This window comes from Neolamprologus brichardi, unplaced genomic scaffold (assembly GCF_056152115.1).
Source record: "Neolamprologus brichardi isolate AB-2024 unplaced genomic scaffold, ASM5615211v1 NODE_ptg000031l+_length_7269946_cov_1, whole genome shotgun sequence".
Classification (NCBI taxonomy): Eukaryota; Metazoa; Chordata; class Actinopteri; order Cichliformes; family Cichlidae; genus Neolamprologus; species Neolamprologus brichardi.
In genome coordinates this window covers 685894-830072 of record NW_028270136.1, presented here as the reverse complement: position 1 = coordinate 830072, position 144179 = coordinate 685894, and the positions used below count along the sequence as shown (strand labels likewise).

The 144179-nt window shown below is 39.1% G+C and overlaps 5 protein-coding genes across 8 annotated transcripts; 2 read left to right on the top strand and 3 right to left on the bottom strand.

Annotated features, from left to right (window-relative positions):
• Positions 1 to 43250: 43250 nt before the first annotated feature.
• On the bottom strand, positions 43251 to 59433 carry copz2 (COPI coat complex subunit zeta 2). 3 transcript variants are annotated; one of them, XR_437518.3, is made up of 10 exons: positions 59329 to 59433; positions 52995 to 53063; positions 51966 to 52050; positions 51156 to 51247; positions 48190 to 48245; positions 47515 to 47592; positions 47256 to 47307; positions 46899 to 47007; positions 46299 to 46337; positions 44603 to 44652 (listed from the first exon to the last, which is right to left on the bottom strand). XR_437518.3 is itself a non-coding variant. In XM_006806231.3 (9 exons), the coding sequence occupies exons 1-9, from the start codon at positions 59344 to 59346 to the stop codon at positions 44605 to 44607; spliced, it is 537 nt and encodes a 178-aa protein (XP_006806294.1). In that variant the 5' UTR covers positions 59347 to 59433; the 3' UTR covers positions 43251 to 44604. The 3 variants fall into 3 exon arrangements, 2 of the variants coding, with proteins under 2 accessions (XP_006806294.1, XP_087693379.1); XM_006806231.3 differs by lacking the exon at positions 46899 to 47007 and having other exon boundaries at positions 43251 to 44652; XM_087837253.1 differs by lacking the exons at positions 46899 to 47007; positions 59329 to 59433 and having other exon boundaries at positions 43251 to 44652; positions 52995 to 53433.
• Positions 59434 to 62927: 3494 nt separating this feature from the next.
• On the top strand, positions 62928 to 68751 carry praf2 (PRA1 domain family, member 2). Its single transcript, XM_006806232.2, has 3 exons — positions 62928 to 63136; positions 64755 to 64972; positions 66260 to 68751. The coding sequence occupies exons 1-3, from the start codon at positions 62958 to 62960 to the stop codon at positions 66397 to 66399; spliced, it is 537 nt and encodes a 178-aa protein (XP_006806295.1). The 5' UTR covers positions 62928 to 62957; the 3' UTR covers positions 66400 to 68751.
• Positions 68752 to 69897: 1146 nt separating this feature from the next.
• On the top strand, positions 69898 to 81984 carry nfe2l1a (nfe2 like bZIP transcription factor 1a). Of its 2 annotated transcripts, none has more exons than XM_087837258.1 (8): positions 69898 to 69965; positions 71733 to 72078; positions 72591 to 72773; positions 77097 to 77159; positions 77262 to 77399; positions 77519 to 77663; positions 79045 to 79677; positions 79825 to 81984. In XM_087837258.1, the coding sequence occupies exons 2-8, from the start codon at positions 71827 to 71829 to the stop codon at positions 80766 to 80768; spliced, it is 2358 nt and encodes a 785-aa protein (XP_087693384.1). In that variant the 5' UTR covers positions 69898 to 69965; positions 71733 to 71826; the 3' UTR covers positions 80769 to 81984. The 2 variants fall into 2 exon arrangements, with proteins under 2 accessions (XP_087693384.1, XP_087693383.1); XM_087837257.1 differs by having other exon boundaries at positions 71733 to 72102.
• A 3047-nt stretch (positions 81985 to 85031) lies between these two features.
• On the bottom strand, positions 85032 to 93343 carry cbx1a (chromobox homolog 1a (HP1 beta homolog Drosophila)). The gene is made up of 5 exons (XM_006806254.2): positions 93175 to 93343; positions 90911 to 91157; positions 90387 to 90558; positions 88553 to 88647; positions 85032 to 87788 (listed from the first exon to the last, which is right to left on the bottom strand). The coding sequence occupies exons 3-5, from the start codon at positions 90495 to 90497 to the stop codon at positions 87638 to 87640; spliced, it is 357 nt and encodes a 118-aa protein (XP_006806317.2). The 5' UTR covers positions 90498 to 90558; positions 90911 to 91157; positions 93175 to 93343; the 3' UTR covers positions 85032 to 87637.
• Positions 93344 to 126760: 33417 nt separating this feature from the next.
• On the bottom strand, positions 126761 to 128215 carry LOC148094661 (uncharacterized). Its single transcript, XM_087837255.1, has one exon. The coding sequence runs from the start codon at positions 128072 to 128074 to the stop codon at positions 127466 to 127468; it is 609 nt and encodes a 202-aa protein (XP_087693381.1). The 5' UTR covers positions 128075 to 128215; the 3' UTR covers positions 126761 to 127465.
• Between the last annotated feature and the right edge of the window lie 15964 nt (positions 128216 to 144179).

Genomic DNA, 144179 nt, shown 5'->3' with positions numbered 1-144179 from the left:
CTCCTCAGGGATCACTTGCCACCAGGCAACGGAAATGACATCGGTAGCGAGGTCAGCACTCATGACACCAGGAGTAGAAGTGGTGTATTTCTGTGTAATACACAACTGGAGGGAAAACTGTGATGTATATATTTGCCATTGAGCAAGAACGTTTGGTTTTGGATTAGGTTATGAAATAGTTGTAACACAGTGTTCACTCCACCTACTTAGTGCACTAACCATTAGGTTTGGATTGTGCATTCTGAAGCTTTAATGTTAGTGTTTTGGCTGCCAACATGGCCTTTTGGTGCCTGAAATGACCGTATTTGAATAACTGGGTTAACTGGGAGTGCTAAATTATTAGTTTAAGCTAGAAAGCTTGGATGGGAAATTTTTTTCATAAATTTCATAAACCCGTGCAGCACATAGACACAGACACTAACAGACTAATAATTTCAGTCATCAAAAGTGAATTATAGTGAATTATCTGATATTATTTGTCAGATTAAAAATGCTTCAAATTGCCCTAAAGTCACAGAAATGGTGAAGAAAAACCAGTAACGGGAGAGAGGAGAGGTGGGGTCGAGCTAAAGCCAATACAGACAATGTGATATTGTCTGTATTTTCACCAAGGGGTAAAAACTACAATTCCTCTAGGTGCCACTTGGGTCTGGCTCCAAAAGGAACTCAGTATCTACAGACTCACATATCAAGCTGTCCAACTTTACAACATTAAAAACATATTTACTGGCCACACGCTAGAAAGGACGGATGGTGGCTACATCCATTTTTTATTCATCTTTTCAAAAACATCCCCCCACAATATTTCACCATTATTTAGTATGTAGTACATGTAGACTGTTTTTTGCTTTTTTGCTGTAGTGGTTCTTCGAATATTTGGGAAGAAAAAAAAAAAAACTAAGCACACAATTCTGCGACTTTTACTCAAAGTAGTGAATCTCATCAGCACTCATTCATAGTGCAGCAATTTTATTATGCTTCCTAAATGAACTTACAGGAACATCACTCATGTTTATGGTGATATGTATCCTACCCTGTGTGACAGTGTTTGCATACACATATTCCTGTAACAGTCGGCAGCAGAAGTGGAAAAGAGCAGTTGCCTCTGCAGAGATAAACAGTGGGCTTGTTCACTAAGAAAATAGATATCATTAGCTAGCTGCTGCAGACACACACACACACACACACACACTGAAAATAGAGATCATTAGCTGGCTGTTTAGTATTCATACCAGTCCACGCTACCTCTCCTCCATGCACACATTGAGACAGAAATTAGCCAGCAGCACCTGACACTTCATCATGATGTCACAGTGGGATTCGGGTGTGTAGGTGTCCATCTGCATGTGTGTGTGTATGTAACACATTAGAGGCTGGGAGGAATGAAAAGCTTCCAGCCATTAGCTACCTAACACACCCTCTGCTTCCTGAAGAGAGATGGGGACAGAGAAACAAAGAAGATGAATGGACATTAGTCAGGGAATACTTGGACGTACAGTGGAGAAGACGAATAATATATATTTACAATCTGAAGGGTGTGTTTGTTGACCTGAGTCAACTTATTTGACCATTATTTAAAGGACACTACACTGAATATATTTCAAACTACCGTATGTTGAATATTATGCAACACTAAGCAGGAATTTTTATTCCTGTGTAGCAGGGTATATATAATAAATACATAAAGCTAAACAGATAAATTAAACAGATAGTCACAAGCCTTGATGACTTGACTTTTATGCTCATTATGTCTGGATTCAAAACTGCTAATCTTGATGCTGCACATAAAGTGATGGATACACTTCTGCTGCTTTCTCCAAAAGTTGATTCTGTTCATCTGGACGTAGCGTTTTGTGGGAGAAACGTTTCGTCACTCATCCAAGTGACTTCTTCACATTCTGCTGCTTTCATTATTCATAATCATGTTTCACATCCCTCAAACCTGCTATAAATGGTGGCTAATGTAAGACAACTTGCAACCTTTGGGACTGAAGTGTAAATCCAAGTGCAGTGAACTGCAGTCCTTAAACTGTCACCTGAGCACCAAAAGCAAATCAATCCCTGCAGACTCCCGTATTAAAAACCAAGCTTGTCCATCTTTAAAAAGCCTGTCTATAGTCTCATAGAAAGATGGTTTTGGCATCTATAGACAGTTTACTCCTTCATCACTCTATGGAGGGGCAATTTATAACTCATTTGGCCACAAATTACATGTGTAGCCATGTTTTTTGACAGGTGGCCTTTTTTGCAATCAGCTGCAGCTGAAAGCTGTCTGTTAGTTGGTTAATTTCACTGATGTTGACATCTGATTTGCTGACTTGGTGATTTCTGGAAATGTTGTTAGAATAATCTATGAAATAATATAGCTTACTGTCTGGAACCAACTTTGAATGATTTTTTTGTATAACAATACAAAAAAAATCATTCAGTTTTTACAAGGTGGAATAATTGTACAGCAAATGACTTCAATGATTAAAAAACTAAAACAAGACCACAGAGCAGCGCCTGCTCAAATGTATTTTTTTTTATGGATTAACTCTACATTTATGAGAATGCATCAACTTGTTGAAAGATGTTGCACATATACAATGTTGAAAAATGTATATGTGCAACATTCTTTTTTATAGTAAAACTCTTTAAAAAATTACTTATCTTTACCTTTAACTTTACTGTACCAGCACTTATTAAATGATTTAAGTGAGTGTATATTTAAGTGAGGTTATCCCCATTCACCCTGTGGGCGGTCTTTGCTTGTCCTTCAAGATTGGGAACAACAACACTGTACACCAGGACTCTTGTACCAGGCAGACCAACCTGAGGACCACCTGGATTGACTATAAGAAATGTCCCACAAATGGACACTGGAGTGCTTGGCACTGTATCAAAGCCAATAGCTTTGATGACAATCATCAGGAACTAAATGATACCATTGGAGGCCAAATCCAAGGCAATAGCACAAGTCACCATCGTGTGTAGAGCAAGGCCAAGATGCTAGTTGGGATAGGCCCCAATCCACTTAGCCAGCTGATCACTAACAACAGATACAGATATAGTTTCAAGTGTGGAGTGACGATTAGCCACTTCCTGTACATGGATGGCATCAAGTTGTATGCCGAAAGTGTGTGGACATCAACTTACTGATCCACTTCACCAGGATCTTCAGTGAGGATATCAGGATGTTGTTTGGACTGGATAAGTTTGGCCAAATGGTTGCAAAGACACGTAAGGTGATATGGACTGAAGGACCTGGATATCCCACAGGCCAAGATGCACAAAGCTCACTCACAGCCAAATGCCTCCAGAAGGTAAACTGGATGCTGAGAAACCAGATGAATGGTAGGTACAAGATTCAATACATTTGGTCTACTACGAGGCTCTATGAGCAGCAGAGAGAGGGAGGATGAGGCTTAGTGAGTGTATTTATGGAGCACCCACAAATACATTACAACGATGCTGCCTTGAGGCGACTGTGTAATTTAGCGCTGTAAAATTAAAACTGAAATGAATTGCAAATATTTGAAGATAAGATAAGTAGATGGGCTAGTTTACAGAAACATCTGTCCTGCATATGGATGAGAAGCCCCCAAATCTCTGTTGTTCTTATCTGTCAAGGTCTTGTGGCACTTCCAGTTAAGCTTAATGAAACAAAAAAATAAATAAATTCTGCAAATAAATTGCAAAATAAACAAAAATATGGAGAGTGGATTCATACTGTCACTTATGTGCAATTGTGCTTGTGTGCTTACACATCCTATGGTAAATGGACTGCTTTTCTACAATACCTGACACTCACAGCACTTTTTACAACTTCGCTCATTCACACCCATTCAGACAAACACATTTTTTCTCTATACTTTCTATCAAACAAGAAACTAAACTGTACTGCACTTAGCCACTGTTATAGGCTACAAATCAAATTTAAGAATAAAAAAGCCATTTTAAATTATTTCATGAACAGTAGCTATAATTACAATCATACACGGGACTGTGTTTTGTTTGTATACACACAGACAAATGTAACAACAGTTATAGAAGACTTGCATAGGCTCATCCTATCCAAAGTCGGTATACCTCACAGTGGTCCTAGAAGCACTAAATTACTATCAGCTGAAAAATTAACTTGAGCGTGTGCTGCAATGACTAATCAGTGATGTGGGTGTTTATTACCAAACTAACTTAATTTAATAGTTGTAGAGGTGTGTCAGCAGAATTCAGCTGAGTGGGAAAAGTAACCTTTTTGTAAGGACCTGAAGCTCTCAAGGTCCATCCATAACACCGACACTGTGTATGTGTGCGTGCTTTGCACCCGTACAGTTAATGAATGTAGTATATAGTTATAACATACACTGTCTATTGACTCTCATCTGGATGGGACCATGTGTTGCAGCATTGATGGTGCCTTTGGAAGCTGCCCATTCCACAGGCGCTGACACTTGCCCATAGCATCAGAGATACAAGCTTTTAAATTAAGTGCTGTTAAGACATCTTTATTTTTTTCAGATTTTAGTTAATCTGACCACAGAACAACGTTCTACTGTGCCTCAGTTCATTTTAATGTATTTATTTATGCAAGTTTCAAAATTTTTACACATTCACAAACAGCGGGACAGAGGAACACAGACAATAATGACAATAACAACAAAAAAAAATCAAAAACAAAACACAGGAACAAACAAACAAACAAAAAAACAAACAAACAAAACAAAAAACAACAACACAGCAACAAACCCCACGACAGGGTACACGGCCAGCACTTATTAAGACAGCAGAGAGAGGGAAAAAAAGCAACTGGTATACATGTCAAACAACTCACAATCCAGTGAGTCCAATCCACAAAATCAAATTCACAAGATCGCTAGGAGGAGCCGATAACAATTATGCAATAACAGTTATGGGCAACAGCTCAGAATGAAAGCAGTTAAAACAACGTGGTCAGGACCCAGGGCGTGAACTGTCCTTCTTAATGTGGTCTATAAAGGGCCCCCATATCTTCCTGAACTTCTCCATGGAATCAGATGTAGAGAACCGAATTTCTTCCAGGTATAAACAGGAGACCATCTCCTCGAGCCACCTCTTGAAGCAGGGAGGGGAGGCAGATTTCCACTCCCCCAGAATCAGACGTTTGGCAATCACCATACCAAACATGAGGGCCTGTTGAACAGCAAAGGGAAGTGCCAAAGAGTCGCTGGAGCAGCCCAGGATCACCATAAGACAGTCAGGATACAGTTGCCTATCGTAAACAGTGCTATAGAAACTAAAAATACTAGTCCAAAAGGCTGTAAGCGTAGAACAGGACCAAAAAAGATGGCCAAGAGTACCGTCCACAAGTTTACATTTATCACATTTGGGGGAAACGTTAGGAAAAATCTTGTTCAATTTGGTTTTGGAATAGTGCAGTCTATGGACAACCTTAAATTGAATTAACTGAAGCCGGGCGTTAACAGAGCATAGTTTTATCCGGCTTAACACTTCAGCCCATAAATCGTCAGTGATAACCAAACCAGTATCCCTTGTCCAAGCCTTTTTAATATGGCAAGAGGGGGGTGCCGAAGAAAAAAGGTTAACAAACCGAGAAATTAAGTGTTTTGAGGTGGGAGGTTCGTTCATTATATTGTAAAAGACATGCTGTATGGGGATGGTATCTAAATTTGAGAATGCTTGCTTGACATAATTCCTAATTTGTAAATACCGAAAAAAATGACTTGTAGGGAGATTGTACTTTGTCTGAAGCTGAGCAAAAGAGGCAAAATGATTGTCAATATAAAGATCCTTTATAGCAATCAATCCTTTGACAGGCCATTGTTTGAAAGCAGCATCCATCGTACTAGGCGTAAAGCTAGGATTGTGGCAGATCGGGGCAAAAGTTGACACTACCGGGAGGTTCAAGATTCTCTTAATTTGATTCAATATTTTTATGGAGTTGCAAAGAATAAAGTCATCATGTGTACTTTTAATAACCGATTTTGAGAATAAGATAGCTGGCAAGGATGCTCCAGTGTGCTCGATAGCAGTGCTAAGCTCCAATTCGAGCCATTTAGGGCTGGACCCGCATCCCACAGCCTCACCAACTATAGGCAGATTCCAGAAGACCCAGGCTCTGGCATTACAGGCCCAGTAATAATGTCTGAAAACTGGAAGGCCCAGACCACCCTCGTCCGAGGGCTTTTGCAAGTGAGACTTCGAGATGCGAGGGGGCTTGTAGGCCCAAACAAAAGGCATGATAATGGCATCCAACGCTTTGAAAAAGGAAGACCTGAGAAAAATAGGAACGTTCTGGAATAGGTACGTGAATTTAGGGAGCACAACCATTTTGATTATATTGATACGGCCAATCATTGAAAGTGGGAGATGTTTCCATTTATCTATCATACACTTGAGCTCATCAGTTAGAACCAAATAATTAAGCCTGAAGAGGAGTTTTGAGTTCCTAGGGATGTTAATACCCAGGTATGAAAAATAATCCTGGGAGACCTTAAAGGGCAAACTAGACAGGAAATCAGGGCCCAGACCAGATGACAGCGGCATAAGAACAGACTTCTTCCAATTTATGGTGAACCCTGATAGGTGGCCAAAGCTGTCAATCAGCTCAAGAAGTGGAGGAAGGGAGATCTTTAAGTCTGAAAGAGCCAATATGATATCATCCGCATACAGACCGATGGTGTACTCTGACGTGCCACAATTTATACCAGAGATATGGGAATTGGCTCTGATGGCAATGGCCAACGGCTCAAGAGCTAAAGCAAAAAGCATTGGAGAGAGGCAACAACCCTGCCTTGTCCCACGGTGTAAGAGGAACGGGAGCGACCTCTCATGGTTGGTAAGGACCGAGGAACGAGGGCAAGCGTAAAGCAACTTAATCATATTCAAAAAATTCGACCCAAAACCAAATTTTTCAAGAGTAGCAAACAAATAACTCCATTCCACCTGGTCAAAAGCCTGCTGGGCATCAAGTGAAATCACCGCAGAATTGGGCAGTGTCGTTGAGTACATTGCATTTAAGAGACATCTAGTATTAGAAAAAGAGAATCTATTGGGGATAAAACCCGATTGGTCAGGATGAATTAAAGAGCCTATATGCTTATTTAACCGGTTGGTTAGGACTTTAGCAATTATTTTTTGGTCTGAGTTGAGAAGACTTAGGGGACGATAGGATGAAACATTAGTTTCGTCTCTGTCTTTTTTCAGGAGGAGACATATATGGGCATCGTAGAAAGAATGAGGGAATGAGCCGTTTAACACTGCGCAATTTACCATCCGAAGTAGCAGGGGAGCGATAACGTCAATATGTGTCTTATAAAGCTCTATCCCAAAACCGTCCGGACCACAAGCCTTTCCGTTAGGAAAGGAGCAGATTGCATTTCTAATTTCCTCCAGCGTGCCTCAGTTCATTTTAAATGAGGCTTGGCCCAGAGAAGATTTCCAAAGCAGCATTTTTGAATCATTTTCATATATGGCTTCTTCTTTGCATGATAAAGCTTTAACCAGCATGTGTTGATGCCATGATTAGTGCATTTCACAGACAGTGAATTCTGGAAGTGTTCCTGGGTCTGTGCAGTGATTCCTATAAAAGAATAGTGCTTGTTTTTTTTTTTGCCTGTCCCGTCCGGCACTATAGACTACTATCAGAATTATTGTCTGAAGGCAACGAAAAATGGCCCAACAGATTTATTTTCCCAAATGGACTTTTTGCTATACTGCTCCACCCGATTGTCATAGTTTATTAGATTTTTATTCGGATGTTTTATTATTTTTTTATTTTAAGTTCAATGAGAACAGACAGGACCAGAGAATTGGAAAAAGAAAGTAGAAGGAAAGAGAAGTTGGGAAGAGAATTAACAAAAAGAGAGGGGAAAAAAACAAGCAAAAAGAAAACAACACAGTAGGGAAACCACAGCAACAACCAAAATATGCGTAAGTAACAGTAAATAATAAATATAGAATGTTACTGAGCAGCATCCAGTACTAATAATGCATGATGTGTTTAGAGGCAGCAGCCAACCAAGATAGTGTGTGTCTGTGAGTACCTGTGTATACACCTGTGCGTGTGAGCGCGCTTGTATTCATAAGGTTTCTTTATGCAAGTGTCTAATAGTAGGTGTGGGGAGTCCAGCCCCCAGTGTCAGGGCTGGATAGCCGGTACGACAGGCTGGACTCAAAGTGCAGACACAGGCAGAGGCTGAGTGGCTTTTCCAAAAGAATATATTTATCTACACTCACACAAAAACAGGCAACTACGAAACTTAGCTATAAATGAGTTCAGTGACAGTAACTATGGTACTGCACAGGCAGCTGATCTGGATACGATGTGTTGGGCTCTGAGATTCTGAAACAGAGGAGACAAGTGTCAGGTGGTTTCAGGAGGGAGGACAAGTGAACAGGTGGTATTGAGTCTCTGTCTTACTTGTGAGCAGGTTGGAGAAAATGTGGGGGGAAAACTGCCGGCGGGTTCTGGGTGAGGGACCTTATGGCTATGATCCAGGGTTCCAGGGAGTTCCAAGACAGAGGGGATGGCAGGAGGGCAGGCAGGTGGAGCAGGTAACCAGAATGGTGAGTGACTGGTGGAGAACAGGTAGGTGACACACTGCACAGATGAGTAATGGTCCGGGAGGTACTATGACATAAGAGAAGAGAATTAGTATGACGAGACTAAACTACAAAAGGAGCACAACTTAAACTAAGGTTAACAGATGTTCTGGTGATGACTCTTTGACAGCATCAGTTTTAAATACTGCCAGCTGAATTTCAACAGGTGTGGAGAATAGGCAGGCATATGAGGCTCCACCCAGGGGAGGAAACCTAGCGCTGTTAGAGAAACAGCCACTCACCTGGACCATGACGCCAAGGACATGAAGTAGGCATGGAGGCGATCCAGGCCCCAGACATCTGGAGGCCCCCCAGAGCACGAGAGCCCAAAGAGGACCACCGCAAGCGCAATCAGGCCACCCACCTGGAAAAGAGCTGAGGTGAGCCCCAGATGTGGGTCACCCAGTAGCCACGGTGCAGTAGCCACGGTGGGTTGCAGCGACAAGCCTGGAGTCTCTGTCGGCAGCTGGCTATGCTAGAGCAGACCAAGACCCGAGGGCTCTCCACACCCCGGATTGGGCCCGACAGAGTTCGGGGGGCCAGCAACCACTGGGAGTGAGCCAGTACACACCTGAGCACCCAGCCCTGGACACCGCGAACCACCACATGCTTGTTTTTAATGCAGTGCGCCCTGAGAACACTACTGATTTTCTGCCTTGTTCCTTGCTCACAGAGATTTCTCCAGATTTTGGTAATTATTTGATGTTATTATCTACTGCAGAAGATGAGATACTCAGTCTTCATAATGTTACATTGATGAATATTATTGTCCAACAATTTCCATTAAAATACTAATAATAATTTGTAAATACAATGGTTTTTTTTTTGCAGATTTGAGAAACTCTGCCTCTCTAAGGTCTTCTTTTATACTCAATCGTGCTCGTGAGTGTCACCTCCTGCATTGTTGATCAACTGTTTTGGAGTTTTTGGACTTTCTAGTTTTATTTACTTAAATGTTTTCTGTTGGATTCTTTTTTCCCTCAGTGTTATTTATTCCTGAGTTCTTAGTTCTTAGTTATACTTTTGTTCATATTTTCTTTATGCATTTTCTTTGCATTCAGTCTCAAGTTTATAGTTCCAGTTTGTATTAGAATTTAATTCTTCCTTCAGTGTTCCTTATTTCGTCTTCTCTTGTCTTAATTTTTTAGATTTAATTGTTATTTGTCCCCTTATTTGGTCATCTTATTCTTTTCAGTTGTGTCTTGTTTCCCCCAGCTGTCTCCATATGATTGCCTTTTGTATACATATATAGCACTGTCTTCCTCTTAGTCTTAGTCTTTGTGTCTGTCCACCTCCCCAGTGTATTTTCCTAGTGTTCCTCCTGCTTGTTCTGGTTAGGTTACTTTGTTTTTGGATTTTTTTTAAACTATTTATCTGCTACTGAAGGTCTGTCTTCCATCTGAATCTGTAAAATCTAGAAACCGTGACACCTGACCTGTTAACCTAAATAGCAAAGTGTTCCTCCGGTTGTTTCTTTTCAGTACCCTAACCCTCCTTTTTTAACCATTTCAACTTTTTTGATAAGTATTGCTGATCAAATTCAAAATGCTCAAACTGAACCATAAAATGTCTGATTTTAAACATTTGCCTTGTTCTACATATTCTATTGTTAATCAAACATGGATTTTTGATTTGCAAATCATTGTATTTTTATTTACATTTCACACAGTGCCCTTTTTTTTTTTTTTTAGAACTGGGGTTATACATGGTAGTGCAGGCAATACTGCACTGTAATAGTGCTGAACAGACAGTAGTCGTGTAGGTGTGATTGTCTCTGTATATATATAAAAATAAAAAGAGTCCTGGATGATTACTGAATCTTGAATCAGTTCAAAATAATAATTTGGTAAGGAAAGTGTTAATAGGAGTGGGTGCCACTAATATGAGTGGTTTTCTGAGGTTATGCATATATTTTACAATAGATATTTGGACTGTAAAATACAAACAGAATTACGTTGCAGTGGCGTAGAAAAGTGCTGAATAAAAACACATTTGCATTTCTTCTTCTCTGCATGTCTGTAGACACTCATTCTGTCCTGTTTGTAGCTGAAGAAGATAAAAAAGGCTTAAAATGTTTGAAAAGAGACAATAACAGAGATGAAAACATGACATGAAAAGCAGGAGGGAGGAGAACGCTGCAGGCTTTTTGTTCCTCCTTGCAACTTTATAGATACACACATGCAAATAAAGGCACGCACAGACATTACACACTCAAATTTGCATAGATTTTATTTTTGCACAGTGTAGACAAACACACCATATAGGCACATATATGTGCACAATCAGTAACATGCTTATGCGTGGATACACACAGCATGACATGTCTAGTGGGTAAATGTGTATGTGTAAAGTTGGCACAGCTGCAGCTCTGGTTGATGGGGGATCTGTAACTGTACTGCCTCAGGGTTAAGTCTGGTGGTGTGTGTACATGTGTGTACATGCTTTAAATGATTAACACAGCAGTGTGAGTTTGTATATCATTGTGTGTATGTGTGTCAGTCCGTTTGAGTGTGTTGGCAGGTCTTGACCCCCATCAGTCTCACTCATAACTCACTTAACAGAACCAGAGGGGTCCTCTTGCAACACAAGCTCCCAGGTTAGGGTGTGTGTCTACTTGTACATCTATCGTTGCGAGGACCAATTTGGCATTTTAATTTTTTTAAAGATCCTTGTGAGGGTTAAGATTTTTAAGGATCGAATTTTCTGGTTGTCACTAAGATTATGTAAGGGTCAGGGTTGTGAGTCTGATTTGGGGTATTGTTAAGTAAGAGCTTGCATTTTGTCATGAAATTAATGCTTTCACAATTCATACATGTTCAGCAGCATAACATACTTACTTACTTGGAATTAGTACAAGATACCAAAAATAACGTCTCTAACTTAAACATGTAACACAGGCTTTGGCCTCTACTACTGTATTTTTCGGACCATAAGGCGCACTGTCGATGAATGGGTCTGTTTTCATACATAAGGCGCACCGGATTACAAGGCGCATTAAGCAAAACAAAACGTCAGATATGTCAAACTTTACTCAACTCATTCTTCTTGCTTCTTCTTGCTTCATTAGTGTTTAATTCTCTCGCAGCTGCTCTATTCCCATGTTTTTGCAGTATATAAATGACTAACCTCATATTGTGGATGTATTATCTCAGTTATTCTTCTGATTGAAGTTTGGTCCGTTTACAGCATGCGATTGCATTTCTCCCTAACCACCAGAAAGCCTCATGTTAACTTTTATCAAGTGAAAAAAAGTTAGCATTCATCCTCCAGCTTCACTGTTTATTTATGCTAACATAGCTGTGTTACTAGCCACCACGTATACCAGCTAGTCCAACTTCAGTAACCTACAAAAGTCACTACTGTTTAGTTTTCTGTCTCAATTTATGAGCTGTACATTTTAGTTTTTCAGAAATCTCTCAGTCAGAACATGCTATATCATGTTTAGTTAAAAACTAGCGAGTTAACTTCCTGCTAACTTCTAACTCTGTTAAACTTCATAAATCCTGTTTTCATGGATGCCTGGATGTTAAACTTTATTGTTACACCTGGTAAAGCAGCAACACTGATCATTTTATTAAAGATGAAAAAAAATACACAGTTTTTAACTCTCAGTGACCCCGCAGTGTTCGCAGAGTCTGTGAGGCTCCTAACTACGGTAGGCGTAATGCTCCGACAATCCATCAAGGGGTGCGACTTTTTAGCTTAGCAAAGTTTTTTGAGATTTTTGAGAGCCGTGTGATTTTAAGTGTGCCTTATAGGCCGAAAAATACAGTATAACATATTGGAGCACACTCATGGTTGCATGGGCATAGTGAAAACTAAAGGTTGCTGATGCAGTCCTGTGAAAAAGTTAATGCTTCAATAGAACTTAAGAGGGTAAGTAGCAGCTAGATACTGCTAATCTAATGCACTTGAATAGCTGATTATTAAATGACTTCTTTGAAAGCAGAAGCTTTAGCAGTTTGCTGGTCTGAAGCATTCAGGTTTTTAACAAAATGCCACAATCTTCCCAGGATACCCCAGCAAATTCACCACACGGACAGACTGTAGTAGTGCAACAGACTCAGAAAATTGCAACAGACTCTACACACCTTAATTAGTATGACAAAGATCATGAGAGTACAATTACAAAAAGAATGAACAAGTATGGCTTGTTTGTAAGGGTTACCACCCTCTTCTCTTTAAAAATAGAAGCATTGCTTAGTTCTTAAAAGTTGCTTTTCAACAAACTGTAAGACTTCTGGAACAATGCCCTTTGGACAGATGATGACATCATAGAGGAGATGTCTGAGCATAATGCAAATGTAGCATACACCTCATACCATTGATCAGTTTAGGTTTGTTTAAGAACCCTATAACCCGGGCATCCTTGCAGTCATTGAGTCAATCATGAACTATTCTGTATACCAAAGTATTCTAGAGTTAAATATGAGGTCATGAATCTGAAAGAAAAACAATCAAGGTGTTGCAGTGGTTAATACACAAGTAATGTAGCACGTTTTTCCAATCACGGAAAAACTTTAACTGTATATAAACAAAGGTTACGTGGCATATTATGGCTACTTTCCAGTCCCAGCCAGAATTTGTCAAACTCTGCTAAAGAGCGTCACCAGCATAAATTGAGTTTACTCCTGACCTGTCCTAATCGTAATCATTAACAACCAGCACTCCTCTAATATAGCTTCTTACTGTACACCTAGCCACAATACTGCAAAATAACCACTTTAGTCTGTACTTTTTAAAACTGTCTGCCTTATATATAAAACACAAAAGTACAAATACTGTTACAAATTCTATACAAATTGTTACTAGTGGAACAATTACATTAAATTATGCATTCTACCACCGTCTGTGCACCACTGTTGTTCATATTTGGGACATGCAAAGTTGGAATTTTAATAATGTTCGGAAAAACATGGTGAGATTGCATTTCTGGGTTTACTCTTTCATGTGTTCTCCAGCCTGGTTTCTATTCAGCCTTCACTGCTGTGATAATGTAATATTTCTCATTAAACCAGGCGAAATAAGTCAAACAGACAGCACCAAAGCACAGTGTGGTCTCTCTCTCTTTGTGTGTGTGTGTATGTTGTATTTGTGCTGTGCTGGATGAGTGGGTGTGTTCCAGGAAGACAGGATATTCATTAATTAGGGAATAATTGATTTGGCTTGAGAATATGTGTGTGCATGTGTGTAAGTGAGAAAGTTTCACAGACAAAAAACTTTCTTGTTTCTTGTTTATTGAAAAACAGAGATGAGAACATGTCATGAAAAGCAGGAGGGAAGAGAGTGCTGCAGGCTTGTTCTTCCTCCTGCCCTGTTCTAATACCAATAAAAATATTTACTTCTTTCTTCCATCTTGGACTGACTTCTTGAAATATTTGGTTTCTGCAGACTTATTGAAAAGTGATAAGAGATTTGCTTTAGATATTATGGACCATGCTGTGTCTGAAGAAAAGCAAGGACACAGCTTTTCACAGATTTGTGCATTCACACTGTTAATAGGGTCTAGTGTTTGGAGAATCCTGTGCAGGATTGTTTGAAGTTGTTCTTTCTCTTCTCTCACTTGCAGCATGTAACACTGCCATATGTGTTTTCTGCTGGTTTAGAGAAGGGTGCAGGAAACAGAACACATGACAAACTACCTCCAGTCTTCTCAGCGGACATTACACATGCTCTGTTCTAGCAAGTTGGCAGAGTGAAAGTCTGCTTAATGTCAGATTTGACATTAGCATTCTTCATGCAGCCTTGCTGGTTAGTCTGAAGCAGTTCAGTGCTGCAGTGCATGTCCTTCTGTGGTCCCAGTAATAATTTTGCTTGCCCTCTGCCTTTGTTTTCACGGGCTTTAGACAAAAATCTTGGTATTACTCCAGAAGGTGGTAATACAGTGGAAGTTGTTTGCTATGTATATTAAATGTATTAGGGACCTCATTTCTCATTACATAACAAACTCCTTTCTTACATGAACTGTAGGTAAGAATGTTTCCACATGTTACACAGAAATATGATTTAAAGATAAAGTCTATGTGAATTTAGAAGCACTAACAGTTCAGTTAAAATCATATCACAGTCAACACAGCTGTCCAAATATAGTTCAGTGATTAAAAACTTTATGGTGGTTGTAGCTCATGAGGTCTAACAGCTGGAAAGTTGGTGATCCAGTTCTGGGCTCCTTCAGTCTTCAGTCTTTTGGCAGGTTACTGAACCCCAGAATCTCGGGGGTTGGTGCACAAGACTGTGTGGTCCTAGTGCCAGCCAGACTATGACTGGCAAAGAGGGAGAGCTGACTGATATGATAGAGAGAATGTAGATATACTGTGTGTGCAGGAGACCAGGACGAAAGGAAACACAGGAGAATTGGAGGTGGATTCAAGATTTCATAGTCTAGATAGGAAGATAAATGGAGGAGGGGCAATTCTGAAGGAAGAATATATGAATAGCATTGTAGAAGTGAATAGAGTGTCAGACAAGATCACGAGTTTAAAGTTGGAAATTGAAGGAATCATGTTGAATGTTGTCAGTATGTATGCTCCGTAGGTTGGATGTCAGTTAGAAGAGACAAAGGAATTCTGGAGTAACCTGGATGAAGTGATAGACAAAAGTAATGAGGAGGTGTCGAGTAGGTATGGTGTTAAACAGAAAATGACAAATGATAGCAGATTTAGCAAAAAGGATGGAAATGGCTGTGGTGAACACAGAGGTGTATAAGAGTGGAGGATGGTGCACACAGGTGGATGACATCTTATGTATTAGATCAAAGCTGAAACAGATAGAAGATTTGCAAGCTGGTTCGCAGAGAATGAGGCTGCAAGGTGTAAAAGTGAACATACAAGAAGGTAAAGAGGTTTAAATACCTGAGGTCAACCATCTAAAGCAATGGATACTGCACAAGAGAGATAAAGAAGAGATTGCAGAGAGCGTGCAGTGGGTAGTGACGAGTGTCAGGTGTGATTTGTGACAGAAGGATAGCAGCAAGAGTGACAGGGAAGATTTATGAGACAATAGCAAGACCCGCTATGTTTGGAGATAGTGGCACTGACAAAGAGGATTTGAGTGGGTAAATGCTAGGTTTGTTTAACACTAATACTTGATCAGTTACTTGGTATTGGAAGACCAAACCAATGTATCTGCATCATATTAGAAATGAAAGAATTACTGATGGGTCCATCCATAGTTGTGAGTAAAGTATTGGCATCTCTGGAGGATTCCCTGTAACACGTACCATGAAACAACAAGGTAAACTGTAAAAATATTAATATTTAAAAATAAGTTAGCGGCAAACACTTCTGATTTTGGCTTGAAGATGGAGCTTACTTGGTTATGATGAATTAGCAAACAATAGTATTGTTTGCTAATTCAAGCAATAGTATACAAGGTCTTAAATAATCAGGCCCCATCTTATCTTAATGACCTTGTAGTACCATATCACCCTATTAGAGCACTTCGCTCTCGCTCTGCAGGCCTACTTGTTGTTCCTAGAGTATTTAAAAGTAGAATGGGAGGGAGAGCCTTCAGTTTTCAGGCCCCTCTTCTGTGGAACCAGCTTCCAGCTTGGATTCGGGAGACAGACACTATCTCTACTTTTAAGATTAGGCTTAAAACTTTCCTTTTTGCTAAAGCATATAGTTAGGGCTGGACCAGGTGACCCTGAATCCTCCCTTAGTTATGCTGCAATAGACGTAGGCTGCCGGGGGATTCCCATGATGCATTGAGTTTTTCCTTTCCAGTCACCTTTCTCGCTCACTATGTATTAACAGACCTCTTTGCATTGAATCATATCTGTTATTAACCTCTGTCTCTCTTCCACAGCATGTCTTTATCCTGTCTTCCTTCTCTCACCCCAACCGGTCGCAGCAGATGGCCCCGCCCCTCCCTGAGCCTGGTTCTGCCGGAGGTTTCTTCCTGTTAAAAGGGAGTTTTTCTTTCCCACTGTCGCCAAAGTGCTTGCTCATAGGGGGTCATATGATTGTTGGGCTTTTCTCTGTACCTATGAAGCGCCTTGAGGCGACTTTTGTTGTGATTTGGCGCTATATAAATAAAATTGAATTGAATTGAATTGAATTGAATTGAATTGAATTGAATTATTGACCATCTTTCAGTTCAAAGTATCAAATAATGTTCTCTCTCAGCCTTTTCAGACGACTGAGAGGTTACTTTAGATCATTGTTTGTATGTGTTTCTAGATTGCCACTGTCACTGCAGTGTCATGGGCAAATTGTACTAAAAGTGCTAACCACATAACTACTATAACAGTGGTCATGTGGTTAGCACTTTTGTCCCACGGCAAAAATTAAAATTAGTGAGTGGAGTTTTCTCGCCAGGCCAACATTAGTTTCCTCTGGGTACTCTGGCTTCACAGGCACTTAAAGTGTATATAATACAGCACTCTTTGGTTAAGGACTTAATTAAAACACTCTATAATGTAATATTCTCACATTTATATAACATTATTTTTAATCCTTGTTGACCATTTAGTCACACACATGTTTTTCTAAGAAGTGCTAGCATTCAGTATGGACAATACAGACATTTGTTTCATGATTATGAGCCTTTTCGTGTTTAGTTCAATAAAATACAATTTTTTTTGCAAATTTTTCTTTCAGTTCAGTTGATGAATCGAAGGGCAAAAGCAGCTGCTGACATTATGTGTGGTTGTTGGAGTCTGGTAGATGTACCCAGGCAGTCGTCAACCCCTGCTTGATCCCTGCTTTCCACACAGAACTGGTCCTCCAAATTACATTAACCAAGCAAAGCCAACTCGGTATACCCCAGTGCTTGGCCAGTGTGTGTCTCTGTGTATTTATAACATTAAGAGAGTTAGCATCTTTGAGTGTGTGTGTGAGAGAGAGTGAGACAGACAGAGAAGAGGAAGGGTTAGGGAGACAGGCAGCATGGCGCCGTCACTGCACCAACCCTCCTGCTCCCACTCAGCCAAGCCACTCTGCATGTGTTCTCTAATTCAATAAGGACAACACACTGGGAAGTGTGTGCAGTTGTGTGTGTGTGTTTGTGTATTTTACACAGGGTCAAAGAGCCATTTAATCTGCTCCAAAACAAGTCAAGAAGAAAAAATTTGACCAAATAGAATTTTTTGAGCAACTTTACCGCACAAAAAATGTTGTTTATTTTAAACACATAGAAAAATTACTTGTATTTCATTTGAACCGAATTTGTGGTAATTATGATTTTTTGTCTTTAAAACTAAAAAAAAGGGAAAGAATCTAAATCTAATAATTGCTTTTCTTATTTCTAAAATATTTTTTCTATATCAAATCTGTCCAATTTATGTATGAAGTCATACTTCTAGCACATTGGTAGGTAAAAAATAACATGCCTTTGGTTAAAAAGTGAAACTGTAATTCAGTTTTTAAAAAATTTAGTTAATTATCTGTTTATTATTTGTGTGCTGTTAGTGTTATCATCAAGTTATTATTACACCAATATTCTGCACATACAGACTTATATGCATAAGCAAAATTATTAATATTTATACTTGTAATTATTTCTAATTATAAAATTATAATTTACATATAATTATAATTCATATCTTATATATTCATAATGAACATGATCTGAAGTGTAATTAATTCTTTATTTAAAATAACCCATTTATTTAATTGTGACCATAACAAGTAGCCATAATCTGCAATTCCTTTAATTATTTATATTATTTATTAATATATAATATTTGTATTATTTATTTAGAATTGATAACAGCATTTATAATGTAAAACATTATCAGTCCGTGTACAGGTGGATGTCAGCAGACATAACACGAGCAGTGTTTCAGTCACAGTACAGCTCTGTAACCACGACTAAAGCATGTGCATCTATGTTTACCACCTTAAGATGATGCATGCTCATTGTAATAGCATACTACTGTTACAAACATAATATGCCCTTTGAATAAGTTTATCACACACACACACACACACACACACACACACACACACACACACACACACACACACACGCACACACAGTGAAACAATCAAAACACAGTGAGAGATTTACTGATGTTAAATATGTGACAAGCTTAATAACAAAATCTCTCCTCTCCCCCTCCCTCCTCTCTCGCTTCGATTCTTTGTCTATCAGAGGGCGATCAAGGTCCGCCCTCTTCTTGCTCGACCATTCTCTCTTCACCACCATTGGTAAAGCAACCCTTTTCCTGGAACGTGATTGGTTGACTGAATTTCTCACTCCTTCTCTCTCTATCTCACTTTAACTCCACCTCCCGTCTTTCTTCTCTATTTTTATCCACCCCTTTTCCCTTCCTCTCTCTTTCTCTCTGTACGTCTGTCCAATCATTGTCTCGACTATCAATCAGCTCTGACAGAAATTGAGGATCACATGAAAAGAAGAAAGGGTGGGGGAAGAGGGGGAAACACAGCATAAGGAGCTGTTAACCCCACCCCACCCCCACCCCACCAACCCTCTCTCTCTCTCTCTGTTTTTCTTTGTGTTTTGCTTTTTCTCTGTTCTGAGGCAAAGTGGAATGAAAGCAGGGTGGGCATTAATCAAAGTAACCCTTTGGAACAGCCTCACACTAACGCAGAGACGCACACACACACCTACACACACACTTAAATGCACAGGTCCATGCACATGGGGACATAAGCACAGTCCTGCGAATAACAATGACCACAAGTGCACGTGCACACAGAAACACACACACATTACAGACCCTAAGTTTCCCTCTTCAAGAACAGATGCTCTCTCTCTCTCTCTCTCTCTCTCTCTGTGAGCTCAGCTGGTGGTAGAAGTGTATTCAATTCCCTGTAGAAGAGGAGAGCAGCTGGCACAGCTCTGTGTGTGTCTCTGTGTGTCAGGGGACATAGGGCCAGTAGGGTCTGTTCTGGCTAGGTACCACCTGACACAAACACACACACAACGAATAGATGAATGTGACACTAAAATGATGCGTGGAGCCGTGAAAGTAATGCACTGCAGTCATCATGCACCCCCTCTAGCTCCAGTATTGTGGGAAGCTGGTGACATACTAAGAGTAGCCGGAGAGTAGAAAAGAAAAGGGTCAGAGAAAGAGAAGTGGTGTGAAATAACACACTCTGACAGAATGGACATATTCATGTCTTTTACTCACTAAAGTGGGCTTCTATAGTTGACGTTACATCTGTTAATTATGGAGCAGAGGAGCTGAACATACCACATGGTCAGCAGACAGTAATTTGTATCTCTGTGTTAAAAGTCCAGTGTTTAACTAATCAAAATCTACTAAGACCTCCAGTACTTCTTGTTTTTCCTTTCAATGCTTCAATTGCTTGCATTGACTGGGAAAGCAGTGACAAAAGTCTTACTCACTGCTTTCTTTGTAAAAAAAAAATATAACAGGAAATCTAGGACATTAATACATGTGTATTTACAGCTAACCATATAACTAATTTGGTCCACAATTACAACTGGTCAGTTCGATGAAAGAGACTGTCCTTGGACTATTCTGCCAAACCCTTTCTCAGCCTTCAGTTATTTACTCTACTAATTAAACTAGCAGCACTCACACATGACTCTTATTCCTGCTTTCTTTTTCTGTGTACGCTGGAATATTTACACCTTATTAAATAATTAGCTACAGTGGGGCAAAAAAGTATTTAGTCAGCCACCGATTTTGCAAGTTCCCCCACTTAAAATGATGACAGAGGTCAGTAATTTGCACCAGAGGTACACTTCAACTGTGAGAGACAGAATGTGAAAAAAAAATCCATGAATTCACATGGTAGGATTTGTAAAGAATTTATTCGTAAATCAGGGTGGAAAATAAGTATTTGGTCAATAACAAAAATACAACTCAATACTTTGTAACATAACCTTTGTTGGCAATAACAGAGGTCAAACGTTTACTATAGGTCTTTACCAGGTTTGCACACACAGTAGCTGGTATTTTGGCCCATTCCTCCATGCAGATCTTCTCAAGAGCAGTGATGTTTTGGGGCTGTCGCCGAGCAACACGGACTTTCAACTCCCGCCACAGATTTTCTATGGGGTTGAGGTCTGGAGACTGGCTAGGCCACTCCAGGACTTTCAAATGCTTCTTACGGAGCCACTCCTTTGTTGCCCGGGCGGTGTGTTTTGGATCATTGTCATGTTGGAAGACCCAGCCTCGTTTCATCTTCAAAGTTCTCACTGATGGAAGGAGGTTTTGGCTCAAAATCTCACGATACTTGGCCCCATTCATTCTGTCCTTAACACGGATCAGTCGTCCTGTCCCCTTGGCAGAAAAACAGCCCCATAGCATGATGTTTCCACCCCCATGCTTCACAGTAGGTATGGTGTTCTTGGGATGCAACTCAGTATTCTTCTTCCTCCAAACACGACGAGTTGAGTTTATACCAAAAAGTTCTACTTTGGTTTCATCTGACCACATGACATTCTCCCAATCCTCTGCTGTATCATCCATGTGCTCTCTGGCAAACTTCAGACGGGCCTGGACATGCACTGGCTTCAGCAGCGGAACACGTCTGGCACTGCGGGATTTGATTCCCTGCCGTTGTAGTGTGTTACTGATGGTGACCTTTGTTACTTTGGTCCCAGCTCTCTGCAGGTCATTCACCAGGTCCCCCCGTGTGGTTCTGGGATCTTTGCTCACCGTTCTCATGATCATTTTGACCCCACGGGATGAGATGTTGCGTGGAGCCCCAGATCGAGGGAGATTATCAGTGGTCTTGTATGTCTTCCATTTTCTGATGATTGCTCCCACAGTTGATTTTTTCACACCAAGCTGCTTGCTTATTGTAGATTCACTCTTCCCAGTCTGGTGCAGGTCTACAATTCTTTTCCTGGTGTCCTTCGAAAGCTCTTTGGTCTTGGCCATGGCGGAGTTTGGAGTCTGACTGGTTGAGGCTGTGGACAGGTGTCTTTTATACAGATGATGAGGTCAAACAGGTGCCATTCATACAGGTAACGAGTGGGGGACAGAAAAGCTTCTTACAGAAGACGTTACAGGTCTGTGAGAGCCAGGGATTTTCCTTGTTTGAGGTGACCAAATACTTATTTTCCACCCTGATTTACGAATAAATTCTTTACAAATCCTACCATGTGAATTCATGGATTTTTTTTTCACATTCTGTCTCTCACAGTTGAAGTGTACCTCTGGTGCAAATTACTGACCTCTGTCATCATTTTAAGTGGGGGAACTTGCACAATCGGTGACTGACTAAATACTTTTTTGCCCCACTGTATGTAGTAAAAAGTGCAGTGCAAATAAAATTATTTGTATAAAGTCACTATCCTAAGGGTGGTTTTTGCCAGGCCGGAGTCATTTATTTTTTTCAAATTCCTCATTCAATATTTACAAAATTACATCACAGATAGAAATTTTGGTGAAGTTACGTATGGTTGACATCAATGGACATAACATGTGAAACAAGCAAAAATGGAGAATGTCCCATTCATGGGGAGGTAAAATGAACATATTATATATAAAAAGGGGTTTTGTAACAATGTGTGACAAAATTTCAGATTGTTCAGGTTGGCTATATTTAATGATGTTTTTTAAACCTTCTTTAGTATTTTCATTACATAAGTAACTTACAGTACATAAGTTTTCATCAACACAAGTTCTCAAATTGGTTCAGACTAAATTTTGAAGCTTAAGTTCCCACTCTCTCCCCTGGGCGGACTGATCATAATACAGATAATATATATATCAACATTGTTATTGCACTTGATCGACATTAGTGTGAATTTACTCTCAGTTTCTCTCCCCTATATTCCTGCTCCCATCAAAAATTACATGTCTATGCAAACACTATTCCCCTCACATTATCTAAACTCTTGGCTCCTCCCCCTTCTCTGCTTGGTGTTTTGTTTCGCAATCACTTATATTGGCTGCAGTGAGTGAGAGCATGTCGGCCAAGAGAAGGAGGAGGATCCCATGGAGATATTTTATGGCAAACTAAAATGGAAATTCTCTATTATGGCAACACCACCAATTTATACAAACACATGAAATATGATGAAAAACAAAAGTACGCAGCAAAAGAAACAAAGAAAGGAGGATGGAAATCCTTCAGGCAGACCCAGACCCCAGTCTCAGAGACCGAGGTCACTGTCAGAGTTCAGAGAGGTAAAGAATATTCAGGTTTCTTATATAGTGCTGAAAGTTATGCTTCAGTCATGACTCGTGTCATGAGCCTTAGTTAATGTTCATTTTCAAAGTGTTAGCAGACTAGTTACCTGTAGACTTATATTCAGATGATGTATTAAATAATAAATATTTAGCCCATTGATTCATATCTATTTCTTCACCAAAACCAAAAGTATACCAAAAGTATCCAGTATACAAATGGATAGAAATGAGCAGTTGAGTAGTTTAACACGTGAAAGTTATGGAGCCAGTCTGAAGTGTCCATTAGATGAAAATCTACTTTGGCATAATTTTTTTTACTGAAATTTGACGTCTTTGTACTGTATATCACATTTATGTACGACGCAGTTTCAGAGTGGCCGTGGGGAAAATTCATTAACACTAACAAACATCAGCAGTACAATCTGTTTTTAAATAAGGCTACATGTGACACCACAGTTTATGAATGACTACAGTTCGGTTGAACTTCACCACCTGAAGGGATTTTCTTTACTTTTCTAAAAGGAACATTAATTACTGCAGCTGATGAGAGACAATGAAAAGTAGGTGATTATTAATGAATCTGACAGTGTCCACTCATTATAAAGCAAAATGTCCACTTAAGTCAAATAGGTATTTCACTTAAAATATCTCAACATTACATAGTATATGCCTCAAAAGAAGAGGTTGGGTGCTGCCTCACTGTTCAGCACCACATCTCTATCAAAACAAGCTGCCATTCAAAATGTGTTGAAGCCAGAGACAATGTGGACTGGACAGATAATCACTGATAGCACCTATGCACTGATGACATGTTACCTCAGGGTTGGGTTTATTCTTGATCTCTTTTGGCATATTTCCACACACCAAACCCCAGTTGATGGGGCTACTGATGAAAAGAATAGAAATTAAATTTATGGGATCCAAATCAGGTTGTAGAATTTAAGGTGATAGTTACTGCTGATAAACACACACGAACACACACGCTCTCACGCTTTCTCACACAAAGTTATCAGTTCTGATAGTGACACGTTAATGGATTAGCTTCATGTTATGGTGACAATGATAGGGTGGCGTGGGTGTGTGAGTGTGATAAGCAGATTCAATGGACGTATTGATTCTGTACTACTATGCAACATCCTTTTGAGCATGTGCGCCCATTGCTTTGTTTTAGAAAAGAGCACCATGGCTGTTTAAAGCTCTGCTCTTTAAACCTCCAGCTTCAGTGAACTATTTTATAGTAACAATGTATTAAATGAAGTTGTGTCACTGACATATTCTAAAATGACATCTTTACAGCTATATTCAGCTGTCTGTCCCAGAGACAGTATAACATATAGAAAAAACATCCAGGTCTGAAAAGTAAAGATTCTTAAACCTGGAATTTTTTTAATGGCCATCAAATGGTTATAACTGTGGGTGTGGCTATTAAAGACGTCTGGTCCTATAAGTCTTTGGGCAGCAGCTCTCTGACTTAAGCTCTATAAACACTTCTATGTTCAGTCACTCATTTAAGGTCAAATTGAATAAAGAATTAAGGCTATTTTATAAATCTTGGTCATAATATTTTAAATGAAGTATTATCAGCTATACGCTGAATGCCTAATGGCTTGCCTAAGCAATAGTCTGCTAGACTAATAAGCAGAAATGTGTGTTATGTGATGGTTTCAAACAGAGTCCAAAACTGTGAGTGGCATCATGGTGGATAAAAAAAATCCATCTTTTATACATAATTTTGATTCTAACCAGAAATTTACTATTTGTTCATTTAAACACATTCCAGCTACGTGCTCTACAACTCAAACTCGTTAGGCTTTTGGTCACATCAAAGGTTAAAAGATGATAGTGTTTTGTTTTCTTCTATTCATCTGATCCCCTCTCCCAGGCTCCCCATTGCCTCCTTTTTCTCTGAAACTTTGCTACCCAATACATTATACTTTGCATTTTTAAAGTTTCAGATCCTTTCTAATGTTCTAATATTGGTCCTGTTTAGATTTGTTTGATCCTTTATTCTTCCAAATACAATCTGAATAGTCCGATCTTTCACTTTTTATTTTGGCAGTAATGACAGACTAAGGGCATCTTTTTTTCTTCTGATTTTTTCCTTTTTTCTACTTATATAAAATAAAATAAAATAAAATAAAATAAAATAAAATATTTGCAGGTCCATCTGCGTGATTCCTTTTTAGTAGCAATTATAACATTGTTTAAAAAGCCGTCACTTGACCGAGCTGTCTTAGCCAATTATAAGCCCGTCTGTTTCAAAGAGTAGTCGTAAAACACCTAACTAATCATCTGCATAGGAATGTTTTATGGTTTTCAGCCAGATTTTAGAGCTCATCACAGCACAGAAACAGCTTTAGTGAAGTTAGAACTGATCTTCTTATGGCCTCTGACAGTGGACTCCTCTCTGTGCTTGCCTTACTAGACCTCAGTGAAACGTTCAATACTGTTGACCACAATATTTTATTACAAAGATCAGAACATGCCATAGGCATTAAAGGTACTGCACTGCAGTGCTTTGAATCAGATCTATCTACCAGACATTTTTTTTCTTGGAAACGAGGAGTCTTTTTCAAACATTATGGAATTTGTCAGGGTTCTGTGCTGCGACCATTTCTATTTATATCATACATGCTTCCCTTAGGCAGTATTACCCAGCTTTATTTATCCATGAGGTCAGATGACATACACTAATTAGTTATATTGCAGGAACATCTTAAAGGCATAAAGGGCTGAATGACATCTAATTCCCTGCTTCTAAATTCAGATAAAACTGAGGTTATTGTACTCTGTCCTACCAAATCGTAGAAATATGGTGTCTCAGCAGATACTTTGATATAATCACCTTGGCATTGGTAACATTACGAGGAATCTTTGTTTTAGGCGAATATGTCCTTCTATGCACATATTAAACAAATTGGTAGGACTGCCTTCTTCCATTTGTGCAATTTTTCTAAACTTAGAAACGTCCTGTCTCAGTGTGATGCTGAAAAATTAGTTCATGCATTTATTACTTCTAGGCTGGACTACTGTAATTAATTGTTATTAGGATGTCCTAAAAACATCCTGACAAGCTTTCAGTTGATCCAAAATGCTGAAAGGGACCAGAAAGAAAGAGCATATTTTCAAACCCTCCCTTAGTTCTGATGGAGATTAAAAGAGAGTTTTCTGCACTGTTGCCGAGTACTTGCTCCTGGCTGGTTATCTGATTGTTAGGGTTTGTTAGGGTTTTTTCTCTATAATGGTAGATAGACTAGTTGCCTCAAAGTGCTTTATATTGTAAAGCACCTTGAGACAACTGTTCTTATGATTTGACATTATATAAATAAAACTGAACTGAACTAAACTGTTGGGAATGAAGTGCTTTATTTCCCTTCTGAACAAAACACTTCATTCCCAGCAGTTCGGCTGGTAGGAAAACTGTGGGTGGTTCTATACTTCCCCCATTTCAAAAATTATAGATTTTCACCGCTTCAGAATATTCATCTAGCCTTTCCTAGATCTATGCCTCGACACAGTCACAACATCGTCATTTTCCCAGGGGACAGGAAATTCTTTCGACCCATTGATTAGATTTTCCTTCTGACAGTTGATTGTTATTTTATATAAAAGCCCAACAGACTCAAGTGAAGTGTCTCAAAGGCTGAGATCTATCTAATAAACTAAAATACATTTTTTCCTTGTAAATGGGGAGTCTTTGTCAAACACTAAGGTTAATTATGGAGTTCCTCAGGGTTCTGTGCCGCAACTATTTCTATTTCTATTATACTATTTATACATACTTCCCCTAGGCAGTATGTGAGTGGGAGAATTCAGCTTCTTCTTTAAAAAAAATCTTACAAATCTTATTAAACATTAAAAATAATTCCTTTGCCAGTGTGAGTAGGTTAAAAAAAAGGATGGATTGAATCCTTATTAGGATGTGTTTGGAGCATAGCAAATATGAAAAGCTTTAAAGTTTAAAGACTCTATTCATATTTATTATATCTTTGCACCCCTTGAGTTAACTCAGCCACAGGTGAAAAATCACCTGTTTTTCTATAGTAGTCACAATAAACACAAACAAATACACAGTCTAAGACGATATGTTCTAGAACACAAGCAAACAAAAAGGGAGTACAGTCATTTCTGTATGTATTCACACCCACGTGCAAAATGATCGTACACACAGACAGAAGGTCGCCAGTTTAATTAGCTGTTAATTCCCAGAATGCAGCCCAGTCTGGAAGCAGAGAGATCAGGCTGCTTCTTTCCTCTCTCAGCAGTATATGTTTGCTCTGCTATCTTATTTCATGAAGTTAAGGCTAATGGTGACACGAAGCTGCAATTTGTCCACAATTTATGGAGTGAACTGGAGTGGAGAGTATACAGTATTTCACAACTGGCTGAAACTACAGTCCTAACTAAAACAGTGCTGCTGAACTTGACTGGAGAAATGACTCTTCAGCTCAATATGAATTATGCCATTTTTAAATGTATTAAGCAATTTCCTGAATTGGATCTAACCTTACCTAAAAAAAGGAAAAATAAGTTTTATTACTTATTATTATTATTACTTGTAGCAGGTGAAATGATGTTAGTGTTGCAAAGTGGAGTTAGTTAGAGTTAGTTAGTTAACTTAGACCAGCTTTGAGACAATTGATATATCAATACAGAATACGGAAACGGAGTCAGCCACAGAGAGTATAAAAGACAGACATAGCTACCACGGTCATCTGTTGGTTTCTAATGTTCTCTTTTCAAACCTCAAAATTAGCATCAGTTTTATCACTATATCCTGTGGGTGCGGGGTGGCGGCTATAGCTAGCTATAATTCAGCTATGCAACATGTACTTTGAGTTGGAGTTACTTTGTCATGTCCAAGACAGCTTTGCCATTATAGTGACATTTGCTTTATACTCAGTCATACAGCATGCTGGTCCCTCCGTTTTGTATACCATATATGACATACAATACATACAACAGAACAACATAATAAAACAGGACAGTCATATTTCATCACTGTTTTGGCTGATGCTAGCTTGTGCTTGCACTCGGCTAATGCTTCACATATACAGAAACATAGAATACCTCTTAACCTAACAGCGTTGGGTAATTATTACCAACGGTTTTATAAAAGAACATTTTTAAATGTAGAACTGCTATAGTTGTATCAAGACTGAGCACCATACTGTGCCTGGTCAAACCATCCGCATGTGAAAATATCTAGATGGGCAAAAACCACTTTGCACTATCTTTTCCAAAATTATGAAAAACAGTGTTTTACTCAAATGTTTCCTGACATAAATGAGATTTAACAAAATAACTGTACACATGTAAACACATGCATGTTGTTGTGAATATTCAAAATGTCCTGTTATGGAAAAGTTATTCATCTGCAAGTTATGTAATTTACTTACTCATTTAGAATTAAAGGAAAAATGTGAAATTTTGACAGTGTCCTGATTCACTGACTTTTATAAAAACAGGCAGGTCATCTGGGCTACACTAGTACAGATTGGACTGCATTTAGAAAGACAGCACATTGTCTTTACCTACTTAAAACATAAGCAAATTATCAAACATAAAGACATTCAGGAAACATGATACACACTTACATACACACACACACTGACGTTTAATAATGGTGTCAACAGAAGCCGTGGTGATAGTGATGGATGGGGGTGGGACCTACAAAGGCCAATTGAATAACCTCTAAACCAATGAGAAGAAAGCTGAATGACCTTTGGACCAATCACAGCACTTCCAGATCAAAGGTGATCTGAGGGTAAGCGCACAGACAATCTGTCCATCTGGGAATGAATAGGCACGAAGAAAGAAGGAAAAAATCCTCTTTTTAAGTTAGTAATGTAGCAGTAAATAATGAGTACCAGTTGTGGTTATCTTTGTCCTAATTTATACATTTGTTCCAAAGACCTCCAACATCTATACTGTGTTAGATAGAATGTATATAATATGTAACTATTTATATATACATATAAAAAAAGACATTCATGTATCAGAAAGATGCAACTTCACATGAGAGATAGTGGCCACATTGATGCAATCCAATGAAGACTAGCGACCATGTGACATATATGTGTATGTACTTCTTAAAGTGAAGAAGAGAGTAACAAGAGAATAAATAAAATGTAAATCATGAGCAGAGCGCACATACCATATTCACAGGGTATCTGTGAGTCATTAATCCAATTCAATTAAGTTTTATTTATTTTTGAATATCAATGGTAATTTGTAGAAAATGTAATTTAATGTATAGGTGGTTACAACAGTTGCCTGAAGGTGCTTTATATTGTAAGGAAAAGACCGTACAACAGGCTCAGGGAGGGCAGCAATATGCTGTTTGTGGGGTGAGGACAAGTGTCGTCTGGAATGATCTCGAAAGATATTTTTGAAGATTGTATTTTAGCTGGCATTGCAACAGTTATGAATACATATCTGCATGATTTTTAGATTTCTATTTTCAAGTTTAACTTTATATGGATAAAAGAGGGGCAGAACTGGCATCTGTTGTTAACTACAAAATCTTAAGAATATAGTGACTTTCTTTAACCATCATTCAATGGGTTCTGTCAAATGCCCTTGGTAAGTTTTTCAAACATTATGCAAGGCATTTAACAAAACTGTGTGAGTTTGTGTGTGTGTGAGTGTTGAAGGGGTGCACTTCACCATTACAGCCATGTGTTAAACATTACAACCAATCAGAGGGTGTAACACACAAATGCACAAACACTCATATGGATCGAGTGGGTAAATCAAGGTATGTGGACTGCAACACAGTCAAATTGATGGATAGGAAATAACACAAACACACACAGTTCGTTTTATTTACAGCTACTGTCAGGTGACTGAGATTGATTATAAATGAACACTGGCTCATGATTAGCTTGAACACGATGGTGCATGTTTGTGTGTGTCTTTGTGTGGGTGTGTATGTGACGTATACTTCTGTGTTTTGTAGGTTGATTGGCTTCACATTTATGAAGAGAATAATGAATTGCAGTGGTGTGTGTGTGTGTGTGTGTGTGTGTGTGTGTGTGTGTGTGTGTGTGTGTGTGTGTGTGTGTGTGTGTGTGTGCAAGTGTGTAAAACTGCATGAGATGAGATGCAGACCTCAGCCATTAACAAGTGGTTGTAATTAGCTGTATTACCCACATAAATTACACACGCAGACACACACACGCGTGCACACACACACACACACACACTATTATCATCATCATCATCATCATCATCGTGTGGGCATGCTCAGGTTACTGTTTCTGTTTCTGTATAGTTTATAATATTCTTACATGTCAAATGTTTTTAATTGTACTTTGTTTGGAAAAGTACTATGTAAATAAAGTTATTATTTTATCTTGATTGTACATCATCATCCTCTTCATCCTTTTGTTATGTCAAGATTACGTGTTAAATTCTGAACAGTCATACGAGTGGATCCTGCACAGAGCCCTCATCCTCTCAGGCCTCTGGTAGAAGAGATGAGTTTGGAGAAGAAGACATACACACCGACCCTCAGGATTGTGTATACTTGATTTCCCTCCTCCAACCACCAGTCAAGGTGGCTGGAGGAGGGCAAAAGACAAATTTGAAAAGTTAGACAACCCAATATTATTCTTGCTTGTGAACACAAACAGCTGTGGACATGACTGCATATCAGAGCCAGATTATTTTTCCTCATTCAGCTGGGATCAGTTTGCCCTCCTGAGTAGAAGTATTTATGATGCGGTGTATTTTCAATCAAGTGTACTTTTTATAATTACCCCCTGGAAAATTCATGTAAAATGTTTTCTTCCACGAGTTGTTTAAGAAAGAGTTTCCACCCCTGTCACACAAAAATCAATACTTAACCTGAGCTTCCCCAGTTAACAGTGTGGCACAGTGAGATAAATGACACATACTAATTTTGTTTTAACTGAATGCCCAAAAAAGAGTTAACTTAAGTTCTGTGAGCAAAGTCAGACATTCAACTGTTGTTACAACAGCTTCCAGTTTATGGAACAGTTTCCAACCCTGTTTTTAACTGTTGTTGTTGTTGTTGCTTGGAGTGCCTTGCATAGTGTGTCTCCTCTATTACCCACATCTGCTAATGTCCATACAGAGAAGGAGGGAACTCTGTTACATTTATTGAGCTCATCAGCAAAGTCGGGGAGTGTGAGATATAATAAAGCTGTGAACGAACTCGTTCTACAGCATCACTGACTGCAAGCTCTAACTTGTAAATGATGCAGTGAATGATGGTAAAGTTAGGGTTGATCTCTCAGTAAGCACTGTTCCTGTGTCTCCAACCCATTACAGCAGCTGCACCATCAGGATTTCTTGGGAAATCCCCCAGGAAATCCCCTCCCCCATTACCCACAACAAATCATACCCCAAAGTGTGCTGATACCTCTTCAACACGGTAGTTAGATAGTTCAGATAAAAAGTCATTGCAATGTTCTTCAAACACACACGCACGCACACACACACACACACACGCACACACACACACACACACACACACACACACACACACACACACACATACTTCACTGTGAGGTAGCACAGCTCCCACAAACGCTCCAACACCAAGCTGCCATCACACGTCAGTCAAAGTCTGCCATGACCAATCAGAAAGGCCTGTCACTTCCCTTTTGTCCTGGATACCCTATGGTTATTGTTTAGACAAGCAGAACAGACAACCATTCACACAACTGTGTGCGTGTGTGTATGTGTGAAAATATGAGTGTGAATGCCACTGTGACAATCATTGAGAAGCTCTGGCAACCACTGGATCAAAGCAGACTGAGGCGCCATGTAACAATGTCATGGTAACAACATCACACGACTTTTTTACTACTTTTCCACAAAACACTCTTTTCAACACATACAGACACACTGAAATGTTTGTCTAAGGTTATATAGGATTTCAACTTATACTCACAATCATACTTTGCACAGTTCACAGTCTTGCAGTTGATGACGTACCAGAACTTTCTTTAGCAGCACACCAAAAGCAAGGCCAAAATTTCAAACCAAACCTCTGTTCATGTCTATTCAATCATTTCTTTTGTCATCTGACATAAGATTTATTTTCTTTTTTACACTTAACTCTGCATTTTCACACAGTGGAACAAACAGTCTTGCTACCTCTGGTTTAAATTTAGCAGTCATTTGAATCGGGCCAAATATTTTTAAGATAAAAGGGAGGTTTGGTTTCCTAGCGTTTCTTCAGCTTCCATGGCAACATGATATAATTAACCAACCCCTCCCAATGAATGACAAACTTGAGCTGATAGCTGTTTACTTTCTGGGTCCTGCCGAAGCCTTGACAGGTAGCTTTCACCATCGTTTCTCCAGACAGATCTCTTTTCTTTTTTCTTTTAGTGAGTTCTGGCGTCTGGCATTTCTCCACACAAGGAAATGTTCCAACCCCCCACCCCTTCCTCCCGGTCACAATTTTTGTTTATCCTTCGTACTAGTAACTGCAACCTTTGACGTGTACAATTTATGTATTTTCTATAGAATTTACTAATGGAGCAAAAAAAATACATTAATCAGCTATTTTACGTATTCATGTCCAGGGCATAAGGCACAAGGCTAAGCCTTACAGGGCACAATTTTGGAAGCTCTGCTTACCTAATGGTGAGACGCACAGCTGTGCTTTGGTGTGACTTTACTATTCTAATCCAAATTTCACACAATTAATATGCTATTAATATGCTTATTACACAGACTTCATACAATAGAGAGAAATGGCACCTTTCACCATCGTTTCTCCAGACAGGATCCTGATATTAATTATTTTTTTAAGCCAAATATGACTTATAGCGAAGTGCCCAAGTAAGTGTCTGGAGTAATTTTAAGAGTGGTAAGACTCATTTTTGGAAGCCCAATACTTATAGAAAAGAACACTGAACAACGTACTGTTAATGTCTGGCTTGGGAAATGTCATTTATTTGTCCTTAGGTTTTTGCATCACCTAGTGGTTAATAAGTGAATAGCAAAGAAATAACAAAAAAACTAGGATACTAATTCCTTGTAATATTTATAATTTAAACTGTGAAAATTAGATTTTAAAACAATGTAATATTTATGGTGAGCAAAAAAAAACAAACAAACACCTGGACTCAACTATGGTTTTAGACCAAATAATAAATAAATAAATAAATAAATATGAAAAAATTAAATTAGATGGCACTGTAGGCCTTTTACTTTTTTTTTTTGTGAAACTGAAAAACAAAAACAAACAAACACATATGTACACACATGCTTACACACATACATAACCAAAGATTCTTCGGTTTATTTAATTCAGATCATTTTTCTGCTTCCTGGCTCTTTCACCTCCAACCCTTCCTCTCATTCCCGCTCCCTCTATTTATCAGCAGCCTGTCTCTATATGTTTACATTCACACTGGGATAAATGGTTTTTCTGTTGCTAATTGCGGCTGTGTGTTTTTCTGTTGGCTGGTTTTGTGTTTCTCCAATCAGAGCTCTGAGATCCTGCATGGAACCTGCTTGTTTTTTCAAGCACAGGGGCATCATTTATATTGTGTGTGAATGTGTGAATGTGTTTGTCTGTGTGACCCAGTTTTTGCTATCTCATGGGCCTAAAACGTGCCCCCAGATTCAAAAGATACTCAGAATTTACAACTCTGTATCCAATTACATTTCATTTTAGGAATGTGCCACAGATACAGGTTTAAGGTTTAAACTCCAGAATCCTAATTTCATGACGAGGTTGGTAAAAAAAAGTATATTAAAGTAATAACTGATGAGTACAGAGAAGTGGGTGTGTAGCTGTATGAAGCCAATGACGAACAAGAGTGTTTCATTCGAAGGTGGGATGTTTTTTTTGTTGTTTGTATTCACTGATTCATCTTCATCTTTGGCCAGATGGTGGCATAACAGGCTGCTCTGTTTCTTCCAGCCAAGACTGGGTTATATTTTGTTTAGTTTGTATTTGGTGAAAAAGATGGAATACAGCCGCCCAGCAGTATAAAGGTTCTCTTTTTGCCTCTCATTAAGGAATGATGGAAGTTCGATGATGAGGCTGTTTATGGTCGTGTTGTGGGGCCAGTTTTGGTGGGCACAGGTCTGGATCACTATACTCTGAGAAGATTATGTTTTTACTGCTTCTGGTGCTAATCAGAACTCACCATGTCTATTACTATAAACACAGAACTTGATTTAACATGTTTAAATAGTCCTGACACATCTGATACAGACTATGAAAGCAGGTTAAACAACACAGTCCAAAGATCTGCAAAAAGATCTCTGTTGTACCTGCATGGACACCAGACCTTGTGTGATCGTTTAACCTCTACTCTTTAACTTTTCAGTCATGGGTCCCTCCAGGTATCTATTTATTTTTTAGATATGAAAAATGTATTGATCTTTTTGTTTAAATTCTCAGCCAGTTTGTTAAAATGTTTCACTGGTGCTTTTGGCAAGTTTTTAGTGGAAACATCTAGCAGTCTTCAGGCATTCAGCTGGGTTCTCTCTTAGTTGCTCTGGAGATCTCTGGAGGTTTCTGGAAACTGTGCCTGCCTGCTGTTGTTGGCAGTGACTCTTTGCCTGTCACTTTACTCATTATGGTGTCACAGGCTTGGCGTTTTGAAAGTGCTAATTAATTTTTACAGCCAGGGTCCCAGCTGGAAAGTGCTGTAGAAAAGTAACATAATTACATTTCCACATCACCTAAAGATGAGGGTTTGCAGACAGAACATTTGGCCGTGCACAGACAAACCCAATCGAAACCTGAGACGTCATCTACTCTGTTTCTTTAGGAACAGGGTTATGTCATGGCGAGACATTACGATGCCAAAGAAAAAAGAGACATAACTACTGGCCACAAGAGTTCCTAAAGCAATTTATCAGTCCCGGCAGCCTACTTGCAGTCTAAAGTAATGTTGTCTAAAGTTACCTTGACTCACTGGACCTCCAGCCAAAAAATTAAGTCAGACAGAAAAAGAATTCATGGAAAGTTGAAAGGTTTCTATACATACATATATTTTGTCTAGTACAGTCTCCCAAAGACTTACCATTCAGGTTTTCCTTGTATATCAAGTAGCACAGTTAGGGTTGGGGAGTTGATCAAGTGGAACTGTCATTACTTTGGTAATTACTTAACAAATTGCAACTTCAGCTATTAGCCAGCTTCACAGCGACCTAGTTAGAAGTTCTATTAGTGAAATTGTTGAGATCTCTCACCGTCCACTGTCACCCGCCTTTCACCAGTCAGGTGACTTAATTAAGATATTTTTGCATTTGCACGAACTAGTGTCTCCTCTTTTGGAAAAAGCGAATAACTTCCCAACGCTGCTCCTAAATAAGACTGGAAGTGCAGCAGAACTTTAACAATAAATGTAATGTAAACTTTTCCTCTAGAAGTCTATTTGCTGACTTTATTCTGTTTAGTTTGATTTAATGAAAATAAAATGATCAAATGAAGGAAATGGATGACTGGGAAGATACACACACACACACACACACACACACACACACACACACACACACACACACAGAGAGAGAGACAGAGAGACAGAGCGAGAGAGAGAGTTTTGACCGCCCACCTCTCTCACCAATGTTAAAACTAGGTCTCTTTATCAATTTTTATCCCTCCCACTCTCTCTCTCTCTTTGTCGTGCTCTCTCTCTCCCCTTCATTCACACTATGTCTCTCTCCCCTTCTGTCAACAAGCCACACTGGTGATGTCAGAGCTTAATTAACCAATCACCAGGAAGCCAGTCCATCAATGTCACATACTTGGCCAATCATTTGCCACATTCAAATTCCCCACAAGCCAATCGCAGCGAGCCTGCCTCGGTTGGTTTGTTGTAAAACAAGGAAAAAGAGTCTAATCTGCTTACATGCAGTACACAGATTAGGACAGCATGATGTGCTTTCATGAATGAAGGAAGGTACTCAAACAATATGGGGAGGTGGGGAAGTCTGGTCCATGTTTGACAAGTAGTCCCTGTCTCTCTCTCTCTGTGCATGTGTGTGTATAGATATGCATACATATATTTTCCTCTACCACACACTTAGACACTCACATCAGTGCCAAATCAAACAAAGTGACTAATTTTAAAAATTTTTGTCAGTAAAAGGCCCTTCTGAATGTAAACACCTGCTGTAATAAGAGCCAGACCATCCTGAGAGACAGGATGATGATGTTGATCATGTTTTTTTTCCCTGTCAAGTTAGAATAAATTCAGAACACATTCATTACATTACAGCCTTCTCACCCTTTAACAGTAGAGTATATTTTCCATCTCTTTGTATTGCTGAAGTGCACTGCATCTCATCTCAGTGTCAGCTGTCACAAAACTGGCTCTCTAGAGCAACTTGTTTATGTGCTTTTTATGTGCTTATGCATGCATAAACACATAAAAAGTCATTCACATTTACTTTAATGTGGCCTTTTTTCACACTAATCAACAGCTAAAGAACCTATAATGTCACAGTGAAAACTACATACTGGATACACAGTGCTGTGCAAAAGCCTTGAGCCACCCCCTCCTTTCTTTGCATTTTATTTCCAAGGAGCCAGACCTTCTTATCATTTTTAAAGTGATTTTCTTTGGACATTGGCTTGACTTGACTTGACTTTTCCACTCATTTTCGGTCCAATCCTTGTGTTCAGCTTTTTCAGAGGAATGGGGTTTTTTTTGCTTATATAGAATCATTCAGACATTCAGATAACCAATTTTATTGTATTTTTTTTTGCCACTTTGTTACTCGCAACCTGTCACAAAACACTTAATTTGTTCGAATTTCTTCAATTGACTCTACAAAAGGTTTCAAAGTTAACACAGTTTGACAGGTGTAATATTGTGTTTTTGTATCAGCAAGGTGACTCCCAAAGAGCTATTAGCTAAAAACTATATCTCAGCATGATGTGTAGCGTGTCCTTAAAAAGTGGAGGGCAAAACAAGAAGTGGCACACCTATAAAACTATATACAGCAGATGAAAGGTATCTGAAAGACATGTCCTTAAGAAACAGGAAAAACTCCAGCGATAACCTGACACAGGGCCTGAGAGATGCATTAGGGCCTTCCATCTACTATTCATTTATTGGTTACTGAAGCTTTGCTAGAAAGCGCCTTAGTGGAAGTTAAAATTACAGTAAACAAGTAAAAGTTACGCAAATTACACAAGAACTGAACTGAAAATCAGTGGCAATGGGTCTCGTGGAGTGATGAATCCAAATTGGAATTTTTTTACTCAAATTATTATTCAAATTATCAGTGAATGGTGTTGGTGATCATGCCAAAATTGATGGAAATATCAACGTAGAAAAGTACCATCAGATTTTGATCGATAATGCGATATCATCAGGAAAGCATCTGATTGGCGACAGCTTCATTTGCCAGTATGACAGTGATCCCTAACGGGTAGAAAAACACACAGTAGAACATTATCATTATCTGCCTCCCCACAGCAGAGACCTCAACATTATTGAAGTAGTGTGTCCTAAGAGAAAATGGAAAAGAACCCTGGAAAACTATTCCTGAAAACTACTAACAGAATTTCTAAGAAAGCTTAAATAAAACTGTTTAGGCTGTGTTAAAGAATAAAGATGATCATACCAAATATTGACTCCAGAATTGTACAAACTCTGTTTTGCCTTACTCCTTTAAGTATACTAGCTCATGTTTCAATAAACCTATTTCCTAGTTTCCTGACAAAATATCAAGAAATAAGGAGTGGCTCAAGACATTGATAGATGGTAAGTAAGAGATGGTAAGAGATGGACAAATCCCTCCACATTCTGAAACTGCAACTATGTTTAGATAAAGTCTTCTTTGTCTTTTGACTATTCCCTTTAGGGGTCACGACAGCATATCATTTGACTCCATCTCATCCTATCTCTAGAATCCTGATCTGTCACACCATCTCTCTGTATGTCCTCCTTCGCTACATCCATGAATCTCCTCTGGGGTCCTCCTCATTTCCACCTGCTGGGCAGCGACATATTCGCCATCCTTTGTCAAATATATTACCATATAAAGCACCTTGAGGCAACTGTTGCTTTGATTTGGTGCTATATAAAGAACGAAAAGAGCAAAGCACTCTGTTGTAGAGATACGGTACTATGAGGTTTTTAAGATGAGATGGGGCCTGATTATTCAAGACCTCATATGTGAGTCAATGAAGAGCAGCTACATACATATATACATATTTGTTTAATATGCACACTGATGGCCATATCCTGAACAAAAGTAATGCCATCCAGAGTAAGTATCTGGCTAGACAACTAGTTTCTAAGATTTTTAAGGTCAAGTAAAGTAATGTTAGTTTCATCTGAATTTTTGCTCTGTCCAGAGGACACACCAAACACCTTCTACATCTGTACTGTTCCAGTCCCTCCCTACTCCCAGAGCATGCTTCGGCATCTGTATGTCGTGCAACATTCTTCTTTGTTGAACTCTCACTATTTAATTCTTGCCTCTGCCTTCACTTCCTTTCTCTGATTTCTAAAGTCCTATTACAGACTACCATCCAACGTTAGACAGCTATATTCTCCCCTGATGCAACTTTGAAGTCTTCAGTCTCTTTCAGATTGCACCTTCTGCAGAAGATGTAATCTATCTGTGCCCCTCTTCCTTCACTCTTATATGTTACCCCGTGTTCCACCCTCTTCCTAAAGTGCCGTGCAAAATCTGTTAGCATCCATACTTCTGCATTTCTCTCCTTAACACCCTACCTACTCTTTCACAGTCTCCTCCATTGTCTTTTTTTAATATAGCTTTTCTGCTCTATCTGAACTTCACACAAATTGTACATTCACCAACCCGCATCTATTTAACATTCAACATTAATGGGGTTAGTATCTTGGTATGCAGACTGGAGGAGACTGGGATCAAACCACCAACCTTCCGGTTAGTAGGCGACCTGCTCTCCTACCTGAGCTACAGCCACCCCACATAGACCGCTCTTATCATCAATCTGTTCCCCCATAGATCAATCTATCTATGAAACTGTATATAGTAATGTATATAGTAAAAGTGTAATGTGAGAGTCTCTGGGGAATGATTTACATTTTAAGTAAGCCTCAAATGGGACTTCTAAAACTTGCTCTCAGCCCCAGAGGGTACAGCTTAGTAAAAACTTAGCAAAAACCTTTTGTAGACCCCATGTAAGTAATCCCCCCTCCTGCAGCCACCTGTGTTAGGAATCACATGAGATAAAAGGAGCACACTTGTGTAAAGTCTAAGAGTTCCAGTCTCTGTGTATAGACACTATAGATACTCATATATTTGCATTGTAAATATGGGTATTTGTCTGTATTCTGAGTATATTTTTCAATCTGCAAAACACATCTGCGTAAATAGTTTGAAGACTATCTTTTTTTTGTTGTGACTGCTGCCTTTAGGGGTCGCCAGATCCTATATGCAAAAGTGCTTTCGGTTCTGGAAAAACGCATCTTCATTTTGTGTTGTCAACAGCTGAGGTGGCAAAAGCACAGACTTTCTTTACTTACCTAGATGTACAGATAGCTGCAGTACTTCAACAATAAAAAACTGAAGTACTGCAGCAACGTTTTTTTATTTAAGGGAAAAAGTACAGGCTTTCAAATGTACTTAGATGAAGAAAGTAAAAGGTAGCTCCTTAATGGATAATTCTACTAACAGCTTTTGTGCAAAGGTAGCTGAACCTTGGGATATGTTAATATGATAATAAAATAATATTAGTACATGATAATACAAAAATTGTTCAAATTTAAAGTCTAATTCTAATGAATTTACTTAGCTTGAAGTGTGTTTTCTAGGACACATGCAGTGAAAAATATTTTATATATATATATTTATCTTCCCCTGATTTGTAGAGGGTGACTTTACCTCCACACATAAACAGTAAAATAAGATCAGTCAGGCGTTACAGTGGAATTCAGCAGGTTGGGAAACCCGAAGGTCAGTGTAGTGGTTCAGCATGGAGAAAAGAATCACAACTAATTTCTAATGTGAGCTTCAGTGGGTTTTCTTAGTGTACATGTTATGATCAACTGACTTGCTGCTCTTTGTGGATTTACACAGCTAAATTTAACAAGATGTCTACAGTTTCACTAGCTTTGATGGTTGATGTCCATCCTCTGCACTGACTGTCTTTATACTATGCGGTTGGTATAAAGCTGGAATTCAGTGATTGAGTCTGGATTCATCATTGTAAATGCAAATTTATTTCTGCATTTAATATAACCTAAATCTTACCATGAGCACCAAAGCCACTGTGCACAAGTCCAACACAGAACTTTACTGTGAATTCACCACAGTACTGCAAACTAACCTGTTTATCCTGAACAGAACTACCCAGTATTTTCAGGCAACATCTGAATAACACAAAGTTTGTATAGCTTTGCTTTGCAGAACGCTCCACAACATGAAAATACATAATTCCTCGACACACATCATATACACATGCAACATGTGATCAAAATTAAGACATTACAAGTAGGCTTTAAATTTGCAGTTCATCAAACACCCCTGAGCAGCCCTTACCTTTAAATCTAACCTCTCTTCTTCCTGTTTTTCTTATCTTTCTCCATCTCTGAGTGAAGTTAGCTCTCTCTCTTTTCTCTCGATGTGAAATACAACAGCTGGATCTTTAGCTGCGACACACTGTGAGACAAACTGCACACAAACAGTTTGTGTGTTTGCTGATGTTTGTTGAGCTGACATTGAATTTGAAATTACCTGACACTTAAAAATCGTCACTCTTTTCATGCTTCCTCCTATTCTTTTGCACTAGCTAGAGTTTTGAAGTACTCCTTCCGGTCACTTTAACTCCTGTGTATAAACGCTATAGATGATACTGCTGAACCTAAACTAATGAGTCTGTTTTGAAAATGCAAAGAGTAGAAAGTACAGATATTTGTTTAAAAATGTAGGGAGTAAAAGTAAAAAGTTGTCAGAAAAAGAAATACTCAAGTAAAATACTTAAAAATTCTACTAAAGTACAGTAACGAAGTATTGTAGAGTATTTGTACTTTGTTACTTCCCACTTCTGTCAAACAGGCAAACTTAAGCTGCTGCAGGAACTGTATGAGAACGGCAAATGGAGCGTGATGGTCCCTGGGTTGTTGACCTGCTGTTTTGAGTTTTGTCATTTGCTTTTTCTTTTTGAGTTTGGTGAAGTGGTTATAGTCCTCGTTCTTATTAATTGTGCTTTGTGCTTTTGTTCCACTTATTATATTTCTTCTTTCAGTTTAAACCGTCTCGCCAAGTGTTCCCCATCTATGCTTTAGTATCTGTCAGTGATGTCCCCTTGTTTAGTTCTTCATGAGTTATTTTGTTAGTCATCTGTGCTTGTGCTTTGTTTATACTTACTTCCTATGTCTCATTATTAGATTTAGTTCAGCTCTGTGTTTTTTACAGACACACTTTGGCCCCATCCCAATGTATATTTACTCCCTCAGTTGGTCTTAGCTCATTGTCATGTCATCCTGTTCCCCTCTGCCTATTACCAATCTTGTTGTCCTTCTCTGGTTCGTAGCTCCCAGTGTTTCCCCAGTGGGACTGTGTGCTTTGTAGATTTTGTTTACCTTCAAATAAAGACTTCTTTATTGGAAATCTGCCTGAAATCTGCATTTGTGGGTCTTCAGCCCTCATTAAACAGGACATGGTGCAAACCAGTGGGATGTGTTGTAATTGACACATGACACATATTTATGGGCATCAAAGCTTTTGAATACTTGTGTACTTTACCTCTGCCAGCATCACCCTAGCCTTAGCATCCTCATCTGTCACGCCAACCCTCTGCACATCTTACTTCACTGGACCAGGCTACATTATTCTTCTCTGTGGTCTTCTTCTTTTACCTCCTGCTGTCCTTCTGTAACAAATCACACCTGGCATTTGTCTTCACCCATTCCTCCCTACCTGCACTCTCTTCTTCACCGCTCTTGTGCAAAATCTTTTGCTTTGGATGTTTGACCCCAGGTATTTAAAATTAGCTACCTTCACTATCTTAAATCCTCGAAGCTTCAAAGTTAAGACATACGTATCTGTTTCCAAAATATGAATTATGATTTCATACAACAACTGATTTCTGAAAATCTGTTTGAGACACAGACATGTGTAACATGGTTTGAACATTAGCAGAAATCTAAATTGTTAAAGAGTTTATGAACAAAATAAACTATTAGCCAGGGTCATCTGCCTAATCATAATAAATGACCTAGCCTGAAGTGCAAGCGTCATGGGTCCATTTGATCTTGCACCTGCAGATGACTCAACAGATCCCCTTTTATTCTTCATGTGGTTAGAAGAGTATCAGCATGCCAAATAACCCATTAACCATTTAGACAAGAAGTGAGTTTCTATGCCTCTAACTGTATTTTTAAACATATATGTACAGTGCGGTGAAAAACGGTTTACTTCCGATGCTGGAAAACCCTTCAGTGTGGCTGAATTACAAACATTCTGAAAAGAAGAATCGACCAGAATTCCTCCACAGTGATCTGAAAGACCCACTGAAAGTTAAAGAAAGAAAGAAAAGAAAATATTTAAAGTGGGATAATGTAACAAGTTGATATAGAAACTACAATCTATGGAAAGAAGGATGGGGGCTCATTCAAATTCATTCGTGAAAGAAAATAAGTACCATATTGTGTTATAATATATACTATATTACCGTACATCTGTTGATATGTCCGATAATGTACATCTGTTTGACTGACACTATTTCAGTCAGACCTTTAATGACCACTTTTGCCATATTTCAGAAACAAACCATCGAAGAGTAATGTCATGCTAAACGCATCAATTTTGACTATAAAGAGAGGACAATTAATTATTAATTAGTCATAAAACTGAGTCAGAAGCTGTCATTCTATCATTTTTGTCTTTCTCTTGTTTTGTATATATTCCTCTTGACTGTATATATATTTTTCTGTTTCCTATTTATTCTTTTTGTCTTTAGTATTCATATTTTTTACTCAAGCACAGTTGGCCTGGAGCACCCATAATTTCGTTGTACATGTACAATGACCATAAAGGGCTTTTCTGTTCTATTCCAAAATTCATCTCTATGACCCCATGTTCGTTTCTACACATGTGGCACAATGGATATTAATAATCATTCTTCACTAGTATTCAGACGTGTCAGATGTATTCGGTAAATTGGCGATTCTAGATGGGCTGCAGGTGTGAAAGTCAATGGCTCTCTGTCGCTCTGTCAGCCAGACCAAGATACTCAATATGGTGAAAACATTTTTCACCATATTGAAAATATGGTGAAAAATTCCTACTAATATTTCATCCATACTAATATTTTTTTTTTGATTGCATGCACTTTTATTCCATCTATTTTCAGGCTGCACCTTCACCAAGGATCAATTAAATATGAGTAGCTGCTATCACGCTGAATCTTACTGATGCTGTTATAAAGGATTTACCTCTTTCTTCGACTAAATTAATAAATAATCAAAAAAATAACAATACAATACATGGAAATAAATATATTCATGACTTATTTAAATACATTGTTACTCTTCAAACCATTAAATATAATTAACTATGAAGTAATACATCAAATAGGTCTACGATCAAATATTACGATTAAACACTCGTGAAAATCAAGAAAGGACAACCTTCATTTCAAAAGTATTATTCAGTTTTATTTCAGGATATCAATAATAATTCAATTTCTGCCAAAATAATTCTGGCAATAACATAAAAACATTAATTTTCTCTTTGTACCTTAAATTTAAGGCTTTCGTCTGATTTCTTGTGCCCTGCGATGAGTTGCAGGCGTGTGGGGCAGCCAGCCAATAATATCATCGGGAAATAAACCCATAACGAACCATTGGCTCGGAACAGCTCGGTGAGTTAAACCACGTGCCAACTGACGTCACCTGCTTTCTGCAAATAATTTTCCAGACCACGCCCACACAAACGAAGTCCTTTAGAGTGCTTATTAATATTCATTATGTTAGACACTTTTGAACGCAAATAAATGCGGCATCCACGGGGATGAACTAATTGAAAGTTATATAAAAGTACAAGAATATATAATGGCTAAGCAGACCATCTGAAACCAGGACAAATATAGTTTTATTATCTCTCTTGCAGACAGAGAAAGCAACATTCATATGTAAAAATAATAATTAGTTTCTCTTTGGCCATATTTCTCTTCATCAACTAACAAAACGTGCAATGTCTTTTAAAATCTTTAATTATCATCACAACAGTAGAATAGACAATATTCTTTGTAACTCTGGCCACAGGATCCTGTGCACTTTTTTAAATTTATTTATTTTTATCTTTTTTAAGCTCCCATTGGTTCTAAAATTCATTCACATGTGCAGACTTTCATTAAATTAGATTTCCTGCATCTGTACCACAGTGCCTTCTTAGTGTCATAAAGCATAACTGCATTTTCTTTTGGGCTTCAAAGAAGCATTATGGAAATCATGAGTGTAACGAGTCAGTTGAAAAGGAATACAACAAACTTTTAGTATAACCTTCTGTATTCTTGTAGTGTTGTAATAGAAATTAATTTGGCTTTGTAATATTGTTGACACAGTCAAACACACACACACACACGCACACACACACACAAAGTGAAAGGGGGGGGAAAAAAGCATAACTCTTCAAAGAAACCCAGGAGCCACGATCAGTTCTGTGGGACTGAGAACAATGTTGTTCCACCAATCTCTTGCACTTCTTTTGATAATTCAGGTACTGGATAGCTGCCTGATATTACTTATTATAATAAAATAAGAAATGTCATTTGGCTTGCTAAATGGCACCTCCACATATGGGCTATGTTTACTCCCAAATGAATTAAATACATGTCACACACAATAGAAAAAAAATGTTGTCACAAAAACACACCTAAGGCAGCCTATTGGCCATCACTTCAGTAACATCCATCCCTTCAGTTTGGCCCTGTAAAAATAGCTTTGGGACTGGAAACATTCTTTTTGGAGAATCAAATTTGTTTTCAGTCATTTCAGTATAGACCATTTGATCTGCTCCTTGGCTGACTGCAAAACCTGCAAAAGTAAAAAAAAAGGAAAAGAAATTATATAATAACAAAACATGAATGACAACTGCTTTATAAACAAACAGAAAATGCAACCTTTGTGTAGTATGCACATATATCATTTAATGTGTTTATTCTAACTTCTGATATGTATTTGATTTAGGCATCAGAAATAGTTTGTTTTAGGAAAAGATTGGGTTTAGACTATAGTAACTTAGTTATAACACTGCTCGTTCTGTTGCTCTCATATATGTGTTACAGACGTTTTTGAAACCTTAACACAGTCCAGTATTACCCTTTACATTACAATATAATGTCAAAAAGTATCTTACCGTAGAATACAAGTCTGTTTAGTAAAGGTAGAGTGGTTCTAATGCTTTACATAACTGAGAACTGCACAGTAAAGCATGGTGCTACAGTACGACTGTTTAAACACTAGAGGGCAGGCTGAGCTTATGCTCACAACCATGTGAAGTCATGCCACCATGTTAAAGCGCAACAAAATCGTAATACAAAACACATCTTTGTTCTACTGCCACTAAATAAATACAGCGGGTTAATGTTTTCAAAATCTACATGTTTCAACAGCTTGTTCTTGTATGCTCTTTACTGGTTTATCTTTTAACTGTTTTTCAGTCCTTAGAAGAGGTTAAATTACAGCAGTGAGAAAGCTGCCAGCAGGTGGCGCACTAAGCTCAAATTTAAAGGCCCTTGAGTCAGTATGGCGCATAAAGTCAGCCTAATGTGCAGCGTGTCTATTGTGTTGATCACGTAAAAACGTTAGATGCACGTTAGAGTCACGATATACCGCAAGTTGTGTTTAGTCAACAGCATTGCATTGCTGTCAAATGTCTATCATCATGTACAGGCAGCATAATTAGAAACTAATGGAAATGAGATGAGAATGTCAACCAAGGTATGAACGTTCATAGCTTATAATCTTTTCAAAAATTATTTTAATTTGAGTAAATGGGGGGAAAAAACACGAGTGGACATGATCTCTGAGTTTAGTATTCAGCTCTCCTCCATCTGTCCATCAATCAAGATAAATAATAAATGTGCATGCCAAATATTCTCGGCCAAAAAACTAACTAAGTTGCTCTCCGATGCATCCATCGGCACACGAATGAGCGTGAATGTCAGATATAAAGCACTTCAGCAGAAAAAGCATTAAAATGCTTGTATGAATGGGTGAATGAGGCAAGTTGTAGAAAAGCACTGTGTAAGAACCAGTCCATTTACCATGTGACTAAAACTTTGGAAATATGTGAGGTCAGACATTGTCTGTTATAGCTCGAAACATAATTGTAATTGCTCAGTAAGCAATTGATACGTCAACTAGAGAATCTCCTCTGCTGCCACTAATGGTTATCCTCCTTTTCTTCATTGTGGTGTGTCAGGTATAGAGCATTAGCTTTTTTGGGGGTGACATTATTAAATGCCTTTATGTCCTTCCAGTGCCTCTAAAACAGCTCCGACCCACTGAAGGATTGACTTTACAATTAAAACTGCCTTGAAAAGACTGTTGTTGCAAATTGGTGCTATATAAATAAAACTGAACTGAATTGAACTGCATTTGTGTATGCATGTGATGCCTTCATGTTTGTGTGTAGAGCTTTGGCAGTGATATTCACAGTCTGTTTGCGTATGTATTACCTGAGCCACGCTTTGTTCAGTTAATGGGTTCTCATCCGCCTGTAATCAAAATGACATGAAAAAAAGTCAAATATTTAGCACGCACGCACGCACGCACGCACGCACGCACGCACGCACGCACGCACGCACGCACACACACACACACACACACACACACAGTGCATTAGATCTGTGGAACAAAGAATAGCACACTATAACCCAGTGACATTCAAACAGTGCTAGTTAACAGTTCAACCAGTCACAAGTGGAGCTTGTAGCCATGCTTGTGGTTTAGCTTCAGGGCAAGCACCGTCTGTTTGGTATGCAATCATTCACTTTAATTATCTGCACACAGTTCCCAGAAAATAACTTCTTTTCACTTGGATGACGTCTTCAGTGTTACTCTAGCGCCACCAGCAGGTCATAGTTATCAAGTATAGAAAAATAACATGTTAGTCCACATGCTCTCCCACCATGCATTTACCTTTTCTGTTTTGCCCATTCCTCCTTCATCCCTTCACTGAGTCTTACTCCTTCTCATCCATTCATTCTTTCTCTCTCACTCACTCTTTCTCTCTCTCCACGTCACTATCTTTCACATTGGCCTTCTTCCTCTCTCACCCTCGGTCTGTCTGTCTGTCTACAGCAGCTGGCTCCTGTCTGTTTGTGCCTCTAGGTTACCGGTGATGTAATCAAAGAGGACGAAGCCATAGGCTGGCTCTGACATTAGCTGACACCAATCAGAAGAAGAGAGAGAGGGAGAAGGACAGGAAGAAAAGTAAAACAGGGAAGAGAAGGCAAGAAGCAAGTCAAAAAAGCTAAAGGGAGCTACAGCAAATCTTGATGTAGCCGTTCTAATCAGACCAAACACCTGCATTGATTTGTATTTCTACAATCTAACACACTTGTTTTCTGTTTGAATTTCCAATGGTTATACTGATACAATAGGTTTTGGGGAATAACTGACAGAAATCTTACCCTGTAGTTGACCTTCTGTAGGACCTGCTGTGGATCACTCTCCAGAATCACCCTGGCAACAGGAAAAAACAACAATAAGGGTAGAGTTCTGTATAAGCAGGACTGGGATTGCTTATGGGATCATGGCATTTTACATACTAAACATTTTTATTTTAATAATAGAAATACCTATCATCATTTTGCCTATAAATATCAAGCAAAATGATCAAAAGGGACTCATATTGACTATTCTAGTTGGATAAACTTTTCTTTCTCTCACCCCCCATCAATGATTTCATCCACAACAAGAAACACTCCTTCCATGTTTTCCAATAAACACCTCCGCTCCACATTTTTCCTGCAGGATAAATAAAAAAATTACACTCGTCATTAGACACGTTACTTAGGATCTCATATGATCATCATCATTTTAAGTTTTTATTCCTCTAACTTAAGTAACTTAAAGTATTCACATTTCTGGCTTTTTAAAAACCCATTATTGCTTTATTTTTATTTTTTGCCCTCACAATAGCTTAATCTCTCCTTAGTCTCAGTTACTCACACACTGCATTACTATTGCATTGGTTCCCATAGTAACCATACCCATCATTGTTTGACTAATATTGCAATAAACAGTGAGGGACTCTGGTATGAGCTTTAACAGGTTAAAATGAAAAAGGAGTACTATTTGTCATTTAGTTTAATTTATTTATTAAATATAATTATTTATATTTAATATTATTTATTATAACACTTTGATGCTACTGAGGCTACATGGAGGACAAAAGCTCTAATTCATTTGCATGAAGAAAAGTCTGAAAAAGAAGATTGTGAATTTCTCTATTTGGGCTCTGATTACCTCTGTATTGTTCTAAACATCATTACATTCAATGAAACCACTCACTTATGCAGTTTTTTTTTTTGAAAACAAAAAACTTTTTTTTGAAGACGGTACCTGAGGATGTGACTGAGGGAGTCAAACAGGCAGTTAAGTACTGACATCAGCATGAGCTACCAAGAAAAAAAGAAAAGTCAGTATATGAGATACAAAGATATAAATCAATGCAAATTGATGTTAAAGCAGAATCAATTAGATTTCATGGCCTAAATAAGCTAAATACTGCACATTCAACATATACCAGCTTAGTAAAGTATATAGGTCAGAGGTGTCAAACTCCAGGCCTCGAGGGCCGGTGTCCTCCAGGTTTTAGATCTCAATCTGGGTCAACACACCTGAATCAAATGATTAGTTCATTATCAGGCTTCTGGAGAACTTCAAGACATGTTGAGGAGGTCATTTAGCCATTTAACCTGCAGGACACCGGCCCTCGAGAACAATCCCTGAAAATAGCTTAAAAAAATCCATAAATCCCACAGGCTATACAAAAGAAAGAGACTGTAGCTAACTGAACCTTTATGGTAAATGTTACTGCCCCGAAGCACCTCAATTTGAAGAGCAATTACTAGACTAATTAAGTAGATTTTATGGAGTATCTTATTTTTCCTTGAAAATAATCTTTAGCATTTTACAATAGAAATCATTATTATGTGAAGGTATCGCCAAGTTTTCAATTGTAGTGTAAACACACAACTTTTTCCAGGTTTTTTTCCGTCTTTACTTTTTTTTTTTGCATTGCACCAAAGAGTATTTATAGAAACACAAGGAATTAGGCTATTGTAGACAAAATATATTTATATATTTGATACTCGATGCTTTGCACATTATTGTTATTATCTTTAACGGCTTAGTCATAATGAAGTAAAGCACCTGGACGAGTAGCTTTTCCAAAAATGTAACTTTTATTGTACGGTAAAGACCCTACAATAATAGGAAAACAGAGATAATCTCAACAATCATATGACCCTCTATGAGTGACAGCTTTGGCAATAGTGGGAAGGGAAAAATCCTTTTTAACAGGAAGAAACTTCGAGCAGAACCAGGCTCAGGGAGCGGCGTCCATCTGCTGCGACCGGTTGGGGTGAGAGAAGGATGACAGGATGAAGACATGCTGTGGAGCTCGTGCTATGTTTTAGGTTTTTGAAATATTTTATAGTCTTCTAGAAATCTGGACAATTGACTTCATTTGATTAACTTTAAGGAGTATTTTACTTCTAACACTGAATTATTAAAGTTCAAATAACCCCCAACAATGTTCTAACAGAGCAAAGAAAACCCCAGCACTGTCTTTGTTTCTTATATTCCTAAAATGTTCATTCTTACTTTGGCTCAGTTTCCAGTGGACATGCTGACCTATTCAAGGTTTTTTGTTTTTTGCTTTCTTTGCCTGTTTGCCTTAATGTTAGTGAAACATTAATCTGACTCTGAGAATGCTGCATAAGAAATGCAACCTTTCTGTGAGGTTGCACTTAATTCAGATCAAACTGAGGTTATTGTACTTGGCGCTGAAAAGCTTAGAAATATGGTATCTAACCAGATTCTTACTCTGGATGGCATTACCTTGGCCTCCAGTAACACTGTGAGGAACCTTGGAGTCATTTTTGACCAGGACATGTCCTTCAACGCACATATTAAACAAATATGTAAGACTGCGTTCTTCCATTTGCGCAACATCTCTAAAATTAGAAATATCCTGTCTCAGAGTGACGCTGAAAAACTAGTTCATGCATTTATTACTTCCAGGCTGGACTACTGCAATTAAAAAGCCTTCAGTTAATCCAAAATGCTGCAGCAAGAGTACTGACAGGGACTAGAAAGAGAGAGCAGATTTCTCCTGTTTTGGCTTCCCTTCATTGGCTTGCTGTTAAATCCAGAATTGAATTCAAAATCCTGCTCCTCACATACAAAGTCTTAAATAATCAGGCCCCATCTTATCTTAATGACCTTGTAGTACCATATCACCCTATTAGAGCACTTCGCTCTCGCTCTGCAGGCCTACTTGTTGTTCCTAGAGTATTTAAAAGTAGAATGGGAGGGAGAGCCTTCAGTTTTCAGGCCCCTCTTCTGTGGAACCAGCTTCCAGTTTGGATTCAGGAGACAGACACTATCTCTACTTTCAAGATTAGGCTTAAAACTTTCCTTTTTGCTAAAGCATATAGTTAGGGCTGGACCAGGTGACCCTGAATCCTCCCTTAGTTATGCTGCAATAGACGTAGGCTGCCGGGGGATTCCCATGATGCATTGAGTTTTTCCTTTCCAGTCACCTTTCTCGCTCACTATGTATTAACAGACCTCTCTGTATTGAATCATATCTGTTATTAATCTCTGTCTCTCTTCCACAGCATGTCTTTTATCCTGTCTTCCTTCTCTCACCTCAACCGGTCGCAGCAGATGGCCCCGCCCCTCCCTGAGCCTGGTTCTGCTGGAGGTTTCTTCCTGTTAAAAGGGAGTTTTTCCTTCCCACTGTCGCCAAAGTGCTTGCTCATAGGGGGTCATATGATTGTTGGGCTTTTCTCTGTATCTATGAAGCGCCTTGAGGCGACTTTTGTTGTGATTTGGCGCTATATAAATAAAATTAAATTGAATTGAATTGTGACACCAGAGCAGGCAACTGAATTTAGAAACAACAAGTAATTACCTTTAAAATGTCTTATGTGCCTACAGCTGAGAATTCCATAAAAAATATTGATATGAGCCTAACTCTTGTTAAGAGGTTACTACTGTAACTTATGTGATTTGTGTAAAAAATAATATTGGATGAATTTGTTGTTTAAGAGCTGAGAAGAAACAAGAAATCGTCTGATGACATGGAACACATAACATTCGGCCTTCAGAGTACAAAGCAGAATAAAATAAAATAAAATAAAAATAAATAAAAGCACGCTTATGTGAGTAAACATTTGAACAAAAATGACTCAGCTCCTTTTAAAACATATGCAGATGAACTTGACGTAACATATTCAAAATTAATTTTAATTTTATTACTGCAGATGTACTTTATTGGCAGACAAAATTTAATTCACCTCATTTTCCTGAGCACTTCCCACAACGTAGAAGAAAAGATCTATACTGCTCTTGTACACGATGGTCATGCCTTCCAGAAAAGCTATTTCATCTAGACAGAGAATGAGACGTGACAGGGTTAGCATAAGCATGACTTTATTAATTTGCTTCTATATAGAAATGTAAAATAACGTTTATTCTGTGACACAACTGCCAAATATATAGTGACAGGCAAGCAAAGGGGTGAGAGGGAAAGAAGGCAGAGACGAGTGACAGAAAAGCAGTTAGACAGAAACTTGATATAAAGAGAGGAAGGAGATGAGTCGGAGAAACGAATGATACAAATGAATGTTGGGAAGGAGTGGAACTGGTAGATAAAACATAAAAGGGGAGAAGAAAGACAAGGCAGAAGTGGAGAAAATAAGGAATGAAGATTAGGACAAAAGGAGAGATAATGGCAACGTGTTGAAGAGGCCAGGGGTAGAGACTCGGGTATCAGTTGTGTGAAACTTGGAATCCTACAAAAAAGCTTATGGGTAGGTCAGGTTTTTCATCCAAATGAATGAAAACCCAAAAGTTTTACAAGGGTAACACCAACTACAGCGTTCTGCCACAAATAATGGTCTAGCATGGTTTGGCGGGTGGAAACCAGGTCAATGTAAAAAGTGATTTAGGTTACAAGTGACAAGAGAGTGTGTAACAGTCTGGACACTGGAGACGTCTGTGAACATTCAGCACAATACAAAGGGAGGGAGCGACGGGTGGGGGTGGGGGCGCATGCGTCACACACCAGAACAGATCTACATAAAACAGAAGAGAGTGGAACTTACTGTCTGCTTTGTGCGTCTTGTTAAAAACATTCCTTTCAAAGGTTTTCTGCTCCTTCATGGAGGGGTAGAGCTCTGGGTCATAGTACTAAAACAGGAACTTTTATGAGTGACTCAGTTTACTTACATAGTGCGTTGCTAATAAATTCTAAACTTGATAGTTAAACTTTACTATTACAAACAATGAAATGAACTCAATCAAATGCACCCCTAACCCGCACAAACATATATGCCGTTCAGCGGCATCCTTTGCACTCACTGTTAGTTACTTTAATCAAGTTGAAGCTGAGAAATCTTTTCTCAGGTTTATCTACTTCGGCCATAGCCACTTATTATTTCTGGCTGAAGGTAGACGACTCAGCTGGTGATAATCAGGGCAGTCATTATTTGTGAATCAGTCACTGAAAACTCAGATTTTCTTTTGTTTGGAAATTTCCAAGCTAGTTGTATCTAAGGTAAGCTAACTGACTGGTTTCATATTTACTCTACAGACCGTTTTCTGTCTTCGCTTTTCATTCACCCCCCACTCAGTCACAGCAGGTGACTGTCTCTCACTCATCCTGGTCCTGATTGAGGTGCTTTCGCTTTGAAGAAAGGACGTTCTTCTACCCTACTCTCACCAAGTGCTGCTCTTAATCATCAGAGGTCTCTTTCTAATATTGTACAGCAATAATTATTTGGAACAGTTCTGAAATAAACATTGCAGATGTATAAGACAACAATAAGGCTGATCAAGGCACATCTTAACAAATATATTAATGTGTTCCTCAAAATACTGTTTACATTTTCTACAAGAAAAAAGTACAAAAAATTCAGATACAGGGCTTTGAAGTAAATTTAAATTACCCTCAGTAGTAAATGGTTATTGTTTATTGTGCAATGCAAATTTCATGTTTAAGTCATATAAAACTTATGTCCCATATTGTGACTTATTCATGAAAGTACTCCCTTTCATATTTTTGTCATACAAAACAAAGTTTATATTAAAGCGCTTCCATTTTTTCCCTTGTGTAAAGACCACATTGAACTCACCTTTGACAAAAGTCTGTTGCCATCATTGTCGAGAATAAAAACTGCTTTAACTGTGTAGAGGGACGGTTCCTGCAGCGATAAACAGAAAGAACATTGTAAATATTTTAGCTTCGCTGAGTCATCTTGGGGAAACATCTTGAACATAATAGCATAGCTTCAGTCACATCCGTTCCTCTCATACCTGGATAACACTTAAAAGAGCATTGCAGCAGCAGCCTCTTTTAAATACTCTCTCATCTACTTACACACACTGAAGCTGCCCAGTCCAACCAGTTTCTACACTTTATGCTGCAGTTTATTCAGTGTTTTAATCTTTGTTGTTTGTTGTTTGTTGTATTACAGTTTTCCAGTTCTGGGAATTATCACATATTTCTACTTAATACATTTTCCATTCTCCTGCATCCACATCTAGACAGCTATCTGTCCATCCCTGTGATGATTTTTCAGACCCGGGACAAAGTTCTGTTATGCACTGACTAGCACAGATTCACAGTCAGAGTGTATCACAGAACTTAGACCAGACACTTTGCTCATCCAAGTCCATTATTCCAGGCTCACATAACCAGAGTCCTAAAGCTGTAGATGGCTCAGTCTATCCTTCATTTGATCAAACGTGTTTCTTGCTATTTTGATGCTGACTGAACTTTAAGCGATGAGTAAACATACACGGACATACGCCAACATACTGTAGTTATAGCATATAGCATTTGTAGGTAAACACTACATAACCAATGACAAGTACTGCAAGTCTTTGACTTTAATTTGTCATGTAACGAGGTCATTCTTAATACTATTTTTTACTCCTTTTTTCCCTTTCTCCATACACACTGGAAGCAGGTGAAGATGCAGCAGAAATACTCTTAACAACATTCTGATTAGCATTTAATGCAAAGTGCACGTGAGGTGTATGCTGACAACTGACTGAAGGAAAGCTAGCAGCTAGCTCAAGTCACAAGGCAAGGCCATGAAAAATAAAGACTATTATTTGCTACCAAGGGCAGAAGGAGTTCTCAAAAAATTCTCTTTTTCCGGGAAACCAGAAACTCTAAAGTATAAAAAGAATATCTTTGATCATGGAGTGTAGGGTATGTCAACCTATAGCTCAATACATATTATATTAAAAAATGTTACATCAAATAGTTTTCATTGGGTCTTCAGAACATGTTTTAGCCGGTAAAGATGCCACTAAATTATGAATTAGTTACTAGGAGACAAATGTACCACTGTCCAATTAAACAAATATGAGTTTCAGGCATGAGAACAGATCCTATATACTTATGTCTCTGTTCTTAGCTAGTTTGCTAATGGCTACAAGCAATTGTAATTATTAAGTATTGTGCAGTCTATGTTTAGATAAACAGCAAACGTAGCACGATTTTCTCTGTTCATTTCATTAACAGATATCAAGCTGAAGAATCATATTTTGGAAAGAGATTTGAATACTGAAACTTCTGGTGCAATCTGCCTCTGACCCTGTCTTTCATATCCACATTGCATAACATTATGATCACTGACTGGTGATATGAATAACACTGATTAACTCTTCATCATGGCCCCTGTTCCACCAGAGAGTGGGAGCAAGTGAAAATGGGGGAAAAAGAAAAATGGGGAAGCAAAAGGATTTGTGCAAGTCTGGCAAGGGCCAAATTGTGGTGGCTAGATGATTGTCAGAGCATCTCCAATACTGCAGCTCTTTCTTGGATGTTCCCAGTGTGTAGTGTTCAATATGTATCAAAAGTAGGGATGGGTATCGAAAACCGGTTCTTGTTGAGAACCGGTTCCCACTGTTTCAATTCCTTGGAATTGTTTGCCATTTTTGCAAACGATTCCCTTATCGATTCCAGTCACCCCGAATGACATCACCACGTTGCGGAGCGTCATTTACCTGGCAGGAAACGGCGCCTAAGTGGCTTAAACGCTCAAAAGTTTGGTTATACTTTACGAGAACAGATGACAACAGGGCAACTTGGCGATCATGGCTCAAAGAGTTGGCAGTTCTCGGTCGTTGTGTCCTTGGGCAAGACACTTCACCTGCTGCCTACTGGTGATGGCCAGAGGGGCTGATGGCGCGATATGGCAGCCTCGCTTCTGTCAGTCTGCCCCAGGGCAGCTACAACTGTAGCTGCCTCCACCAGTGTGTGAATGTGAAAGTGAATGAATAGTGGAATTGTAAAGCGCTTTGAGGGCCCCGAAAAGCGCTATATAAATGCAATCCATTATTATTATTATTATTATTAACTTGCAATACTTGCAAAGTAGATATTTCATTTAAGGGAGGAAACACTACGAATATGCAAAAGCATTTGCTCACAAAACACGCGATGACCTTAAATGAATGTCGTGATTTTAATTCCGCTCCGGACTCGTGAATCTCAACCCAGCAGCAGCGGTAACGTTTGCACGTCCTCTCCCGTTAATGCGGCAGGTAAATAATCAACTAACAATGCATATTATGCCCCGATTTTTGGTAAGTGAATGTGTTTAATTGTAGGCAGGAACATTACTGGATATTCTTGTGTAATTGCTCCAGAATAATTTATGTTACACTTTGTTATTGCTACAGAAGAATATTTATTTTATTATTTTACTTTTTTCCTGGGGACCCTGTGACACCCCATTGAAGAGCCATAGGCTGGATCTCTTAAGATCTCACTGTTAGGTTTGTAAGGCAATGCTACTCCTAAATCTCTATCTTATTCAAAGAGAAGATATAAAACAAAGTTCTAAGCTAATTGACCTTAGTCGATAAGAGAATCGATAAAGAATCGAATCGTTAAACAGAATCGAAAATGGAATCGGAATTGTGAAAACCTTATCAATACCCATCCCTAATCAAAAGTGGTCCAAGGAAGGAACAGTGGTGAACCAACGTCATGGGTGGCCAAGGCTCATTGATGCACATGGGGAATGAAGGCTGGTCTGTGTGGTCGGATTCAAGAGACAAGCTGTTGTAGCTCAAACTGTTGAAAAATGTAATGAAGATTCCGATAGAAAGGCTTCAGAATACACAGTTGGAGCTTCATGGCCGCAGAACAGTCAGGATGCCCATGCTGACCCCTATTCACCGTGGAAAGTGGCAACAATTGGAATGTGAATATCAGAATTGGACCTTTGAGCGATGGATGAAGGTAGCTTGGTCTGCCAAATCTTTGAATTTTTTTCACATCAAGTGGATGGCATGTATGTCACTTACCTGAAGAACACCTGGAACCAAGATGCACTATGGGAAGAAGACAAGCTGGCAAAGGCAGTGTGATGCTTTGTTCAATGTTCTATTGGGTTCTGCCATTCATGTGGATGTTACTTTGACAAATACTGTCTCCCTAAGTATCCGGTCTTTAAGTGATGACGTATCAACCCTGCTTCTGGGTCCAAACTGCCCACGAAATAGTATTTTGTGGCCACAATTTATTTATTTTTTGGACCATGTCATCAGAGGGGCTCCGTAGTTTGGTGATCTATTAGGTTTCTTTTTTGCTGAAGGGTTGTCGGATGTTCAATACTGATTATAAATTTTACCCCTGTGGTTGATACCTTTATTGTCCTCTTAATTGTATTGTTCTGGTACACTGTTATAATGTTAAACTTTTGAAAATATTTTGTGGCTCATCTACACCTTTTGGACTACAATGTCAGTCTCAAATCTCTGAGATCAGTTTTGAGCTGCAAAACTTGCGCTTTGTGTGGAAGCACAGTTAGCATGAAAAAATAAACAGGGTTTAGTGATTTATCATTGTAATAGATTAGTCTCCTCTTGCTAACCACCTTGGCCAACATGTTGAGAAGATAACATGAGTTATTAATAACTCCTTTAGTACATTAACAAGCAAAGCTCTAATGATGATGGAGATGGAGAAGCAACAGCAGCTCTCACCATGTCTGGGCCAGTAAAATGGGCTAGCTAACCAAGTACAGACTTAGCTGGTTTAGGATCTATGTGAAATGAATTAGTTAACTGAATATTTAACTTGACCTTTTTTTAATTAATATTTTTAATCCCCTGTGTAGATATTGAGAGTTAACCATGTCCCCCAGTGTTTTAAATGTGCAACTTATAGTGGGGTTTTTTTCTTCTGAAGGATCAGTTGTTTTAAATGACTCCACTTAATAACAGTGATCCAAAAGAAAAGAACCAGAAAAGGCCAGATTAAAAACAGATCATGTAAATGTAACTTTAAGTTCACAGACATGCAATAGCAAATAGGTGTAACCCTATTATTAAGATGCAAATGCATGAGAAAGGAGCAAGACAGACACAAGCAAGAAGGGGGCAGAGATGAAACCAGGGAGGCAGGAAAAAGAAAGAATGAGTCTGAGAAAGAAGCATAATCAAAAATCTCAACGGAAGTGAAAGAGCAAGATGGTGAGAAGAAGCAAGAGAAAAGTAAAAGAATTACTCAGATAATTTCCATTAGCTAGACGTAAATCAAATTATACAGCTGGCATTGTAAGAATCATAAAGGTATGCTGACGATGCAGTTCTGAGTATTATCAGAATAATGTACTTATATTACTTTATTTAGGATGTCAATTTTGAATTGTAGTTACAGTTACATTTATCCAAAAGTATTTGGATAAATATCCATCAGTGCATGGATGGGGATGCAGTAGGCCAACATCTATACCAGTAACATTTGGGCAGTAACCAGTGGCATCTGTAGTATTTTAAAGAGTTGCATTTTTACATGACCTACCTTATACACGAGATACATGTTTTTATATTTGACTTTTGCTATTACTTTTCCATTGCTCACTTTTAGTTGTAAATCAGCCAGTTAATTGTAGAAGATTCTTACTTTAAACATCAATATCAATATAAACCACGATCTCTGAACATTTAGCCAGTGGAAAATGGTTGTAACACAACTAAAAAAAGTACACTGATATCAATAAACACATTATTCCTGCTTTCTGTCCTATATATGAATGTATTCCTCTTATAAACATGTAAGCAGCAATTTGGTGCTGTGGCTGTTCCAGCCAATTTAGAGCTGAAAGAAAGGAATGGAAAATGTGAATCTTTCACTTAGATTAAGTTACTTTGTTGTAGTACACACTGTGATTACTTGAGTAGCAAAGCCACAATGTAAAAATACTCAACACAGACTACTTACACAGAAACTACTGACTAGAAAAGTGTAAATAGATAAGTATATTGAAAGTAACAGCCCTTATATTATATGATATTCAGTCATTATCAAGCAGATTTCTCCTGTTATAGATATTAGAGTTGGGGCTGTCCGGACAATAAAGGATTTTGTATGTAAAAAATGCCAAAGTTCTACAGTAACATGCAGTAAAATGCAAAGTTTCTTTAAAATACTTTAGTAAAATTACATAAGAAAGCTACTTTTTGCCTTTACTGCATATTGTTCAACAATATATAACAAAGCAAAACATTGTGTAGGAGTATCACGAGTTTTGTATGCAAAATGATGCAATTTACGGTCCTTTATAAGGAAAACGATGATAAGCAGGCTAAGATCATACTTTTAAGAGCCGAGAAAGAGTAAACCAAGAAGAAAGAATTAGGACAGATAGATATTTTGGAGAAGCACGGATGAGAGAGAAAGAGAAACTTACACTCACACACGCAGAGAGAGAAAGAGCGAGAGGGAGTGAATAAATGGTGCGCAGGGCAAAAGAGGAGCGAGCGAGAGAGAGAGAACAGTGGACGTGGCACCTGCTCTGGTCTACACGTCAGTCCACATATGCTCAACACACGCAGGCATTTAAATACGCAGACCGGCTTTAACCATACCGCTTGTTTCATTAAACACTACAGTGTCCGCTTTACACGCGTGATCCGAGCAGGTACCGAAGCTTTGCTTGATTACCGTGTAGCGCCATCCTGTTGCGCTCCACGCTGGACTCTGTGTGGATAAGTGTGTAACAGCTGTGGGTCAGCCGCTCCACGGTAATGGAATTTACTTCACAACGTAAGAAGTTGTCGCGCTGTCAGCACCATCAGCAATAATATTTGTACATATGACATACACATAGAAAGAAAAAGTGTGACTTTAGCTTCGTGGCAAACAGTTACCAGGCCTGCGTGTCCACAGTCAGCTCCAGTCCGAGTCCACTAGCATTAACTTAAAAATAAAAGCTGTTTCTGCTTTATGGACAATCTGCACCCAAGCCCCCCTCCCAGCCTCCCTCCCGCCTGTCTACCACCCCCCTTCTTGCCGAACACCTTAACTGCTATAGTGCAACAAATGTCCCGCACACTGCTAACCAAAATATATAAACCGCCGAGCACATTAATATCCCATCCACCTGGAAATGAAAGCACACTGGTTCCCGTTCTAGTTGGTGAAACGGCGGAGAGGCTCACCGGAGACGTGGAATCCATTGCTGCTGCTGCTGCCGTCGCTCCGCTCGCTCGGTGTGTTGACGTGGACAGCTCTGAGCTGTCACGCCGAGATCAGCGCTTTTATTTTTTTTCTTTCTCTTCTTTACGGAGCCGCCCGGGCGCGCCCACGCGCTCGCAGCAGCCAACCGGATAGAACCACAGGAGCGAGAGCCACCGGCGAAGCGCGATCCCGACGCTTCGCCCTCCTCCCACTTCTTGTCTGTCTGAGCCTTTCACGATAAAAGTCGAGATGCTCTTAAGGAGTCTACTCTGGATAAGAGCAGTTCATGTGCCACATGTAGCCGGCGGCTGTCAAACACACCACCCCACACATGCTAGTTCGATCCACATCTACAGTAAAATCATTCCTTGATCCAGTTTTTTACTGCAATACTTTTCCTAATCCTAGTGTGGTGATGTCGCGAATATGGTGACATATTGGAAAGTATTTTTAGATCTTAACAAGTTAGATGTGGAAACTGTTCTTTGTGCATTTCTGCTATGATGTAGAAATATAATGACAGCTGACTTGTGAATTTGGAAAAACAAACATTGTATTTTTACAGTGTAAGAAAATCACAGTCAAGGCTTTACATGTTCCGCTTTTCCCGTAAAATGAGAAAGATCACAAATAAAAACACTGTAAACCTTTTATAGAGGTAATTGGTTATTCTTTTGTGTTCTATTAGAAAAACGTATTCATTACTAAAATCAAATTCTTTGTTTGAATGATTCAGCTGAAATGTGAAGTGCACTGATCATGTTAAGTGGGGGTAAGTGATTATATTAAATACTGTCAAATCTATACGGTAGTCAAACCTCTCTCATATAGTGCTATGTACCCAGATCTTACCTGCAGAGACATCTCAACCATAGGATCCTGCAGTGCATATAGCCATAGTCACTTCATCTGCATCCCACCAGCCTATACTGAGGCAAGGACTGCCTCACTGTTCACAAGCTCAAGCCTTTGTCGTCACCACTGTGTTGTTGTCTCTTCTTTGATCCCCCATACTTTTGCAGATTTGGTCAAATAACCCCATGTAGGTTCTACATTTCTTTTTTTGTCAATGACATAAAAATGCAACAAGTGTTTGTTATTGTGGATTATGTAAGGACTGATTTTTACAGAAATCTGGTACTTTGTAACCTGCTGTATTTCTCCATAAAAGTAGCTATTATGTCTAGTAGCTGTGCTAATGTTGCTATCAATACCTCTATTGCAAAGATTTGAGGATTCAACCTCTAAATGCTCAAAATATGCATGATTTTCATTCCTGACACTTATCTGCACATTAGAATAAAAACAAATACAGAGCGTGAAGAATGAATATCCACACAGATTGTCAGTTGACCTGATATTGGCTGCTTCTGTGCTTGCCCCAAATATCTATTTTATGTTCTGTAGAAGACAAATGTCCTGTACATGACATTTTATGCAACTTTAGCTCTCCAAATCTATCCCAACTGACGTTGTTCACTCTGGACTGGCTTCCAGTCTGCTGCAGGAAAGTTTTGTTGTTTTATTTATTTATTTGTTTAAGATTCAATTAATCTGTGCATTATTCTTCATAACCAAGCAAAATAAAAAGTAACTAACTAAAAAATAATGGTATGGAGCACAAAGTACAGCATTTGAATCAAGAATATAGTGATGCAGAAGTAGAGTAAGATACAGAAAACTAACACACTGAAACTGTACTTCAATAAAGTACTTTTTGGAAAAGTTACTACCACTAGTCCTATCCATGTTCTCATTCAACTGCATTGGGTAGTGGGGGTGGCAATGTCACTGTGGACAAGGTCTGGGTGCTGTCCAGTAAAGGAAATTTTCACTGGTAGAGAACATGATGGGGAATGTGACTGTATCTAATTGAAGATGGTGAAGCAGCAACCCTGAGGTGATGAAGGCAGACCCATCATTTGAAGTAGTGGTCACACATTCTGCAGCCCTCCACTGCAACCCTAAGGAGATCCTGAGACAGCTGCAAGGAGCTAAGCAGGATGGACGGAGGACCATAAGAGGGTCGCAGAATACTCACAGCAGGATGTAAACTTAGCCCTGAATCGGTCACTGGTGACCTGGTAGATGTGAAGAGGTTAAGCAAGCTGTACAATTAACAGCACCACACAACACACTAAAATAAATAAATAGATATATAAAAAAGTCCAAATTTGACACTGGAAAAACAATCACATTTGATGAACAACAGAGGAACAACAACCCGAAGAGCCATTTCAACAGTTATGTCTCAGTTTTTGCACATTGATACATGAATGTTTTAAATAAAAGGCGATTACTCTTAACAGCACTTTGTCTGTTAAGACTGGCTTTGAAGAATTACGAGCTTTTTCGTGATGGCTTGCAGCACAATGCTTCCTTCACAATGCCATGAAAAGAATAAAGATTATGCTCTCCTCCTCTGCATTTATCACTCTTTGTAAAGAGTGATAAATGCAAATCCAACCATATCTCAAATTCATTTCTGGTCTAGAGTGATCAGTATGTATGAGCAAGGTATGTAAGTATACTGTTTCATATCCACCTCCCACAGAGGTCTCACTTTGTAAAATGTCATAGCTTGTGGTCAGTTTTTCAGCTGCCTCAGCCAGCAAATCTCACTATCAATGACGAAGGTCTGACAAAGGTCTCTCCTGGAAATTTAAAACAACAAAGAATAGAATATCTGTAAAATTGTTGTGGTTAATTTGTACTGGATCAAATTTGGTTTGATCCAGTGGGACTATTCATTTGAAAAGGTTTGAAAGAATTAGATGCTGGTAGAGAGATGAAACACTAGTATTAAATTAATTGTAATGGCATTAATGGAAGAGAGAAAATTGTGTTTTCAGATTAATGATGAGGCAGAACCATAAAGCGCTTTGAGGGCTCAGATATAGTAGAAAAGCACTATATAAGAACCAGTCCATTTACCATTTATCATATTATTGTTGATATGTGGAACTATCTAAATCCTCTGTCCAAAAGGTATCATTCAAAGAAATCATAGGACGTATCCAGAGGTTTGTACCTTGAAGTCAAATAATTATCACTTGTTAGTATTTTTGAAGACAACACCTGGAGGGACAGAAACATTTTATTTTACGGTACATCTATTTTATAAGTTTAGTTTTACAAATTAACATTGAAAACATGAATAGGTAACCCCAAACCATTCCCTTCTTCTGAATACTCAAATGTATTTTTATAGTTTCAGTAACTATATAAAATTGAGAAAACAAAATAAAATATTAAATAGATTAAATCACAAAGCAACTATGGGTGCCTTTAAAAAAAATCTTTTTCCTGTGCCACGCGTGGACTCTGTAATATAATCGATTTTACTGAATATAGTCGAAACTAGGTGCTAATTGATAAAAATGGCAAACGTGGCAGTTTAACTAATGTAAAACAGTTTAACATTTAACAACATTTAACAACGGTATTAGTAAGGATACTTCAGTGTTCCCAAACTACTGCGTGGACGAGCGCGCATTCTCGCTATTCGGGATTGCGCGCTCGAGCCAGTTCGGCTCTGGAGCGTTCTTCCCCATTTCTTCCGTCCCCCGCTGCACTCTGGGAAAGCTCGTGTATTTATCGCTTAGAAAAGATGGCAGACGTGCAGCCGCCACCCCTCCGGAGTCTGGATGATTTCCTCCTGTGTTCGGCCCGGTTCGCCACGCCAGATGTGCGTAACTTGGACCGCTGGAATAACCGCATTATTAACAACCTGCTTTACTACCAGAGCAATTATTTCCTGTGCGTGCTTGGCTTCCTGCTCATAGTGGGGTAGGTTTCGTTGTTCTGACGTGGTCAGCACCCCCCTCTCACACTCACCACTCTCTCTCATTGTAGTAAACAGCAAAGTTTATGAATTTTCAGGGTTGTGCTGAACTCCTTTTAGTGACTTGCATTTCAGCAACAGCCGGAACGAACAGGCTCCGTGATCATGACATCGTCTCTTGGCCATACAGTTTCACACATGAGAGCGAGACACAGATTTGGAGTCAGATCTGCCAACCTCCATTTCTCTACGTGGGAATGGAAGAAGGCAGCTGATCTCAATGATCTGTTACAGCACGTTAAAGGGAATGCCACACAGTCCGAGAACTAACATATTTCCTTCCAGTTCTATCCTTAAACCCAAAATTTGAGGTTGTGCACCAAGAGTGTGTGTTGTTGTTGTTTTGTTTTTTTGTTTGTTTTTATAGAGTAGCACATTGGGAACAAACAAGTTTTAGAGACCGGACAGTGAGCTCATAGGAAGTATGAAAAGCGTATTAGAAATAAACATTAAACCAAACAACCTCAACATTAGTTCAAGTTTAATTACTTTAATTGTGGACAGACCTCCTGCCTCCATAAACGTGCACTAGGAGAATCTTCTGGACCACACTGAACCAGAAGATTCAAATGCAAGTTGTAACTTTAAGGAGTGGAGCAGATGACTTGGAGGCATATCATCCAGTTTCAATTTGACTAATCAAGATCATCTTATGTGACAAGTACATAAGGTGATGAAAGAAGTTTGTGTTGCTGTTACCAAAGAATTCTCTTCTGGCACAATGTGGCTTGCTGGTATGCACCACAATTTAGATTATTTACACTGAATGTAAGAAAAGCACTGTTTGTGTTTTCTTTTTTCCTCAAGAAACTCAAATTACTTTCTTTAGGACATTGAATGCACACACTGTTCATCTGCTGTAGACAATTTTTCAGACCCACGTTTTTGTTGAACTTTGAATTTAGTTTCCAACAGGACTGCTAACATATTCAATGAATTCATGTAGAGTTACTTTGGATATTACTAAGTGAACTATATAAAGTCTGTATATGACAATAACATAGAGAGTGAATCAGGACAACGTTCATTACAGTTAGTCCAAATAACAAAGGCAGACGACAGATCAGGGGTCTGTACCAGAAAGCAGGATCACTGACCAGTCTCTTGGTCTGAGTGAACGGGGTTTAAGCAGCTGATTTCTCAGTGACTGGCAGAACCAACAGAGAATCTCTCAGTAATACTTGTTTTTTCCTTATTAAGCATTAAGCTCCTAGGACCTGGCGTCCACATATGTGGACATCACATTTTGGGTTGTCTGGACCAAAATACTAAATTTTGCTCTACAAGGACCTGATATCCACTTACGAGGATATTATACTGCCACTGTTCTATCAAAATTTAAAACTAATTTCTTCATATGTGGATGTCATTTTTTTCAGAACCAAAAATCAGGTAAAAAAAATCACGTAATTCTTTATTTTTACAGTCATCAGGTCCCAATCAGCCCAAATAGCAAAGAGAAATTGAAAATGCATGACATGAAAAAGTTCGGGTTTTTGGAGGTCAAGATGCTAGTCTCATTATGTATATCCATTACTTACAGTTATTCCTGTCTCCTCTCAGGTATTTCGAGCCCTTCCAGCTTTTCACTGGCATGACGGTGGTCACCTTGTTGTTCACTGGCTTTGTCTGGGCTGCAGAGAACCAAGCTCCTATTCGCCGTTTCCGTAGAAACCACCCAACAGTCTCTATGCTGGCCATTCTTGTGGCTAGCTACCTCTTCATATCAGTGCTGGGAGGAGTGGCCGTATTTCTGTTTGGGATAGCCTTCCCTATATTGAGTAAGACAGAAAAATACACACTAAATCGTATGCTGCCAATTTGACCAGATTATGAAAACAAAGTTTGGCTGTTTTGGGAACCTGTGAAGCAGGCATTCTTTTCACATGTGCATGGGCTTGGTTTTGATAAATCAACATCTCTAAAGACTTTCCAAACCACTGCCATGTGATACATTGGTTTGATTTATTAGCACTGGAGTTAACACTTGTGAGTTAGTCTGACCGATCAGTAAATTTGTCTTCATTGTTGTTGATCAAGTTGCTTTTTAAAAGACATTTCTGGAGTAGCCAGGCATTAAAGTCCTGATGCATGATGACCAGCTCTACCTACTGAGCCACAGCTAGGTGGTAGAGCAGATAGCATCATAGCCTGCATAACAGCCCCATCTTTACTTCTGTATATGGTGTTTGTCGATCAGTCTTGGTGTTGCAATGTAAAAAACGTTGATGTTTTGACTCTATGTCTCTTGCTCATATTTAAATTGAGAGAAGTTAGACATATACTGAGTTTTTGTACCTGTGCTTTGATACAAAATAGGGTAAATGAGGAGTTGCAGGTGAGCATTCTGGATAAAAAAAAAAGAGAGATGAGACATTAAAAGGACACGTTGTAAATTAATGGTTATTCATTATTGGGTTGTACAATTCTCTCATTGCATTAAAGGGAAGTAGTATGAAGTGAAAAGGCTTCTTGCAGATGACAGCCTCACGTTTCTGTTGGATTCTCCTGAACCACTTATTGCTTTGTCCTTGGGTTTTCATAGCAATTATAACTCAGGCCATAGGTTTGTTTGTTAGGAAGTTAGTTTAAGTTCTAAAATCAAACTTATGAAATTATGCTGTGGGTAGAGCCATTATATTTTTGGGTTGTCGCTCTAGAAAAATACTTAAAATTCTAGCCAGAACCACAAAGTTATCAACTTTTTTTTTTTGCACTAATTTGCAAAAAAGCAGCTTGTTTGGGGAAAACACAGATAAGGTTCAAACATAAATCAAAGCATGAAAAATTATAAATATTATTATAAGATAAAGGCCTTTATTATTAGGTAATGTGTTACAGATAAGAAAATAGCTGCCTGGTCATCCAAAGATAACATGATTGTTTTTTGGTGTCGATATGGACATCTGCTGAATTTGAGCAGAAGCTAGAAGAAGGAAAGCAAATAGTTTGCAGAACTTGTTGAGGACTTATTGTGTGTCTGAATGCAGTGTGTGTGTGGGTCTAGTTCAAACAAGAACCAGAAAAGTTCTCTGTTGGACAGAAAGTCTTGTCTCTCTTCTTTCCAGTGGTTCTCATCCACGCATCGGTGAGGCTCCGCAGTCTGAAGAACAAGCTGGAAAACAAACTCGAAAGCATTGGTTTGAAGAGGACTCCAATGGGAATTCTTTTAGAGGCCTTGGGACAGGAGCAGGAGGCAGGATCTTAAACAGAATGAAGAAGATGATGGTGGACAATTGGGGGGAGAGATGAAGGTGAAAATGTAGGTGGGCGATGGCAGGGAGAGAAAACAGAGCATCACAACATTACCATAGCGAGAGAGGGGGAGTCAGCCAAAAAATGTCAAGTTGTGATTTGGTTTGTTAACTGATCAAAATCAGAAGTAACAGCATGACTGACAGGTGACAGTCTCAGAAGTCAACAGATATGAGTCATTTCTGGTCTGTCTTTGCACTTTAAGCACATTGTTTTGCAAAGTCTGTCAATGCACTACATGTGAAGTGATGTAACCATGTATTTAGCCTTCTGTGGATGATATTTCCATAGAGCTTGATAAACTCTAAATATTTCTGGAAATTACTTAAAAAAAGAAAAACACATACACTCTCAAAGTGGCTTATTTATATCCGTCCAGTGTGTAATATCTAGAAAATTTATTTTTACATCAAAATATGTATTTTGAAAAGAAAAAAAAGAAAGAAACAAAACCATGATTTGTGGGTTTTATTCTGTTGTGAGATCTGATGCCACAATTTAATTTTGTCCTCTGCACTCTTCAAACCAACCGTCTGAACCAGAACAAAAACTGTGCTGCATCCTGTCTCACACTGAATACCAAGTAATCCTTTTTATTTCCATATCCTAAAGTATGACAAAGCTTATTCCTAAAAGCTGTCATATGAGATTATTAGCAGAATTCATTTTAAACCAGCCCAGCCTGTTTACTTTGAATAATGAATCTAACCGCCCAAGTATCAATCCAACCATGTTTTCCTCATACAATTACAAATCAATTGCATAATGTTAACTTCAAAAATGTATTCAAATATATTTTCCCCTGATTTTTAGTACTCTGTTGTTTTCAGTTATTTCTTTTCCCTGTTGACAATAGTATTAGTAGTACTAAAAACTAAAACATCTAGGTTGCACAGGCAAAAACCTCAACTTAAGGCTTCGCAGTGGAACTTGTGTATTCAATCAGCGACTTTAGAGTGGCTACTTCCATATTTTATGTCAATTCTTTGGTAGAGCTGAAGTGTAACGTCCAAATAAATTTGACTGTCCTGCCAATACGGGACATCAGAAGTCAAAATTACAAACTATCTATCAATCTATTTGTAACACGGCAATAAATGTAGTGTAACCTATAAACATTATAGCATTTAAGCTAATATGGTTTTGTGGAAGCAGCAACAGAAATTGACTTTATAAGATGGATATTTTGTATTAATACAACAAGCAGAGCCACAATCTTGAAACACCGTTGGTATTGTAGTAACCCGACCTGTATTAACCAACTTTTTTATAAGTCAGTTTCCTGTTTTTGGTGCTAAAAATGGTTTTGTGCTACAAGAAAATCTTGGTGTGATATGAAGAATGAGGTCAGGATAAATCTGATTGATTGTAGAAATCTTTGAGGACCAGTAAGTGCAGAATAGGTGTATGAAAGAAACAAATTAATATTTACAAATAATTATTATATCTATTTTCTCAAGAAGAATAAGCTTTACTCACATAGCTCCCCATTACATTCCACATCTGCTTATCACTGGGATTGCCCAGTCTCTCAGTGCTGACAGCTGATTAAACCTTTTCAGGAGGAGATCAGTAAAGTAAAATTTTCTTAGAATTTTTTAATAAAGTTTTGTTACCATAAATAAAATGCATTGCCTGCTTTAAGAGCATTTGTGGTAACAGTACACTTTTCTCCTAGCCACACTGATGTGTCTCAGCTCAGACTGTCTGAAAATCTTCACTATTTTTCCGGACTGTAGAGAAAATGTTGATAGACTTTAGTGATCTCGCTTGTGACTGAATATATTATTTTAATCCTATTTGTGACTTTTCTTCTGTTCATTTCAATGCAAGTTTGCAAATAATGCTTCAAAAAGGTTCCTCCAGTACTATTCTCTTTAAACCAGTCATTATGAAGTAAACAATATAAGATTTTGTTTATATGTGCACTTTTTAATGTTTAAAGAACTTGTTACCCTGTTGTATATGTGCCATTACAGATTTGAAAATCTCTGTTAGTACAGGTAAACACAGGAATTGTGATTCTTATAGAGCCTGAACAAGTCATGCTTCTGCTAATCTTTTTTTAACCATCAGCCAAATCTCTTAATGGTTCGTCTGACCCTGCTTCACAACATAATTTTGGACACTTAAATCCGAGCTGCAAGAATGTAAATTGAAAGAAGTTTTTTGAATGACGATAAAAATGTAACAAATCCTGAAGTGTTGCCTTCAAATCAGCTTAATGTTTGAATTGTGTTTCTTGAACAATGTCCTGGAATGTTTTTAGCATTTTTTTATAAATAAAAAAGAATGTCAAACTGCAGTTTGTGCTGATTTTCTAGTAAACAATGCCAAAAATGGAACAAATTCAACTAAATTAATGTGCAAAAAAACACATGATGTAGAGATTTTCAAAGAACCTTTGGTTTGTCAGAATGATGTACCAAGTAAATATCTTACAGTAAAAGTATGATAGCGAAAGCCAGACAGAGGTCACAGTCAACTAGTTGGCAGGTTAGAATACAGAAGAATTTATATCAATCTATCTTACTTCACCAAATGTTATAAAAAGAGGCAGATTTTAACCTAGGTCTGTCCTTACATTGTATCTGTGGCTTTAATGTGCTCGGCTGGGGTTATAGAGCTGACATGACACCCAGGAAATCACTGTAGTTGTGTGTTTTTGGCCTCTGAGCAGCATCTGAAGGTAGGGAGCATCTACTATGAGGCACTTTGACATTGTATAGGTCAGGGGAAACTCCTTGTTTGCTGCAAGATGATGGAAAACAATGTGATTCACCTTAGAACAGACAGTATATCTATGTGACAGAGATTTATGATCTATCCTATATATTTTCTTGCTTCTGTAATTCTTATTTCTTTGTGCATTTCTGGTGACCCTTCCCGAGAGAGTGAGCACAACCTGAATGCTCAGTTTCAGGTCTCTGTTTCTTTGCGCTTGTTAACTTTACAGTGTTAATTCTAGACAAATATAGTGGAAATTTTTCGGTGTTAGGGATGTAGCCATATGATATGCTCTGCTGGTGATATTCAAAATATCATATTTAGAAATATAATGTTAGTAAAATTACTTATTAGTCCCTGTATTCTTATTTTGATTGCTGGGAGAAAGACACAAATCACGAGGCCAGCAGCCTGTTCTTATATTTCACATTCACTAATAAATTATAGTAAACTGTTTGCGACAGACCGAAGTAACACGTCTTCAAAATCTGCCGTCAGCTTTGCGTGAACGAAGCGGAAACTTCACGGCCTGTATTACTGTTGTCGCAGGCATTACTTGGTGAGCAATATTTTGTTTATTTCTTTTAAAAGAAGTCCCCAGCTTAAGTAGGGAAATGCTGACACACACGCCAGTGTTTTTTTTTTTCCTAGGGAGGGCTTATTACACGTCACCACGAGGGTGCTACTTTAAAAAGGTCCCACCCTCCAGGGCAGTTCTAGTGAACAGAAACATAAGCTGGGGTAGTGTAGGAGAGATCAACAAACACCCTGAGCACACACTAAACCTGACTGGTAAGACAGCATCTTTTATGCCCACACTTATTATCGCTATATTAATTACTTTGATGTGCTTTTGTATATTATTTTGTGTCTGTATACGTTCTGTATGAGGATGTGTTTGGGAGTCGCCAGTGGAGTCACAGCAGTATCCCGGTAATGCTGTTATAATGTACGCTACTAACGTGCTTACACTGTTAGGCTCTCGTTGTGTTATGTTTCTTTTTGTAGGGTACAAATAAAATGCATGTGTATGTATAAACGGCCTCTCCGCGATAAAACAGTTATCAGGATGTTCTGGATGATCGGGCATAAAAACACTGTGCAACCTGCTGCTCAGGCTCTCCGACTAGATTCCCGTCATATTTATAACCAAGCCTTTCAACAGGCAATGTTACATAATACATGGAAAATGCAATCGTATTTTACAAATTTAACATTTAACATGACACATATACAAGAGCCAGCCGGACCAGTAAAGACACACATCAATCCAGTAGCAGAGAAACGTTTTTCTGAATTATGACTACTTGATACTTGGTAATAGCCTAATACGCTTTAATTGATTCTTATGGTTATGATCATAAGATGAGAAGACTGATCAGATAACAACAACATCTTTTCATTCTTTTTCCGCTAATTGCTTTTTACATTACACAGAATTGTTTGATAAACTGAGAAGGGGCTAAAATGTTATGATTTAATTTTGTTTTACCTGTTCATTTAAAATCCACTCACTTATGATCACAAATCAAAGTTAGCTACGGCTCTTCTGTGTGTGAGAGAGTACTGAATTCCTTTGCGTTCACACTTTTTTCACAGTTGTGGGCGCTAACAACTTTTCCGTAGGAAACCCTGAGTTTATTAATCATACTTCCCACAATGAGAAGTTTGCAGGGCTGTATTAGTTTGCCAGGTACCAAGTACAATGCCAGATGAGTATGGATACAACATAAGGGAACACTTACAAAAACAATATAGTTTATAATTATTTTTTTTCCATAGGTCTTAAAGTGTTGCTAAAAAGATTTCAGGCTCCTGTCTCAGTCAGGAGTTCTACACCACCTTCTCTAAACAGATCACCACAGACGGAAAAGTAAACTCAATTCTTGGATGGAGTACATGGAGAGGGGTTTTCCAGGCAAACATTGGTAGTTACATCATGTGGCTGCAGTGAGTAACACAGGCGTTGTGGGCCAGGCAGGTGGTTACCAAAGACTTTCTAGAAGTAGGTCAAAGTTACTGAGAGCAGTGATACAGGCCAGCCCTGCCCTGTGCCTGCCTTATCTCCTCATACTAACTGTCAGAGCTCAACTGCTCTAAAGCAGGCTACACTGACAGTGGAAGATTACATTTGATAGCTGGAGTTAATATCAACATCATAATGGTGGGGGGTGTAGTACTAGCATCAATTACAGGCTAATCGAAGGGTGATTCTAGTGGTTACAGAGCGTAGCAGTAAGAAAGTTCTAACTTTGTTACAGCTGTTAAAATGAATCAGACTTTGTGAAGTTGTAAATGGGACAGAAACTGTCTGGGCAGCACAGTTTTTCAGGGCTTTGCACTCAAATTACAACACATTTTCATATGGAAGGGACTAAAATATATTTCATATATTTATTTGCAATGATTAAATAAGAAACAACATCTAAAATTTGCCAGATTGCCTTTTTCGGATTAGGCCCTGATCAATGGAGAATTGGTGTATTTTCCTATCTTCTTTACTTTCCCATTGAGCCACGAAGAGTAGAACCTAAAAGAGCTTCTTTTTGCTTCTTGCAGGAGAACCACGCAAAAGAAGAGACACCACAGTGGTGGTGACCAACATCAAGCTTTATAGTCTGCTTTTCTAAAACTACTGTCATCTGCCAAAACAATGCTGCACCTCAAGAAATACTTTACAGAAGGCCTTATCCAGATGGCCATCCTGCTGAGTCTCTGTGGCGTGAGGGTGGACGTGGAACTGGAGCCCTACCTGCCTTCCTCTTTGCATGACATGTTCCTGGGTCCAACCTCAGCCCTCACCCAAACACAGTTCCACAACCTCCGTAATCACCTGGAGGAAGGCTTGCACCCCAAAAGTGTAGAACTAGATGGGTTCTCCACAGCACAAAGGCTGCTGGGCTGGGTGCGCTCTTTGGACAGACTACACGTAAAAAAAAATATTTGTTTTTTTAACGTTATCTCTTTAGGCATCAATACTTTGCATTCCAATTATAAGTTCATGCAATTTTAAGGATTAAAGGAGCAGTTTAAAAGTATGCTTAGATATGATTATAGATAGAACTGTCATGTCAGTTTGTTCAGTAACAAGTTACAGCTGACTTAGCACAAAAACCTGAAACATTTACCTCTTAAAATCCACCAGGTCACCACAGTGTATTTTTACCCACATGTGAAACAAAGATAGTTTCAGAAACTACAAGATCAGATCAAATCAGAGTGTTTTACACATATCTCATCTTCTATTGTAAGATTTCTGTTTGGGCCTGCTATATAAAGAATTCTACATAAAGCAGTAGCGGTGCACCTAACTCTAATCCTATACAGCTTATTGTAGGACAGCAAAATGAATGATTTTGGTAAGACTCCTGTGATCTTGTGAGAAAAGTTCATATAATTGTGAACCTTTCTCCACAGGTTCCACATGCAGAACTAGAGACATGGCTGGTCCAGCGGGAGCCAGAGCCCCTCCCCATAAGATCTCCAGACCAGGCATCCTTGCTGGAAAGAACTCCTGCTGAAATAGAGAGAGAGTTGACTGCTCTGCCTGCGGAGCCACAAGCTGAACTTGAGGATGAAGAGGAGAAAGAGGATACAGAGGTACAGCAGTTTTATATGGAGTGATTTGAAACATTCAAATATAGTTTTTCTTCTGTTTATTTTCATCTTCATGTGCCATGCTCCTCTAAAACCATTTTGACTTATGTCTGAACTAGGTTAAGTGCAAGTGTGTGCAAAGGTTTATTACATGTTCTCTGATAAAATCATCAATAAACAGTCCCATAAGAGAACACACAGCCTTTATACAGGGATGTCTATGCTGTAACAGTTAACACTAGGCCAAAGAGAATTAAGTTACAAGGGTTGACCTTTATCCTTGAGATAACAATGTGTTATCTAGAGGATAAAATCCTGTTCACAAACAGCTTTTACAGCTGTTTGTGAAATTGTTTCTTGACAATTGCCTCTGTCTGTTTAAAGCCTTTTCTAATTGGCATATTGGCACTCATAGGGCTGGGAGTAGGGAGAAATAGATGTGAACTGAGTGGAGATGATGAGTCAATAATTTGAGAGCAGACCAAGAGAACATCTGTGTACAACACCTGCCAAGCTGCTGTGTTAAACGGCCCTGAAAGTTCCATTTTTGGTTCATGAAAGTGAAAGGATACCATATGCCCAATAACCACTGTCTTACACCTCAATATGCACTGAGGCGGAGGAAGAACGGAGTGAGCGTGCTTATATGTCCAATCCATTCAATAGTTTGATTTAAAACCACAAATGTCAAACCACAGGGGACCACCAAATCATTAGGTTGCACTGAAAATGAAAATGCTGCTTCTTGTAAAATATCAACAGATTTTTACAAGTCTGTAGGTCCACCCATATTGTCACTGAAGTAGCAGTGTAGATATGTTGGAATGAATAGAAACCGCTGGCCATTATTTACATATATACTATATGAACGAGTGATCTCGACTAAAGAGCTGTTTTTGTTTGTTGACTGTCACCCAAACTGAGCTTGATGTCACGAGAGAGAATGAGTCAGAGATTGATGAGTCACTAGGAAACCTCACCTCACGCCACATGACCTCACTAGGAAGCTGAAGCAATAAAATCAGTACAGTTGCAACACATGAAAGAATAAAAGCAAGAGCCTGCTGAAGAGAAAATGTCTGTTAGCTGTAGCTTTTCTTCTTTCCTTGTAGTACACTGTTTTGGTCGTGCAGCCAATAAGCTTGAGTCTTTGGGGTCACGCACACTGCTCACTACTCTTTTAATGCCCACCGACTGCTTCACCTAATGGTACTAGATACTGAGTAACTGCAAGTTGTACAGTTTGAGTTTTATTTATATTTTAATCTTAATTTATTCAGATATTTTCCTAGTGAATTTGCCCATTCCGAATTTGTTGAAGCTTGAAGTTAGGGCCTGGCCTCATTGACAGGTGTGTAGACCCAGGCAGCTGCTGATTGGACTTCTCCAGTGTCTCTGTTGTTTTGGTACCTTTTGGTAATGGCAAACAATATAACTTGTTGTGTGATATAGACTCAGTTACTGAGGACTAACTGGAGGGATCCGAGTCTGTGCTTTGCACCCCTATGGATGCAGCTTGCTAACTAAGCTTACTAGCATTAACGGATAATTTAGTAGTTCAAATATAGTCACATCTTAAAAAAGAAAAAACAAACAAGCGGCTCTATAGGTCTGTGTGGTGCTCCACAGTGTGACTTGTTGAATCCATGTTGATAGTTCACTTCCAGTTCATATCTACAAATCCACTGCGGAAACAAGGCAGGTGAACTAAGGATGAATATCCCACATTGAAACAGAGCCAAAAATAATAGTAGCAGTGTCAAAATGTTATCTTTAATTTTAGGTAAGCGAATGTGCTGGTGAACAGTTCACTCCATGTTACTGCTTGCTGCTAGTTCCCTTTAATAATGGCAGCAGCTTTCACATGCCTGGTCAAGCTTTGACCAGAATTAAACACTCACTTAACCTGTCTTAGTATCTGAGTACTGTAACAGTAAAAGGGCAACCACATCTCTCTCAGCTTACAGTGTTCAGGGTTTCTTGAAAGATACATAGAAAGATCACCACATTATTTAATCATCACTATAGACGGGGTTACACACGCTAAATTATGACTAAACAAAACACTGTGACCAATGCCAACAAACAGAATGTACAGTATAAAAATAACCCACATGCTGGCCGGCATGTCCAGTCAGGCCGGCATGTCCAGTCAGGACAAACACACACACACAGAGCTATCCCCTCTTCATCAAAATGAAAACAAATATAATGATGTTTTAAATTCCCTGTCAGCTATCAGAATCAACTAGCAAGCGTACACACAAACACAGTCACACTCATACAGAATGAAAGCCTTATTAGTGTCCTTCAGCCTTGTGACTGTCTGGCTTGTTTTGAAACCTGATCACTAACTTATTGCTTACTGACACACATCTGCATTCCTCCGTTTTGCAATCCCTCCTGTTTACAGCAGCAGTTCAGACATTCACAAGCAATGAGCCGTCATGCTTGTAAACAAACGCACATTATTGCATGAGGTTTTAACTTGCACTTGTGGTAGGAAGTAAACAGGAGTAGCGAGCAGTGATGAAACTGATCATATAAATAAGTAAATAAATCAGTTACATTGCTATAGTCACAACTAAAACAATTACGCAGTTATGATGAATGGAATGATATGGGCGCAAAATGAGACACTAAGCTGAACTCCTGTCATGCAGCAGCAATCTAGCTTTGATTTATATTCTGTATGTTGAAAGCCACATATTTGTCTCAGCTGACCAGCTGCTGGGGGTCTTGGGTTTGTCTCGAAAGTCCCCAACCAGGTCAGGAAGGTCAAAGATATTTTGAGCCAGTCTGTCTGTTTGTTGCCTGGTAAAACAGAAAATGCATCTGACAGATTTCAATATGGAAATTACCCAATATAACTGGCACACGTGTGAAGCCTTTGGTGAGCAGTAGTTGCTGGATTTGTAATTGTAATTAAATAATGTATCTTTTATTAAATGTTACTGTTTGGCTTTTGTGGTAAATTCTTACAAAATGTTTACCATATTTGGAAATGAATATAAGTGGGCAACCAGGGAGATAGATATTCGTTTAATGCAGGGGTGGGGAACTTCAGGCTTCAAGGGCCAATGTCCTGCAGGTTTGAGATGTGTCCTTGATCCAGCACAGCTGATTTAAATGGCTAAATTACCTCCTCAACATGTCTTGAAGTTCTCCAGAGGACTGGTGATGAACTAATCATTTGATTCAGGTGTGTTGACCCTGGGTGACATCTAAAACCTGCAAGACTTCTGGCCCTTGAGGCCTGGAGTGCCCCACCTCTGGTTTAATGTACATTGTTTGCTAAACTGCTGGTTTGACTGTGAAAATAAATCTTGTTTTATATATATATATCCCCTCAGCCTTTCCTCTCTTCGTTACCATCTGAACGATATTCCAATGTCACGGCTGTATGCCAGTGAATCAATGTCTTGTTTGCTCTTGGCATACAGATTGATGTCATCCATGTAGAGGAGGCTGCTGACAATTGCTCCATTCTGTAGTCAGTATCCATAGCCAGTCTTTATCTCACTGAGGGGGTTGAGGCCTATGCAGAGCATCTCCTTGGTAGATCTCACATGATAGTGACTTGAAGTTGGTTCGCCACTTGAGTTGCTGATGAAACAACTCAGGGTCCTGATGTACAGTTCTAGGCTTTCCTGGATCCTGGTGTGGGGCATCTTGTAACCAATCCAGAAAGTGCACAATCTCTTGCTAACCATGATTAATAAACTACAGACATCACTATCCAGACCACCCCTGAAGGTCAGCTAAAATAAGCACCCATGTGGTTATTTTTTATTAGTCCTTTATTTATCCAGGTAAAATCTCATTGAGATTAAAAATCTCATTTCCAAGAGAGACCTGGCATCATGGCAACAAATGTCAAAATACATGTACCACATAAGTATATAACATTAAAACAAATACAATATCCTGTACGAACATGTGAAAAATATACAATAACAGATCAAATTAAGAGCGATATTAAAATGTATTATTAAAATTAATCACATTGAGTAAAAGAGTTATTCTCTCGTTCTTCAAGATGGACTTAAACTCCCCCAAGGTAACCAGTTCTGATAATTTCAGTTCCTTCTGCAGATTATTCCAGGAAGCAGGGGCAGCGTATTTAAAAGCCTTTTTCCCCAATTCTGCTCTGATTTTTGGGACAATCAGTTGTATGATATTGTGAAAATGAAGGTTGTATTGGTTGTGGTTTTTACGCATATAATCAGCCCAAGAAGAGATTTATAGATAAAGATGTGTCTGATTTCTTAGCCATCCAGCAAAGATTAACGATAGGTTAAACTCAGTTTTTTTCCCCTTCTTTAGACTTCCCTCCAGGAATGTTTCAGGTTATTGGAGGAGACCTTCCCCTCCACAGAGGAACAATGGGTAGGTTGCCACCATAGTCTGTTCTCTTCTCATTTGTTTTTAATCTTACGTTTCCTTACGTTTAACAGTGTTTAGAATTTCTTTTGGTTGCTTTGACCTCAGCTAAATGATGTTGGTGGTGGAGTGGAGGACCTGGAGAGTCAGCCCTCAGACAGAGATTCCCTACTGTTCCCTACTGAGAATCCCTCCATGGACTTTGAGCTCCATTGGCAGGATTTGCTAAATATCATGGAACCTGAGGTGACTAGGAGAAAAAAATGAAAATATATTTGCTAAATAGAGTGAGATAAAATTATGGGATAAAATTTAAAAATCTAGATACAGTAAATTTAGATACAATTCTTATTTCTGCCCTCCAGAACACAGACATGGACATGGCATCATCAGACCACAATCTAAGTTCAGGACCATCTGGAACCTTTCGAGGAAATGTGTCTGGAACAATGTCTAACTGCTGTGACAATCCTGTTACAGAAGCTGATCAGGAGACTCATTTGCAACATGGTAATTAATTTCATAATAAACCATAGCTGTTTATGTTATGTCTATGTTTCCACAGCTTTTAAAAATATCTTGTATCCTTTTTCAGTAGATGCTTAGACATAGTTAGCAGAGATGTGGGTGAACAGCTCCAGAAAAAATAATTAGGACCCTGAGCCCAACTTAACAAAATTTTGCCTGGGTTTTTAAAAATAATACAAAACACTGATCACTTTCATAGTCAAGATTACAGATAGGCAGTGTTGGGGAGTAACGGAATACATGTACCGCCGTTACGTATTTAAAATACAAAATATGAGTAACTGTATTCCGTTACAGTTACCGTTTAAAAAGGTGGTATTTAGAATACAGTTACTTTGTTGAAATAAATGGATTACACGGCGGTACTTCCCTGTTTCATATTGTGGCGGGTCAGGACTGGGTTGTTTGACAGCTACGTTCTATTGTTCCAGGTGGCAGCATTACGGTTGCCATGGTTACAGGGTGACGCTCTCTCTGGGTGTTTCCTGGGTGAGAGAGCGCTTTTTTTGTTGTTGTTGTTGTGCTAAGCTAGGCAGAATGCTACCGGTATAGCTCTAAAGAATGTAGCATCATAGGCAGTGTAGTCCGTGCTGCAGGGAGAATGGACTGCCATACACGTTATGTGTCTGTGAGCGAGGGAGGGAGAAAAAGGAAAAGTACGAGTTATCATCGAGCAAAAACGGGAGCTGGAAGCATGTAAATATAATAATAACCACTGCAGCCAAGAAGAGTGCCTGACGAGCCCAGTTGTAAGTAAGCTATTAAGACTCGACTGTACACCGTGTTCGTGTTTTGCTCCGAAACAATAAGTTCCGTTGGAGCAGCCTTTCAACGCCTCTCTCTGTCTCTGGCTAACAAAGTTGACCCAGACAACAAAGTAAAGCTATTTTTCGGCTACGAGCCCGACACAGAACCCACCGTATTAGCCAGAGGTCCCTTTACTACGGTTCGGAGCCGCGGACCTTCAGTAACAGTAATAAATCACAGCAATAGTACATTAATGTAGTTGTAAACAGCATGATAATATATTAAGTAATCCAAAGTATTCAGAATACGTTACTCTCATTGAGAAACGTAACGGAATACGTTACAGAATACATTTTGGGACATGTATTCTGTAATCTGTAGTGGAATACATTTTAAAAGTAACCTTCCCAACACTGCAGATAGGAATTTGTAAGTTCTAAAAACTTTGGAAAACCCTTAAGAAAACTCCTATATAATATCCGGACATTTTCTAAATATATGGCATAATTTGCTTTTCTTGTTTACAGACAATTCTGTGAATGTTTGTTCCAAACCCACAACCTGTTGTAAATAATATATGTATATTTTTGCCACCATGCCCACACCATCTTTCCAGGTTTATTAGAGCCTCAAGCTGAGTCTGAGCCAGTCCTGCTTCCATTAATCCCTACTGCAGAATTGGATGACCACAACTCAGCATTAAACACACGGGACACTATGAATAACATTAATGGACATCCCTTGAATAGTCCTCCAGACCAAACAGATCTGCTTGCAGAAGAACCTTTAGAAGACTTCAGCATGGAACTAATGGAAGAAGATGACATTATCAGTTTTTTATCACAAGTTGATGTGGGTAGGATGGAACCAGAACATCGTCCTGGCATTGATGTTAACTTTCAATCTTCCAATTCCACCCTACCTTTAGATGGAAATGTTATGACCCAAGACCTTGTGGGGTCTCCTCCCAGTCACCTACTGGGGTATGAAGACAATGAAAATGATCTTCCTGTTCCACTTAGTGATCTTTTAGAGGATGCTGCCATTTTGGATGAAATTAGATTGTTGGACCAGGCTCTGGAGGAAGTATTCAGTCCTGAGATGGCAGCCAGATTGGAAGATGAAAGCTGCTTCAACCATGAACTAGCAGAACAGGAAATTGGCAGTGATGATGACCACTTAGGCTCTAAGATTGCAGTCATAGAAAATCATGGTCGACCATCAACAAATCATCATGGCAATTCCACAGGTAGGCAATACCATAACTATTTTATTTACAAAATCTGTAACAGTTACAGTTCAGTACAGTTCTTTGAAGAGCATGATGAATAAAAAAGTGCACATAATGAAACTGTGAAACTTACTTTGATCTTACTTTTAACCTTAATCTTCCTAGATTGTGAGGGTGAGCTAGATTCAGACTCTGGTCTATCCTTGGACTTCAGCCACAGCCCTGCTTCTCCATGTACTTCTGAGGCCTCCTCTTGTTCCTCTTCGTCAACGTCCTCTTCATTTTATGTCTCAGCTACGGGAAGTTCCTTCTCCAAAGATGATGATGAAGATTCTGAGGAAGACTTAGCTGGTTCAGATGTGGAAGCAGTAATGATGATAAAGCAGGAAGAGCTTGAAGAGGAAGACATGGGGGCAGTAGGAGGAGAGAATCATGAAAATAAGCTTGTTCCTGTCGACTATTCTGATCATAGTCTGTTTCATGGGTTTTCCTGGCTGGAGCATATTGGCCATGATCACACGTATAACATGCCCTGGTCCTCCGCCTGTTCTATCCCCCTCGGCAAGATGCCTACCAAACACACTAAATCGACTCAACAACGCGATAGTCTCAAACCTTACCCACAGTCCTTTTCTAGATCCATCTCAGAGAACAAAATTTGGGGTCAGGATGAGCGCCGTGCACAAACCCTGAAGATCCCTTTCTCCAATGAGCTAATTGTTAATCTGCCAGTGGAGGAGTTTAATAGCCTACTGTCCAATTACCAGCTCAGTGAGGAGCAACTTACCCTTATCAAGGACATACGACGTCGTGGTAAGAACAAGATAGCTGCCCAGAACTGCAGGAAGAGGAAACAAGATGTGCTGTTTGGCCTGGAGGACGATGTGTCCTCTTTAAGGCGGCACCGTTCACGTCTACTAAGAGAAAAACGGGAAACCCTAAGGAATCTGCAGGAAATTAGACGCCATATGGAAATGCTATACAAGGAAGTATTTTCCAGGTTGACAAGGGAGGAAGGGAGTCCCATGGATGCTACAGAGTACATGCTTCATTTTAAACCAAATGGAAGAAACAGTAAGAAACAGAATCAAAGGGACAAGAAGAAGTGAAGAGATATCAAAAATGTAAAGAGGTTCTTTAAAAGGAAGTGTGACCACAAAAATGAAGGTGGTAGGTTGGTGAGGAAGGAACCCAGGGTCTTTTTTAAACAAATAGTCCTGAGTGTCCAAAACCTCAAAGAACCAAGCATGTTTCCCTAAGGGTCCTTACTTGTTGGCATGATTGATGGATTGGGAAAATGGAAGTTGAGCAGGAAATGGAAAAAGACTTGATTTTGACTTGTGTTAAGCTTCAGGGCAATTTGAGTTTTTATTTAAGTGGGTAGAGAACCCGGGACCAGCATTCTAGAATGCTAGTTTAATGCCTAAGAATTTCTTATGCTTAAAAATATTGTGTTCAACAGCCAGTGTATAGAAAACGGATAGAAGGCCTGATCCTTGCTATCAGCTAATAGACCCCAAAAGTCGTTGACACTACACTGACTATGAGCCAGAGTACACGAGTTGTTGATAGTGATACAGGAAACCTGCACAGGGAAGACTTCGATTCATGGAGCTCAAACCTGGGTATATTCAGTTCCTAGACTGCACTGTACCCACACAGTACCCTCAGGACAACAAAGTTAATTTCCCAAAACTTGAAGATATAGGGTAGAATATTCAGATGTATATTTTCAGATCTAGGCACATTGGAAGCTTTGTGGTATTGCATATACCTTTTCTTTTGGCTAAATAAGCTATATCAGGAGGTTGTAGCATTTCATAGGACATATCCAACAAAAAAAAAAGATTAAATATTAGCAACATCATGTGTCATGATGTAGAATTATATGTGAGAACAAATTGTGGTAGCAGCACTGTATATTGTTTCAGGACTGTTGGTTCAGAATGTGTGTCAATTCGGATGGACTGCTATGTAAACAACCAGGAAAATGAACAGAGATTTGCTCAGTCGTTAACACAACCAGATGGACATGCTGGCTGATACTATTGTCTAAAACACTGGGAAATACAACTATCATGGCAGGCGTTCAGTGCTTCACACAATGTAAAGAATCATTGTCTGTCAAAGAAATGCAGTAAGACAACTACATAATCAGAATCCTGTTTTTGAAATTGATTTTTTAAAAAAAGATGAAATTTCCAACCTGCATATAAGCCTTGTTTGTATTCTGTTAAATCCCAATGTGCTTGCTGGTATTCAAGGACATGGGAACTTAACTTTTTGTAATATAAAAAACATGAAAAAATAAAAATAAAAGTTTTACTTTGCGCCTAGCAGTGTTGTGTTTCTGGCCATTGATGCTGAAATATTGAATTCGGAATATATAACCTGTATAAGTTTCATTCGGTCTTTTTTTCCCCTGCTGTTACAGTTACATATGTCAGGCAACTATTAAGGAAATGCAATCTTGCATTACAGCTAGTGTGCCCCAAAATCAAACACTTAAAATGGAAGGATAATGCAATAATGGTGAGGATGGCTGACATTATGCTAGCAATATTAATAAACACCATTTCATTGAAAGCTCTTAGTGGAAACTATCTTTTAAATTCTGCAGAACAATGCAATGTCATGTTATCACTACTGAATTTTATCCAAGCAGACTAAAGAGTCCGTGCACTCTCAGAGGTGGCATCATCTGCTGTTATAACTTGTCTTTCTACATTTTTCTAGTTTTGAGTTTAAGGTTCTCTGAGTGAGAGACTATCTCTCCACTCCGTACATATGGAATATGTAATAAAGTGGAGAGATAGTCTTGATATGATAGAGAACATGCTCCACACAGAAAGGCTCCAGATCACCACACCGTTCAAACCAAAGTTTCTTGCTGATAAACAGTTGTCAAGTCAAATCAATTTATTTATGAGCACATTTAAACAAAAAACAGGTTGACTAAAGTGCTGTACAAACTAAAAAAAAAAACCAACTATAAATGAATATAGAAAAATGAAAAAATGAATGAAAATGAATATAGAAAAATAGAAAACAAGACTCAAAAGCCAAACAGCTCAGTCACAATTAAAAGCTAGGGAGTAAACATGTTTCTTCAGGTGGGTTTTAAAAATGTTGAGTGTTAGAGCGGTCACAATTTGAAAAGGCAGACAGCTGGCCACTGCTAAATTTACACAAATTGCGCCAAATGAATATATAGGAAGTGGACTGATTTATTGGTTATGCTGAAAATATAGCCTTTGCCAGATGTATCCTTTTTGGTTCTAGTATATTAATAGTATATTCACAATGATATGTAACAATAAGGATAGAGTTTGTAACAAATGTGTATTGACCCTAAACAATTAGTAGCACAAAGGTATAGAACAGGTTTTATTCCAAATGCAAACTTACAAATACAGTGTAAAATCTAACTACTACATGATATCCTGATGTTTCCCATCAGTAAGCAGTGGCAATCCTTAGTGAAACTTGTGGATCTCAGTGGATCTAACATTGCTGGACTCAGACACTGTGAATGGGCGAATGTAAACTGTTTATCAGAGAAACAGTGTGATTTTTAGAACACTTGAACTTCAAGCTAATCGGTGTACATGTACTGTTACATATGAACAAAAACAGTGATTCCTCCAAGTTTTTTTTTTTTCTGATTTAAATAAAAAAAGTATCTTTAAGCATAGTGGAATTAATGGTGGCGGAGGGCTTTCAATTTCACTTCGGTGGCCTCAGAATCTCATCTCTGCTTTTCGCAGATGATGTGGTTCTGTTGGCTTCATCGGGTGATGGCCTCCAGCTCTCACTGGAACGGTTCACAGCGGGAATGAGGATCAGCACCTCCAAATCTGAGGCCATGATTCTCAGCCGGAAAAGGGTGGAATGCCCACTCCGGGTCGGGGATGAGTTCCTGCCCCAAGTGGAGGAGTATCTCGGGGTCTTGTTCGCAAGTGATGGGAGAAGGGAGCCGGAGAGCGACAGACGGATTGGTGCTGGAGTTGCAGTGATGCGGACGCTGCACTGGTCCGTTGTGGTGAAGAGAGAGCTGAGTGTAAAAGCGAAGCTCTCAATTTACTGGTCGATCTACGTCCCTACCCTCACCTATGGCCACGAACTGTGGGTAGTGACCGAAAGAACGAGATCGCGGATACAAGCAGCGGAAATGAGCTTCCTCCGAAGGGTGGCTGGCCTCTCCCTTAGAGATAGGGTGAGACGTTCAGCCATCTGGGAGGGGCTCAGAGTAGAGTCGCTGTTCCTCCACATCGAAAGGAGCCAGCTGAGGTGGTTCAGGCATTTCACAAGGATGCCTCCTGGGTAAGGCGTTCCGGGCATGTCGACTGGCCTGGGAACGCTGCTGCCCCCACGACCCGGCCCCGGATGAAGGGGAAGAAGATGGATGGATGGATGGAATTAATTTTTAAAGAATCTTTTTCCCAAAAGTAAAATGTTGTTCCTTTAGTCACAATGCATTAAGTACATGTCTGGTATAATTTTAATCTGTCTGCTCTTTGTTCCATGCATGTACCTCTAAGACGTTATAAACAGATGATAAAATTCTGATGATCTAATGTCATTCATCTCAATTATTTCAACAACAAGCGTGAACAAGAAGCTTTACAAGACAGTTGTGAAACTTGCTATAAGGTATCGTTTGGTGCCGGTCAAAATAAAAAGACAGGAAGCAGAACTAGAGAGTCGATGCTAGGGTTTTCATTGTTAGATACCCGGATGGACAGGATTAGAATTATGTCAGAGGGTTGAGTGGCTTGGACACATGTAGAAAAGGAATAGTGAAATTATGTTGAATATGAAGCTGTCAGACAGAAGACAGAGGAAAACCACACAGAAGATTTAATATGTATTGAAGGAGGACATGCAGATGCTACATCGACATAGGATGCTACAGCTAGGGTGAGATGGAGGTAGAATATCTATTGTGGCAACCCCTGAGTATTTGGCCATTAGAAGTATTTCAACAAATGTGGTTGGTTAAACTCTGTATTTAGGCGTTGACGGCTAGGTGCAGATGAGCTGTTGCTTTGGCCTACACCCTGCCTGAAAGGCTTTTTTTTTTTTTTTTACCTTTTTGTTTTGTTATGGCAGACAGACACATCCCTAGCTTAGATTATACAGAATCTAGAGTCTTAATCTACACTTAACAACTCAGGATATTTATTTCAGCATCTCCACTACTTTTCTTATTCTGCATCTGCTAATACTGAGAAAAGTGGCTACTAGAAAAGAACACATTTTAAGTGTCTTGGTATGTATTGAGATTCTACTTTTGCAGTTTTTCTGGTCAGAGTAATACATCTTTGTGTGCACCTTTAAAATAAAAGTAATTGAGAGTCCAAAGCCCAAAATAATTAGAAAACAAAACCCTTTTATTTTTCAAAACAGTTAAAAGTAGATCAGCCATGATGCCAACATAGCAAAAGAAAATGAACATGCAACAAGACAACACAAGCTAATCCACTAAAAACAAACAAAAACACAACAACAAAAGTTTGAGACAAGATGAGAAAACCTAAGTAGCAGACCTGGGTGCAGATAGTTCAGTTCCTTCCAGTCAGTGGTGAAGTAGTCAGGATGCAGGACTTCACAGTAAAAACTTAAACCAGACTAGTTTAGCCTCTTGTGTTCGATTTAAAAGGCAAGAAACTGTTGCAACCTTTACCCAGTCTGTGTATGCATGAAGTACTCTTGTACACCTTCCATACGTGACAGTCAGGGCTAAGGCTAATAAAAGGAGCGAAAAACAAAACAGGCACAGCAAAACGCCACCTGAAGTATGAACCGTTTTGAACCAGCTTACCCAGATATGCCAGCTACTGTTCTAACTTTAATACAGTATACATACATGTACACAACCGGGCTACATTCAACACAGAACACTTGACAAGTATTTTTAAACTGATTCTGCTCAGCATGCTAAAGTTTTAAAGATACATCCCATTTTATTCACCAAAATAAGTGTCAAGCAAAGAATGTGAAAGAATACTGTATGTTAAGTGTTGCCCGGGCAGTGCAAGCTCAAATAATACAGCCTACAAAACACAGGTAAATGTGTGTAAAGATTTAAAAACAAGGGAGTGGAAATAAAGATCATTTGACAAACTTTCAGCCATCTGCGACAGCAGTGAAACCCACTTGTTTGTTATCGAGTCAGAAGACACCGCCACCTACCAGCCAAAGTGGCAGCAAAATTAACAAGCTGCCTTTATAGTTCAGCAGTTCATGTGGCCGTTTTCCTGTTCTTTCCAAGACTACAGAAGCAGCTGACCTTCAGTGGACTTAGTTCACTTAAATGTTTTGCCCAATCAGAACAGCTTCTTAGGACAGCTCAAGATGTGAGTTTTTTCAACTTAGGCCCCTTCCAGACATGCACTTTTTTCCTGAAAAAAAAAAAAATCCTATCTATTACCAGACTGAGACTAACAGGGCACAGGTCTGAAGATCACATGAATAGATGGGACCAAAATGCCCCCCCCCCCAATGTCTCAGTCTCTTTCGCCTTTTACAAATACAGAAGAAAGATCCGACTCACCAAGTGTGCGCAGCAGAGGTTACACGTTCCACCCCTGGCAGCACTTCAAGTCTATGCACATTGTCAAAAAACATGAAGTCTTAGCATACAAGACACAAGGCTCTTGGACACTGTATGTATGAGCATGTAACAGTGACCCATGTTTTAGTAACAATGTAACAACTTTGACAGAATGTATCTGAAAGGGGCCCTAGTATCACTAAAATAGTTTTGAGTACACAGAGTGGAGAGAGTAATTTTCAGGAAACACTGCATACAATGTTCACAAGCAGCTCGTTTAAAATAATAACCACACCAGACAGTACTAGGTAACCAAACAACCAAGTATAACATGGTAATACTGGCTGCAGTTTGGGACTCAAAACCAGCGACTAACAGCAGGTAACATACTCCACTCTCCACATTTAACACAACCTTTACCACTTGAAATGTCGGTAAACTAGCGGCTAACAAGAGCCTGTTTATCCCAACACATAGCTTATAACATGAAGCTACTGTCATAGTAGTTGAGTGTCAAAATGTGTATACTATACTGCATTTTTTTGGTGAAAATACATTGACTGGTATTAAATCCACATCTCAGAATAGTGGAATTTCCCTGGTCCACTTGTACTGTGACATCCGTAGCTGCCACGCTGGCTGGTAGGATGATTAAGGCCCCGCATGTAGTCTCTAACCTGTCACTATGAACAGTCAATGATGCATGAGATTAAAATGACCACATCAACAATAATGAGAAAATGGGTGGCACAAAGAACAGATACTGAATGGACAAATTGTTTGTCCTTTCTTTCACTCCTCACGTCATCCCCATTCAAAAGAATTTCCCACCTTTGTATCCTGACAAAGCAGGAAGTAAACGTTGTCCTGTCTGTCACAATTTGCTATCTTCTTTTACAACCTTTTTTCCCCCCTCTTCTTTTCCCCCTCCTTCCCCCTCTTCAAACACAGATATCTAAAATAACGAACAGTGACTGGAGGAGAAAAACTTACAAATCACAGCCAAACTTTGAGCTTGCTTCAAGGCAAAGAGGTAAGCTGACAGCTAGCTGCCCCTTTTCACTAAGTGTAGGAGAAAATTTCATAATGGCCACTGTTTTCAGTTGAATATTGTTAAACATAGTGGGGGTTAAGGGAGGATGTTAAGTATCAGCATACTTGTTTTAAAAAAAAAAAGATGGTAAAAATAAATAATTAAAAACTTTTCCGCCAAGATACAGGTGGGACCATCTTTTGAGAAATCCTTGCAGGGCAGGAAAACAATTCTTATTCCCCCTCTGTCAGCCACATTGGCAGATATTTTTCGTTGCTTTTGCTGCCAAAGTTGCTGCTAGAGTTGACCAACCTGGATGACACCTCACCAGGGCACAGTTGATTTCCTGCCCTGCACCTCCCTTTTTTCTTTGCACCCCCCAAAAAAATCTAGTCTTTTTTGTCTTCCTCTTTCTTCTCCTCTTCTTCTGTGGGGTAGGAGTGCCATGTGAGGCGTTCCTCATAGAAAGAGATGACCACCTGTGGACATTTGACGTTTGCTTCCTTAGCTGGGACAAGGTCAGCCTCATCTGAGTTTTTCCTGTTGAGTTTTATCGAAGAGAGAAATCTCATTAATGTCAAGAACCAAACTTTTTATTTTGAAGCCATAGCCAATAACCTCACTGGCCTTTTTAATAGGCCCACCTGTTCAGCTATATTCTGACAGCTGGTGCGTACATGTGTGCTGTGCTGAAAATACATTGTATATTATTCTGTAGATGTGGTTACACTACAGACACTTCTTAAATATTGACAAAAATGCCAGATCTTTTCTTGTAAATGTCCATATCCATTCAAAACAAAATGATTTTATTTGGCTGTAAAATCTCAGGAACAACCCGTCCAACCAGACACAGATAACCTAGATGGGATATTGTCACTTAAAATCCTTCTCTTAATCTAAAACCATTAAACAGTCCTGAATGATCAGGACCCAATATATCTTAGACCTCACAACACTTCCCTCTCAGTCTGCAGGCTTATTTGTACTTCCTGGAATTTCCAAACAAATAATCACTTTTCTAATTATTAACAAAAATGTAAAATGAATAACCTTGAGTAACAAAAAAGAGCTTTACCAAAAGCTCTTTGAGTTAAATTGATTAAAACTCACAGTTTCCCTAATAAAGTGCTCAGTTACACAGTACAAACTCTGGAATCCAGAGTGAGAAGAAAAAATAACTTGTGAACATCTATGAATTTATAAGACCTTTCGCTGAATTTGGATAACTTCTAACTTCCAAATGACAGAGCAGATAAATAACTGGGATTCATTATGATACGTTTGTGACAATGAAAACTTACCACTTCATAAGGAACATCAGCTCTCCACTCGAGTCTGTCGCTCCAATAATCCTCTCAGGCTGCAGTCCTCTGCCAAAACCTCTGGCCTTCTCACCCTAGACACAGGAAGGCATTTGACAAACGGTAAGGAAAACAAGCAGGCAGGGGACATCACTCCATAGACATTAAAACAACTGTTTCTCAGGATTACCAATGATGTTTGGGGCACGTTTACTTATCAAAAATAAACATGGATCATATCTCATTATTAACTCCATTACTAACCATTTCAATCAATATTTGGTGTAATGGTGTATACCCCTCACAGATCATGGTTCAATTAGGATAATTCACTCGTTTTTCATAAAAAACACATTTTAAAACTTAATGTATGTTGGAAACACCAACATATATCAATAGTTTTACATGAAATTGATTATTTTTAAAAGTTATTTTACAATTTCTATTTTTCTCCTTTTTTTGCAGTGATGCAGAAAAAGTAACATGTGACATGTCTTCTGGGTTAAATTGACCCGCTGACTTAAAATCAAGACTAATGACTCAAAAGGATTTGTAGTGAAAGTAAACTTTATTTAAGCACTGTTTTAGATCTAGAAAGGATCAAAATACGAGATTAGCAATATGAAGACAGTGTGTGTGTCTGAGTCGCCACAGTACACCAGTGACAGGCCGTCAATATTGTGACAGTAACACTATGCAATGTTTAGAACTAGAAAAAACACAAAAATTAATAGGTGGAACTGAAACAGGTGCATGTGTCTACACAGCACAGGAGGGACATGTCATCACTGAATGTTTTGTGCAAATTAATTTTGCACTTTTTACAGAGGTCATGCTTGTCTTGACATCATCAGATGGCTTGCAGAACTGGCATCTCTGCTTCTTCCCACCAGCAGCAATCTAGAAAGAAGAGGATGATGATTACTATGTTTTTTGCTGATCTCAAGACACACACACAACATACTCTCACAGAGACACACACTTACCTTAAGCACTGGTGTAATGGGTGAAGCCCTCTCCCTCACTGTAGCTGCAGCAGGTGGGGTCCTTGGCATGTGCTGCCTCCGTTGTATATGCGGTACCACAAGTGCCTTCCCCAGCTCCTCAAGAAAGATGCGCCTCTTGTACAGCTTTGACATGTACCACTCAGGAAAGATCTCCGTCCAAAGGACAAATGCGTCATAGGCGGACAATCAATCATGTTGTAAAAGATGACCAGTGGCCAGCGTGCAGTCATTCGCTTGGTCCTGTAGGACACTGTGACTTTGTCCAAGTAGTTCACCCCCCCTTAGGTGGCACTGTAGTCTTTCTCTTTAGAAGCTCCTGACCCAAGTTGTAGCTTGTGAAAAAACTGTCACAAATTGTTATGCTGTGCTCCCTGAGACTTTGTGCCCTGATTCTTCTCTGGGACTCCTCCACCCAGCTTTCCAGCATGCATGTCCAATGCATAGCTAGTGTTTGCATCACAGGCTGCCCAGATTTTTATGCCATATTTGGCTGGTTTGGTAGGCATATATTGCCTGAATGGGCAGCGAGCTCGAAATGCCACTAGCCTTTCATCCACTGTGACATTAGGGCCTACTGAGCCTTACGGGTGCACATACGTAAATGAACCATTTTTATTTTATTTGTTGATTACCCTCATTAAGCCAAGTACAAGAAGTTCCATACTCAAAAAAACCCTTTTAACTATTTTTTTTAAAAAAGATTTTAAAAATGGGTCAGTTTGACCCCGACATAACAGGAGGGTTAAAGCAACTGTGGGGAGATTTACAACACAAACAACTTTTGCGGGGGGAGCTTGACTGCTCAGATTCTTTACTGAGGTTCTCACCTCCTCCTTCTTTCTTTTGCTTCCTCGCTCTTCTCCATCTCCCGAGGTTTCACTGGCTGCTTTCCGTTTGCTCTCCTTCTTTTTCTCTTCCTTCTCTTTGTGTTTCTGCATGTACTCAGCAATAAGGTCGGGGCAGTCCAAGTTTTCCTCTGGCTCCCATGTATTGTCCTCACTAGATAACATGAGTGCAGATGGTAAGACGTGATTTGCAGATATTCTAGCTCAAATTAAATCAATCTTTAATCTAAAATTCCTAATTGTATTCCCTAGTTCTTTTACATTTTTCAGTTCATTGCCTTGTTCAATGAGCACATCACCATGACAAATATAAAAGCTACAAAAAAAGCTGAAATTTGGTTCAGCTAAAAAAAACAAAACCTCAGACATTTAATTTTAAAAAGTTAAAGTTTTGTAAAGTTCACTTTGCAATTGAACACAGTTAAACAAAACTAGTCACTACATTTGATAAAGATGTGTCACAATAAAGAATCTAACTAAAATATGAAAGATACATTTGCACTCACTCTGAGAAGCCCTTCCATTTGAGCAGAAACTCCACTTTGCCCTTCACCACTCGGCGGTCCAAAACCTTTTCCACCACATACTCCTCTTCTTCCTCCTCCTCAGCTGCTCCTGCTACAGGGGCTGCTGCTGCTGCTGCTGCTGGTCCTGCAGCTGGTGGTGGAGCTGCAGCAGGCTGCTCCTCCTCCTCTGCCTTCTTGGGCTTCTTTCCTGTTTGGGTCGCCAGCTTGACGTCTGATAAGATAACCTCTGAAGGTCCCAGGAGGAAAAGTGCACAGGTTATAATGAACTGGTTAGAAAGTTAAAAGTATCATTGCAATTAAAAGACATCACAATATTGCTTTGTGGTCTGCATTATCTCCTTGATCAAAAACTATGAAATGTTGACAGCGCATATCTGATCAGCAGCAATTGGTCAGCCTGTAGATGACAAAGGTGGGTCTATGTGTTTAGCAGAGACTGAACATTTAGAATTTGCGTGAGAGGGCTGTCTCCAGGTAAAACAAATGTTCATGCAGATGATTCTCAGTTAAAATGCATGATCCTTCTACACTAACAAATTATTTTTCCCCACAACTCGTTCTACAGGTCAATAGATTACACTTATATGTTGCATACTGTCTTGATGCATGCTCAATCATCCAGGCAAGGAAATCCCAACAAGTTGATTCTACAGGTTTCTCCAACCTTAAACAATTTGCACATTAACAATCATAAAAATTAACCACATGACCCATTGCTGGTCAGTAGTGCTAGTTTCATTCATTATTCAAATGTACTGTTTAAAAGGTTGGGCTTACCTGCATCTAAATGTCTTATCTAAAAGGCATTTAGATCATTCTCCTTTAAACCTTACTGATGGTAAAGGAAAAAAAAAGTCAAGGTCTCTTTCAGCCAGTTTGCTTCACAGGTGAACTCAAATGGTGAAAACAGTCTTTGTTAGGAATGTGATCCCCTCTCTTTTCTTCTCATCCCAGCCCCCTCAAGAAACAAATTCCTCCAAGCACCCAGGTCATTAAAACATGACCAGCTACAGGACTTTTCGGAACTGGTCCATTTCCAAACTGCAGACAATCACTCAGTCTGTTTTTATCTACATTGACAGCATTTTCAGACAGTACCATAAGCTGGAACACTACTAACTGCATCTGCAGGTTTCCATCCAGCTTTTCAAATGTTACTTAGCCCTGTTTGTGCATTGGCATGTTTCTGTTTAAAGTATAGCTTCCCTAACCCTAGTTCATGATCATTTAAGGATTGTTCTGCTCTGAATGCATGCATTGAAGCAAAACAAACAAAAACTCCCAAAACAAAATAAAACTAAAAACTGGGTTCTCAGAACTTTGCCAGTATTCTTGCTTCCACAATGTACACACAGAAAGTGGAGGATCGTAAGAATTATGCAAATTATGAAAACGGTATAAAGTTTGGAGAGTGTTAGTTGGCCAGTTTCGTGTAATCAACATAGGCAAATAGGAGAATACTAAATAGGATAATACAGTAAATACTAGCCAGGAAGAGAGGACCGTGCTGATGGCTTAATGTCTTGACCAAATCACTGTTTAATGGCATGCAGGGGTTCCAGGTGAAGCAACAAATGGTTGTTCGCCTATACTGCAGGCTAAACTTTCCCTGCGATTTCGAGCATCAAAGATGAATGCACCGAGGCGGTAAAACGCCGATGACCACACTGCCTACATACGTGTCAACTAATACGTTTTTCCTATTCACTCTTTAAAAGACTAATGAGATGAGATGAGCCTCAGTCGGCAGCAAATTTCTAGCGCGAAATCCTTACTGATACGCCGTTTAAATTTCTCGAGTCTGGTGGTTTGGTAGCGAAGAAAAGCGCCCGCCTCCATGTTGCCTGTATCACCATGAATGCAGTTTGCAACATGCCACCACCTGCAAACGCAAACTGCGACAACCTGTACACACAAATTCAATGATGAATTTGTAATCATACATACAACAATACCAGTGTTTCCAATCTATTTTCAAGTGCCAAAGACAACGAGCGTGGCTCGCAGTTTGTCCCTTATGCATGCACATGACGTGAGCTCCTTGCGCAGCACTAGCTTAAGAATGGACGAATGCTAATATAATTTCCAGACTAGTTGGGTTTACTTGAACTGGACTCGCCAGAAATGTAAAGTTTACAACATGAGCACGGAGACTAGCCAGGCGGTCTGCCACCTGCAAGTGAAGGCAGGAGGCAGATCGCTGGCGCGTTTTGCCTCAAAATGCTAACGAACACGAGCCTTACCTTTGAAAAAAGAAAGCTTCGCGGCGCTTGTATGGGTTAATGGCAGGCCCGAGGGAGATTTAGCCGTATCCAACAGACAAGTAAAGAAACTGGATGCACGGCAGTGGCGACACAAGAATATGAGTTGGCTTTGCAGCGTGCTCGAGAACGATGTTTGCAACGTGCTTTCTTAATGAGTCACACAATAGCCTCTGCCCCGATGCTAACAATCCGCACGACCACCTTCTGCCCGCCAACAGCACCACCGGATGTTACGTCAGTAGGTAACGTTACAAGCAAGGCATGGGAGTTGAACTAACAGCTTGTCCTTCTGTTAAACCGTTTGTTCAGAACAGTACGACAGTGGATTAAGTAACATTTCGATGCAGCCTAAACTATCGATAACCACAGGTGGCAACCCCCAGATGAATGTAATGTGGTGACGCTAAAAGCTGCAGTTCCTCTCATATCCGCTTCAGACGGGCTTCGAAAATGAGCCAATGCCCTTAGACTTTGCAGAGCAATACAAAAATGTTTTGGCTTCTATGGAAAGCTTCCCCGTTTATAACACGTGTCGTTGGATGTTGACTAACTTTCCTTTGCAGAGTAATCGGTGACACAGTAAACCTATTTATTACAGAGATGTGAAGTATCTATCTATCTATCTATCTATCTATCTATCTATCTATCTATCTACTTCACATCTCTGTATATATTAGTGATGGTAAATTTTTACTGAGTTTGAATGAGTCACTCACCAAAGTGAATCGGTTTTTTTGAGTCATTTGAGTCACTGAGTCAGTTGACCAGAGAGTGCAAAAAATTTTCATTTTCACTCAAACTTAATTTGTTCCTCTTTTCATGTAAATCCTACTGCTAAGATGAGTGATTGAAAAAGAAAAACAACTATTTTTATAGAGCATAAAATAGCAAAACATATTTCTAAAGGGAACATTTATTTTATTTATTTTTATTTAATTTTATTAGTATTTTCCTCAAATGTGTCAAATATATATTTTCTCATCTAAATGTCCACTGAGCTGTGTGCCAGGGGGGCGGTAATGCTCCTTAACATTGGTTGCCAACCAAGAAGAAGAAGAAGAAGAAGAAGCTGTGAGCCAGGAGGGAGGGGGTGAGTGAGTGAGTGATTCGCTTACGCTACGATTCAGCACAGGAAGGGAGGGGGTTGAGTGAGTGATTCGCTTATGCTACGATCAGTGTTGGGAAGGTTACTTTTGAAATGTATTCCACTACAGATTACAGAATACATGCCCCAAAATGTATTTTGTAAAGTATTCTGTTACGTTACTCAATGAGAGTAATGTATTCTGAATACTTTGGATTACTTAATATGTTATCATGCTTTTTACAAGTACATGAATGTACTATTGCTGTGTGATTTATTACTATTACTGAAGGTTACTCGCCATACCAATATCAACAAGATTTTTAAATCTTAATATAAAATGAGTAACAGTAGGGTGGACATTAGGTAAGGCTGCACTTTTTGCAGTCATCTCATATAGAAAACTATTGTGCGCGTATATAAAACAGGTCTGCGGCTCCAAACCGTAGTAAAGGGACCTCTGGCTACTACGTCGGGTTCGTGTCGGGCTCGTAGCTGAAAACTAGCTTCACTTTGTTGTCTGGGTCAACTTTGCTAACGAGAGACAGAGAGAGGCGTTGAAAGGCTGCTCCAACTGAACTTATTGTTTCGGAGGAAAACACGAACACAGTGTACAGTCGAGTCTCAATAGCTTACTTACAACTGGGCTTGTCAGGCACTCTTTTTGGCTGCACTGGTTATTATTATATCTACATGATTCCATCTCCCGTTTCTGGTTGGTGACAACTCGTACTGTTTGGCTCTCCTTTTTCTCCCTTCCTCACTCTCACAGACACATAAACGAGTATGGCAGTCCATTCTCCCCACAGATTACACTGCCCATGAGGCTACATTCCTTAGGGCCATGCCTGTAACACTCTGCCTATTGCCTTCACATTAAATAATTTTTTTAATAATAATTTAAAAAAAAATTTCTTCACGTCATTTATGCAGGCCACAAGTAGGGGTGACATGGGCCGCGAGATTGAGACCCAGGCATTAGATCCTCTCCCCCTCCCTCTCCTGTTTCTACTTCAATCATGAAACTGATCAATGATCAGCTGATCGGTGTTTCTCTCTTGTTTGTTTATCGCCCACTTTGCGCCAGAAAGAAGAAACCAGCGGATGTCGCGCTAAACAACAGCAGCAAGTTTAAGCTTAATCAGCTGTTGTTAGAATTTATTTAATATTAATTTCTAGTATCAGCTGATGTTTGCTGGAGCCACAGCTGTAAAAGCTGCTGGTCATGATATCGGTTTGGTTATCTGGTGAGAGGGAAACATGAAGATGAAACCAGGAGATGTCCTTACTGAATCATCAGAGCTGAACAGGTGATGGAGAAGTTATGAACTGTTTCTGAGAGACAAATAACACCAGGATCCTTTTCTAAGTAGCTGACAGCTGGTAACTGTGCAGGGGCGGGTCTAGCAAAGTTTTGCCAGGGGCCCAGGTAGGGCATTAACATGGAAAGGGGGGCACAAATAAAATACTTTTCTTTCTTATTCTCATTTAAAATGTCTCGCTTTTAATAAATAATTATCTGAATCTCACAACAAATGTTTTCATCTGATGTAAAATGTATAGAAATCCATTATTGTACATAGTAATTTTTTTAGGGTCCCATCATAATTTCTTCAGAAGTAAGTACTGTATATGATGTCAGTATTTTCCCACATTTTCTAGATACTGTACCAGTACTGTGTGTACAATGCCATCAAAAAGTCAATTAAGTTTTATTCTTTCTCACCTGTCTTTCTGTCTCCTTTCACTTTTAAAAGTTGCCATGTTAGAAAAAATATTTTGCCCTGCCATGCTGTTTATTGATGTGGCAAATGAATGGTTTATCAAAATATATCTAAATCTGTCATCAGTAATCAGTAATGATCATGTCTCACCTCTAGTCTCCTCTGTCTTAATTTCAGGTTTTCACCATGTGTTGTAGATAGTTCAGGAGGTTAACTCGACCAAGCAGTCTACTTTCGGGTAGTGTTTAGAATACCAGAATAGGGAGGATGGTGTAGGTTTAAGTTTATTAGATTGATACATATATATCAACAAGACAGTGTACATCACTGTGACAACAGTGTTTGTTTTCATTCAAAGGCAACTTTTTGTCCCAGTCCAGCCCTGGCTGGACCCCAGATACAAGAGTCTTTTCTTTCTAAGTTCATCTAAAGTCAATGAAGCAATAAAATGTGTGAGCCCTGAGCTGACCCCATCAATTGCTATTGGGAGAAGATTGGAAAAAGCACAACCTGGACCTTCATCACAACATTTACCATTAGCACCCATTTCAGGCATCTTCTTTCTTAGTTAATCTATGGCAGCAGGTATATATGGAAGTTTTGGAAAACAGAATGAATTCTAATACAACTGCGATAATTGAATCCGGTGATATCCGTCACAGGGCAGGATACCTTAGAATACTGACAGAATCAAAAACACACTTACTACACTTCTACAAATTAACTTTATTGTTTTTTTTAAGAGTTGAAATTGCCTTGGTGACAACACGCTACAAAAAAATTCTCATTATTAATAAAATGTGTAAACCGTACTTTCTCCCCTCACACACAAGTACACAAGCACTCCCACTGTCACAAGCACCCATTTCCTGAACAAAACTTTGACTTTGATCTCAATTTTTCACTTATACTTGCTTACAAAACATATTTTTGTAAATTCTGCATTGGACACTGTATTTTTTAATCCTATTATTTTTTGCTATAATCAAATTATCTGGAATAAATATTTTTCTCTTTTATTCAGTTAGCACTTCATCATCAGCTGATTATGTAAACAGGATCATTCATCACTCATTTGGTGTGCAGATGCCAGAATGAATGAACGAAGTTCTGACCCTCTCCACGCTCTTTATCTGGGTTGCTACAATGATTCTTAAATCTAGCTACGAGAAACACATCAAAACAATGTCACTACAATGTCAAAATATTAAGGGAAACTGTGTCACACACTCCGTGAGGTGTCCTCTAACCCATCACTAGATGTCATTAGTGATGGGATGTACTGTGCCGAAGCTTTGGAGCATGTATCAAGAAATCCAGGAAGTTTTTTATAAAGCACGTATCGTGGCCTGTTTCTTTCAGGGTGAGTGATGTCACTGATCATGTCTGAGGCCTGTTATAGAAGGTGGTTCAAGTGTTACTGTTATAAGACACCCAAGAGGCCACTATAAACAGCTGAAATGACAGCAAAGATTATGACCGGGAGAGTCAGAAAACTTCAAGACTTCCTGTGGTGTCATCTGGTCATCACTAGGTATTATTGATGCATGGTGCATAAATGCAAGATGTTAAATAAGGAAACAGACACTTAATACATACTTATGCTGAATGGTATTATTTTTGCTTACAGCAATATGGAGAAATTTTCACCTATGACACTGTGAGAAAACCTGGAGTCCTTTTTGACCTCCTTATGTCCTTCAATTATTCAACACATTGGCATATTAAATAAATATGTAGGACTGCCTTATAAATCAAGAATTGAATTCAAAATCCTTGTTCTTACATGCAAGATTTTGAATAATCAGGCCCTGTCCTAACTTAAAGATCTAATGGGTTTCCTTGCTTGCTGAGAGTAATTTAATTCTTTATTTTAGGTAATAATGGATGCTTTTTTGGGCACATTTACCCTTAGTTAGCACTCTTCACTTTAGGAAAACATTTGCACATTAAGAACCATACCTATACGTAATAAGTCATAAATATTTATTAATTATCTGTTGACTACTTTGATTATTTATCATTCTTTTGTACAGCTACTCAGTGTATAATAGACAGATGCCATAAGACAAAGACATGTTAACCCTGGTCAAAACCAGTTTATTTCAGGATGCTGATTCCGGAGATTATCCAAAACAATCCCTGGCCACACTCTTGGCAGAGATGAAATGCAAAAGCAGTGCTTCTGGATATCATGCTACATAATGGTAAAATGGTCCAATGAGGTTTAAATAGAACCTCCATTAATGGTAAAGGATGCAAAGGTAAGCCTAGTTACATCAGTGATGCATATCTCCTCGGATACCTGGCTAATAGAATTGGGTTAGAATTCGATGCAGAGTTTAAATACATCCCATGTGACCAGCCTTGTGGTTATAATGAGCTGCCTGTAAATAGATTTCTGGCAGCTTAGTGAAGAGTTTTGGGTGAAGAGTTTGGTCATTCAGGTGTGAGGCCCTGGGGCAGACCTAGGACAGGCTGGAGGGACTACATTCCTTTGTGGCTTGGGTATGCCCCACAATCCAGACCTGGAAAAGAAGCAGAAGATGGATGGATGATGGATAAAGCTATTTTCACAAAAAAGAAAAAAAAGTGATCTAATGCAAAATGGTATCAACAGCACAAACAAAAGATTTAGAGGACATAGGTAGACATTAATGGCAGTAACAGGCTGCAGCTTTATTAGAGTGTATGGAGATTGACTCGCTTACAGAAACTGCAGTTTCTGGTATTTCAGAAGTTCCCACTTGGCTTGCACTAAGTAAACACAACGTAATAACTTAACCCAAACACAAACTCCTCCACTTCAATAAGATGGCAATTCATAGAAGGCTATTTGTTAAAATGTTGTCTACAGGAGAACTGAAAGCTTGGAGCAGACAGTACAAATAAGTTATAGTATAAATAAAAGGACTGTGAGCACTGAAATGTGCGTGTTACGCTGGGCAAAAATGAACACTAACATGCGTTACAATTTCTCTTGAATTAACCTGCCTTCCAGCAGCTTCTCATGTCCTATGAAGCATTTTTGTCGTTCTTAGCCCATAATCCAGTCTGAAAGAGCAGGACCGGAGTTAAAAGAGCTTGCTGATTTTAGGGTGAGGCTGCTCTCTTGGCTCTTGTACCAGTAACTCAGACCAGGGTGAATCCTGGATGGGTTGCCAGTCTGTCACAGGGTTAACACAGAGAAACAGAATGACTGGCAAGCTATCAAGGACGCACCCTCCCAGCTGGAATAGGCTCCACCCACCCCTCACCCACCTCGAACCTGAATTGAATAAGTGGAAGAAAGCGGAAGGACAAATAATATAAAGAGCCTGTTCATCTTTATATCACAGTTCTCCTGTTGAGTATAAGAAAAATGGAAATATTAGCCATAGAATGACTGTAGTTCCATCAGTAAACGACAACTAGTGGCTGCAAAAAGTATTTATTAAAGTCCTGACGTTTAAAATTTGGCTAAACTTATACAATTCCCCCATCTAGTGGCAAAACAATGAAGGTGCAGCTTTTAGTATTTGTTTTGAAGAAGAAGAACAACTACTACTATTATTAAAATGAACATTTTAACAAACATTTAAAGCCTTTTAGAGGAAACATCTTGTCACAGGATAAACATCTAGAAACATATTAAAATCTACAATTAAAAATAGCAATACAAAACAACGATGGGGTAAGCATGAAAACAAACAAAAAAGTAAAAAAGAAAAACCCCCAAAACAAATCCCCACAGTCATATAAAAAGAAAACCAAAAGGAGGAGGTCTTCCCTAAAATATCATTGATGTTTCTTCATTTAAAAACCTTTTGACTGTTGGACTAGAAAACAAATTAGTCTCAGACAGGCTAAGAAGAGTAAAAATTGAAAAAATGTAAAGAAAAAAATGTAGCAATAGGAAGAATATAAATATATATGAAGTTTGGACAGACATAATTTCATTACACATTTCATTTCATTTCTCCCCATGTCCTTTAAAAAATATTTATTTAATTTTAATTATACTGAAAGATAATGTTCGTCATGTTTTATGACTGCAGTGCCAGTACTAACAACCAGATGTCGGCATTGTGAGGCTTCGCGTAAATGATCTCCAGCGTGAAAGCGAACCTTTTTGTTAGATATCACAAGCCGTAGTGATCCTTATTAACATCACTACTATACATTACAAATACACAACAGCTGTTTACTCTTTGTGTGTTTGAATGTAGAAGTGAAAAACTGTAGTGACACATAAGTGAATGTGTGGGAAGCTCTGCTCTGAGGTAATAAAGTCAAGGAGAATGCTGAACACTAAATAACTGCAGGAACTGTTGAACACCACAGACTGCTGGTGTGTAAGAGCAGAGCATCAGCAGGGGATTTCAACACCATAAAAGAACCCAAATGAAGTAATATAATACCTCTCTAAATGGTGTGGAAATACATAAATATAATGTCATTTGGTGAACACAATATGATATAATTTTAAATATGCAATCTGGCTACAGGAGAAAGATTTATTTCTATTCTGAATGTATTTATTTATTTATTTTAATCTTCCGTCTGAAACATCGATCTTTTACTATTTTCTGTATTTTCTGTTACCAACTCATTCGATGCCAGAAAACCTACATCTCTAAATAAATTGCCTGAATTATTTGTTTTTCTGTTATTAATTTACCATTATGTTATGCAATTACTGCACACACCTTTTCATTAGAATATATTTAAAAACAAGTATTTAAATTTTATAATTCATGATATTCATTTATATAAATGAATGTTATTTTAATTATTAAAATAATGATATTTTTTAATATTTCAGGGTTACTTGTAATGAATATAAACATATATAAATAATATAAAAATATACAAATAAAGTGCATCTTAATCATATTTGGGAATTTTCATTAGTGAAAATTCACACACACACACACACACACACACACGCACACACACACACACACACACACACACACACACACACACACACCTTTTACATGTGCTTGTACACATTATAATATAACAATATTCAAGAGCAACTGATGCAAGTATGTCTTCAGTTTTTTTAAATTCATTTTTTTGCTGTACAAATATACAAAAATCAGAAGACGGACACATTTATTATTATTATTATTATTATTATTATTATTATTATTATTATTATTATTATTATTATTATTATTAACAATGTTATGAAAGCAAAAACAGTAATTATAATTACAATTATGTTTAAAAAATAAAATTGTATTCAACATTCTTATGCACCACTCCATACCCAATAAAAGGGATTAGTTTCCGGTAAATATTATTTTCAAGCAGCAGAGGGCGCAGTGCTGCAGTCCAGGATTTCAGGTCAAGGGACTGTTGGCAGATTTGTCTGATAAAATAAGATTCGTTTTTCTGTTTATGTCAATTAAAAAACAAAACAAAAAAGACCTTTCACCTATCTTCTTGGTGTTAGAAGTAGTCAACTAATGAGTTACCTCTCTGTGTTCTGCCTCCTGCATGCTCTTGCTTCACATGAGAAAGAGCAAACTTGGGACAGTATCCTAGTCTGAATATCCTGACAGAGGTTGGAGTTGAAGAATGAAAACAGCTTAATGGACTTGCTTTTCTACTGTACATGAGCACTCAAAGCTCTTTATACAACTAGATAAGAAGAGATACTGTGTATACTCTCCACATAGAGCCTATAGGGTAAAAAAGTAATACCAAGAATTAATAGTTAAATAACAGTAAAATTAAACATAGGATTGACCTTCACCGGCCTACATCATAAGCCCAAGTTTCATGGAAACCAAAACTTCAGTGCTGCCTTTCTTCAAATCTACTGCTTGGAATTCTTACACACACACACACACACACACACACACACACACACACACACACACACACACACACACACACACACACACTCAGCTGAACATATGCACCATCTAAAGAAATGATCAATATTAATGGTGAGTTAAACATCTAAACATCAGCTGCACCATCAGTTCACCGCAACACTTAACATGCTGTGTGAGCATGAGATAGAGAGAGTTGATACTGACTGGTGCAGTGATGATATGAAGCAAATCTCAATAATCAACACTGTGAAATTCCTGAACCCCGACCCTGCAGCTGAATGCAGATAATTTTTACCATTTGTTTGTCTATCATTCCTAAGAGACTTTGTTCAACCTGTTATAACCCCTTAGCCACACTCAACCTTTAGAACATAAAGGTTTACGAGCACACCGACACTACTTTTCCCATTAGGAAAAGTTTTAGTTTTATCCTGCATACTGGTCTATGTAAAAAGGCTAAGCAAAAGTGACAATATAAAAGTCAATTCTTAAGGGTGAAAAATAATTCAGATACAAGCAGCCTTTGGTAGTTTAGTTTTTTTAGATAAGCAAACTAAAAGCAGCAATGGCAAAAACCCAAATGAGGAGCACATTACTAGTACTAGTACTGGTGACATGTGGACAAAACAAAGACCATCTTATAAACAAGACTAAAAAGATATAAACACAATCAGTGACAAGCACAAGGGTGGGAAACAAATTGGAAAGACAAGGAAAGTAATACTTAAAAAAAACCAGGAAAAATACTTAGACACTCAAACCTAGCGTTAGTTTCTATGGACAAGAATCCAGGTGGAGGCTGAAATGGGAGTTATCTTTCAACGAGCTTTATTATTGCAGTCGATAAATAAATTTTGAAATACATAAATACTTACATCTTTAAAATAACCAAATATTTAACCAAGACTCAATCTTAAACTGATTTCCTGTCCTTGCACATAATTTTGCGCCTCTGACTTTTTAATCAAAGAATCTGATATTTTGTAATGCTCATAAGTGGAAAAGCTTCATCCATGTATATATAAACATAACATTTTTGCTTTTAGGCTTTCTCTGGGGCCTGTGTTTCTAGACCAGTCTTTATTTTTACATTTGTACTTGCAAAATCCAGTAAAAATATTGAACGCAGCTCTTTTGGAATGGTGTAAGCTCTGCAAGAGAAGATTCAGTACATATACATTTATAAAGCATTGACAAGTGCAGAGATCAAAGAGGGGAGGAAATACAGGAGATACATGTGAAGATGAAAACACAGCAAGTGATGGGAGGATGAGAGATTTTCATCAGTGGCAAGCAGGCAGCTCAGTTTTCCTTCCAACCTTAAAATGACCTGAGAGTGGATGGATGGAGATACAGGAAAAAAACAGATAAGTAGAGAGTAGCTAATAGAATTGTAGAGAGAGAGAAAATGAACATACTCACACACACCGATTCCAATCTAGTGAAGACATTGATTGCTTTCAGAATGGCGGAGAAAAGAAGAAACCAAGTGTGTGTGTGTCTTTCAAATTACCATGACAAAACGTTTCCCACCATGTGTTTAGCTTTAGGAGAAGGTGTTTTTGTTTGAGTGTGACTTACTCAAATTCTTGCAGAAAGGTGAGGTCATTGAAAGGTTTTGGAAAGCAAAAGCTTTTTTTGCATGGTGCATGGTAGTTCTAGACATTAAATAAAAAAGAAGTCAAACCAACCAAAGTCACTAATATACGACAACAAACCTTACGTGTTACCCTCCGAGGTCTAAGTCATCAAAGGTGACGACCCTAACCCTAACACATTAAAACATTGATTATTACGGATATCATTATAATTACTTGTCAGCAGATTCCCATCCCATCTCCAGACAGCTGACAAGAACCCAGGTAAACAACAACAGCTGGTTATATGCTAATATTAAGATTAAGATGTTAGGCTCAAGCAGTGACTTATACAGAAAGGCAAACAAAGACAATCCCAAGTTTTCTTGCTGATGCACTAAAGGAGTTATTAGCAAACTTTTCCCACTCCATCTTCTCTACATAGAAGACACAGACACCACAGGGTCTGTGTCACTCCCGTTGGCCTCTGACCAAGCCTCTTGTGTTGTCCTGCCACCTTTGCTGATGCCAAACACTAGACAAGCTATTAATTAATATTAATTACAATGAATGCCACAACCGCTTTTAGTCCAACACAGTGCATTACTGTGAACTTCCCCATATTTACAGTTGCTTCCACAAACTGTGGACATTGATGCAGGTGATCTGAATCTGAGCACAGTGCTATGAATAATCTCTGACTGCAATAGGATCTGCCTGTCTGTTATGTTTTCTCCCTCTAAATGTTGAAATATTTAAAAAATAATGAGCCTGCTTAGAATATGTAAGTAAGAAGGAAGTAGTAATATTTGTTAAAATGTAGATCGTAAAAGTAAAAAATTGTGAAAATACATTTTGTAAATAAGGGTAAATATGTTAAGGCTTTAAATAACAGTTATTCAACAGCAGACAAATTAGTTTTCTCTATCTAAAGCAGTCCTGGGAACATCTTCACTGGAAGTCCTTAGTTTAGCTTGTTTCTTGTGGTTGTAATTTTCAATTTTGGTGACTGATGTCACACACGTTGGTTGAGGTGGTTAACAAGATAAAACTCATCTGTTAAAATGATAAATCACTGAGGATTGTTTGCATGTGTAAATCGTAACAGATTCCAGAGCAGTAAAAGCAGACTCAAGCTTGCCTCTCACATGGATTTACCCTGAAAGAACAGAGAGTTATCAACAATTTGCATGCACAAAACGCCAGTAAAAGCTGGTGGCCTCTTAGCTTGCAAAGCTCAAGTTGTTAATGGGAAATTTATACACCTGTAAAAAGGGGACAGCTATGTTTCCTATGAGTAGAAAAATGCCTTTGCAAATGATGTTTTCAATGACAATAGCTTACTGAGGCCAATAGATGCCAGTAAAGTAAAGGATAGATGCAAACAGGTAAGGAGTTGTATGACAATGCTGTCTGGGATGAAAGGAAAGAGATCGCTTTGGTACATTTTAATTCATGTCTATTTTTAGATTTGACAACTGCTTGGCTTGCTTGAAAGAATGCCACTGGGGTCGAGTCTCCTAAAAATTACACTTTCGCACCGATGAACAGTTTGATTACATTCTTACATTATACCAGAGTTTATTTGAGTGCAAAAATGTTAAACCCACTTCAAAGAAAGATTCACTAATGCAGGCTAACAGCAGCTAACACTCCCCAAACAGAAGCAATTAATGACAGAAAATGGCAAGCTTTCTCTTACAGTTGTTTGTAAGTTAGCTATGCAACATCTGTCTACAGTTGGTAATTTCCTCATGTCTAACTCAACTTTCTGTCAGTTTTACTTATACTGAGGTATATAGTATAAATGCTGGTCTTCCAGTTATTGTACATAATGCATCACATACATCACATACAATAGTTCAACATTATAGAGCAGTAACATATTACACATATAGAGACATAAAATAGAAATGCAAAATATGTTTTTTTCATTTTCAAAAGTATACATTATAGTAAAAATTCATCACTAAAGTAGAAGTGCACATACTTCTGTTGTGTTAGTTTTTCCCTGTTTTATTTTTATTTTATTTTTTTTATAATTTCTTGTCTTGTGTGAGTTTTAATTATGTTCTTTTTCCTGATTCACCTCAGCTGTGTCTCACAGGTGTTTTCGCTCTGCCCCAATCACACTGTCTTCCTTTCTTTATTGTCAGATCGTCTGTAATCATTCAGTGATTTCAGTCTGTTCAGTTCTCCCTGTTTTGTTCAGCTTTGTGAGTGTGTGTTTTTGAGACTTTTGGACTTTTTCAAGGACTCCGCATTCCACCAGAATAAAGTCTGATCTTTTGTTTATCCAGGTTGCTACAAAAGTCTGCATTGGGTCCCACCACAGGGTCTGTGTCACTCCCGCCTCTGACCAAGCCTCTTGTGTTGTCCTGCCACCTTTGCTGATGCCAAACACTATAGACAAGCTATTAATTAATATTAATTACAAAGTAAAAGTAAAAAATTGTGAAAATATATTTTGTAAATAAGGGTAAATATGTTAAGGTTTTAAATAACAGTTATTCAACAGCAGACAATTTAGTTTTCTCTATCTAAAGCAGTCCTGGGAACATCTTCACTGGAAGTCCTTAGTTTAGCTTGTTTCTTGTGGTTGTAATTTTCAATTTTGGTGACTGATGTCAGCCTACCAACTACATACGTCCCTCCACACTACATCCTAACTGTCATCATATCCTGCCAACCTACTAATCTCTGCACAGGGAGAGCAGTTAGTTAGTTCGTCACCACTTTACCTTCCTTTACTGAGAAGAACCAGACAGAAGAAATACTGTTGACTTCAGTAATGTTGGAATGGAAAACTCTGATTAAAGCTCCTCTAATCAAAATGGGATGATGCCAGCAAAAAAACTGTGAAAAATTGGAGTCCTTAAAAGTTTGCAAGTGTTTGCTCTAAGCATCTGTTTTTTCAAAGTCATTTTTTATTAGCCTCAAGTCCCTCAAGTTTTGACAGTTAGGGAATGTAACCATACACAGCATACTCATACCACTGTCAATAATGGTGGTTTAGGGGTAATAATTTGGGCTTGTCTTGTAACCAGGACCTGAGACCTTTGCAGTCCCTGAGTTGACTATAAATTCTTCAGTATAGTAAAATATTTTAGAGTCAATGTGAGGTCATGTAACAGCTAAAACCAGACCAAAAATTGGGTCATGCAACAGGACAATAATGTCAAGTGCACCAGCAAACAACAGAATGGCTGAAAATGTAAAAGTTTAAGATGCTCAACATTTTTCAAATGCCTTGGCAGGCTCCAAACGACACATATGCATAAAATAATTCTCACAAACCTCAATTAACTGAAGAAACTGTAAAGTAGTGAATTGAATGAAGTGAAATCTTGATAGAAGATGCATATGGGCAAAATGGTTGAACGACAGTTAATTAGAAATGTTAAATCTGCTAGTTTCTCAAACCAGAAAAAACTAAGCATGCCTGTTTAGCATGTGGCTAAATTACAAATCATAATTTTATGTCTTTGCTAGTGACCTGGTTAAGAGGTTAATCTCAAAAGAACCTATTTGGTCTGTGGATTGTAAGTGGAGCCACTCTACTGTCTCCTTCTCTTTCTATTATTTACACCTTTCCCTTCACAGTCACTCATTGAGCCGGAGCAACCAGAAGGTGCTCATTTGGTATATCTGCACACTCACAAGCACACATACACACTCCTTAATGCATGGCAGCATGCTGTGTCGCATGTCCCCAGGGCGTGTGTGTGTGATGGAGAATAGGAAGAAAGTCATTGCCCTACTGATGAACCCACTATGGTTCTCTTCTCTTCCATCACCTTCCCATGTGTGACGTATGCAGTGCAGTGATAGCAAGCCTGAAACCGTTCCTGTCCATCTTCATTTCCAAAGCAACAGAACAAACTAAAGGAATTTACGGAATTAATGTAAATAAACACCTTGTAGGAAGTGCACACACACACACACACACACACACACACACACACACACACACACACACCCACACACACACATACACCTTGGGGTCATCACTGATGACCTCATAGGTTTATAGTATAGACCTCATAGTGCTAAATCACAACAACAGTCACATCAAGGCGCTTGATATTGTAAAGTAAAGACCCGACAATAATACAGAGAAACCCGAACAATCAGATGACCCCTTATGAACAAGCACTTTGGCAACAGTGGAAAGGATAAACTCCCTTTTAACAGGAAGAAACCTCCAGCAGAACCAAGCTCAGGGAGGGGCGGGGCAATCTGCTGCGACCGAGACAGGACAAGAGACAAGCTGTATAGAGAGCTAGAGATGAATAATAACAATTGTGGATAAAATACCTTGTATCACAAATATCTATATTATTGTAACCATCAATAATTTGAACAAGAATACAGTTGTGAAATGTGTATTTATTAACTTTTATATACACTTCTGGATGAGAATGAACTTGTTATCAGTGGAAAAAACAAGCATACTATAAGAGCACAAAAAATTAGGAAGCAGACAAATTCAATTGTGGTGATATAGTTGACCAGACTAATCAGCAGATGAACTTTGTATGGCTTTTATGACTCAATCTGACCTAGATTTGAACCTTTGTTGACCTGCGTTACACTACACAATAGAAACCAGTTAGCATATTTCTGTGAACAAACAAGGTCGACTTGCAGGGGTTACTCCACTTTAATACCCCCTTTACTTTAGTGCCATTTAATTATTCCTTGTATTATGATAAACAGGAAAATTTCCCAGTCCTTTGAGTGTGGAATTGTGGTACTTTGCTGTTTATAGTACAGATCTTTAATCGTGAAGGTCAGAAATTTTACCCACTATGAAGTTTGGAGTTAATTATATGAAGAAAAATTGGGGCAAGTGCACATTTGTTTGTGTGTATCCAAATACTCACAGACAACCTTTGTTCAAAATGGTGAGACATAAACCTACATTTAAATTACATTCTGTACCAATAAATGACTCTATAACATATTTTGAAAACAAAAATAAGACAAAACCAATCTATAATGCTTCAAATTATTAACATAGAAAATGAACTATTTAAGATCAGTGAAAGAAGAAAAAACAGAGATGGAAACAAACAAAGATGAGAGCAAAATGCTGGCAATATTTTTTGACAGTTTAACTACTCATAGGAAGCATACAACAATGTACATTTTATTTAACAACACTATCACCAACTAAAAATATCTACCAAAAGTAAAGTGGATTCATCTGACAAAATGTGATATAAACAAGATTGTTTAGCATGGTGCTTTTAGCTGAATCTCATTAGAGAAATGGATATTTGATTAAATATGAAAATGTAAATGCATGTTTTTAACACTCGGGACTACAAACTTTCCACAGTTTTAACCATAACATATATGTTATCACTATGGTATCAGTTTTCATCATGTCAGTTCATACTCCAAATGTAATTACATATCAATAAAATTTTTAAAGCAGTGCTTTTTCTCTCTTTCAAAAAAACAAAAAAACAACAAAACAAAAAAGCAAACAAACAGAAACACACAATCATCTCACATGATAGAAGGAAAAAGGACAATTTTTGTTTTTACATGCACACTTCACTTATATGTATATGTACATAAAAATGCAACCTTTTGAACTCAGATTGACCCCATTTAGAAGCCATTCAGACCCTCCCAATGTTCAAAGCTTGAAATTTATGAGGCTATAATTGTAGCAAAACCATTTGTCCGTGCGTGTGTGTGTGTGTGTGTGTGTGTGTGTGTGTGTGTCTCAATCATGTATTTGTCACGGTACTGTGTCTGTGACCCAGTATGTATAATTCTGTTTTAAGTTATATTCTTGGATTTGTTAGATATATTTATTGTTGTCTGTTTGTGTTATATTTATAGTTCCTAGTCTTTAGTTTTCTGTCACTGTGCCTCCCCGTGTTCCACGTTTAGTTACTCTTGTCTCTGTGTTTCATGTTCCCTCTCTTTATAGTCAGTCATGTCTCCATGTCACAGTGTCAAGTCTGCATCTTTGTGAATGTCTCATGTTTCCTCTTTTATTTTGATAGTCCCTCCCCTAGTGTTCAGTGTGTTTAGTTTTACTTCCTCCCTGTCTCATTGTGTTTGAGTAATTCCAGCTGTCCCTTGTTATCCTTTGTGTATTTAATCCTCTGTCTTTCTTTGCCTGTCGTTGGATCATCTGCATATCTCCACGTGTGGTTCCGCGGTCCAGGTTTCCATCTTCTAGGTTTCATGTTTCAGGTATTCAGGTCTTTAGTTTCTTTGTACTTGTTTTTTAGTTGCTTCCCAGTTTAGGTTTTGTTAGTTTAATCTTTATTGCTTTCTGCTTTTGTTTATATTTTGCTCCGCTGCAAATAAAGCCACGCTTTCAGTTAATTCCTTCTTCAGTGCATTGATCTGTAAATGTATGCCACCATGTGTGTGGAGAGTTGTCTGTAAGTCAAGGGTTCATTAACTATGAGCTCAGACTCACAGGTTCATACTGTCCTTTAAGCTCAGTACATGCCACCAGGTGGCGTATTACTCAGTAATTATGCTTGAAGTACTCAGGCCTATAAGAACTATAGCTAAGCTTTGTAAAAAACAAACAAACAACCCCCCCGCCCCCCAAAAAAAACCCAAAAAACCAAAATGCTTTGTGAAACTGGGAATAGTTCATGATTCATCTAGCAGCACCCACTGCCAGAAAGGAGCTAGCTGAAGTCGTTAGCTACAAAAAAAAAAACAAACCAAAACAAAAAAACCCTCACTATATAGGAGCTACTGGAGAATTTGATATCTAACTAATCCAGGATATTAAAGGTAATTTGGATTAGCATTGAGCCTGCACATCTCTGGATCCCCATATAGTGTCATTCATAAACTGTATCCTAGCATGCAAAATCAAAAATGTATGCTCACATAAGTGAAAGAAAGATGTACCCTTTCGCCATCTTACAATGTTGTGATTGCAGCCATTCCCAACATTTCTGTGAATGGTACTCATGACCATTGATCAGTGGTCTCTGATCAGTGGTTGTTGATCAGTGGTCATGAGAATTTGCATAATTATGATGAAGGAACTGACCTCCCAGCCCACTGTTCCTTCAGTGGGCTGGTTTCAGTCATTATAAAAATGTACTGTTTATAAGATTGAGACTGAAGAAGTCACTTGGATGAGTGATGAAATGTTTCTTCCACTGAAAACGTGCAGATGAACAGAATTAACTTTTGAAGAAGTGAAAGAAATGTTTAGGGGAAAATTATGAAAACTTTATTTCCACAGAGCCCTTATGACATTATATGACTCTATATAATCAAAGGTAATGCCACAAACATCATACCATCATTGTATATATTCAGATGGAAATTTAAAACGTATTTCAGAGGGGATTCAAGGCATTGTACTGTTTTTTTTTTTTTTTGTTTTTTTTTTAGCAAAAATCACACATGCAAAAAGACTTTTCAGCCATTATTATCTATGCATGCTTACACATTTATTTACAGTCACAAATCTGATCAGAAACTTTGGCTACACATTTGCAGATTCCTCAACAAATTCACAAATCTCTGTATAGATTCACAAATTTATTGACCAATTTTCACAACAACCCTCCACTCAGGCTGAAATACATATATGCAGATTGAGATATACACACAGAATCCCAATAATAGCCTCCTTAAAATTCAGCTATATTTCTGCTTTTACTGAGTAACCAAACATTTGCTTTTATTTAACCAGTGAACCAAAAGATAAAATTTGATTTAGTTTACTTTCAATTTCACTGACACACACACACACACACACACACACACACACACACACACACACACAGAATTGTGATATTTCAGCAGTGTTTTATTTTGGCAGCTTTAAAACTCTTGCAGCAGAAACTGAAAACTTGCAGTCTGCAGATACACATATAAATGTGGAAAAAAGGACACAAAAAAATCGGTTGGGCATCAGAAGAGTACATCTGATATTTATTAATTTTTTCTTCTGTGATTCTTAAAATTATATTTTTATCAGCAGTCGTGTAAAAACTGAAACAGGCTTAAAAAGAGTGAATGCTTTACTCGCAAAGTGGCCAAAAACAGTGCTCCAAATGATGGCTAATGTTCCTGGCAAAATTACTAATCGATATTCACTGGAAGCTAGTGACTAACTGTGACAGACTTCGGAAATGCAAACTTTATTTACATAAAAAAATGAGATCAATTAGATGGGACTTTTTGGCCGACATCATCTTCATCTTTAAATGTTTCTCCTATTTATACAGTGACAGTCAGAAGAAGTTTTACTGTATTTGGTAGATACAGTAGTAGTGCTCTTTAACAGTATTTTATCTTATTAAAGTGTTAGGCTTAATGTGATGGAAATAAATTGCCAGTGCCTAAAGTAGTTGTAACAAGAGCAGCAGCTGATCAACAGTACCTGCCCACTGCCCACTCTCTGAACCTGTTTTGTGTAGGAAAGCTGACCCCAGGCTGAACTAGTTGGTAGGGGGTAGGGGCAAAGGTCAGGGTTGAATGCCAGGTCCCTCTATGCCTCTGCAGAGGCATAGAGTTGAAGGCCAGGTCACTGTTGAGTATTCATTATATGTGTGGGCAGAGCCTCCTGCTGGACAAAAATGACTGCAACATTCTTTACTTCTGTTAGTCTGTAATCATATCTGGTTATAATGTTTATTATTATCGTTATTGAGCAAAATATTGCTTAGAATTTGATTGAAAAGAACAAGTGATTTTAGTATATTCTAAATCTCCAAATATATGCTTACAAATATTATTACTGTTACTACCTGACGACTATATTATTAAATATATTGTTATAAAATTATCTTTGCAATCAGGATGGGATTTGTTGAGAGGAACAAGGAAAAAAGAAAAGACCCCCCCCCCCCCCCCCCCCCCTTTTAAGTGGCTGCATAGTAAAATTATTGGTAATGCTGTTTACCAGGTGGTAAAACAAATTACCAGCTGGTTGTATTTGTAATTACAACAAACAATTTTTGGAAATAAGAAAGAAATACAATTAAAAATATATATCAATCAATAGAATTATACAGATAAATAAATACATTAAAAACACTAGTATTGTGGCTTATTCCAGGATTTACTGTTCTTTCACTGGTTATATGTAGAAACTCAATATGGGTAATTTTTGTTTTAGAGCAACTGATTTTAATATCAACATCAGCAGGCTGACTGTAGAACTGGTATGTGCTTGTTGATTAACACCAAGTGTATTTAATACAAATATACTTTCTGAGCTTTTAAGACCTCCATATCAGCAGTGGAATATTTGTTTTCTTGAAAAACCTGAATAAATTGCACAATTAAATTAAAAAAGAAGAAGAAATGTTCCAAATTTTCTAGCAAAAATTTATGGTTCAGGCTTCACAGGGTTAAGGAAAATTGTAATGGGATGTAAAAAAATACAATACCACTGGGTGTTAGATAGGTCTGGGTTTGATCTGTTAAATAAAGGTAATTTAAAAATGTAAAACTTTTTTCGTTATGTACATTTAATTATTTCCTTTTCAAATTAAAGTTTTGCAATTATAGACTCTGCCCATAAAAATCCCAAATTTTACCTTAGTTAATCTGGACTAGTTTCAGACTGGAAGTCATTTTGTTGAGCAGCAGTCATTTCTTTAGTTGTTTACAGCATGTCTTTGTTGTTTTGAGTTTCTTCTTTGAAGTTAAGTCCATCCATCCATCCTGTTTTTGACTCTGTGTAATTTATCCAGCGTGTTCTTGGTCTGGGGTGTCCATCCATTGGGCCATGTCTGGAACACCTCACGTCCAGGTCCCAGTTCTACAAATCTTTTAACATTTTATTTTGGTACAATCATTAGAGTTAATGAGCTCAGCCATCATCCATCCATTTGTCCGGCTGGTTTTATATGAATTAACACTTGTTACACTTTTTTGTTGAAGGTTTCATATTGTGATAATAGTATATTTTAATATTGTGTGTGTGCATACATTTAATCCAGTCTTGGTATTTGACCATTTACTGACCTTGCTGATGTTTGACTGCTGAGAAACTCTTGTCTCTGTTACCTTGGTAACATAGTGACCCCAGACTGACCCTTGGACTGGTCACTGTAGCTGCTGTTACTTTTCTCAGGGCCAGAAAAGAGAGCGAGAGAGCGAGAGAGAGTGTGTGTGTGTGTGTGTGTGTGTCAGATGTCCACCGTAACTACCATTTTGCTGGTCAATGTGTGTATGTGAAGGTACAGATAAGGAAACAAGTACCACTGATGCAGTAAAAGCTTGAATACACAGAGATTAAATCAGTGCCTTCAAATACAGATTGTTTGTCATTTCCACCTATTTGTTGTTGCCAAGATGTCTGTTCTGTTAAGCGGAATAGAAGTATCCATAGGCTCACTCTATAGGTTCAAGAGACTTAAATTCAATCTCTAAAGCAACAGCACAACCACAGCAGGAGCCATTTAACTTGTTCAGTATATGAATGTTAAGGAAACAGGCAGCTTGCTTCAAGATAAAAAGACTGATCCTATTTTGTTGTCTTTGTGGAAGCATGTCTTGATATAAAAAGTGGAACTGTACGATGTGGAAGTGTGGGAAGTGTGGGAGCGAAATGAACAGAGAAGGTCAGACAGAGATAGTGAGACAAACGGGAAGTCCGCAGGTCAGAGGTCAGAGAAGAACCTCTTTGTGTATATATGTTAAGGAGGAGTGTGGCCTGGCACCTTTGCCCTCTGGACTTCTCTCTCTAATAGAGAGAGTGACTAAATACACATTGAGTCAATATGGACTTGGTCAGTGACTCTATATGTCTTTCCCTCTGTTTGCTGATGAATTTTGAATAAAAAAAACTAAACTAAATGATTAGTCAGTTATTCTGTCACCAGATGGGATCAGGAAATAACACAAACACGTTCAAGTATCTTCAGTTTGACTTCATTTGTTTTCTCAATAGCTGATGCATGTAAGTGTCTGTGCATTGCACCCAAGCATTATATGGGCACAGTTTAAGTATGCTAGCACTACTGGAAAGCTTAACAACATTATTTAGTCTAAATATGGTCACTTCTGACTCAGAGGAACCAAGACTTCTGATTCCAGAAACCAGCAGGGGCTGGCTGGTAAAATGGACTGGTACCTACATTGTGCATTTTTATTCAATTTTAACACCTAACCCTTTAAAGCCTAAAACAATTGCCTGAAAATTCAATTTTTTTGAAAATGAAAGGTTTTTTGAATCTTCTGAAATCTAAAATATATATATATTTGAATTTGTGTCATATTCGCTACATTTAGCATATTTTTGTGCAGTTTTACAATGTATTGTGCAATTTATTTAGGTTTTATAGGGGGAAAGTCACAATGCTGATGTAAAAGTCTAAAAACAACCCCACAAAAATTTTTGTGTATGAAATATGACACACTAGGCGTTAAGGGGGTTCCCATTTACACTCTCAAATTCACACAGTGCTTTTATCTATACCTAAGCACTTTTATCCAACATTTCCAGACATTCACATGCTGATGGATATATTGTGGCAGCTTGGAGCAGACCAACAATTCTCTGACACATCGACAAGAGGAACCAAGGACCTTCCGATTTACAGATGACCCGCTTTACCACCTGAGCCACAACTGCCCCAGCTGGTGCCAAACCTCCCAGCAGGCAGGCAGGTTTGGCTCATAACCTGCCAGATTTTGGACAGGTTGGCAGAATCTGGCCTCCTTCCAAGGACATGCACCATAGTAGGTTAATTGGTGATTCTAAATTTTTCAAAGTGGTGAATGTGAGTGTGAATGATGGTGTCTCTAAGTTGGCCTTGTAATAGACCATTAAGCTGTTCTGGCTACCAACTTTCTGTGACAGCTGGGACTGACTCCAGCTAGCTCCTCATAGTACCATATCACCACAATAGAGCACTTCTCTTTTAGACTGCAGGCTTATATTTGTGGGTCAGAGGGTATTTAAAAGTAGAACAGGAGATAGAGGTTTAGCTTTCAGACCCCTCTTTTGTGGAACCAGCTCTCAGGTTGGATTCAGACACTCTCTGTACTTTTAAGATGAGGTTTAAAACTTTTAGTTATACTTGAATGGGCCGAGACTGCTGGGAGCTTTCCATTAGGAACTGAGCATTTCTTGTTTGTTCACTTATTTTATGTTGTTTATGGATTTATTATTAGAGAGAGCAGACAGCTGCGCAAAGATCAGTTGTGATAAAGAAATGTTGTGAGCTAGCCTGAAAAGGCAACATGTAAATATAGGCACTGTAGAACATTTAACAGCTGTGTCCACATGTTACTTGGCGAATTAACACTGACGTGTGTTACAGATGTATTTTCTTTTTTGTGAGGGGTAGTAAAATATCGTAATATCAATATCATGTATTATTCTGGGTTTTTGGCTAGTTTAGCATTAGCTATCAGTTATTGCTATTAGTGCAGGTGCTTGCAAAGAGCTGAAGTTCTGTTAGCAGCACAATGCCTCATAAGAACCATTTGTGGTGGTTCAAAAAAAGTACAATGAATAAGATGAATTCTTGCATCTCTTTGACTGACAGAAAGGAAACAGCTAATATCTGGTTGGTTGTCTCACTGGTTGACTTAATCCATGACACACTATAAAGAGGTTGTTGTTAGTTTGCAACTAGATGACAATAAGTTATGATAAAAAGCCCATTTACTGTATTCATTATTAGATATTTAAGATTATTACTGCATATACTGAAAACAAAAATTATATTTTGTGGCTAACAAGTTTTTGGATTTCCAGCGAATCTTGTTGCGCTATTCTTTTTTGAACAAGAAATAGATACGTTGTTTTTAAATTACATTTCAGGATTTCACAACATAACTAACAGAGTTTCTAACCATTAAGGTTTTCATTATGTTCTTCTGATAATATGGCATTAACTACATATTACCTGTACTTTATTTATATAGTGCCAAATGACAACAGTTGCTTCAAGATTTTTTATTTTTTTTTAAATAAATACTGACTGCAAATACAAATCAAATGAATTTAACTATAATAGCTATGAGGGACCTCAGGCACCCCCCCTTTTTTTTTTTTTTTTTTTTTTAAACTCAGTAGCAACAAAAAGCCAACAAGTTCGGCAAATTACGTGTGTTGTTATGGAAACAAGGTGATAGACTTTGTTTTGCTGTCACATTTCCCTCCCTCAAAATGAGAAAAATTCACATGTGAGCTCAGTGTAATGGTGTAATTTTATTCTTGTCTTTTCCATCTGTGTTCACCACTTTACAAAGACAATTTTTTAAAGGGAATATGTAATTTACTGACAGCAGTGGTGATGAGAGGAAGAAGAGAGTAATGATGGAGAAGAGAAAAATAGAGAAGGGGAGAGGGAAAAAGAAGAAAGGGTGAAGGAGGTGTAAGCACAGCAGATGGATGATGCTACTGGACAGTATTTCATGTCCGACTGTGCTGACTGCTGCTGCGCTCACAGCAGGGTGTGTGCATGTGTACTTGCTTATCTTGTGCTTCAAATGGGAAATGGTACATGTGCATGTGGGAGAGCGAGCACACGCGTTATCCTTAGGTTACAAAATCTGAACGTAGTGTGTGTGTCCGCTGTGAGAGTAATTCAGCCCAATTAATTGGTTTGAGATTGAAAATGAGATGAGGACACAGCTGAGCTCATCCCCCCTGCTTTTACTCCATCCCTGTCTGCTCAACCCCCTTTTCCTCTCTCCCTTGTGTGTGTGTTTTTTTAAAATCATTCTGGCATTCATTTCACTCACTTAAACCCTTTAGATTTAAATACATTTACCATGGTATGTATTTTGCGTAACACACAGCACTGGTAACCAACTTTTATAAACACACACACAGTTACTGACATTACAGATATTTTGCAAAAAAAGAAAAACAATGAGGACCAAAAAAAAAAAAGGCCTTGCATGCAGAGAGAAATGTGACAAGTAGAAATGATAAGAGTAATATCTCGGTGAGACTCGAGTGTTTAACAACGACCTTTTCAGAAAAATGAGTTTGGCCAGTTTAACCCTGATGTATTGGCTTAGTGTGTGTGAGTGCGTTGTGTGTGGCGCTCAGTCTCCCTGTCTCTCTGCAGGGTGACACACAGAGTGCCGATTGGTCCTCGGTCTGTTGAGCAACTCAATTATGCCTCTTAATATCACTAACACCATGAGACCTCAAACAGCGAGCCTATTAACACTACACATAGTAATGTTTCCATTAGTTCAGAGGACATCATATAGACTTACTTTCACTTCCTGTAGACTTAGATTAAGCAGAATGCTGCTACTTGCAATGCTGCCCTTTTTTAGTGTAAAGAAGTGTAATTAATAATATTACCCATTTTTGTAGTATTATCACTTTTTTGCACAATATAAAGAAGTGGCCATATAATCGCTTGAACTTTTAAAGTGTAAACACTTAAACCTTTTTAGTGTTTGCACAAAAAGTACAACAATATAGTGCATAGTTTCAGTGTAATTCAATGTAACCAGCTCCAGGAGTCCATACCTCCACCCTGAGGAGAGTCCCCAATTTCACATCCACATTAAACCGGCTCATGTACAAATGAAGACCATTAAATCATGTTAAAACATTACATTCAAGCTCAAGTACTAAATTCTGTTCTGTGGAAGAAAATAATAAGGTGCTGTTGGAGTCAAGCTTTAGCTTAATCATCAGAATATGAATGTTGCTTTTGCTGCATAAATGCTTGTCTGTGTGGTTCTGGTCAAAGGGTCACACAGAAGGAATGGGTAGAAGATGTGGGGGCAGTGGAGGAGGAATTTTTGTGGAGGAGGATCGATGGGTGGATCATATGGAGAGAAGGTTGAAAGGGAGGAAAAGTGGAAGGAGGTGAAGGAATATAGGAACAAGATGAGGAATAAATCGAACCCTGTGTGAGTGTGTCTGTTTCTGCCCGTCTCGCGCTCTGTGTGTGTGTGTGCATGAATGTTTGACTTGGGAACACATTTAACAAAATATGACAAAAACACAAAGCCTAAATTTACTTATGTACTCAAAAATGAATAGAAAAGTCACATGTGTAGCTCTTTTCTTAAACAAGTTCTCTTTTCTAAAATGTATACTGTGGCTACCTTAGAGCTCTGTCTCATAAATATCTGTTTTTGTTTAGATTTTGTGGATCGTCTCAAAATTACCACTGAACAGTTAACTGTTCTATAATAGTTGTGAAGCAGCTGTGGAGACTGAATAGTTCATTATCTGCAGTATTTAATACCATCAAAAGACTATGAGAATGTGGAGAAATTGCTGTGTATGTAAAAAAAGTAAAATCAGTGGATGGATACCTCTGATCTTAAGGCTGACATGTGGTACTGCATGAAAAATCACTGCATAGGTCAGGAATGCTTCCAGAAATCATGCCTGTGAGTGCAAGTCATTGTGCCATCAACACTGAATGAGTTGTAACCAGGCACAAAGAAGCAGTTGTATGTGAAGGTGATTCAGAAACAAGCTCATATAAAAAGGACTGAGGAAAAGTGGAAACCTGTTCTGTGGTCAGACAAATCTAAATTGGATGCTTAACTGACAAAAAAAAAAATTAAAAAAAAAAAATTACCAGGCCCATCTTATCTTACAGGCCTCATAGTACCATATCACCCAAATAGAGCACTTCGCTCTCACACTGCAGGCTTACTTGTGGTTGTTAGAGTATTTCAAAGTGGAATGAGAGGCAGACCTTTCAGTTTTTAGACTTCTCTTCTGTGGAACCAGCTTCCAGTTTGGATTTGGGAGACAGAAACCCTCTCTACTTTTAAGATAAGGGTTAAAACTTTCCCCTTTGATAAAGCATATGAATCCTTGTTTACTGGTTCTACAATAAGTCTAGGCTGCTGTGGGAGAATATTTAGCTAATTTTATTGTCTCTTTCCATTAATGTGAAACTACCATAATATTAGAGGTTGTTTATTTCTTTGTAAGTGAGAAAACTTACAAATTCAGCAAAGGATCAAATAATCAATCTTAATAACCCCAGGCCACACATTCCTTGGCTAGTTAATGTCCATTTGACAACCAGCTGTCAACCATCTGAGTGGTTGCTGAAGGTGTCATGAGCTGTGTGCAGGCAGGAATGGTGGACCCAATGTGCAGAAGCAAAAACGTGAACTCAAACATACCGAAACTGAGAATGCCAAACTAAACTTACACATGCAGCCAGACAGAACACAGCATAAGATGAGGGAGACCACAACACTGGCTGTATCCCAATTCAGGGTCTGCAGCCTTAAAGTACGCAGCCTCAACATCCTCAAGGGCCGCGTACTTAAAGACCGCTAAGGCCGGAAGTGCGAGGCTTGTGAAATGGGACGGTCTAGCCTCCGTCGCGCTGCCCAGGTTGCCTAGCAACCATGATACTAACAGCTGGAAACGTTTCATACAGCTTTGTTTGACAGAAATGAAGGAGAAAATCTTTTGTTCATTTGTTTGTTTGTTTCTACATGAGCTTTGATCATTCTCTGTAAGATTAAGCTCAGCTATTGAACGGCGTATATTTTAAAGTAAAGGCTTTAAAACCAAGTTAGTACAAACGTCACTAATGTCACATAACTTTGCCGACATGTGGCCAACAATAATGTTTTAATGTTCTTCGTTATTAAACATTTGCACATAAATAAGTGGCATAATATTCAGTACTGACTTAAAGTTTACTCTTCGGGCGCCCCTTTTTCCGCCCTTTTTTTTGGCAAAATTATCCACACCCACCGCCGCGCTATGCATTCTGGGATATGTTGGGCCACGAAGTCTACACCGCCACGTCCTTAAAATTCAGGGAAATGAAGGACGCATTTGAGGGCCGCATTTTGAGCAGCCTTCGAATTGGGACAGCCTTCGTCGCGTCGCTGTGATGTAATCGGCCTTAAAATGCGGCCTTTAAGGCTGCAGACCCTGAATTGGGATACAGCCACTGACAAAGGAAAACACAGGCCTTAAATACACAGAGGGAGCAATCAGGGAATGGGAGACAGAAAGGAAACACAGCTGTGACAAATCAGGGCTAACGTGACAAAGGAAGCAAAACCAGATACATTAACATGAGACACGGACTTTCAAAGTAAAACAGGAAACATAACACAGAGACGCGGACTTACAAAGGGATACAGCTGACAGGGGAGACAGAGCAACTATGGAACACAGAGACATAAACCAATAGACCGAGAACTCTAACAAAGAAACCAAAAGACTAGAAATGATAAATAATATAAAAAAACAAAGTTCAATAATAATGTAAAACCAAAAACTCTAACAGAAGGTTGTTGGCAGACACTATGAAATTCACTGCTAAAGCTGTATTCAATGGAAAGGAAAATGGAAGACACAGAAATATACAATTTCAAGTGGACCTTAGTTGTTGTATCCAGAACCCAGAAGGAAATAAATTAAACACGAAGACAAATACACAAAAGAAAAGAAAAGAAAAGAAAATTCTCTCACTTTCCAGTTTAGATTTGAAATTCTGATTTGTTTAAACTACAAGTTAGCCTATATTAGTTAAGGGGTTAACCTGGATTTATTATAGCTGCTGTTCTCTATCTCTGATCGACATGAGTCGACTAAAATAAATGACCCGATATAAAATACACTTACTGTCATCTTAGCTATCAGTGTGTTCAACAGCTTATTTAGTAAAGTACACAAGGGAATAGCATACTATCTGCCAGCAACGAAAAACAACTTTGACTCACCAAATCCTCATTTTAATCGAGCAAAACATATTTTATCTGCAAAGGCTGAAAATCGGAGACTATCACCCTCAAAGATTTCAAATAAAAATGCATCTAGTCCCAACTTAGTATGTTCATTAATTTTTTTCCCTCCCTTAAGTTTATTTTTTGCTATTTATGCTCGTAGAATATCCTGCTCACTCTCGTCCACTGTTGTTTTTTTAGCCAGCGAATGTCACTGTGGTTCCAATGGTTGGCTACCACTAATAGGTTTCACAAAGGAACAATAAAACAAAAACAAAAGTACAAAATAACAACAACTATGAAACTATAACTACTAAAACTTACTTAAAACATACTTGAAGGACAGCTTGCATTTTCTTTATCAAGATATTTTGAAGAAGTGATTAGAGACACTAAATCTTAATTAAGGTATTAAATAATGTAAATAAGTGGGAAGGAAAAACTCCCTTTTAACAGGAAGTAACCTCTCAAGGAGCGAAACCAGGATCAAGGAGGGCCAGCCATCCACCACAATTGGTTGTGGGTGAGGGAAGCAAGACTGGACAAAGACGTGCTGGAAGAGAGCCTGATTATGTATAAATGTATACGTGTATGTATATGTATAAATGTATTATTATTATTAAATAATGATTAAATAAAAAACAAATGAATAAATGCAGAGTGGTACATATATACATAGTGAGTGAGTAATGGGTGGATTTTGTGCTATGAAATCAGTTATTTAAGTGATCGTATGTGACAAAATGTATTTTAAATTTAGATTCTGGATTTAACAGGAATCCAATGAAGAGAAGTCAGTATAGGAGACATATGCTCTCTCTTTCTACTCTCTGTCAGTGTTCTTGCTGCAGCAAAAGCAAAGAAAATATCTATCTGGAGACAGATAGATATGTATACTTACTTGCCCCCATACTGTGCCAAGTCACTGGTGTGTACGGTTTTGTATGATTCTCACAGTGTGAAAAATGTCCCTTGTGTCTGAATCAGAGAATTATCACCAAGGAAATGACCTTTCTGACACTTCACCTTTGACCTCTGCTGTGAACCCTGAGAGGGGGGACTATGCCGGATAAGCCTGTTCCCAGAAAGACAGTTACAGCACAGCAGGAGGCAAAAATACTCTCTCTCTCTCTCTCTCTCTCTCTCTCTCTCTCTCTCTCTCTCTCACACACACACACACACACAAGGAAAATACCATTAAATAGCTTTGTGAGCATAAATGCAGATACATAGTCCATATGAAAACCGATAGTTTTTTTTTTTTTACAGTATCAACAATCCTGGGAACTGCTGCAGGAACAAAAATGAAAAATTGACTTATTTCCCTTTGCTGCCTTACTGTGTGTTTGTTGTTAAAATAGCCTAGCCTCAGAGCAATGCGGTCTATAACAGTAATGATTAGGGCTGCTTCAAATATTAAAGCTGGAGAAAGTAGCCATAAGAAGGAGAAGATGTCTGGATTGCTTGGATAGTGACACAACCAAGTAAGGTCAACCAATCAAGATGCAATTGAGGTACCGATGCTCAGCTTTAATTCAAGGAGTTTAACAAAAGTATTCCTTTAATGTTTTCAGAAATCATGACCATTTTTATACATATCCTATTTTCAGAAGATGAAAATAATTGCACGATTGATGCCCCTGATCTCCATGCAACAACGACTGAGTATTTTTTAGCAAGGTGAGTAACTAAATAAATTTTATTTATATAGCGCATTAAAAATGAATTAATAATAATAATAATAATAATAAAAATCACAATTCACAGCAGTTCATACTAAACATATTTACACTATTCACACACAACAAGCCACAGTTCCAGGGATCAGCTACCTTAAAAAGCCTGACAAAAATGGTATGAGTATTTAGATTTAAAGACAATCACCACTCTTTAGTCAGTTGGGAGATCATTCCAGAGTGACAACAAAAGCATGACACTCTTTCAGGTACGATCAAGAGTGATTGGAAAGCAGACCTTAATGATCTTGAGGGAGTGTGTGGATGCAGCGTGTCTATATGCAGGTGCAAGGCCATTTGAGGTTTAAATACAAATAGCTTCACTTTATACAGGATACTGTAATGCATAGGGAGCCAGTGCACAGCTGCCAACACTGGAGTAACACAAACTGTCTTTTCTGTGTTGTCCCATTCAGTAATCAGGTTGCAGCAATTTAGACTAACTGTAAATGAGCAAGACAAGATTTAATAACTTCAGTCTACAGTGCATTATAGTAGTGCAGTCTAGATGTACCAAAAACAAGCACAACACCTTCTGGATCTGATAGATTTAAACAAATGTTTTAGTTTGGAGATTGTTCTCAGTTGGGATAACCTGCTCTTGACCACAACATGGGTTTGTTTGTCATATTTCAAATTTTAGTCAAAGATTATCCTTAAGTTTTCACCAGGGATTAGATAAGATAAGATAAGATAAGATAAGATACCTTTATTAGTCCCACAAGGGGAAATTTCATGTTAAGGCTGCCGACCTATTGCACGGAATGGCGGTGCCATCTTACCCTCCGACCATACATACATTACACAAAAACATCACATGGGGAAGACAGGTCAGAGTGGTATAACAATGGAAAAATGCACCACACGAGGAAAGATAAGGAGAAAAAAATAACTCTCCCCAGACTGAGCTCCAATAGGGGGATCAGTTTGAGAACAGAAAAAAAACCACCTCCGCACATAGCACATGAAAAAAAAAAACTCTTAATACACCAGAGAAACACACGACAAGCAACAGGGATGGGTAAAGGGTGAGAGACAGCCAATGTAGACAGTACATCCGGGCCTGCAGCCTATGCGCTGGTTGCCTTGATCCACCGTCAGCATCGGAAGGGAATAAGCGTCAAAGGACGCTTTGGAGGGGGAGGGGGGATGAATGTACATCAGCATGTGTATCTATGTCTGTGTGCGTGTGTGTGTGTCCAGAGTTCAGCTGAGACAGTGTCCTTCGCCCTGCCAGGCTAAGTAAGTCTTACAGCCAACCCAGATGACCTTGCATAGAATGGGAAGAACAGTCTAAACACAGTCGTTATCAGGGTGTTTTTGTTAAGCTCCAGCCTTGAGCCCGCAGCTGGCGCCGAAGGGATAGCCGCATTATGATGGTGGTTTTTTTCTTTAGTGCAAACCACTCATGAGAATTTCAAAGCTGTTCTTAACAGTCCGACACTGGTCTCTCAATCTCCCGTTGGAGAGCCGCGAACCATGATGTTATCAAACTTGCGCTCCGTGGTCTTGTCATTCTTGTGCCCAAAGAGCAGATTCTGAGAACTCACGACCACAACGAGCTGCTCCAAGATGTGATCCAACTTGCGCTCAGAGGTGTTATTCTGAGTGAACTTCTCCAAGATGTAATCCAATTTGTGCTCAGAGGTCTTATCCTGAGTATTCATGGCAGCCGTAAGCTTCTCCAAGATCGTATCCATGCTGCACTCAATAAGCCCATTCTGAGAACTCACGCCTCGTCCCATCGTTTCAATCCCAGCGGGCAGCCTTGAGGGGGTTTGAACAGCCGGTTCTGCTTTCTTAATTCTTCGATAAGCCAGGGCCAAGCCAGCTCCGATCAGCAAAAACCCTGTTATCATGGTTCCGAATAGGTAGATATTTTCAGTGTCTTCGATCGACAGTCCTGCCAGGCACATGATTCTCCATTTCTGCCACCCGTCCATCGTGTATCCGGCAGGGAAAGTACCACCCTCAGGCACACCCGAGCCCAGACTTCTCGTTGAGAAAAGGGTGTCAATAGCATTCAGGGACCAGTTGATCAAATCCATAATTCTCTTTTAGGTTTTAGAGAACAGACTGTGAGAGAGTGTTCCAGGGAAAAGTAATACAAAAAACACGAGACTAGACAAGGACAAGAGGCTAAGCAGGGAAGATATGGGAGTGGGAGAGGAGAAAAGTGCGATCGCCTTCGCCAAGAGCCAAGAGAGAATTAAAGAGCCCAGGTTATCTTTCAACTAGGGGTGCAACGATACTCGTATCGATATCGAACCGTTCGATACAGTGCTTTCGGTTCGGTACGCATATGTATCGAACGATACAACATTTTTAATTTATTTTATCAACTTTCCTTCTGACGATGCTGTCTGTGTTGAGCGCTCAGTGGATCTGCGCTCGACAGTGCAGCCTAGGCGGAGTAGTCGAACACAGATTCACTGAGCGCAGGGCAAGCTAGCTAGACAGAAGTTAAGCTCGTTGCAACATGGCAAATTGAACCTCCCCCACCCTCATTCAGATCTGGCGTTTGGAACTATTTTGGTTTTCATGTGACGTATGACCCTGAAGGTAAGCACGTCATGGACAAAAGTAAAACAGTATGTTGGATGTGCCAGCAATGCTCAATTGGTGGGAACTAGTGTGTTAGCGCAGTTAGCTCGTTAATGTGTTGACGTCTTCCAGCCCCACTCATGAGGCGATCCGCGGTAGCTCGTTAACGGAGATTTGCCGTGTTGTGACCTTAACGTCATTTCAGATTAACGCTGACAGCACTAGTGGGAACACAACCAATATGACTGCACATTTACTCCGACATCATCCTAGTGCAAAGACAAGTGGAAGCAGACAAAAACAAGCACGCATGCTACAAACTTTACCCGAGTCATTTAGACAGCCGTTAGCACATGATTCTCCTTATGGGGACCTGATATGTTTAATATGCTGCTGAGAATATAGCCCAGAAGAAGCGTATAGTATAGCTTTTATTTTGGAAAGAGACATTTCTCCATAATAAACTCTCTCCAAAGATGAGTGATTCCTCAATCAGATACAGGGCTCGCAAAATCGCTAGCCCGACGTCCTGGGGCTTTTTTCCAGTCGGGCTACCAAAATCTATCTCTGCCCTGCCCGTCGGCCTATCGTAGGAAGGAAAAATATATGTCAATGCTTTTGCATTCTTTCGGAAATGTAGCTGGGTAATTATGTCATTGGCATCGGCCACTGTCAATATGTGACATACTGAAATCGCGTTTGAATTTGCGCTTGTTTTTTGCTTTCACTTTGCAATCGCGTGAACTGTGTATAGAAAGCGACAGTACTGATTGGTGAGTGATGATAATTTGCGCACCAATTCCTCTGACATCGTCTTATCAATCGTTAGCTTACTATGCAAACATGACAAGTGAAATCTCCTGCAGCTTAAACATGTGAGAGGTTGATCGCGCAGAGAATCGCTGAGCGTTATGTTAGTGCGTGTGTAAAAGCAGCAGGATATATATTTTAGTTCTGCTGAGCCAAATAAGACAGGTCAGGGTGAAGAAGTGACAAAACGGAAAGGTTATGACAAATCAGACTATAAGGCAAAAAGAAAGTGCAGCTTTATGGTTTCATGGACAAAAGAATTTCTGTGGCTGCAATATGACGAGCTAAATAACCAGGGCTGCACATAAGTGGTCCGCAGGTGCGCATTCGCTGTCAAAATAAAAACCCGCACAAGATAAGAAGTTGCAACGCGTGTTTGCGTACATAAGATTTTAAGGAAGAGGACAGACATTTGTTTAGAACTCTTAAAGATGTCGAAGAAGCTCCTTTAAGCAATTACTGTGATGTTCCTCCACCTCCAAAGAAATGTCAGAAGGAGTCTGAACCACAAAAGAAGCACGTATTCTCGGAAAAGTGGTTGCAGGAGGTGAGCTGGCTTCAAACAAATGATGAACGCACAGAGAGGTTCAGATTCAGATTTTATTTGTCACATACAGGTTGCCCCGCAGTGAAATGAGACACCCCCCCCGACCTTACACACATAACACAGACATTACATGGGGGTTACAAGTCGGAGATCGGCAGTTGTGGAAAAAACACTGAAATGTACACACAATGGGAAGGTACAAGAGGAAAAAAAGAGACCCCTACTCATGCTGTGCTTCCATGGTAGGACAGCACGAGAACAGGAAACAAAAAAAACTCCTCTGCACAAAAAAAAAGCACATGAATGTTCACAGCACAACATTATGAAGACATAACAAGCCACAGGGTGGGAGTAGGGGGATGGAGTAATCCCAGGCAACACAGCAGACATCCTGCCACTGCGCCGACTCGCCAGCGCGGGCCCAGACCCGCCTCGTGTTCCCAGGAGGTAACAAGCATCGAAGGCGTTGGAAAGGGAAGGGGAGATGAGTGAGTGCTTATCAGTGTAAGTGTGTGTGTATGCGTGTCCATAGTTCAGCTGAGACAGTGTCCTTCGCCCTATCAGGCTAAGTAAACAGTCCTCCAGCCAATCCAGGTGGCCTTGCATGGGATGGGGAGAATAGTCAAATCACAGTCGTTATCAGGGAGTGTTTGTCCGGCTTCAGCCTTGGGCCTGTGCAGCTGGCGCCGTGGTGGTGTCTGCATTTGATCCCGAATTTGTTGATTTATTGAGAATTTTCAAAGCTGATCTTTAACACTCTGATACTGGTCTCTCTATCTCCCGTTGGAGAGCCGCGAGCCTCCCCATGATGTTATCAAACTTCTGATCCGTGGTGTTATCATTCTTTTGATTCTGAGACCTCACAACTGCTGTGATCCGTTCTGTGATGTGATCCAGCTTTCGCTCAAGGTTCTCATTTTGAGCAGGGCCCTCTCTGATGTATCCCACCATACGCTCAATGGTGTTGTTTTGAGCCTTCACATCAGCCATAAGCGTCTCCAAGGTGTTAACCATGCTGCGTTCGTTGTGAGAGGTCGCGACTCGTCCCGTCGCTTCAATTCCAGCGGGCAGCTTTGGGGGGGTTTGAACAGCCGGTTCCGCTCTCTTATTTCTCCGATAAGTCAGGGCCATGCCAGCTCCGATCAGCAAGAACCCCGTTATCATGGTTCCGAATAGGTAAATATCTTCAGCGTCCTCGATCGACAGTCCCGCCAGGCACACGAGCCTCCATTTCTGCCACCCGTCCATCGTGTATCCGGCAGGGAAAGTCCCTCCGGGGCACTCGGGCTCTCCCGAGCCCAGACTTCTCGTTGAGAAGAGGGTGTCAATAGCATTCAGAGACCAGTTGATCAAATCCATAATTCTCTTTTAGGTTTTAGAGAACGACAGTGAGAGACTGTTCCAGGGAAAAAGTAATGCACATGAGACAGACAAGGACAGAGAGGCTAAGCAGGGAAGATAAGGGTAAGGAGGAGAGGAGAAAAGTGCGACCGCCTCCGCTGAGAGCCAAACGAGAAGGTGGTGCAGAATGTGCCGTGAAAATTTAATAAATGACAAATTAATAAAAAGGCATGAACATTTTTTTTGTATCGAAAAAATATCGAACCGTGACACCAAAGTATCGAACCGAACCGAACCGTGAATTTTGTTGTATCGTTGCACCCCTACTTTCAACCTCTCAGTTAATATTGTAGGGCCACACAGAACTTCTGTTCTGACCTAAAGCGAGCATGTACAAAGGAAAATGAACAGGCCACATGATAGATCCTTGGAGAGCAGGTGAGGCCTGTTCTCTGTCTTGTATAAGAAATTAAGCAGATAAAATTTCTGGAATTGATTCTAAGTGACCATAGGTGAGGGTAGGTGCATAGATTGACCAGTAAATTGAGAGCTTTGCTTTTACTCTCAGCTTTCTCTTCACCACAACAGACTGGTACAGTGTCCGCATCACTGCAGCCCCTGCACCAATCCGTCTGCCGATCTCCTGCTCCCTTCTCCCATCACTCGTGAACAAGACCTCAAGATATTCCTCCACTTGGGGCAGGAACTCATCCCCGACCCGGAGTGGGCACTCCACCCTTTTCCGGCTGAGAACCATGGCCTCAGATTTGGAGGTGCTGATCCTCATTCCCACCGCTTCACACTCGGCTGCGAACCGTTCCAAAGCTAGCTGGAGGTCATCACCCGATGAAGCCAACAGAACCACATCATCTGCGAAAAGCAGAAATGAGATCCCGAGACCACCAAAGTGAAAGCCTTCCGCCACTTGGCTATGCCTAGAAATTCTGTCCATAAAAATTATGAACAGAATCGGTGACCAAGGGCATCCCTAGCTTAGCCCATCACCCACCAGGAACGAGTCCGACTTATTACCGGCTATGCAGATCAAGCTCTTGCAATGGGCGTATAAGGACTGAATGGCCTGTAGCAATGGGCCAGACACCCCATACTCCCGGAGCATCCCCCACAGGACCCCCGAGGGACACGGTCGAATGCCTTCTCCAAGTCCACAAAACACATGTAGACTGGTTGGGCAAACTCCCATGCGTCCTCGAGTATCCTCGAGAGGACAAAGAGCTGGTCCAGTGTTCCATGACCAGGACGAAAACCGCATTGTTCCTCCTGTATCCGAGGTTCGACTTATGGACGAACTCTCCTCTCCAGCACCCATAGCCTTTCCAGGGAGGCTGAGGAGTGTGATTCCCCTGTAGTTGGAACACACCCTCTGGTCGCCTTTCTTAAAGATGGGGACCACCACCCCGGTCTGCCAGTCCAGGGGTAATGCCTACTGATCTCCATGCAACATTGCAGAGATGTGTCAACCAAGACAGCCCTACAACATCCAGAGCCTTCAGGAACTTGGGGTGGACCTCGTCCACCCCAGGGGCTCTGCCACCAAGGAGTTGTTTAACTGCCTCAGCCTTTGTCCCCAGACTCTGCTTCCGCCACGGAAGACGTGCCAGTGGGATTGAGGAGGTCCTCGAAGTATTCCTTCGACTGCCCAACAATTTTCTCAGTTGAAGTCAGCAGCACTCTACCCGCACTATACACAGTGCAGGTAGAACACCGCTTTCCCCTCCTGAGTCGCCTGATGGTTTGCCAGAATCTCTTTGAGGCAGTCCGAAAGTCTTTTTCCAACTCCTCCCACACCCAAGTTTTCTCTTCAGTCACCACCCGCGCCGCATTCCGCTTGGCCTGTCGGCATCTATCAGCTGCCTCCGGAGTCCCACAGGCTAACCAAGCCGGGTGGGACTCCTTCTTCAGCTTGGTGGCTCCCCTCACCTCAGGTGTCCACAATTTGGTTCGGGGGTTACCACCATGACAGGCACCAACTACCTTGAGGCTGCAGCTCCGTGCAGCGGCTTCGGCAATGGAGGTGCTGAACATGGTCCATTCGGACTCAATGTCCCCAGTCTCCCTCAGAATGCTATTGAAGCTCTGCCGGAGGTGTGCGTTGAAGAACTTGCGGACCAGGGCCTCTGTTTGACGTTTCCAGCACGCCCTCACTGTACATATGGAGTCCAGCGTCCTCCCTCGCCACCTGATCCAACTCACCACCAGGTGGTGATCAGTTGACAGCTCAACCCATCTCTTTACCCAAGTGTCCAAAACATATGGCCTCAGGTCTGGTGATACGATTACAACATCGATCATCGACCTGTGGCCTAGAGTGTCCTGGTGCCACATGCACTTATGGACACTCTTGTGTTCGAACATGGTGTTCGTTATGGCCAAACTGTGGTTTGCACAGAAGTCCAATAACAAAACACTGCTCGGGTTCAGATCCAGGAGGCCGTTCCTCCCAGTCACGCCCTTCCAGGTCTCACTGTCGTTGTCCATATGAGCATTGAAGTCTCCCAGTAGGACAACAGAGTCCCGAGGAGGAGCACCCTCCAGTGCCCCACTCAGGGACTCCTGGGTTGGGTACTCTGAACTGCCACTCGGCACATAAGCACAGATGACAGTCAGGACCTGTTCCCTGACCCGAAGGCGAAGGGAACAAACCCTCTTGTCCACTTGGAGAAACCCCAACATACCAGCAGCAAGCCGAGGGGATACCAAGATACCCACCCCAGCCCGACGCCTCTCACCAGGGGCAATTCCAGACTGAGACAGAGTCCAGCCCCTTGCCATGCATTGAGGTGAACCACGACTATATCTAGCTGGTACCTCTCAACCTCACGCACTAGCTCAGGCTTCTTCCCCACCAGAGAGGTGACATTCCATGCCCCAATTTCCAGTTTTGGTAGTCGGGGATCGGTCTGCCAGGGCCTGGCTCCTGGCCGCTGCCCAACTCACATTGCACCCAACCCCTACGGTGCCTCCTGCGGGTGGTGGGCCTGCAGGAAGATGGTCCCATGTCCGTTTTTTGTCTGTGCCCCGCCGGGCCCCATGGACTAAGGCCCAACCACCAGATGCTCGCCCTCGGGCACCCTCCCCGGACCTGGCTCCAGGGCGGGGCCCTGATAACCCTATCCCGGGCAGGGTGAACTGTTTCCTCGATGGTCTTTTCATAGGGGTCTTCTGAGATAGGGTGAGAAGTTCGGCCATTTGGGAGGGGCTTCTCCACATCGAAAAGAGCCAGTTGAGGTGGTTCGGGCATCTGACAAGGATGCCCCCTGGGAGCCTCCTGGGTGAGGTTTTCCAGGCATGTCCCACCGGGAGGAGGCCCCGGGGCAGACCCAGGACACGCTGCAGAGATTATATCTCTCGGCTGGCTTGGGAATGCCTTCGTATTCCCCTGGATAAGCTGGAGGAGGTGGCTGGGAAGAGGGAGGTCTGGGCTTCTCTGCTTGGGCTGCTGCCCCTGCAACCCGGCCCCGGATAAGCAGAAGAAAATGGATGAATGGATGGATTATTCTAAGTGTTGAAGTAATATTTGGTAGTTGTTCACTTGCACTCTCAACATGAGGTTTAGAGATGTTGATAAAAATGAAAAAGACAATCATTACGCTGAAAACTCAAATAAAGACAAAGAGAAAAAGACCTAGAAGACAACTAAAGTGGATGATAGTAGAATTATTTCCTTGTTTAAGAAAAAAAAAACCTTTCACAACATCTAGCCAAGGACACTCTTGAGGATGTAGGCACACCATTGTCTAAGTCTATAATCAAGAGACACGTAATTGAATGCAAATACTGAAGATTTACAACAAGGTACAAGCCATTGGCATGCTCAAGAACAGGAAAGTCAGATTAGATTTTACCACAAAAAAACATTCAATTCTGGTAAAGAAAACAATCTGTGGACAAATGAAATTAGTGGTGAGAAACAGCTTGTGATCATCATTTGTTGATGATATTGGCTCCACCATAAACACAGTGCAGGCCATGTTACTACCAATGGAATTGGGTCACTAGTTTTTATTGATAATGTGACTGCTGCTAGCAAGACCAGAGTGAATTCTAAAATTTACAGGGATATACTCTCTGCTCAATTTTAGAAAGAAAATTTATCGGTCTTAATTTATTGCCAAATCAGTCACTTGATCTCAACACAGTAGAACGTGCTTTTCAGTTATCAAAACTGAAGGCCAAGAATTTTGGGCCTCTAAAAATGAAAAAGTCACATCTTTTATCTTGTAGTGCAACATTGCCATTCTTGTTTTTGTCCCATTATTTTGTTCTTGTACAATGCAGGAAAAACTGAGGGAATAAAAGACACAGGGAAAAGAACAAAATCCCATAAAGAAATCAAACCCACTTATAACATTAGAATAATTCCCAGATTGTTGGACTTTCTCTTGTTGGAGTCAGGAATTCAGCATGGGAGAGGGAAGTGGATATGGGAAAGAGATTTGATCAACCAACTCAGATATTTTTAAAAGTCTAGTTTCACATGTTATTTCAAATAAAATTAAGAAAAAAGTCCAATATAGCAATTATGACAAATATTTTTGATGTAGAATTACTTTAAATTTAGGTAACAGTTTAAATGGTAAAATGCCTTTTAAGTAGAAAACATATGTTACTGTGCTGGAGATGATGTAAATCACATAAACTTCCATAACCACAGTCTTCCTCTCTCTCATTTCTCATTCTTCCTTTCCCCATCTTCTCTTCATTCCTAATCTGTGGAACATTTTTAAGCTTTCCTGCTTCTTTTCCTTCTTCTCCTCTTCCTCAGTTCCCTTCTGTCCTACTACTCTTTCTTCAAAGTGACTTTGGTGTATGGATGAATGTGTGAATGCCTTTATTCTTATCCTAATGAAGATTCACGATGCTGTCAGTGAGGAGGTATGAGAGAGAAAGAGAGAGAGAGAGAGAGAGAGAGAGAGAGAGAGAGAGAGAGAGAGAGAGAGAGATACATTGAGGACACTGAGGACTGTGTCTTGCTTGGATGCAGGCATTATAAACGCAAGATAATGTGTTTACTGTTAAATGGATTTTACTTATATAGAGCTTTAGTTTTAGTGAATGAAATTCTAGTTTATCAGTTTTCTACTTAGTACTAATTAGCAGGTAAATGTCTGTGTCTGTGTGTTGCACCTGTAGCGTTTGTAAATGCAGCTTTGAACCAAGCTAATGGTACTTAGCTACTCCTAATCACTAAAATTTTACATTTATTTGTTCTGCACATGCTGCACAACTAAGATGTCCTACAAAGATGATGTTATATAACATTTTTTTTATAAACTTCTGCTAGTTGGGCCAGATTGTTTGGGTAGAATTGGAGGAGAAAGACATAGAAAACTTACTTACTCACTTGTAAGTCCTGCTCTCATACAGGCTTTTAAAAAAATACCATTCCAACAAAAACACCAACAACAAAAATAATTAATCTTAGAAATGCATTTTTAAACAGAAAATAATGTGAGTAATTCTTCTTTTTCCTCTTCTCTTTTTGCATGTACTACTCAGAATTGCCATTGTTTTAAATGCATGCATATGTGCACATATTTAAGTGGGCCATCTGTGCTGTTTTGACCGATCATGGTGGGTCGTCTGGTCCAACAACAACTGGAACGATTTTTTGTCCCTTGAAACATAGATAACCTGGATAACTTAGCACATCACAAATTATATAGAAAAAATATCTTACTGTAGTCTGTGAAATATATCTAGTAGAAGAGAACAACATTACAGATTTACAGTATATCCTTTATTGGAGAATACTATGTGATAGTGATATACATATACACATATATGTCAGGCCACAGCGAATCTCATGTACAGTGTGGTCCTTAGTAAATCTGTGTTTGATATCTCTGCTGCTCAGCTACTGTGAAACTTGTACAGACATGGCTGGATTGCCACAATATTTGGTACAGATATCCATAGACCCCTGTTTAATAACAAACAAACAAATGAAAACAAAACAAAATAACTGCACTCTGGCCAAACTGTTTGAATGGACAGTGCAGAAGCCAGGTGGTTTTAGATGTGGGGAAACCAATAGTTTTCACACTCCTAGAATGGATATAATATTCTAATTATATGGATCATTCACATTTTTTCCAAATACCTGAAAACCATGCAACAGGATTCTTCTTCGTGAACTGACTGATTAAAAAATAAAATCAGTTGGTTCTTTCACATCTAAAATTACTGACAGTCATTTTGGAGATATACTCTAAAAATCTGTGCTGCGCTAACCTGACGCAGCCTTCCAGCATTTATTGTTTAGAATTTGTTTTTATTCTGCAGAAAGAAAGAACCAATCAGAGCCAGAAATGAAGATACAAAAACATGGAACAATATAAAGTCATACAGGAAAGTAGGAAGGGAGGAGGAACAGAAAGAGGAATAGAAGATGGGAAGGAGAAAAGACTGAGGAGAAGAGGATAACAGACTGTTTGAAAGAAACAATTTGATTCAATTTTCCACTCAATAAAATACAACCATCAGCTCCACACACACACACACACACACACACACACACACACACACACACACACACACACACACACACACACACACACACACACACACACACACTGTGTCTGTCTCCAGAGTGGTGTTTTAATTGAAGCAGGTTATGGCCGTATCTCGATGAAATTGGAAAAATTAATCAGCTGGAAAATGGTGTGTTTTCTTCCCTTGGGCTTTCCAGCCATCACTCTCGCCCCCTCTCTCTCCATCAGTCTGATATGAGATAGCTGGCAAATTAATTTGCATGACACAACTTTGTTTGCATAAGGATTTACTTGGTGTGTTTATTTGGATAAAGATTATGTGTTATGTCTATTTATGTGTTTTTTCATGTATGTTAGACCTATGTGTTTGCTTATATATGCATCCTGACATGAAACTTGTGATCCCAAAAGTAACCCCGTCAGGGACATTCACACATCACTTTAGTTCTTCAAGTGCAAAGTCATTACAGTAATGATGAGTGACAAATTCATTAATTAACTTGTTAGAGTTTGATGTGGCAATGGTGAAGTAGTGTGGAATGATGCAAAGAGAACTTTATTTAGTTGTACTGGTCTCTACTACAAAGGCAGTCAAGGCTGAAGCCAGAATTTTAGAAATGTACAGTGTACAAAGTGACAGGAAATTTTAAAGTAATATTTCAACATCAGGCATCAGTCATGAATCACTATCCATAACATTTGTAGTGTACACCAAACGATGTCGTTTTCTGGGTCATGATAAAAACCAAGTAAATCTTGGGTCATTACAGAAATGCCCCCCCCCAAAAAAAAAAAAAACCACACACACACACACACACACACACACACACACACACACACACACACACGTACACATTATTTGACATTCCTCTCTGACTTAGTTTTCTCCTCTCTGATTAGTGAAACCAACACTTTTGGGTGCATAATACACCCAGCAGTAGATGGTATGTGATTGGTGATCTGTGCTTACCTGTACTGGAATTTCATCTCCTTTCTGTGTGCATCCTGACCTTGAGAGTTAGAGTCAGGTCAGCAGAATGTATAAGTGGACAGTAACAGACAGATGGACAGAATATGATGTAATCCCGTTTCCTTCAGTGTGAGGGAGGAGACAGACTGTCACCCCCCAGGCTGGAAGTGGATGACTGATTGTCCAATCGCTTAAAGTGTTGCTGTCCATGCAACATTACTTCAGCCAATTGAGCATCACTTTATATTAATATGGCTATCAGTCTGCCTGTTTACAAACAAAAAAACCAAAACAGTCAGAGGAATCTAGTCTGACCACAAAGACAATAAGTGGTATAAAACATTACAAAGCACAAAGCAACAGCAGAAGTCATAATAGTAATGTACTAAAACTGTGATATCATGAAAAGGTTTAGTTCTCTGTTTGAATGCATTAATCAGATTGTTTTACCTGTAAAACAACTATACCACATGCACGTTTAACAATGTACGATCAAAATGTAAAAGACAAATATATCAACTCTGTATTTAATATAGAGTGATCAATATAGTAACATAAACTTAAACCAAACCCATATCTACCTGCCTCTCCTTGGTTAATCTGTGTTTTGGTGTCTGTGCGACATAATGTCTTACCAACATTACCAACAGAGTTGAAAATCAAGCAAGGTGGGGGCAAACCTTTGTGTAAGTGTGTTTTTGTGTTTGTGTTTGTGTATATGCGTGTGCTACTTTGCTTCAGTGCCTTCTCTTTGGCACTGTAATGCTAATGACTAACCCCACAGCTAACACACACACGCAAATTAATTTCTTGGTTGGCTATCTAAGAGGTGACGGTGCACCTCTGGGCAACAGCACTGCTCTAGTGAACATTCACACACGCACAAACATGTCCAGAAGTGTGTTTGTGCATATTTATTACACTATGTTGCCAAACATTTTTATTCATTGTGCACAACACTGCAAATTCATTGAGGTATGCACACAGGTCTACAAACACACACACCCGAGCAAACAAGCAGTAAATCAGTAAATATTGTCAGAGAGCAGGAGACAAGGAGATAAGTAGAGTGAAGGTGGGAGAAAAGGAGACAGGAGGAATGAGCAATCAGATTGAAAACACATCTATATTTCCTGGAAGAAAAAAAATCTTTCTCTCTGTCATGTGCTTGCTATATTTCCTTCAACAGTGTGTGTGTGTATCTGTTTTCATGTGTGTTTTCAGAATAGGTGAGACAAAGTCAACAACTGTTTTGTTAAGTTGCCACAAAAGGTTTTCTGTGTTTGTATGTGTCAAGAAGTGTGTTAACTGAGGAGTGACCTCTTTTCTGGGAACTGTGCAATGCAATGTGTGTGCAGGAAATGGAAGAGACTCTTTCAGGTACCTTAGGTCATTGAGTGATTGAGTATTGCTTTTTTTCTTTGCTCTTTTTTAAACTGCTCTGTTCAAATCTGCTTTATTGACAGACTGATTTAATCTCAAAGGGATTAGGGAAAATGGAGGTTTTGAGCACAGTAGCAAAGAAAGATGTAGAAAGACAGACATTTAACAATATCATTTACGTAGTGTCTCAACAGACCACAAAACTTATTATTAACTTCATATATTTGTAGAATATAGAGCACAAAAATGATATTCCCTATAGATCACATTATGTAGATTCTTTGCATGGGATGGGATTCATTGAGTGAGTGTATGACAAACACCAACAACAACAAAAACCCAAAACCAAACAATGTGTATGAATATTATGTTGCAAATGCTATGGCATAGAAAAGAACACTTATCTGTGTGTGTGCAGATCTAAATAAGACTTATGATTTAAATAAGAAGCCAAGCCAAGGGTGCCAACTTTATTTATAAAGCACTCTAAAACCGGCAACCACTGACCAGTGAAATATAGGAATAAAAATAAATGAGCCTGAGCCTCTTCTGTTTTAGTGGCACATAAACCTGAGTGTTATCTGCATAACAATGAAAAGCAAGTTTGTGATTTCTAAGAATGGAACTGAGGAGCAGCATATACAACGAAAATAGCAGAGGCCCAAGTATTGAGCTCTGCAGAACTCCACAATAAAAAAAATGGAGCTGAGAAAGATCTGAAATCATTGACACCAACATAAATAGTTCTCTAAGCCAAGTAGGATCTGAACCATTTCATGTGTACAGAAAATATTATGGTCCTCTGTGTGAAAAGACACCAGTTAAGTCTAAGAAAAAAAGGATCAAATAGGCCTCTGAATCTGTAGCCTGGAGGATGCCATTAAAAACCTTTGAAGCTTGGAAATGTAAACTCCCCACAGAAAGGCCCTGGCCAGATGGCCCCAGAAACTTCATGGTGTGAGGCAACAGTCTTGACTACTGCTTTGCTTGTAATATCCATTTTATATTAATACCTTGAAAAATGCTTCTTCGAACTTTCTACGAAGCTGTTGTTACACTACGCTACAGTCCTTTTTGCTGCTTGTGAACATTACAGAAACATTTAAATGTGAAGCTGAACTTTTCTGGGTGGCCTGATGTTTGGTTTAGTTTTCTGTTGGCTAAAGTATTTTTCTAGTCATTTGAGTGTGTGTTTTTCAGGGGGTAAAGGAAATAAGAGAGGCCCACCCTGCCACCCTATGAGCATCATGACAGTTTTATAGTGACAGGGTGTGGAACTCAGACAAGACGGGGGTACAGGAGACAGAACATAAGCCAAAGAAAACACACAAAAATGCAATTAAAGGAGAGAATAAAAGAGAAAAGTGTGACAAGGCCACTTTGGAGGGAGATTCAATAGAGATGCTATCTGTTCCAGACTGCGCCTCTGAGCTGACATTGACATGGGCAGGGAAAGGATGGGTAGAAAAGCAGAGATTTGACAAATGAGTAAGAAATACAGAAAGGGTAATAGGAAAGTAAGGCACACATATAAATAAAAAAACAGTGGTCAAAAATTGTAAGTTTAAAGGAGATTAAAATATGGAAGAAAAAGAAAAAACTAAAAGAATGCCAAAAAAATAATACAGATGATAGCAAAAGGTTAAAACTGAGGTTAAGTCTGAGGAGGACTGCATGAACAAACAAAACTACACGGAAGGGAAACAAAGTGAGAGAGAGAGAGAGCAATGAGTGACTGAGGTCCCACTGAGTAGTGGATGAAGTGGAGAGATAACAGTGACAAAGGTACCAGCAGAGACTATTTATTACCAGAAAGAAGGAGAGGCAGAAAAAAACAAGGACAAATGTAAAAAAAAGTTGTCATGCAAAACATCGGCTGGTTCTGTTTTGTCCAATCAGAAATTAATAAAAGAATTAAAATGTATGTCACACAGTAGCGATGGTAGAGGAATATTAAGTATATCCAGGTAGCGCTGAAAGATGAGTGTGCAATAATTAACAATTGTTAGAAAAAATACACAGTTACTTTGTAAGTGATTCATCATTCCACCTGTCATAAATACCTTTCTAAATAGATAAAATTGCCATTTTATCAGTTTGTGAGTAAACTCAATATAGAATATATATGATGCTCAAGGAAAGTTAGATTTTGTAATCCTGTAAATGTGACTAGAACAGTGGTTCTCAAATGCTATGCCTTGAGTCAGTGCCATGTGTTTTGGGAGACTGTGTGACAGCAGAAATTACAATATATAATCCAATATAAAGTTATGAAAGATTGTTTATTTACTGTATCTTTGTTTTTACATACTTATTTTACATAAACTTACTAATTTTACATACTTGTACTCATTTATGCTTTTGTTTGGGTTTGTGGCTCAGTTACTGGCTGCTACAGTATCTTTGGACAACATACTGAACCCCAAGTTGCTCTCTGATCCATTTATTGGAATATCAGCATTAGAAAGAAAGCTCTTTAGAAAAATAGTATTGAGGTCTCGATAGTGGCTAGGATTCTCCATGACCTTAGTCTGACTCTTCTTTAGCCACTCCTATAATGCCTTGTCTGTATGTTTTTAATTATAGTTATGATGAAACACCCATTGAGAACCCATCTTCAGTGCTCTGGCTCAGCGAAGAGGGTTCTCGCACAAGATTTTAACATACATGGCCCTGTCAATTGACCTCTCAATGCAGTCAGGTCGTCCTGTACCTTTAGCAGAACAACAACGCATAGCATAATGTTTCTTCCTCCGTGCTTGACTGCAGGGATGGTATTCTTTGAGTTAGATAGATTAGATTACTCTATTACTAAAATAATAGATTGCTGCATCCCAGCTTAGATCCAATTCTCTGTACTCGCAGGAGAAAAAGGCATGAACAACTTATCTCGTTTGCACAAAATCTTTACACCTGGTTCCTCTTTTTATCTTTCTTGATTTCACATCTTTTGAGATGACATTTAACCTCACCTATTTTGACACCCAGTCACCCAGGTTCTCATCATTTCTCTCTCTCCCTTATTTCAACATGATTTACAACTAAATTCAAACTTCTTTTCTATTTTGTATTTTAATAGGATTTATCACTAACTCCATCACATATGAATATTCAGTTAAATATCAGTATATTTTCCTTCATGTTTCATTCAGTTTGTGCTATTTTACTTCTACAGGATTTATCATTAGCTCAATCACATAAATGTGACTATTTATGATTCCATCATGATCTATTTTTAACTCAATTACATAGTAATACTTTTTTCTCAGTTTTTTCTACTCATAACTGTGTATTTGTTAAAGCTTAAGCTTCTTTTTAAAATCATCATAGTTGTGTTAAATTCAGAGATTCAGATTTAGATTAGTGGCTCCTTAGAGTCTGTGGCCACCGTGGCTGGGTTAAAGACAGTGTACCCTTGTCCCAGTTTTATCGCCAATTTATTAATGATCCTGCACAGAAGCTCAGAGACATACTAACATACAGAGGGATATGTTACAACTGGTTTCTTTTATTCTTGAAAATTCAAGTTTGTGGAAAGAATTTTGCAAAAAAACAAAACAAAAACAACAACAAAAAAAACAAAACCCTTGACAAAGTTTTGGCTTCTGGTTTGGCTTCTTCTCCTCATTCTCCTCAGCGTGTTTCATGTGTTATTGTCTGAATGGCGACATCTATTGTTCAGGAGAATACTGCAGCAGCTAAAGCTGAGGTTTAAATGACTGGTATATTGACAGCTTAACACAGAGACAAACAACCATTCACACTCATTTTTATACCTATGGAGAATTTAGAATCACCAATTAACCTGTTAGCCCACTAACGGCATATCTTTAAATGTGGGAGGAAGACAGAGTACCTGAAGAGAACCCGCACCACAAAGACACTAATGGTCTAAGGTCTAAGCTGAATCATGTCTACACATCTGTCAATTATAAATACTTTTTAAGGTATAGATGAAGTACTTAATTAAAAACTAGTAACTGCCAGAATTAAACATGAATTATAAGACCTGTTAACACACTCGCAAAAATAATCTCTTATTCTGTATATGCATAAATATGTATCTAAAGACATGTTAATCATTTACTTAGACTTTGTAAATGATGCAATTAATCATTAGCAGCTTCTAGATTTCTTAACTTTGGTTTTGTACTTCATGCAATGATTGAATGATAAGTTAGTCAGAAAAAGTCAATCAAATAAAAAAATGCTTGAGATATGAAGTATTATTTAATACCTTATGCATGCTTTATAGTATGAAGTAGTCTAAACTGTTTAAAATATAAAGTGTATAATATGTCTTTGATATCATACACTAATTGCAGAAAACAAAAATGCTTGTCTTCTTTTTCAGTGACCCAAAGGTAGCAGGTCAGGTAAGAACCAAGACCAGGAACATGCTAACCATTTTTCAACAATCAGAGGGTTATGTACCAAAAAGTTAATTCCTCAGTGCAAAACTGTTAACACAGTTCTGCACTGACACCGGTTCTGGTCTGTTCTTCTGTTCAGCAGAAACAGTTGGAACTGTGGTGTGTTTGCTGTTGTGTGCCAGCCCAGAATTCACCAAAAAGTGCATTTTTTTTTCATGTACACAACACATATAACACAATATTCAAACCTCTCTCCTCATACAAACATGAATTTATGTGAATCAGAAACTCTGAAATTCAAGAAAACACACTATCAGCAATCTATGGCAAAAATGACTGTTTGGACAGATGAAACAAGAAGAGCTGAGCTTCTTTTCTAAACCTCAAACTCAGAGACAATTAAACACACACACACACACACACACACACACACACACACACACACACACACACACACACACACACACACACACACACACACACATTTTTACAGCCAGCCATCAGGGTGTATTGTCCAAACAGCAGGTTGTGTTTTGGACGGCTTGCTCACTAGCTGGAGGGAGACAAATGATCATACACATTCATGCATCCACAGAAACAGCACTTCATCTCTGCCTGCGGGATGGGAGCTACAACTGACATCTGCTAAGTCTGCATGTGTGTGTGTGTGTGTGTATGTGTGTAAACGTCTTTATGTAATTTGATTTTCTTCCTACCACAAACATGTCTGTCTCTGTGTGCCTCTCTTTCAAATACACATCAGTTCAGACTACAGACTGCACCTGAACCACTCACATATAAAAAGGTCATATAATGAATTTTATTAGAAGAAGATCACAAGTCTTTGCTTTCATCTTCATATGACTTAATGCGTCTTTTAAGTACTTACAGGCCAAATCTGAGTTTAAAATACAATAGTATAAGATACTATATATCTTAATTCAAATTTTGATGATGTCACCTTTTAAATCTCTAAATCTCTAAACTCTCTACCCCAAAATGGTAGAGAGATTTGAGGTCCTGTTCCTTGGATTGGAGGTGCTGTTCCTTGGATTGCGTTCTTCTGGACAGAGATCTCTGATATTGTCCTGGGATCTGCTGGAGCCACTTATTCCTGTGCTGCCATGATTCACACTTTTGTGCTTTATTTCAGTCCAGCTTTGTCCAACCACTGGCAGGATTTCTCAGTGTCAGCCACTTCTTCTCTTTGCTGGTGACAGACGCCATGCAGTGGCCTGTCCTTCGATAATGGTTCCTCTTCTTGCTACTCTTCTTTCTTAGGTTTGTGCTGCCTGAGGTATTCACTGAGCAAATGACCAGTTGTAGCTATCTACCTGATGGCAATCTTACTCGTGGATATTTATTGTTTATTCCTGGGTAGTGGTTCTGACACTCATTAGTCTTTGGCCTTCTTCCTTCTGCTTAATGTACATTCTCAGGGTGCTGGACTGGTGAAACCCCCCATGCATGGTAAGGAGCTTTTATTTCTTGATGTCTATGGCTTCTATCTGTCAGCTTATTATCCAAGCAAGGTACCTGATCACCAGCAGGGTGAAGGTACTGATTTCCCGGATCTTGTTTTTCCCATATTTGCTGATAGTGGGTGGACTCTTCATTTGCCTGTGGATTTCCCAGGTACTTTTAGCTGTCCTCAATGTCTGCAATGTTTCCTTAAGGCATGACATGAAGACAATGGTGGGTAGAACCAAAAATCTCAAATTTGGACTCATCAGACCAAAGCACAGATTTCTACTGGTCTAATGTCCATTCCTTGTGTTTCTCGGCCTAAACAAATCTCTTCTGATTGTTGCTTTTCCTTAGTCGTGGTTTCTTAGCAGCTATTCGACCATAAAGGCCTGATTCACACAGTGTCCTCTGACCAGTTGATGTGGAGATGTGTCTGCTGCTGGAACTCTGTGTGCCATTTATCTGGGCTCTAATCTGTTAACTGGAGATTTCTGAGGCTGGTGACTCGGATGAATTTATCCTCAGCAACAGAGTTGACTCCTGGTCTTACTTTCCTGGGGCGTCCTCATGTGAGGCAGTTTCATCGTAGCGCTTCATGGTTTTTGGGGACACATTCAAAGTTAGTGATGTTCCGGACTGACTGACCTTCAGTCGTAGTGATGGACTGTTGTTTCTCTTTAGCTAATGGTTTTTGCCATAATATGAATTCTAACAGTTGTCAAATAGGTCTGTTAGCTGTGCACTAACCTGACTTCTGCACAACACAATTGATGGTCTCAACCCCATTAAGAAGGCAAGAAATTCCACAAATGAACCCTGACAGGCACACCTGTAAAGTGAAACCAGTGATCTTTGATCAGTGGTTGTTGATCAATGGTCATGAGAATTTGCATATTAATGATCAAGGAACTGACCTCCCAGTCCATTGTTCCTTCAGTGGCGCTAGTTTCAGCCATTATGCAAATGTACTGTTTATAAGATTGGGGAAACCCTCAGTCAGCTGAGACTGAAGAAGTCACTTGGATGAGTGACGAAACGTTTCTTCCACTGAAAACGCAGAGCATAATCAAACTTTGGGGATTTACTTACCTGGATGATTGAGCATGCATCAAAACCCATCCATCCATCTTCATCCGCTTTATCCGGGGCCGGGTCGCGGGGGCAGCAGCCTAAGCAAAGAGGCCCAGACCTCCCTCTCCCCAGCCACCTCCTCCAGCTCATCCGGGGGAACACCAAGGCGTTCCCAGGCCAGCCGAGAGATATAATCTCTCCAGCGTGTCCTGGGTCTGCCCCGGGGCCTCCTCCCGGTGGGACATGCCTGGAACACCTCACCCAGGAGGCGCCCAGGGGGCATCCTTGTCAGATGCCCAAACCACCTCAGCTGGCTCCTTTCGATGTGGAGCAGCAGCGGCTCT

Excerpts from the sequence above, each read along its gene's own strand:
- copz2 (XM_087837253.1), bottom strand. The coding sequence starts at position 53,138 with ATGTTCAAGATGTTTCCCCAAGATGACTCAGCGAAGCTAAAATATTTA. Across the intron at positions 48,246-51,155 it reads GAAGTGCTCAGGAAAATGAG|CTCATGCTGATGTCAGTACT; the intron begins GTGAATTAAATT and ends TTTTCTTGGTAG. Across the intron at positions 47,308-47,514 it reads GATGAAATCATTGATGGGGG|GGTGATTCTGGAGAGTGATC; the intron begins GTGAGAGAAAGA and ends TCCTGTTGCCAG.
- praf2 (XM_006806232.2), top strand. The coding sequence starts at position 62,958 with ATGGCAGACGTGCAGCCGCCACCCCTCCGGAGTCTGGATGATTTCCTC. Across the intron at positions 63,137-64,754 it reads GGCTTCCTGCTCATAGTGGG|GTATTTCGAGCCCTTCCAGC; the intron begins GTAGGTTTCGTT and ends GTCTCCTCTCAG. Across the intron at positions 64,973-66,259 it reads GATAGCCTTCCCTATATTGA|TGGTTCTCATCCACGCATCG; the intron begins GTAAGACAGAAA and ends TCTTCTTTCCAG.
- nfe2l1a (XM_087837257.1), top strand. The coding sequence starts at position 71,827 with ATGCTGCACCTCAAGAAATACTTTACAGAAGGCCTTATCCAGATGGCC. Across the intron at positions 72,774-77,096 it reads AGGAGAAAGAGGATACAGAG|ACTTCCCTCCAGGAATGTTT; the intron begins GTACAGCAGTTT and ends CCCCTTCTTTAG. Across the intron at positions 77,664-79,044 it reads GGAGACTCATTTGCAACATG|GTTTATTAGAGCCTCAAGCT; the intron begins GTAATTAATTTC and ends CCATCTTTCCAG.
- cbx1a (XM_006806254.2), bottom strand. The coding sequence starts at position 90,497 with ATGCAGAAACACAAAGAGAAGGAAGAGAAAAAGAAGGAGAGCAAACGG. Across the intron at positions 88,648-90,386 it reads GCAAAAGAAAGAAGGAGGAG|GGTGAGAAGGCCAGAGGTTT; the intron begins GTGAGAACCTCA and ends TCCTGTGTCTAG. Across the intron at positions 87,789-88,552 it reads CTGATGTTCCTTATGAAGTG|GAAAAACTCAGATGAGGCTG; the intron begins GTAAGTTTTCAT and ends AAAACTCAACAG.
- LOC148094661 (XM_087837255.1), bottom strand. The coding sequence starts at position 128,074 with ATGGATTTGATCAACTGGTCTCTGAATGCTATTGACACCCTCTTCTCA.